The sequence below is a fragment of the Amyelois transitella genome, chromosome 17 (assembly GCF_032362555.1).
Source record: "Amyelois transitella isolate CPQ chromosome 17, ilAmyTran1.1, whole genome shotgun sequence".
NCBI classification, from domain to species: domain Eukaryota; kingdom Metazoa; phylum Arthropoda; class Insecta; order Lepidoptera; family Pyralidae; genus Amyelois; species Amyelois transitella.
The window spans coordinates 8,514,964-8,616,474 of NC_083520.1; the positions used below are offsets into that span (position 1 = coordinate 8,514,964).

The window sequence follows — 101,511 nt, forward strand, 5'->3', positions numbered from 1 at the left end:
AGAACCTAATATATATATTTTTTTATTTCTCAATAAATTATAATATAACTTTATTTATTGGTGCCGATACCAATATAAAAAGTAAGGACCACTCCATCTCTTTCCCATGGTTGTCGTCCTATAAATATTTTACTAAAATATCCTAAAAATTTCTGAGTCTATAATAGTATCCGCAAACCATAACACAATTAAGTAATATTTTACGCTTCGTCTGATTCATATTTTGAAATATTCAAGTAGGAAGAACATACATAAGTAAGCACATTTAATATAAATTAATTTCATTAAGCAATTTAATTATACCCACACTTCGACGAATTAATTATTTGAATTCCTCTTTAAAGGTTCGTTTAATTTAGCTGTCTTCGGACATATCTTAATGCTCAATAATCTCGTTTAAATTTAAACTATATCATCACCTGTTCGCATGATCAGGTGTTCGCATACACCCTCTTGATATTCCACCCCTAACATACGTCGAACAGAACGGTATACGCTAAGTTCATTGACGCATTTATAAAGAATTTTCTTGAATACGACTGAAGTAATGCTGCAATGGATATTTGACACAGGTAATTTGACCATTTTGTCTATTTTTATAGGTATCAGCTGTGTTCATTGATATTTTGACAGGGCAGTTTTTCTGTAATTTCGCCTGTTGGGCTAATTTGTCGTAATATCGTGTTGGCTGATATTGGTTATTGGAATGCTCTGTCGTTGGCAGTTACAAACAAAATTAGGATTATCATGGATTATTGGTTTAAAAAATTAAAGTAATTTCAATATTTTATTGTGTGTCAACTTATTTTCTTACCGCGCACATTGTAAAATACTATAAAAAGTATTAATAATTTTAGGCATCTCCGAGTCTTTTCGAGATTACTGGCTTTGTCTACCCCGTGACGGACGAATCAGAGTTTTTCTTTATACTGACTTTCTTTCCTATGGTAATTTTTACTTTTTGATACCCTGTAACTAATGAGTACCTACCATTAAATTTTGACTCAAAAACTAAAACATAAGTATCAAAAAATCAAGCTAGTAATTAAGTAAGTTTTACCCATTATGCAGTTTGCCTATGTAATAGAGCATGAAACTTTTGCAGTATTCATGGTCTCATGTCATACAATTATTTTATATTTTTATCAAGAAATTATTCTAAAACATCTGTCAGTATCAATCACTTTTTATCATCCTGTGTATTTAGTTAGAGACGTATACATACATCCTATAAAGTGAACCTATTTATTACTAAAAAAAAAAGAAATAAAGCCCTCATTCCAATTTCAAATTAAAGCCATTTTGCGGCTTTCGCTATCTGAAATATATTTGAGACCACCGCTTACGGTATAATCATAAAGATCGCTCACACCTGCGCCAATTTATTTAATAAAAGAAATAAATTTAGTTTTACTACTCTCATTACAGAGTTATAAAAATGTGATGGACAAACGAAGTAAATAAGCATTACAGACAGCACAAAGGCGTAATTTGCCTGATTTAGGGCTAACTTTTTATATAAGACTGCCTGTTACGCCTTCCCTTGAGAAATGTTTATGTGTGTTGAAGAAAAATAAAAATCTTAGAACATTTCTGTTTTTTTCTCTTTATGTGTATTCTCACTATAGCCACAGGGGCCAGGGTATTTTCAATTATAAACAAGACAACTCTTTGGTAACATAATTTGTCAATGGCTATACAATTAAGCCATAATGATTTGCACGGAAGGATGCACGGCTGAGACAGTTATTGTATTTAAATCATCTTTATAATTTAAAATATCAAAAGTGAAAAAATCTAAACTTACCCAAAACTATCGAGCTTGCTTAAAGAGACTTGTGAATGTGGATCAAGCGGCGATGTGAGGTGCGGTGAGGGAAAACATCCTGAGGGACCTGCACATTCAAGAAACTGAATGTGTAACCATGGACGATCCAATACGGGTCAGATTTCCCTGCTAAAGGTTGCGGAGATCAGACAGGGATCGCTTCGTGAAAAACCTGACTCACCCAATCCAGAATCCATGGTCAAAGGCGTAACCCGGGCTCCTGTCCAGAGTGGTGAGGATGCAACCGGGACTAAAGCCAGGAGGAAGAAGAAAATGAATGAAGCGAAAGAATTGTACAGAGATCGTGGCAAGTGGGAAGATGTAGTCTCTACCTGCCCCTACGGGAAAAAGGAGTGACTTTAGTATATCTTTCATGAGGAAGGCCACCTGCAGCTTTGATTTTTTTTTAAATTAAAATTAGAACACGCTTACGCATCGCCTTTCACCCACTAGCCTGGCCCATATCTAGCAGTCTAGACTAGAAGTGTGTCAGGTGGCAGCTGCCGCAAGGTGCGCCGGCGCAAGCGGCATGTGCGCGTGCCAACTGCCGAATTGATAGGGGACCGATAGTTACCGCAAACTTGACACCTGAACTATAAGGGCATTAGGAGACAAAGGATTTGAAGGATGTTATGTAATGATAGCGAACTGAAATGCCTATATAGAAAATTAGCCTTCACTGAAAACCGTACTTTGACATTCACAGATTTCTGACCACAACATACGTATCCAGTACTACAGACATACAGACATATTTATGAATAAGAGGTAGTTAATAGTTGGCCTAGACATTAAACGTCGATAAAGAAAACTCCGCAGACGTGGCGTCGCACAAAGGTATTAAGATTACAAAGTATTAGGTATAAACATTGATGAATAATAAATAACATAACATCTGCAAATACATTGTTATCTAATAAGTGTATAGTCGAGTTGATATAAATTTCATTGAACCCAAAATCAGATATAGTTCAACCCCAACTGTCCCTAACACTCAATAATACAAAATATATATCTAACAAATAACAACCTAAAAACATAAGCTAAGAAAACGCCCACATACATTTCAAAGAAACGTTACTTTAACTAAATAGAGCAAAAAGCTGACCTATTGTCCACCGTTATTATTGTAATAGGTGAGAAATTACCTAGCCCTAACCTAATGTATCGAGGCCAAGGTGTGATCGCACCGTTACAGGTGGTACGCATCAGGTGAAGACGCACCCTAATCAAGCATTCCAATTTCAAATTCGCAATTACCCTAATTAAACATCAACTCTTTTGTAAAGGAAATTAAAACCAATTTGCAATGAAGAATGCTTTTATAGGCGTTTAAACCCAGTCTTTTGGGAAGCACCTTGTAGATAATTAAGGTCATTGGACAATTTGCAATTATAATAACGAATGTGCGACTGATTTGAATGACCATTCTCTGGTCTATCGATTGATTAATGGTCATTCTTGATTTGAATAGCCCGTTAAAGAAAAAAAAACAATAATCTTATAGAAAACAAGAATTTCTGGCATGTAGCGTCTTTGGTGTAAAATACGTTTATGCAACAAATTGGTATAAATCATCAAATCACTTATTAAAATAATTAATGATTATTACTTATTTTAATAATAATGATTTACTTATTATCAGTTTTGTCTATGTTTAATTCACATTGGTCTTATAATGAAAACCGAATTCACTTTTACGGAGCAAAACAGTCACATTTAAATTCTTATATATCTTTTGTTTTTAATGTCTCCAAAAGCATCCTACCATAAATTAAGCGTGTAACTGAACAACTCTTCATTATCGACTGGGTACTTCATCAAAGGACTTAACTTGCAAATTGTCTCCGTAAAAATATTTCATTCATTCGTCATTCACTTTTTTGTTGTAATTATAGCAAAGGACACGGTTAGGCCGGCTGGTCAAATCGATCGGCAAAGGTGGCAGAATAGCCAGGTGTCAGTGCCAACGTTCTGAAATAATTAAAAAATGAGGATCACACCCCTTAAAAAATCAGTGCAGGTGCTCTGGAGATTGGTCAGGCGAAAAGACAGCTGGTAAGGAAGCATTGGCGATTATGTTTGATGAATAAAAACTACAATAAAGATTCGTTTGTGTGATTGGTTCAGATTTTTTTTTAATTGTGTCTTTAAGTAATTCTCATTTGACTTATAATTAATTAGAATAAAAATTGTTTTTTTTTTTCGCACATGTCAGTCATCATCTCATCTCAGTCAAGTCACATAAAGACCACATAGAACATAAGCATTCCAAATGTAAAAGTATCCCGAATGTTCCTTGAGGCATGTGTAGAACTATTTAGTAGTACAGTAAAGGATAGAATAAAATGACCATCTCAACATATAAACTGATCCTGTATTTATCACTGACGGGGTAGACAGAGCCAATAATTAAAAGACAAAAACTCAATTCAGTTTAACTGATTGATGAACCAAGATTGAGAGCTAGTTATATGTAAATTGTTAGCACATTGTCTTAAATAATAAAACAGGATATTTTTTAAATCGTGTATTATGCAAAACAATATTTTACGTAAACAATATCTATTAAAAATTGAAAAGAACCTTACTGTATGCCTCGAACCAGGAATCTATAAATAAGCCGGCTTGTATTTTCAGTAAATTTACTATCGAAAAGCAGCTGATACGTTCTCTATTTTTTCTTTACTCGCAGACCTATGAATGTATGGAAGAAAATGCTAAACATTTCTATTATTGCGCCGGCGCCGATGTCGCATGATCACCTATCACGTGCCTTTCATGAAAGCCGAAAGGGCTATAGTGAATTCTTAGGTATTTACAGCTGTTATATATATATATCTTATTATATGAATTTTATTTACCAAATATCGTCTTAAATCTCAATTCCATCTTTAAGCTACACAGCTGAACCTGGCCTTTATAAGTATTTTCAAGACTGTTGGCTTTGCTACCCCGCAAGGGATAAAGACGTGATTATATGTATGTATGTATGTATGAAAATAGTCTCCGATGTTTTATAGATGAGTAAAAATAAAATTTAATTGGATAGTTTTTATTTTATCTTTTAATATTCATAGTACATAATTATATTAATTTGATTTTTGATTATTTTGATGTTTCGGTAACATTTTTACCTGTCTATAAAATGGTAGACCACCATATGCGTCTAGCTCTTTAGCATAACGACCCCACCAGCACCCAACTAGCATAATTATGAACATATTTAGATATAAAAGGCTAGTGTAATAATCCATTATTCTTCAAGATAAACATAACAATAAACAAACTTTTTGCGTCCAACCGAAATGGAGTAAAAATGACCAATTTATTCGCAATTCTTTATTTAAACTTCTTATACAATAAAGTGCGAACGAATGAGTGACAAATAGCTCGGATACGCATCCGAAATAAACTAGAGGCCCGGTGTGTGCGCACCTTTTCACGTGTATGCCGACTTATTGGGGTTCCGTATAATAAAATGCAAACATGGAACCCATTTTCTTTGAAGAATCGTGTTCTTTCTACTCATTCTTAAGCCAATTTTCATCCAGAACGTAACACGATTATCCACGGGTTTCAACCGATGATTATCGATGTTAAAATTGCTAAATAATTTTACCTACCTAACCTACGTATAATGCCCTGTTCATCGTCACTTTCTTTGGTTTACTTATTGAGCAAGTGTAAATGTCAGTGTTCTAAAGCTTGTCCCGGAAAATATCAAACTTTTCCCACTACAACTGTTACTCATACTCATAACTTTTCACAATCTCCTTTCAATTATTGGTAAGTTAAATGAAAAGGATTAGAATATTATTCACTTTTTTATATTTCTATCTTCAGTTTGTGTGTTAATACATCTCTGTTCTCTTTCATAAAATAAAGGTTTTACAAACAAAACACAAATTCAAACCAGCAAACGTCGAATTTAAAAAAAAATTGAAAATTCCAAATCTAAATATAAAAACTGAAGGTACTGAACCATCACCCAATATAGCTCGAACTTAGCCGATTTTTTTCATAAATTGTTCCTGAGACCCGGTGTGGTCAGCTCCACGGAAGCTGACACTGGCAGCTGAGACTTTTTATCCAATGCGACAAAAGAATAGATTAAAAAGAAGTATGAATAAGTTTGTAACTGAAGTATTTCAACGCGTTTTAGGGTAAATAAATTTTAATGCGATGTCTTGAAATGGCGCAAAGGTGGAAGAGTTTATAATATTATTTTATCTGAATTAAATGACGGTCTTTTGCCAATCTTTATCGTAAAAGGTTTTATGTAAGTACGTATGTACTTACATAAAACCTAATATATATATATATATATATATATTATGTATATACCTATTAATATATTTATTTTAATTAATATTAAAATATTATTTTCAGGCAAGACTCTCCCATATCAATAAAAACGGATATTAAAAATGCGAAAGTAAGTTTGTTTTTTTTTGTTACATCGCAGTTAAACTACCGGACCGACCGATCTCCATTAAGTTTTTCATTTTAATTGTATGAATGAAACATACATAACATGTATTTACTTTAAACTACAACAACTGAATAACTTGATGAATACAAAATAAAACTTCTTTTATAAAAAAAGATTTAGAATTGTAGGTACATCTAACTATTAACTTAATAGTAGTTTTTCCAGCACTGATTAGAAATGTTAAACAATGGAAAGACTATCTAAGCCCTGTTTTCGGTGAGGAGCTAAGACTAGATCTGTTTCGAATAACCAATTAGAATACTTAGCTTCAGTGGAAATGGATCTCCCCCGTTTTGGTGGAAACCGGGCCTTAGGCAATGGTCCTAACAACCTGTCACTATTGAAATCTCAATTCCGTCATTAATAAAAATAGAGTGAAGGTAAGTTACTTTCCAGAATGTTGCCTCTGTCCTCTCCGTAAGGGATAAAGGTGACATAATTTTTCAATTCCAACAAGTAGTTCCTGAGATTAGCGCGTTCAAACAAACAAACTCTACAGCTTTATAATATTAGTATAGATTCTACATAAGTACCAAATTTCAACAAAATCCGTCCAGTTAATTTTGCGTGAATGAGTTACAAAGTACATCCATCTATTTTTACAAACTTACGCTTTATAGGATTTAACATGCAGCTTCTCCATTCAAATTTAGGTAAATATAGGTATATGTTAGGTCTTGTGTATGTCTGCAGCCAACACATACGGCAGCGAGTGCATTCTCACTAAAGGAACGCGGCGCCGCGCTGGCGCCGTACGCATTTCTGGAGACGTCTCAGTGAGCATTGGCGCATTTAAAACATTCGAAATAATATACATATAATCATTATATGATTTAGAAGAGAGTACCTTGCGAAATAGATAGAGCCAAAAGTCTTAAAAAACTGAAAGACCATGTTAAGATGTACAGCTTTGTAATGGAAAAATATTTTAAACTTTTCAGGTAATGTTTAAAATTACTAACTCGTGTCACACAATACTTCTTCATTGCTTAAAAGATGATAGTTGGAGCCAAAACTGACAAGACACGAAGGTGTAGTTGGATGGAATGGACTCTCAGAGATAGGGGCACGTTGCTAACCCATTGCCTTAAAGACCAACTTTGAGATCGCTACTGGGACTTTTAATTACCGAGTCTCAAATCTATATGTCAACTTATCTCTAGACTATTGACCCTGTCAAGCCCGTTATGGATAAAGATGTGTTATTAAATATGACAAGGCACAGAAAACCCCCTACACTCGGTACCGCAAGAGCTAAGGGTGTAACAACACGCCACTTTAAAAAAAAACTGAAAACATTGGAGCTAAAAATCCAAAAAATGTTCGAAGATGCAACTGAGAACACACAACGGGAGACAACTGAAAATTCTTTTTTAATTCTATCCAAAAATTCTAACCTCACTGTAGGTATCATTGCCCAACTCTGTCTTACCCAGCAGAGTGGTGGACGGGCCACTGGTCACAGCGGCCAATTCACGACGTCAGCAGTGAACGACGCGTGCTAATCGGTGACGAATCTGTGAAATTGGCTCGTCGCAACTTCAGTCAGACTCGCCACTAGCCGCTGTGAGTCCACGAGACAAGATACAAGCGTAAGTAATATAAGGACAATGATAACGACTCTAAACATATGAATCTTAATCCAATCCCAACATTAGGGGTTCAAAAATTTTACCGTAGAAAGCCTAGGTGTACACTTTGGTGTTCCACGGCTCAGAAAGGTGATTATTACCCCGTCACGCAAGACCAATCTTCTTGAAATATTGCACACAGTAATTACGGAGAATTAACAAGGATAACCTATATGGTATCTTTCCAGAAGTAAAGTAGTATTGCAGTTCCATTGAGTGAGCCTACTTAATGGACCCTTAGTCCACAGGCGTCCACATTCGACATCAGCAGTGAACGAGAACTACGCGTGCTAATCTGTGACAAATCTGTTAAATAGGCTCGTCGCGACTTCAGTCATACTCGCCACTAGCCGCATGAGTCCGCGGAACTAGGGGCAAGAGGGAATCAGCAGGATAATACATCTAAACTAAATAGGAAATGATAAAATTAAAGGGTTATTGCAAAGCGACGATACAACACGATTATCTGTTCATTTTTATTAGACGTTAGAAGCATCGTATTTTTTTGGAAATCCTAAACTCCTACTTCACAAGCTCTTCTTGGTGGAACCAATTGACTCGAGATCTTCAGCTCCCGCGCATCTTATGTTTTGCGCGCACCTGACGACCGCACAGCACGTGAGTTTTATTGCTAGAACCATCAGCAGACTGGCAGATTGGCGATAAACTTCGCGAATTAGTTCACGTCTGCAACGTTTTGTTTGAAGAGTTACGATCAAAAATGTTCATCATATCATTATATCTCAACATATCTATATGTTCCAGTAGTAGAAGGTAAATTTGTCATAAACTTGGCAGTATGATGATTTCCAGTAACTAACAGCATTCTTTATGATTAGATAAACAGGGACAGGACCATAAATTTAATTGGTATGTGGTATTTGTGGTAACAATGCACACAGCTAATAACTGAAACACATTAAAATTTATTAGTTTAAGATGTCTGCATGATGAATCCCCAAATATGACTAACCAACTGTTATTCAAGGTGATAACATTCTTCCGCCATGTTACAAACAGAACATTTATCTTCTGTTCACATGTCTGCTTATAATAATTTAGTGGCACATCTGTGACGATTGTTGACACAAATTTGTGTGCAAGGAGCTGACTAAAAAAAAATAACTAACGACTTACAGCAGGCTGAACATGTGTGTTCCTTGGCCTCAACATTTAAAAATGATGGAATTCCTGCACGCCACTCTACACTTTATGATCGATGTATTCAAATTTCAAATTAAGAATGCCGTTTTAGTTTTGAAAAAGAATACGCTAAGCTGTTAACTGTAAATTTTGTCTAAATATTTCTTGCTATTATGGAAGTTAGGTAGTAAAAAGTTTTGTAATCTTTGTGTGCATCTTATGGTTTAGAAAATAAGTGATGTTATGCCAAATCTTTGAAGAAATAACTTCGTCTGGAATATCTGAGAGTCTGTGACCCATGACCCTGCGACTATTTGTCTATCACTTTATTTAGCGGAGTGTCATTATGTTTTTCTGGTGACGAAACGATTACCTGTCAAATGCCTTCATAATAACTTATCTTAATTTGGGTCGGAAAGCAGATGTTTATGAACGATTTATTTTTTGGGTAAATTTAATGTTCGTGGGGTTTACACGACTCTTCAGAGTGTGATGCTTCAAAGCCTTAGAAATGTAAACTGTGTGACTGATTCTTAAAAACCGCCCTTATTAAAAGACTGTTGTTGCCAAGATTCCTTAATTACTGTAAAAGTTTGTAGAAGCCTATAGATTGTCTGAATATATCCATAAAATCATAATCATTATTGCCATTGCATTGTAGGTATGTATATTTAGTAAAAAATATATACGAAATATAGTTGGGAGACGAACCTAGGACCCCATTTTTCGTCCTCCGGGAAGAGGAAGACCCAGTGCTATGAAAGTACCTATATCTGAATTAGATGACATTTGCCTTTTTAAAGGTTCAAAAGGCAATGCCTCGCTATATTGCTCCCCATCAGAAATTTAAAAACAAAGTTTATTGCTGCAGACATAAAAATCTAGACTATATTACTTATTATGACAGTATTTAATATCCTCCTGTCTTAATAATCATCACCAAGGTTTTAATTTTAAGTCATTTACAACATTCCGCGAAACTGAGCCACGGCATATTCCTAACTTATTGCACTGTTTGATACACAAGCATAGATTTGCAAAACGGAAATACTAGATCTAGGTTGCATACTAAGCCTGGACAATAGCCCGTCACCTGTCGCAAGGTGGCGCGTGCCACTGGCCTCGCACGTGTTTCGACGTGTCCCGTGTAGGGTCACCAGGCTACTGATACAATAAATAATAATAATAAATATATACGAGACGGAGTGCCGTGTGGTTCCCGGCACCAATACAAAAAAGAATAGGACCACTCCATCTCTTTCCCATGGATGTCGTAAAAGGCGACTAAGATATAAGCTTACAAACTTGGGATTCTTTTCTAGGCGATGGGCTAGCAACCTGTTTGAATCTCAATTCTATCATTAAGCCAAATAGCTCAACGTGGCCATTCAGTCTTTACAAGACTGTTGGCTCTGTCTACCCCGCAAGGGATATAGACGTGACCATATGTATGTATGTACCTATGTATATACGGGACAAATTACACAGATTGAGTAAGCCTCGAAGTGAGTTCGAGACTTGTGTTACGAGATATTAACTTAACAATACTATATTTTATAATAAATACTTATACATATAGATAAACATCCAAGACCCAGGCCAATCAGAGAAAGTTCTTTTCTCATCATGCCCTGGCCGGAATTCGAACCCGGGACCTCCGGTGTCACAGACAAGCGTACTACCGCTGCGCCACAGAGGCCGTAGGCAGAGGCAGAGGTTTTTCTTCTCCTGGAGTAAGTCCGGGATACTCTATGGATAGGAATCCGGGGTGCGCGTTTTGTGCTAAAACTTCAGCCAATTTAGGATCATGGGCTGGGTCTAGTATTCACACGGCCCTCACAAGAGGAGGTGGGATGAGGGTGGAGAGAGGGATTAATAAAGTACCAAGACTTATTTCACATTCGACTTTATTCAAAACTAAGACATAAAATTTCTCAACAATTCCAGACGTTTAAACTAAGATATTTATCAAAATGTTTGGACAAACTTTCAGAACTGTCCGGCAAAATTGTGGCGACATGGCAGCCCTACCCGAATAGGGCTCCGTTATAGACACCTGTAAAATTGTATCAGGTGGTGCGCTCGTTGTAACTATTACTTCTAACGCGGCTGCCCTTTGTTTTTTTTATGGTGACGCAAACAGCGGTGTTTGACATTATTGGTGTGCTGGATAATTAATTCGTTGATTCAAAATTATACAATTTGATATTATAACTATTGATCTGTAGGCTCCCTAATTCGTGGGTATCACGATTCTAAGAAATAAGACTATTAAGACTTATTTCTTTTTTTAATAGGCACTTAAAACGGATAATAATTGTCAAAACACACTACATTAATACAAAAATAAAGGTTTAGATCGTATTTATACCAACAAGAAACGCTGAAAATGTTAACGTTAGTAACGTACACGTTATGTACAAAACAAGGCTTAGGTAACAATAAGATTACAAATAAAGCAAAAAAAACACACACACTCGTATTAAAATTAAAACGGAGCCGAATACAAAAGAATAAAGAAGATGGTGTTAACCACACCTTCTTAATTTCCACGCCTTGGAGGAAAAAATCCTAATTAAATACCTTATAAAAACTTTATAATAATTAAATTACTTATAAATAATAATTTAATTAATAACTATCACTACATCGTATAAAGCAATATCCTGTATGTATCCTTAGATCTTTTAAACTACACTACGAGGACTTCTTGGCAAAAGGTCAGGACAAGAGTTCCCGAAACCACCGAGCTTTCATGAATAGAGTAATGAATGTTGATGAATCCAGATATCTTGGTAAGTTAAAAGATGCAATCTCTGTCTACCCCTCCGGGAAAAAGGCTATGTATAAATGCTACCCGTGCGAAGCTGGGACAGGTGGCTAGTATCATCTAATTTGGAAGAAAGGAACAGCTCAGTGAGCTCCATCGTCCAGGATCCAAGACCCAGGTTATTATGTCCCAGAATTACTCCATTTTGACCTCCATACCTAACTGTTACAAGGAAACCAAACCTGACTTGGAGTATAGTTGTTGAACAGGATGTGCGTATCCCTTAGTTACGACTTACGACGTAAGTTGGAGTTGTTTTCTAAATTTCCGAGATCCACACAGTCAGTAAGTACATAATTAAGCATATGTTATTTTTTTTTTTTGAATATTTATTATTATTAAGACCTTTTGGAATATGAAAGGTGCTCTTTTTCGCGACCCCTAGTCCCCTTTTACGCCCCGTTATAGACACCTGTAATGTATCAGGTGGTATGCACGTTGGAAACATTGTTTGTTTTGTCTTTTGACCCAACTTAAAAAAGGAGGTTCTAATTCGACTGTAGTTTTCTACCGCATTCACATGAGATAAGGTTTCTGTAAAAGTAGATAGAAATAATAAAAAATAAGACATCTTGTATTAAATTAATTATAAAACAACCTAAACTAAAATAAAGTAAAATTTCTAAAGTACAAGCTAAAAAAAATATTATTTCATTTCCTCCTTGGTTCCCATCATGCAGGCAGCGAAATTAAGATATCTTTCAGGAAAACAGATGCTCTACTCGGCCAAATTAACGAATGTAGTATTTACATTGTGTTTATATGTTTAAGAATATATTTATATGTGGTCCTAGATAGTCAAGATTTGAATGCTTGGAAAAGCTAGGAAACACTTCGCACTTTATTTGATTCTAAGGCAATTGAGATATTATGGGAGCCATCATTAGAACTTAAATACTAAATGTAAGGTAAGGTACACATACATACATACAAGTCACGTCTATATCCCTTACGGGGTAGACAGAGCCAATAGTCCCGAAAAGACTGAATGGCCACGTTCAGCTGCTCGACTTAATGATGGAATTGAGATCCAAATAGTACACACTATTAAAAAAAGTCTGTGTCATATATCTTCCACGCCATTTGTGTATCTACCTATAGTTATTTTTTGCCGGATAGAGTAGTTTCATAATAGTTAAAAATATATTCTATCAAAATCTATTCAAGAATTAAACTAAATATTACATAAATAATGCACGTTTTTTTATTTAAAAGTAATAATGCATATAGAAACAGACTGTGATTTTTCGTATTAATTAAAAATCGGTTGAGTTTTCCAAATATTGTAATTTTTTTCAGAGTACCTGCACTTCACTTCGTTTTTTTTTTTCACCAGTATAACAAAAAATCCATAAATCAACTGGGAGCTTCAGGGCATTACAAATTGCGTGGCACATCTGTAAACATGGGAAACTGTTTGCAAATAAATGTTATCCAACGCTCCATTCCTACTCCGACATCGCGGCGCCAACAACGGTCGATACTCACCAACCCTCTGCCAACCCAACCAAATGCAATAACACCCTAACTACACGTTCAACTAACAATATAAAAACACTTCTAAAACCAATCGGATAACAGAAAGCATACGATAGGAGTCAAGTTCTTGGAAGCGAATGGTAGTCGCCTAGTCGCTATTACCAAATTATTTATAAAGAGCCAGATGTTTAAGTGTTTTGTGGAAAACACTAGTTTTGTATGCTGGAAGCATAAGTAATTGGAAAATTAGGGCTTAAAGTTTAAATTTGTAACTGTATGCTCTTTAGATACGAGTAGATAGTTAGATAAAACTCAGTATTACACCATAAGAATAAAACATACAAAACAGACAGAGATGGTACAAATGCTTATCGCTAATGCAATCTCGTCAGTCAACCTTTGGGTGGAAAGAAATCAAACAGGAGATTGGCTTTCTTTAGGTTTCAATTCAGTGGCACTTAGTCAAATAATAAAACTAAACTTCTTACGGGTTAGACGAAACTGTACCATACATACATATAATCACGTCTATGTCCTTTGCGGGGCAGGCAGAGCCAACAGTCCTAAGCGGACTAATAGGCCACGTTCAGCTATTTGGCTTTAAGATAGAATTGAGATTCGAATAGAGACAGGGTGCTAGTCCATCGCCTAAAAAAGAATCTCAGGTTTGTAAGCCTATTCCCTAGTCACTTTGTACGACATCCACGGGAAAAGAATGGAGTGGTCCTATTCTTTTTTGTATTGGTGCCGGGAACCACACGGCACGAAACTGTACCACTTAGTAAAATGTACCCCATAAGTTTACTCTTAAGGTATAGAAGGCTCAGTAACAGCGTACTACCATCCACGCAAGTAAAAGCAGTAAACCACACAAGCTCTGGAGTGTGTGGCGACGTCAACGCCACACGTCACAACAATAAAAAAATAATATCACGCGACGCTATCTGTCAAAAACAGAGAAAAACCTAAATCGCCTAATACAACCTTCGACACAACATTGTCGGAGCCGCGGTTCCCCAGGCATAACACCTAGCCTGGCGGAAGATCTTCCCTTTGGTGGCGGTCGAGCCGAATCATCGCTCCCGCTACAACTCCCTAAACTATCAGGGAATAAGTCACCTACAAAATAACATACATACAATCACGTCTACATCCCTTGCGGGGTAGACACAGCCAACAGTCCCGAAAGACTGAACGAACACACTCAGCTGTTTGCGGGGTAGCCAGAGCCAGCAGTCTTGAAATACCGATAGGCCACGTTCAGTTGTTAGGCTTAATGATGGAATTGATAGGTAGCCAGTCCATTGCCCAAAAAGAATAATCCCAAATTTAGCCTAGGTAGTAGTTTAACCCTAGCCCTTAGTCGCCTTTTACGACATCCATGGTTAAACTATGGAGTTTTAATTTTCCTTGTTACTGTTACGGGTACAATAATGAAATAAACTATTATTTTTTTATTAAAAAAATTCTTAGGCGTTAGGATCTCCGTGCCATACCCACATCTAATAATGTTCTAAGAGTTAATGAACTTTGGAGACAGGTCTTATGAAACGTCTAGCGCCGCCGTGGAGCGCCGCCAATGAGTATTCTATCAATGCGTCACCTAGTCTCGTAACAGATATACCTACAGGTTGTTCTAAGCCTAGATACTCACGTCTATATCCCTTGCGGGGTAGACGGAGCCAACAGACTAAGAATGATTGTAAGGCCAACTTCAAGTGTAGGTATGGCTTGATGATGGAATTAAGATTTTTATAGTAACAGTGCTGGCCCATCGTCTAAAAGAAGAATCCCGAGTTTCACTTGATAGACTTTTACAAACTGCGCTGGAACGGAAGCAGTAGGGGCACATTATGCTATTTCTTGTAAAAGATAAAATATACAACCATTATTACGCTTCTGTCCTGGAAGAGTTGGAATAGAAACGATTCCACTACAAACTTCGCTCTCTAAGTATGTATACTTCTAAAGAAGAATCCAAGTTAATCTTTTCTTTCATCTATTTAATTAGGATTGTTAGAAATTGTAGATAAACTTGAATTTTTCGTCTTGATCTTGTAACCATAACACCTTTTTCTTTGATAGACGCAAAGATTTGAAACAGCCTGTAGGTATATATGTTCGTACCCATTCGTCACTCGTTGGCAGCTCAGCGCATTAGTTGTCACAATTCAGAGTTATCCGACTTGGCTACACGATCGAATCCTGTATATGTACATATAGGACAACCGCAAACCTTAGTTTTTTCTTTAAGTTTTTGACTAACGGGAGACGACGCTGCTTCCTAGTGTGTTCATTCATTCATTCATATAGTCACGTCTATATCCCTTGCGGGGTAGACAGAGCCAACAGTCTGAGTCTGAGATTCAAATAGTGACAGGTTGCTAGCCCATCGCCTTAAATGAGAATCCCAAGTCTTAGTCGCCTCCTACGACATCCATGGAAAATTAGATGAAGTGGTCCTATTCTTTTTTATTGGTGCCGGGAACCGAATTTTCCCGGTTAGCGAATAAAATTACAGTATGTGCTGATATTATGAATCAGGGAATTTTGTGATGAAAGAAGATATATGTATTAGTGACATGAATGAAAGCATGTTGACTAATCTACAAGGTGAGTGTGAAAACATTGGATGGGAAAAGCCTAGAGAAAACGAACGTATCATGAGGATCAAATCAGGAATCCAGGATATACTAATAGAAAAAGTAAGTATTTGTATTATAGGTAATTCAACTACTCGAATTATGGTACCTATGCTTAAAGATAAAAAAATTGTAGTAGTACCTATGTAGCTACTATTTTAATTTTCTGTGACATAAGTTTTTATTCGTACAAAAATCAGTTGAAGCGCCATCTAGTCTTGAAAAATTGCAATATTTCATTCAAATTATATAATAGGAAACTAGCGCCAGCTAACGGACAGTAGCAAAGATAATTTCATATTTGCAACTGCCCGCTAGATGGCACTGCACTAAAATTATAACAAGGCATAATGTCATATCTTCTCCCAATCTTCCTTTCTGGATAACAAGTCTTCCTTTCTGGATAACAAAAGTAGGAATAAAGTGAGTGATAACTTAACCTCAACATTTAATTACAATTAAAATAGGTATCTCTTATTCTATAATTTTCAAGGTCGCATTCCATTGCCACTTGCAATGCAACCAAATTGACGTCGACCTTATACCTACATATATTGGTGTATCCATAACTCTACACAATTGACGCTCTTCCACTTTATTTATTTTATAATTTATAATATAAGAGTAATACGTTTTATTGCATAGTTACATTTATTCGTAAAAGTAATAATCAGATTCCTTTAGTACAACCTTCCATGCTGGCCCAGTAGCCAATAAATTATATATAGGTAGGTACCTACTATAGGAGTATATGTGATAACGTTTCAATTACAAAAGAAAGGGCTTCTTGCCCGTGATATTTTAAATAATATCATGATCATTTATTAATAAACCTCTAACTTTTACGACTATCGGCTCTGTCTACCCCGTAAAGAATATACTTTAAATGTACTGCCATAGATACTTTGTCATCTTCAATTCTTTAGTGTCGACACGTTTTAATATTGTCTGCGATAAACTTGTCAAAAATTTTATTGTTCCTTCACGATCACGTGCGTTAGTTTAGTTATATAATGACATAATATCTGTATTATCATAGTAGTACGCACAGTACTTTATTTAAATTTGTTAGTATTTTTAGGTAGACAGGTGTCATATTTATTTATACATACGTATTTTGAAGTTAATGGAAAATATCTTTCTTGTTGTTAGTGATTTGAGATAAAAATGTCAATACGAAGAGTTTTAATAGTGAACAAAACGTACCCTACGGCTGGCCTAAATGTGCTGAAAAACAAGTAAGTAACATTTTTTTATAGTCTGTATTGTGGGCTTAGGGGGTACGCGGCACTACATAAACAAAAAATGTAGAAATGTGCACAGCAAGATCTTCAGAAATTAATAATAACAATGTGCTTTACATTAGTAATAATTTTGTTGTATTATATGTAAATTCTTTTGTTATCGGCTTCGGCCTCGCGTCGGCCCATGCCTACATGTTGCCGAAAGAAAACTGAATGTACGTCTAATAATTTAATCAATGTACTAACGTAACATTGATTGAAGTATATGACATTAACTTTTTGGCGGGAATCTGTTTTAAAATTAAAAGTTTGTAAGTACCTAGGTATTTATTAGCAAAATAATTTTCTAACATTTTAACATTACAGAATAGAATCAATTATCTTGCCCAATCTGGACTACGAATCAAACTTTTTAGCTGAAGTTAAAAACAATATAAAAGGCGTTGACGCTTTAATATGGAATACCAAACACAGGCTTACCAGGGAGATACTCCTCTTAGCAGGTAGATACCTAATATTTTTTTTCCTTTCCTACTAGGTTTATATATTTTGCTAATCAAAAAGTCAAATTCCTCAATTCTTTTTTAATAAAAAATAGCTCTAACGTGAAAGTGTGTAATAAAGTCACCTACAAGAGTAAAAATGTCGCTTTGAATCACCCTGGTGAACTATTTCAAGGTGAGCAAAGTCCTTAACTTATTTCCAATTATTTTGGGGTAGACAAAGTCTTGAAGTCCACATTCAACTAAATGGGATTGAGATTCAAGTACTAAGTAGTAACAGGTTTCTAGCTCTTCGTATAAAAGAATGGCAAGTAGGTATATATCCTTTGACTTTTACAATTTGTTCACAAATAGAAACAAAAATACATTAAAATATTAATAATTTTCCCATGGATGTCGTCAAAGGCGATGGAATATGTATATATCATACATACATACATATGATCACGTCTTTACCCCTTACGGGGTAGACAGAGCCAACAGTCTTGAAAAGACTGATAGGCCACGTTCAGCTGTTTGGCTTAATGATAGAATTGAGATTCAAATAGTGACGGGTTGCTAGCCCATCGCCTAAAAGAAGAATACCAAGTTTATAAGCCTATCCCTTATATATCATTATGTATATATCATCATCATCAACATTACAGGCCCATCCTTAAAAGTCGTGTCGACCATGTCATCAGGCCTGGACCATATAGACGTGGAAGACTTGAAGAGTCTTGGAGTCAAGCTTGGTCGCACGCCCGCAGCGGGGTACACCAGTGTGGCTGACATCGCTGTGGGGCTCATGATTGGGGCAGGAAGGAGGTTTAAGGAAGGCATACAGGAGCTTGAAACGTAATCAATCAATCAATTTATTTGTCAAATATAGGTACAAAGATACAGTTGTTGAATAATAATATGACTACAGTTCGCTTCGTAAGAACATTAGAAAATTAGAAGAACAGTACCTACTTCAGTGGTAATTGTCAGTTTTGACTACAATGGCGACCATGACTAAAAACAATTATTGTAGTTAACATTCTGTAGGCAACTTTCTTGGTATACCCCATAGCAAGGGTTTTCATGGTCTTGTTTGTGAGAATAATGTCAGAGATATATTTTTTATTTTCAAATATTTTTATTTTATGTTCAATAATATAGTAGGAGTAATTTTAAACTGATTATTTCTTTCCTTTTTTCTCCTTCTATCTTCTGTAGGAATAAATAACTTTGTAACTATACTTCCTACACATACCTATATTAATTTTTTTTTGTGAACTTTCTTGGATCCACAAAAATTGCTGCGATTGGTATTTAGCTGTTTTCGTTTCCTGATAATTTTGAATTCATACATATCCCGTCTCTATCCTTAACAGGGTAGACAAAGCCGACAGTCTTCGAAAAGACTTAATGCCACATTCAGCAGATAGCCTACTACATATAGTGGTCTATATTCCTTGCGGGGTAGACAGCTGTCTGACTTAATGATAGAATTGAGATTTTAAAAGGTTAGGTTAGGATAGGTTGCTAGCCCATGCATCGCCTAAAAGGCGAATTCCAAGTTTATAAAACTACCCCTAAGTCGCCTTTTACGACATCCATGGGAACGAGGTGGAGTGGTCCTATTCTTTACTTTGACGCATGAAATTAATAATGGATAGCTTAAATGAGATTGACATAGTCACAGATTAATAGCCCATCGCCTAAAAGATTGAGGTTCATACATACATATGGTCACATCTATACCCTTGCGGGGTAGACAGAGCCAACAGTCTTGAAAAGACTGAATGGCCACGTTCAGCTATTTGGCTTAATGATAGAATTGAGATTCATATATCTAGTGACAGGTTGCTAGCCCATCGCCCTAAAAAAGAATCCCAAGTTTGTAAGCCAATCCCTTAGTCGTCTTTTACGACATCCATGGGAAAGAGATGGTCCTATTCTTTTTAGTATTGGTGCCGGGAACCATACGGATTTCATCTTTAAGACTAAACGCCTTTGTCCGGTACAATCTGAGTGAAGTGAATAATTTTGGATTCTCTCTTTTCTCTCACTCTCTCTTCAGTGGCAATTGGCGTTTTGGAGTCCAATGGCGACTAGGTCAGGGTATTGAAGGCAGCACGGTGGGAGTGATTGGACTGGGTGGCATCGGCCAGGCTGTGGTCAGGAGACTGAGAGGATTCGACGTGGCCCGCTTCCTTTATTCTGGGAGGAGCGACAAACCTGAAGGTACCTAATACATACATATAATCACGTCTGTATCCCGTGCGGGGTAGACAGAGCCAATAGTCTTGAAAAGACGAACTTGAAGGTAATAAATATTAATATTATCCATACCTACTACTAGTTAAACTTATATGACACTTATGTTATCATATGACCTTTTACTTTGGATAATTAAATTCTGTAACTAAATATTGATCATCCTATGTTATGTGTGCAATAGCGTTGTTCCCCGAGGAAAACGTAGTGTAAATGCATAAAATTACGCTTCTCTCTCAAGGGCTAGCAAACTTACACCAATTGAATTTAAATTCCATCATTTAGCATACACAGCTAATTGAGACCTTTCAGTATTTTCAAGTCATTTTCACACTTGCCTCAATTTTGTATGCGATCCTCTCATTGTTAGGTTGGCCGAAAGAGATCCCACTTAGGGATAAGTCCGTCTTTGTACTCTACTAGATACTGTTTTATATTTGTAATGTACTCCTTTAGTGAACAATAAAGCAGTTACTCACTTACATACTTTTGGCCCTGTCGACCCCACATGGGAAACAGACGTGACGATATGTACCTATATATGTATTTCAGCTAAGGATTTGGGCGCAGAGAGAGTATCCTTACAGCAACTTCTTAAAGAAAGTGACTACGTTCTTATAACTTGTCCCTATACAAAGGAGACCAGGAATTTGATCAACGCTGACACATTGAAGCTGATGAAACCGACGTCAGTCCTTGTCAACATTGGGAGAGGAGGTTTGTATCTATGTATGTATAGGTACTAATATTATAAAGCTGAAGAGTTTGTTTGCCGTGTGGTTCCCGGCACCAATACAAAAAAGAATAGGACCACTCCATCTATTTCCCATGGATGTCGTAAAAGCCTACTAAGGGGTAGGCTTATAAACTTGGGATTCTTCTTTTAGGCGATGGTCTAGCAACCTGTCACTATTTGAATCTCAATCCTATCTTAAAGCCAAATAGCTGAACGTGGCCTATCAGTCTTTACAAGGCTGTAGGCTCTGTCTACCCCGCAAGGGATATAGACGTGATTATATGTATGTATGTAAGAGTTTGTTTGTTTGAACGCGCTAATCTGAGGAACTACAGACATACATACAAATGGTCACGTCTATATCCCTTGCGGGGTAGACAGAGCCAATAGTCTCGAAAAGTCTATTTGGCTTATGATAGAATTTAGATTCAAATAGTGACAGGTTGCTAGCCCATCGCCTAAAATCGCCTTCTTTTTGCGTTGAATAGACCATTTATCGAGGAAGGGTTTAGGCTGTATAACATCACGCTGCAACTATAAGAAGCAAAAAAAAAAAGAAGAAAATCTGAAAAAAAAAACGGGGAAAATTGTACGAGTCCTGGTGTCCACTTTTCTACATATACCTTTCCACTTCGCCCAGTCTGCGGCGTCACCATAAAACACATAATTTCAGAGATAATCGACCACAGTGCGTTGTATGAAGCGTTGAAGGAGAATCGCATATTCGCCGCCGGTCTCGATGTCACGCATCCAGAACCTATGCCGAGCGATCACCCCTTGGTTTCCCTGCCCAATTGCCGTAAGTAATAATACCTACATTATTCTTTCTTTAAATAAAATAGGTAGGTACAAAGTACTGCTTTGTTCTGCCGTCTTACTTGAACGGGATTTTTTCACAAATGAACCAGTTATAAGTATGTTATGGGCCATGTTGTTTAGGGCACTTTAGAATTGAGCCACTCCATAAATTTACCATGTATGTCACTACAACACTACGCTACGCTACACTGCGCTACGCTATACTACGCTACGCTACACTTCACTACGCTACACTGCGCTACGCTACACTTCACTACGCTACACTGCGCTACGCTACACTTCACTACGCTACACTGCGCTACGCTACACTACACTACACTACACTATACTACAAATAGGCCAAATTTAGTCTTGACTGGGTCACCTTATCAGCCAATAAAAGACACTGCTGGACTAAGGCCTCCCCAGTAATGGGGGGATTTCACTCATAGTCACGCTGGGCAGGCGAGTGGGTGACCGCAGTGTCTATTGATTCTGGACTGTCTTGTCATATCAGCGTAGAAGGCGCTGCTGGCCACCGCCCACTTAATCCCTTAATCGCCTCTTATGATACCCACGCGAAGATGTTGGATGGTGTTTTCTACTCTGCCGGCACCACACGGCCTATTTATTATATATATATATACTAGCTGTTGCCCGCGACTTCGTCCGCGTAAAGTTCGAGTTGAATCTTAATCATACAGTCAGATACAGACAGACAGACAGACAAAAAATGTAAAAACAAAATTCTCTATCCGTTTCAGTCAAAATATTGAATGTACAGACAAATATTTTTACCGTTTTTCAATTTTTTAAAATAAAATACTAAAACAACACAAAAAAATATTTATAATTAAAAATTATCTTGTTTTTGTTGGGACTCGAACTTGGACCGCCAACTTCACAGTCTCACGCGCTAACCACTGGACCATCGAAGCCGTTGCGATGGTGTCGAAATTAAAGTAGACTACATACAGATAGCCTACTACATATAGTCACGTCTATATCCCTTGTGGGGTAGACAGAGCCAACAGGCTTGAAAAGACTGAATGGCCACGTTCAGCTATTTGGCTTAATGATAGAATTGAGATTCAAATAGTGATAGGTTGCTCGCCCATCGCCTAAAAAAGAATCCCAAGTTTGTAAGCCTATCCCTTAGTCGCCTTTCACTTATATTTATATGTTATAGGTATTATGCTGTCGTTCAATGATAAATGACATTAAATTTTAAGTTTCGTAACTTATTTGCAGGCAAACTAATGCCTTGAATTCATTCAAATGTCGATAACTTTTTTTTAGTGAACCGATTTTGATGAAACAAACTTTAAATAACAAAATTTTGAGTCAAAACAAAGCAATTGGTGAAAGTTTGAAGTAAATCGGTTCAGTACTTTCGGAGATAATCGTGATCATACATACAGACAGACAGACAAGAAATTCAAAAAAAATATTTTTGCTTTCTATTGATATTGATTGATGATGATGCTTTATATTGATTGAATAATATTATCCATTTCAGCCAAAAATACTAAATGTACAGACAAAATATTTTTACTATTTTATTATATGTATAGATTACATATTTGGGTTAATTAGATATTTTTTATTGATTATTAATGTCATCAGTCCCTATACTTAAAACACAAAGTTGAATTTAAAAAAAAATTGTGATGTGCCAAAACTCTTATCGCATCATTTGTTGGCGTTTGTTCCAGTAATATTGCCGCACATAGGCACCGCAGTGGTAGAGACAAGAGAAGCGATGGCGAAAATGGCCGCTAACAATATTCTTCTTGCACTGGAAGACAAGCCTATGCCGTACCAAGTGTGAAATACTTAGTCGAAGATTTATTCCAAAGTGTTATGTAAAATAAATTTTACAATAAAAATTTATTTATTTTCCTACTTTATTTTTGTCTGTTGTAAGTACTATAATATTTATTCGGAGCTCTGTTGAAAGAAACTTTCTCAGGCCCAATATGGATTTGCCAGAAAAGTAAAAGTTTATAAATACAGAATTCTTATATATTACCTACTTATTTTAAAGATAAAAGAAGAATTAAACTGAATTTATTCTGGTTGTGGTAAGTTTATAGTTATTCATTCCGTCCCCCTATTTTCTTTGTCCGTTTTTAAATCTCGGAAAGTTGTGGGCGAATTTTGTTTGAAATGTTGGAAAAAGGTTTTTCTGAGGGTCTAGAAATACTACCCGTGCAAAGCCGGGGAAAGTCACTAGTTATAAAGTTCTTATTAATATTTTTTGCGAGGGTATTTAATGCATAAACTTTGTTATCGCGATTTAGTCGTGTCTTATGTATGAGCGTTTCTTAGTAGCGCCATCTATGAGACTGAATGAATGAGAAACAAAATTTCATTTGATGGCATCTCAGTAGGTACAGTGCCGTCAATCAATAGGTAGATTTCACCACTCGCCACATACATACATAAAATCACACCTCTCCCGGAGTGGTAGGCAGAGACTACATCTTTCCACTTACCACGCTCCCTGCATACTTCTTTCGATTCATCCACATTCGTAATTCTCTTTATGCAAGTTCATCGGTTTCGGGTATTCTTTAGCTGACCACACTACTTTAAAAGTAAATAAGCGTGTAAAGTAAATTGCTTCTAGTACTTCAGATTTAACGACTCAGAACAGAAAAAAAAATCATAATCGCATAGTTGTATCGTATCATAAGTGAAGTGACAATACCTACTTTTGTATCACCATTGATATTAAAAAATATAGATTTAATACAATTATCTTGAGATATGTTCCTGAATGGTTATGTGATAAAGTTGTTAACGAACAGCGGTGTTTGATAAAACTTTGAAACTTGCTACACGACACGAATCTACCTAGCTACGTAAAGATTAGACGCATCGCTAAATAGTTACCAAAACCAGTCAAAAATCAAGTTTAAAACTCGAAAATTACACGGACGCCATTTCAGTTTCTAGTCTGACCATTAAGAATAATTCAGTTCAGACTAAAGACATTTTAGCCTATTTAGTCTGAACTTATTAGAAGTTTTTTGTCCAGTCTCTCTTTTACAGCAAAGGTTCAAAGGAGGTTCAAGGCTACGGAGTCTACAATCCAATCGAATTTATAAATAGACAACGCCTTACGGTCATATTTTTTCATTATTCCTGGACGCGAGTCGACCTTGAATCGTCATAGCAATTCTACTAGTATTAGTTTTTTGATAAAAATTGCGCAATAAATTGTTTGTATACTTATTTGTATAGAAAGTTATCTAACTGATTGTTGATAAATAGGTACTTATCTGTACAATACAATGATACGACGGAATCACGTAATATTTACGCTTATCGCATCTGCGGCTTTAGTTTGTTCAGAAAACTCGACAATGGCTAACCTCAAAGTGTTGGTTTCTTCAAAGGATTTCCCTGAGAGTGGATTGAAGATTTTGAGAGAACAGTAAGTATTACTACCTACATTATTTTTATATTGACTTTGTGGGATTTTGTGGCCCTCGATGATTAAAAAATGTACTGACTGGTGCCGGCCTAAGTAACCTACCTACCTACATTTATATAGGTATATGGAACTGGAATAGACCAAAGCTTGGCTCCCGTGGGAATTTCCAGACAGAATAAATGAATAAACCTTTTCGGGACAAATGACACAGACTAAAGACTGAAAAGCCAATTTTATTACTTTTGAAGGTTTTCAGCTCTGTGCCAAAACTACTTATCAATATTCATCTTACATTTGTTGAGTTCATTCGTTACAAATACCTATATAAGTTTTAATAATTTACCCCTACCACTAGTATTTTGAACCTAGTTTTCTGTACCTACATTCAGAAAACTGGTTGCATGACCATGATTATATTTGACTTGCCTATTATCTACTATGCTTTTTATTTTATTTTCTATTGTTATCTGTAACATTGTACGTCTTTACAAAATATAACAAAGTAAACAGATACCTACTTATGAACTGTATAGCTAAACTTATGTAGGTACCCTAAAATAAAAAAGGAAATAAATATAATGATATCTTATTTACTAAGCGTTGCAAAATATTTCTCAATCCTTAATTTCTTAATCATGATTTATAGTTTCACGGTTCTCCAAACCCAGCACTTGAATTTCGGAGAGGAGGGCAAGACGCAGAACTATGAAGAGCTGCTGAAACTCATACCGGGTTGCACCGCCCTCGTGTGGCTCTCACACCATCCCATCACCAATGAGCTGCTGGATAAAGCTGGTAAGTTATACAACTAAAAATGTATTTATTTTACGTTAGAACCATTTTTTTTTCTGATGTCCTACTGTTACAACAATGTTAATTAAGTAGAAGCGAGTAAGTACTACAATTTCCCAGTGATTCGTTGCAAATATTTAACAGAGGGAAGTATGTAGTTTAAAATAAGAGTAGCGCAGTCTCCGCTCTGACTACTTACTCTAGGAAAGAGGCGTGATAACAATAGTCAGAAAGTTGGTATTTCCGATAAAGATTATTTTGGAAATACTTTTTTAATCTTTTATCTAAAATACGCAATCAATTACTGATTTGAACCGTAATGTGCATACATACATATGATCACGTCTTTATCCCTTACGGGGTAGACAGAGCCAGCAGTTTTGAAAAGACTGATAGGCCACGTTCAGCTGTTTGGCTTAATGATAGAATTGAGATTCAAATAGTGACGGGTTGCTAGCCCATCGCCTAAAAGAAGAATCCCAAGTTTATAAGCCTATCTCTTAGTCGCCTTTTACGAATGGGAACGAGATGGAGAAGTCCTATTCTTTTTTTTATTGGTGCTGGGAACCACACGGCACCACCGTAATGTGCTTTCTTAAAAATAAAAGTGTTACGTTCCAGGGCCAAATCTAAAAATGGTGGCTACAGTATCAGCTGGTTACAACCATTGCAATGTCGACGAACTAAAGGCGCGAGGTATAAAACTGTCGAACACACCTGACGTGCTCAGTGCTGCCGTCGCGGAACTGGCAGTCAGCCTTATGTTGGGAGCAGCTAGGAGATTTACTGAGAACTTGGAGCAAGTCAGAAGGTCAGATATATGAACTTCTTTTTGAATAAGCAAATGATATTTATTTACTGAAATTTCGACGAACTAAAGGCGCGCCGAAAACCATCAAAAGTGGTCAGTTCAGTACCAGTAAAAAAGAAGACATCTACGCAATGTTTGGCGCAAGTAGAATAGTAGGAAATTACGAGAAGGTAAACATATCTTTTTCGTTCGTCAACTAGCTCATGGCACGCGATATTAAGCGCAAAATCGTTAGAATCTGCGAAGTGGTTCACGTTATATCTAAATGGGAAGGTCATCAGACTTAGCCATTCAATCTAATTTCCCGTTTCCAATTCCAGTGGCAAATGGGAGATAGGTTTCGACGTAGTCTTAGGCCAGGAGATACGCGGCAGCACTGTCGGCATCATCGGCTTCGGCGGCATTGGCCAGGCTGTCGCCAAGAGGCTTTCCGGCTTCGACGTCAACAAGTTTCTTTACACCGGACATAGGGAGAAGCCTGAGGGTAAATTGTCATTTTATTTTTAAGAAGCAGATTAGTACATTCGGTAAGCCTCGTAGCTAGGTACCTGTCAAATAATCTGTTAGTTTACTATGCGTCAGACCGTTTGATTAGTTTAAAGCTGTCTTTAGATGAGGAGGAGAGTAGATGGCTCAACAAAACAATATTTAACATGTAGGGATGACTTTTACGTGCAGAATATAGCCGATACAGAATCTGAGCCATTTAAAAGTTCAGAAATATGTCTACCAATTTACTGGGGAAAATAGTTGACGCCTATAATTTCACGTCAGTGTCTATATAGGTGTGATGTAAGATCTTACATTCTAAGTCTCGTAATTTTTTCTATTTGCAGCCAAAGCTTTAGGTGCTGAGTTCGTATCATTGGACAATCTGCTGGCCCAGAGTGACTTCATATTGCTCGCTGTGCCGCTAACCAACGAAACCAAACTCATGATCAACCAGACCACTTTGGGGAAGATGAAGCAGAATGCCATTCTTATCAACGTCGGACGTGGAGGTAAGAAGTCCTGACCCATAGTCACGTGAGTTCGTATACCTGCCATAAAAAAATCACTACATAGTATAAAACAAAGTCGCTATTTTAGTCTGTTTGTCTGTATGCTTAAATCTTTAAAATTACGCAACGGATTTTGATGCGGTTTTTTGTAACAGGTAGAGTGATTCAAGAGGAAGGTTTTTATGTATAATAACATTTATAATTTTGCACCCGTGCGAAGCCGGGGCGGGTCGCTAGTTGTATCTAAAATAGATCATGCCACGATGATGGCATGGAGTCTTTGGTAGTGAGGCTCCAATGGTTGGGTTCTAATTTAACATCTGTCATAACTACAATGACTCCTACGAATTTTGTTACGGCTCTGGGAAACATTGTAAATAAACCTGTAAACTTATACATTTAGCCATTTTATACCGAAGTCACGAACTGGCTTTTTAAATTCATTGACATATTGTTTTTCTTTTTTTCCTCTTTCTCAACTGGTTACAAACCAGCAGTTGAGTTACACAAACAAAGGGGGTAAATGGTATAAAGTCTTATGTATTCACCACTTTTCAGATTTAGTAGACCAAGACGCCTTGTACGAAGCCCTCAAAAACAAGAAAATCTACGCCGCCGGCCTTGACGTCACCACGCCAGAGCCTCTGCCCAAAGACCATAAACTGCTGTCGCTTCCTAATGTTTGTAAGTATATCCTACTAATATTATAAATGCGAAAGTTTGTGAGTATGTCAGGATGTCAGTATTTTTTTTTTTTTTTTTGGGACAAATTACACAGATTGAGTTAGCCTCGATGTAAGTTCGAAACTTGTGTTACGAGATACTAACTCAACGATACTATATTTTATAATAAATACGTATATAGATAAACATCCAAGACCCAGGCCAATCAGAGAAAGTTCGTTTCTCACGGAACGGACGGTTCAAACGGAAGGTGTTTCTCCTTCCAAAATGCTCTAACCAAAGCATACATTCCATTTTATTTCCTCAGTCATACTGCCCCACATCGGAAGCGCGACAGTGCGCACACGCAGCGACATGGGCGTGCTAGCGGCAAGGAACGTAGTCCAAGCACTCAGCGGAAAACCACTCATCACACCAGTGTTGCCATAATATTCAACTAATTTTAGGCATTAATTTATCTCTAAAGCAGCATGTTATTAATTGACTTATATGTTAATTTAAGTATATAAATTATGTGATAATAAAAAATATTTAATGACTTATTCTTTCATTAATACTCTGACATGTCCCTGCAATGTTAATTAGCATGCAGAGACATGTCGGGTCTATACATAGTAGAAATATCTCATCAAAATTCTATGAATCTACTGATAAATTATAAAAATATGAAATCAAGATAAATACATTGATGTTACAGGATACAATTTATTATATAAGAAGTATAAACAAACTATGAATAATTACACAATAATTAACAATAATATAGAATTGGCATAACCCCTTATGTTTTTATCCAAGGGCGAAACAGTTTTGGAATTCCCAGATAGACCTATCCAGTATCAATAGTCACACAACTCATTGTGGCTTTTTTTAAATTCCTATCACATTCCCAATGGATATAGCCCAGATATTACCCCCAATAGATTCCATTTGGCGCCCACGGTCACCACACATTAATGATTTATCACAGATTATTTCTTAGTATATAAGTGATGAAACCCCTTTCATTTTGAAGGAATCAATTTGCATGATTGTAAAATTACAACTTTTATGCTAATTACAAAACTATTTGGACTATAAGAATTAGTTTAGATCATTCACCCCACAATTCTTTTACCACGCAAACAAGTATTGATACATGCTTAATCTATTGTGGGTAATCTGTGGTATAGCCTTATAGGATAACACAGGCTATATAAGTCATAACCTCAGTCAACTCAGGTAAAGCGCCAAGCATGAGTTGATAAGAAAATTTTATTAATTTCAAATCCATCCAGGAATTTCAAAAGCAAAAATATAGCCCATTATAGCAATATAATATATATTATTTCAATGCCCACTTTTAGTAGGTATGAATAGGTATAAACCTGTATAATAAGCTTAAATCACGAACTCTAAGCCCCCGCCTCTGACACTACAACCGCCAAGTCTTTCAGGAACGGCTCTATTTGACTCTCCAGAGACAGAATGTGGCCAGTGTTGGCGTTGTCACTACCGATGAATGTAATAACCAGGGGCAGTTTGTTCATTTGAATCACCTGAAAGTTTATTTAACCATTGAGTTCATATTAATATTTTTTCATTTACTGTTAATGTAAAATCGCAGCAAATAAAAGTAGCTACCTGATAACTAGAATACATCGAAATAATAGTTTTATTCCTTCCTAATCCTAGTTTGCTAGCTTGATCTGTCGCCATCCCAAACGTCGAAATAAAGTTCGGCCGGAGGGCTAATTGTGGAGCTCTTTCGGTAACTGACCGTACCAAAGGCACACCATCCCGGTCAGTTATTATTATACAGTGTAGACCATTTACCCTGAAAGAAATTAAGGGGACTGTTGTAAACTTTGTTTCAAAAAAATTATAGTGAAATTGGTTGCTTCGTTACCCACTTTTCTAATAAATTGTTCAGATATTTCCGTAAATCTTCGACCATTTTGTAAAATTAATTAGTGAGATCTACTTGGTACGTGAAAGTAGATAAACAAAGGCGAATTATCTAAATTTACATAAAAATGACTCCGTGTTGTTTGGCTAGCTTGGCCTGGCCATTCCTTCTGTCAAGTCAAAAGTGACAGATGTTGGACACTTAACAGTGAAATTGACAATACTTTTTATCTTTCAGGCACAAGAATATCACAAACTTCCAATAAGTCATAGACAAAGTCATAACTTTTAACATAATATGACAACAAAAAATAAAATTCTTGTCCGTGGTAAAATGGCAGAAATGGATTGACATGACAACTTTGTCTGCGATTTGATTTTCGTAATTTATTTTTGGGTACAATACATTAGTACTGCCTTTGTACTTTTTATGTCCCTTGGATTAATGAATACGGTTTAAATCAACTAAAAAAGTGTAGTGGTATATTTAAAACAAGAAACTGTTTTGCTAAAAATGTTGCAACTTCTCGAAAAATAGCTTTGGTATGATAACAAAAGATATAAAAGTTGAGTGTTGTCTTGTTGTATTATCTTTTTCATTACTTGTGTTCCATTGAGACTAACAAGACATGAAAGTAAGAAGCCGTCAATATCTGGGTATGTATACGTAACTGTACAGAATCGGGAATTTTAGGATTGTGACGTCACGAAGTCTGCGTGATTTATTTACAGTGTACACAGCATTAAAATGTTAACTTGTTGTTGCAAGTAAGCGTAATATCATTATCTATCGTCTGGTACGGATACACGAAGCAGTATAGCGGTGGGCTCCCGCTAGGATGGGCGGCGATGTCTGCCCCCTCCGAGAGTGCTACGAGCCCCTCACCGTGTGCATGCACTAATATATCGCTTATGCAATTGTTCCATGAGCTAAAGCAGAAGTTTCCCGGCGTCCCTGATCATGTTGTGTCAAACACTATTGAACTTTACTGCCACGATAAACAAGCTTGTGAGACCCACTTGCATAAAGAAATCAAGGCCTCCCTAACGCATGCATACCATGCATCCTCGTCGGCAGCAGCGCGTCAGCTCAACGAACTCAAACTTAACCCACCTGGAAAGTGTCGCAATCAGTCTATAACCAAGCATGAGATTGCCAAGTCTTCAGCAATAAAGTCTGTCATTTGCCAAGGACCTCAGACTGCTATATTAAGCTCACCTATTATAAATGATAGTGACAAGAAACTAAACACTGATGCAAATCAAAATCTTGTTGAAGAAATAAAAGAAAAGGAACAGGAGACTAACAACAACTCAACACCTGTAACAGTCATCAATTTAGACAATTGTTCGGTGAAATATAATGCTGATACTCCTAGTGACATTGAATTAACAAATGAGAATGTTATAGAACAAGTAAATGCACCAGTTTTTCCAACTCCACTGGAGAAGATTATCAATTTGGAACAGCCAGAAAGTGCAGGTTACAGGATTCTAAAAAGCAATAAAATTAAAAGTAATTTAAACGAAAAGCTAGAAAAAGGGAAAGAGAAGAAAACATTTAAAAAGGAGGAATCAATACCTGTTACACAGGAAAAGTCTACAGAAGTATCACAAGAGAAAACTACTGAAGTGTCTCCAGAAAAACCAAAACGGCCCAACACACTAGATTTTGTTAAACCAAATCCAGATATTGCATTTAAACAGACATTGAAGGAACCAGAAGTAGAGCCAAATAGAACTGTATCACCCATACCAACTAAACATGAGAATCAAGCTAAAGACACCAACACACCAAATTCACAATACAGGATTGAAAGAGGGTATCCTCTGAATTTATCAGTTAATGTTAACTGTCATATGGACTTGAGTCGTTTTGAGAATCCATGGTTTGAAGATTACGATAATCAAAGAGCTATAACTTCGGTAAATTTGACTGTTTGTACACCAACTTCGAGTATGGCTAGTCCGGCAAGAGAGGCGGGGGATGAGGACGGAGGTTTCGAGGGGCATGTGACAGTGACAGTGAGCCCGAGTACGGCAAGAGCCCCTAGACGTAGGGCTCCGCCACCACCGAGCCAGCAGTCGCGGATTGACTCGCCGAGGCCTGCCAGGGCCGCTCCAGAGCCACCGGGATCATCAAATAGTAAGTGCCAAATAGAACTGTTCATTGCATTTGCATCATACAGTTATTAACATTCCCAATGAAACCTTTACTAAATCTTTATTACATAAATAATTTATTGTAAATGCGAAAGTAAGTTCATTTGTTTGTTACCTCTTCACGTAATATCTACTGAAATCTTTTTAAAATATCACATATATACTGGGTAACTTTCATCCCCATAAAAACAAGAACTTGCAATTCGTAACTTTTGGTGGTGTTTAATTCGTTACTTTTCATACGTGGCGCTAACTTCGTCACTATTATATATTCACGCGGGCGATGGCGAGTGTGAAAAACACAAAAGGTTTTGGATGCCATAGGAAATGACTCAATGATAATGGCACAAAATAATTTGTTTTCCCAGCTGACCATGAAATGAAAGAGAGAGACCAGAAATGCTATCTTATTTCAGAGTAAACAATAAAAAAAATTTCTACAACATTATTTAAAACAAAGGTCAGGAAACAATAAGAGAAAATACTCTTTGAGTAAGAGAGATGCCCTTATCTAGGAGAGTATTGCACATTGATAAAGTACAATAAGAAGCTTAGTCACGCTGCAATGTCTTTCAGTGAATAGAATATTTTTTTTTATTTTATGTTTGTATCTTGTAATGCCTAGAAATTGTCAAGGAATCATTGGTATATATGTATATCTTCTCACTTTCTAACCACTCTGCACTTATAATCATGACCCTGATGAGTAAGGTTTAAACACTAAATGAGGAAACCTAAACCATATTGCATCATGTGTGGCTACATTGCCATCCAGGCATAGATGTAGATTTCCACACACTGTTTTCCCTCACCGTAAAAGCATCAGGATTACTCGAGTGCTATCCGAAAGGGGTCTATTTATTGTTATATACTGCCGGGAGCCACATAGCACGTCCATGCTCTTGATTCTCGAATTCTCGATCCGACCTCTCGACTTGACAATTAACTTCATTGATTCTTAAAATTTTTATGGTATTCCAAATTCCAATATTGTAACTTATCATCCCAACTTTTCAGTACGTTCCCTGATCGAGCGGCAGAAGGAGCGGCGCGATCGTCTCGCGAAGGCTCTAGAAGAGGAAAAGAGACGGCTAGCGCAGCTGACGCGGGAGACGGAGATCCTTGCCGCGCCTCCGCCCCCGCCGTCCGCGGCACAGAGCCTCAAGGAATACGTGGAGAGATTGAGGAGTCAATGCGACACGTTGGCAAAGAGGCTAGAAATGAGGGGCAATGGTAAGGAACTTTTTGATTGAATATATGTATTAATGGTGTTATTTTTTTTTTTATTAATAAATTTCATTGGTTTTGGTAAATTTGTCTCTATTTTACCACCTACCAATTTTCATGCGTACATATCTCGGTTTCCCTTATTTGGCTTTCTAACCACACACTTAAAAAGACCTACACACTTTTTTGAATGAATTAATAACAATACTTAATGTTCAAAGAATTGATATTGTATATTCATCACCTGCAAGCAATCTGTCACTATTTGAATCTCAACACCGTCATCGTAAAGTGGTTTTAATATGACTATTTGAATCTCAACACCGTCATCAAGCCGAACAGCAGAAGGTGGCTTTTCAGTTTACAAACCTGTTGGCTCTGTCTACCTCGTATGGAATAATAGACGTTTTTATATGAATGAAGGTATATTTATATTCGCACGTAACCTTGTACCTTCATTTGTATTTAAATAGAAGTACGTATGTACATAGTAGATAAATCACTTGAGTGAGTAGTATGTATAGTAGATGAATGAAACAATATTTTTTCATGATTCACTAAACAATTCATAATCTGACGATAAGGAGGAGTGCACAAAGGAAACATTTACTGACGCACTTTTAATCTGCTTTTTTCGTGAATTACAACTAAGCGACACTTATCAGCTTCAATGCAGGTCAGGTAGCGAAGAAAAACCAGAGTTTTATTTAGAATAGGGTAATATAATATTGTTATACAATAATAGGGTATTAGAATCTCTTTCCCGATGATGTCATAAGAGCTGACTAAGGGAATTAGCTCGCTTCTAGGCAACAATCATGATTCAAGTTGGGTCAGGTTACCATATTAAAAAGACTGAGTAACACCCTATTCCTGGATCATAATCCTGGAAATATATGACCTGGTCTTCTCTCCGGGTAGAATGAAATTGGGATAAAGGCCGGGTGACCACACTACCTAATAATATAATAAAGCTTATTATTAGGTAGTACCTACCGGCACCAATAGAAAAAAAGAATAGGACCACTCCATGACTAAGGGCTAGGCTTACAAACTTGGGATTCTTCTTTTAGGCAATGGGCTGGCAACCTGTCACTATTTGAATCTCAATTCTATCTCAAAGCCAAATAGCTGAACGTGGCCTATCAGTCTTGGCAAAGCTGCTGGCTCTGTCTACCCCGCAGGGGATATAGACATGATAATATATTAGGTAGTGTGGTTAACTGGTAAATTTTAAACTAGCTCTCGCCCGCTTCTCCGCCCCTGTTACGATTAAATGTCAGTTTTTGTCGTTGCCGCAGGAATCGCCTATGAACAAGGATCAAATAATATTTGTATAAAGTTTCATCAAAATTGGTTAAGTGGTTTATCAATGTCAAAAAATCTAACTTTTTATACAATTATTAGTTGAGATTTACTGTCATTACAGATTTGCTTACTGTCTAGATATTTAAGACTGGTACGGTTTATATCTGTGATTTTTTTTAGTGAGCTAGTGAATATATATCGATTATCATTATGGGTTATGAGACAAGATTAAGATATTTATGGATAATTATATTTCTTTTTAACATACATGAGTCATTATACCTGAAAAGATAAAATGACTATAACTAATCAATTCAGTTTATGAGTTATGTGATATTTATCTCCAAATGAATCATAATTTGTAGAATATGTACATGCATTATGTACATATTTAATACTATAGTAGTCAATTGAAAGCCGTATAAGAACATGACATACTCATATAAGGTATAGCCATGTTGCAAGCATGCAACATGGCTATACCTTATATGTGAAAATACATACATACATACATAAACTCACGCCTCTTTCCCGGAGGGGTAGGCAGAGACTACCTCTTTCCACTTGCCACGATCCCTGCATACTTCCTTTGCTTCATCCACATTCATAACTCTCTTCATGCAAGCTCGGCGGTTTCGGGCACTTTTGACCTGACCCTTCACCAGGACGTCCTTAATTTGATCAAGATATGTTCGTCTAGGTCTTCCCACCCCGACCTTTCCCTCCACACTCTCCTTGTATATCTGCTTAGTCAACCTGTTTTCATTCATCCTCTCCACATGACCGAACCATCTCAACATACCCTTTTCTATTCCTGTAACTACATCTTCTTTCACATCACAACATTCCCTTATCACGCTGTTCCTTATCCGGTCACTCAATTTCACACCCAACATACTCCTTAACGCTCTCATTTCCACTGCATTTATTCTGCTTTCGTGCTTCTTTTGCCATACCCAACTTTCACTCCCATACATTAATGTCGGGACCAACACGCCCCTGTGCACAGCCAGTCGAGCCTTTTTGGATAGTTTCTGACTGCTCATAAAGGCATGCAAAGCTCCATTCACCATGTTCCCCGCGTTCACTCTCCTTTCAATATCACTATCACACTTGCCATCTGATGTAAACTTTGATCCTAGATATACAAACTCTTTCACTTGCTCAACTTTTTCTCCTCCAATCAAAATATTACATGCTGTCATTTCTTTCTCCATTTCAAAAACCAGTGTTTTAGTTTTACTTACGTTCACTTTCATTCCTTTCTCTTTTAAAGCTTCATGCATACAGTTTACCATCTCCTGTAACTCCTCCGCTGATGACGCCAGTATAACCTGATCGTCGGCATAGAGCAGACATTTGACGAGTAATTCATTCATCCTTAATCCACTTTCAGACTCTTTCAAATCTGTCAAACAACTATCCATAAATAGGTTGAACAGCCACGGTGACGCAACACATCCCTGCCTAACACCTTTCTCAATCTTAAACCACTCAGTGTGCGCTCCGTTTATCCTGACACAAGCACTCGAATCCTCATATAAGGATTTCAGTGCTCGTATCAAGAGACTGCTCACCCCATGCATAGAAAGTGCTGACCACAATTCATTCCTCTCAACTCTGTCATAGGCCTTTTCCAAATCCACGAATGTGCAATAGACTTTTTGACTCTTGGCCAAAAACTTTTCGGCTATGCACCGCAAAGAAAAGACCTGATCAGTACATCCCATTCCCTTTCGAAATCCCGCTTGAGCATCCCATATTTTGTCATCAGTGAAAATTAAAATAAAAAAATATCCTATTTTCTTGTTTAGAAAAGTAGATAATGCATTTATATTTTCCTATAAGTCGTTTATGGGTATGTTTGTCTTTATATATTTTTAGCTAGAAAACGCCCGCACTCCTCCCGAATAAATCGCAACAACCCGTTAACTTCCGTCCCAGCGGGAATTTTGATAAATTTATTCTTAGTGCACCCCAAGCAACGCATAACATATATAGCTTACTAGCTGACGCGGCAAACGCTGTTTTGCCAATTATTTTTATATATTACTAGAGGCCGCCCGCGACTTCGTCCGCATGGAAACCCTATCAATCCCGCGGGAACTCTGGGATAAAAAGTAGCCTATGTGTTATTCTGGGTCTTCAGCTACCTACATACCAAATTTCATGGTAATCGGTTCAGCAGTTTTTGCGTGAAAGAGTAACAAACATCCATACATACATACAAACTTTCGCCTTTATAATAGTAGTAGGATTACGAAACCCTATTTTTTTCCAAAATAAAATATACTCTATGTTATTCGTGGATAATGTAGCTTTCGAATGGTGAAAGAATTTTTAAAATCGGTCCAGTAGTTTTTGAGCCTATTCATTACAACCAAACAAACAAAGTTTTCCTCTTTATAATATTAGTGTAGATACTCCAAATTTCAAGTGTTTTGGGGATGTGCGTTGTCTGTCAGTTAGTGCACGCAAGCCTTTATAATGCCTATACTCTTGCCTTTAAAATCTCGCTGTTATCAAAGAACAAAGTGATGGGAAGCGAATTCCAGATTTTAGCAGATCGCATTATAAAAGACTAGCGACCCGCCCCGGCTTCGCACGGGTGCAAAATTCGGAAAAAATTATACATAAAAACCTTCCTCTTGAATCACTCTACCTGTTACAAAAAACCGCATCAAAATCCGTTGCGTAATTTTAAAGATTTAAGCATACAGACAAACAGACTAAAATAGCAACTTTGTTTTATACTATGTAGTGATTTGGCGGATAGCGAACTGCTTTATGTAGGTAGGGATGTCTATGTGTTTGGAATTCCCACCTTTCTCAAGTTATTAGTAGTAATTGTTGACATGAAAATTTTCAGAGCCCGACGAGCCGGACAACTTCTACAGCAACATCTACACGGGGCAGCGGCCATCGGCGTACTGGCAGTGCCACATGTGCACGTTCAGGAATTTCCCCCTCCTCAACCGCTGTGAGGAGTGCGACATGCCGCGCATATACGTAGGTACGTCCCAACAGCCCCCCCCGCAGCGGGAGGGCTCAGTGAACTCCCGCCAGAGTGACTCCCCCCTAGTCGAGACCTACCAAGCCATGTCCCGGCTAAACGTTTGAAGTTCCTGTGTGTGTGAAACAGTGTTTTTGAGGCTAATTTTTGATGACTTGTGTTGTGCTTCTAACCTAAGCATGGTGGCATGCCGAATTAACTTTGGAAAGTTCTATCGTTGTCGTGAAATCGGACTAATTTTTTTTTTTAAAGACAATTGGAACTGTGCAAACATATCCTTTTTGAGATTTTATATTGTGAGCAGTTAAGTGTATTTTTGCATGTGTGTTCTTCGATCTACATATGAGAATGTATATATTGGGACAAATAAATCAGGTCGCTTGCCCTTGCTGGCTGTGGTTTGATGTAAAATGATTTTTCGGACATTTACCTGCGGCCTGATGATTCTGTCTATTATTTGTTTTTAACAACTTTTCCCACATGTTCTCTTTTTAATCTAAATTAAAATTAGTTAGTAGCAATTGTTCAATAAAACAGCAGATGTTATATTTTAATATGCAGAGCAAACTCATAAAATTTCGCCGATATGCTTTTAAAATAATCACCTACAACAAGATTAAAGAAAATACACTTTGTTCTAAATTTATAGTTATTGCAAGTTACCGGTGTCCAGCTACTTCTATCTTAATAAACCCACCGCCTATAAATTGTATGAACTGGTTACAGAATATGAATAAAAGCTGGGTTGCTCCCACTAGATGTCAGCACTTGAGCAGGTTCATTAAAGCATTGCCATTGGTTTAAGATTTTTCTCTCATTTCTATATTCTAACTTAACCAAGACATCGGTACATCAGCCAATTTTATGTTTCAAGGAGAAAAAAAGTATCGGAATTGATCACAATTTGAAAGAGAAAAACTTTACAGAAAAAATATATATCAACGCACAGACTAATTTAGAACAAAGGGCACCAAATTATCTGATTGTTTTTTTGAATAATTGCTACTAATACCAACAGTGTATATGTATATAATGTTTCTCTTAAGGCTATAAAAATACGTTATATGATTGAGATTTTAAATAATTATTGTTAGAGTTTATTGTAAAAACGTAGGTATTTATTGTTTAAAATTTTAGGTCTTAGCTAATGTTATTTTAGAATCGACGGCCTAAGTGATTATTACTACAACAATAAATTAGATTTTCAAAGCGGTTTCAAAAATATTTGAAATAAGTACTCTTATTTACGGAACATCCACGACATCGAATAACTTTAACCCCACCTTTAAATACTTAAAATACATATTAGCTTGTGAATCTTAATACTTTATTACCATAAAACCAATAAATATTTGGTGTGAATGAAAGGTAACTAAAATCCCATGAGAAATCATGGCGTGATTCACTTAAATATTTTAATACATCCAATTTACCCATACGCGTGGTAACCAAAAAAAGAAAGGTAGGTTTAGAATTATTCCGCAACATGAATTTATAAATACAATGGGCAGCATAGAGTAAAAAAGCGAGACACAATGAATTTCATGCTACAGTATACGCAATCTACTACGTTTTTATCCTGTGTTGCAAATTGTGAACAGTCCTAGAAGAGCCCTAGGCTTTAAGTCCGCCTTTTTATTTAATTAGTTTTGAAAATAAAAAAAAATATTGCCAATTTTAGTGATCGACGGAGTAAGGGTGGCAATACATTAGCGTGCGTCTGGGAAAGGAGAGTTAACGGGTTAATAAAGAACATTCTTCGTAATTTACGTCTGTATTTAACCTTTTATACGGTTCAGAGATGCATTAAATGCATGCAAGCAAAATAAATTTAATATTTTAATTCCGGCCTTTTGTCAAGACCACAGCCAAAGCTTCGGCAAATAGAAAAGTATATCCGCGTTAAAACCTGTATTATTTGCAATGAATTTACAAAAGTCTCTTTACGTGGTAGACAGAGTCAACAGTTTCGAAGGCTTGAATTTAAGGAGGCATTAAATAAGCCTTGGTCGTCGATTCTAAAAGTACCTATGCTTTGACCGTTAGGCGATTCTACATCACTCGTTGACTGGTCATACACGGGGCATCACAAGATCTCAGAATAAAGACTAATTGCGCCTTGCCAAAAAATATATCTTTTCAAATTATTTATTCAATTGTTGGATTAGGGAACACGGTAAACTGTTGATTGCTCAAGAAATGCTCATGTGATCAATAAAAATTAAAAAAAATAAACACTACATTTAAATTCACAATTTGTTCCTGTGATTAATTTCGATAGCAAGTTACTGTTCATCACAGGGATTTTTACTTATAAGATAATATTTTTAAATTAAAATACAAGATGTAAAAGTGAGCCATTGAACACGAAAATAGTTAGATCTTATTTATTAAAAAAAAAACCATTTAATGCGTAGGCTTCATAAATATTTTTAAGAACATTTCGCTAGCCACATCACAGATAGAACTGTAAATTTTATGAAGAATTTACGTACTTTTAATTTAAATTGCCATTATTTACTTCACTAGTATGTACTTAATGCTACTTTATTTGTAAGTACTTAATATGTTACTAGAAAGTGGTTACAATTGGTTAAGGCCCGAGTACACCAAAAGCAGGTCAGGAGCAGATTTTGAAGAGTTTTTGTATTACAACTCGGTGCAGGCCCGATTTTAAACTACTTCTGACCTGCTTTTGGTGTGCCGGCCTTTCATGTTGCAGTTAAAAATATTTAAATTAGGAAAGTATTTTTCTTTTTAATTTAGGTGCGATAAAATCTTAAAGGTATGATAACTGTATGTTATTATCGAATTTAACTGTGATAGGCCAGGCCTTGAATTATTTAGCTGTCGTAATATTTTGACTTATCATTTATATTTTGATACGTATAATACCAATGTATTACGATTATACAGTATGATTATTACAGTCAGTCTATTAATAAATTACAGTTCGTGATTTTCAAAATGCTGTGTGATAACAGTATACTATTAGGATATTACTTTGGCTCAAGACTAAAATATCACTTGTTTAGATCTTGTGACATGCTGAAATAATTCGAATAGATAACCTATAGCAATATGTAATGTCTTTAGTAAGCACAATTTTAAATTTTATGAATAATGGCACCAAAAAGAGGCCTTACCCAAATTCACAGGTAGCTTGATATACATATTACAGCTTTGTTTGAAGTGAGGCGTAAAACGGAATTAAGTGTGCCTGTCTAACATTTTACTCAAATCGTGTAGTATGGAAATGGAGATAGAGAGAGATGGCGCTAGAGACAATTATCACAGGCAGGGAATTTCCGCTCAATTTACCCTTATTTATCTTTTATACTTTTGTTTGTAACGAATAAAATCAAAAACTAATAGACCTTTTTTGGCGAAATTTGGCACAGAGATAGTATAGACCTTCCAGAAAAACTTTCTTAATTGCCACTTTTTCTTAAAATTCCCTCGGAATGGGAATTTGAGTTAAATGCGAGCTGAGGCTAACAGCAGTCTCTCATACATCTAACCACAGTAAGTTTCAGTTTACGCCTAGTTTTAAACGAAGCTTTCAAACTTGTTATGTCATTAGTCCAATTTTAGATTTTATTGAATTGTGATCGACTTTATGTATATTTGAGATTAAATAAATCGTTATTATGAATTTTGTCCTTTGAATGTTATCGATTTTCCTACCTTATATTTTGATTCGAGGTAAGTTTTGGTTTGCATATTAATCCCATAACATGCTGTTGTATCAAACGAATGCTGTGTTATTTTGGAAATTTATTTATTAAAATTTGTTCTTATTTATTTATTTCTGCGCAGTTCGGGATGGAATAACAGTGCGTGTGACACCGGGGCGGCGCAGTAAGTATATCAATATAAATTGAATATTGGAAAGAAATATTCGGCTGAAATTAAGACAATGAATTGGCAATTATTGGCAATAATCATTTCAAAATTTTCGTTCCAGATAATATAACAAGATCGTGGGTTTTATGAGATGCGCGTAATTAAACGTGATCGTAGTGGTAGATCAAGGCAAGCCTTCACTCGCGATGTTATGGGTAAATTATGTATTTTTCATGCCAAAATACCTAACAAAATACCACCAATTGTTCAAAACCGATCTATTATCAACCAATTGTAGGGAATAAAAAGTTAAAAGGCTGATAATTTTGGTCAGTACGGTCAGCAAATGAACAACTGTCTATTTTTGGATAGAGAACAGACATCGCGAGCAAAGGCTTGTCAAAAAAATATGTAATAAATACTTAACTATCTTAAGTGCAGTAGTACGATTTGATCAATATATCTGTGATATTCGCATTTGGTAGTTTAGAATTAAAAAGTCTGATTTTTGTGTTGTTAATGTTATTTAATTTTACACATTCCAAAACTGATAATCGATTTATTTTTGAATATTGCGTTCTCTTTCCTATTCTTACTGAGTGCTGTTGAACCAAATGCGGATAACTTTCGGTTATTTACATTTCAAAACTGCTGCACTTAAGTTGGATAGGAAAATAATAAATATATAATTACTTAATAAAATCTAAACGTTATAGTTACCGTTTAGCAGTAAGGTTACGAAAAAAGTAAATACTGTCTCAAATTCGTTCATGATGTTTAATGGAGTTTATCGTATTTTCAGATTAAGACAATTCATGATTGATTACTTAAATTAAGTTAAAAATCTTGCAGGCCAAGCATTTGCATATGATACGTCACATGTCTTTTTTGAGATAAAAAAGGTAATTTGCTAATTACCCTTTCTACAATGGAATTTTTAAAGGCACCATATTTTAACATTTGTCCTTAGCGCACCGAATACCTAAATTCAAATGTAAAACGCTTAGTTAAAAATGTAAGTACATTATAAATTATTATAATCCAGGGATTACTATAATAAAATTTACAAAATGAATTACGAAAACAATTTGCATAGTATTTGTTTAGTATAATTTTTATAAGAAATGTTTATGTCAAAAATGATGTTTCTTTATTGTTTCAGTAAGTTAGTCCTTAAATAATAAAAAAAGTAAACGAAAATAGTCTATTTCTGCATATCGAACGAAATAGGGTGGGACTGATATTGTAAGTAATGATGTTGAGATAATGGAGATGTAAGTAAAGCTTATGTACAATCAAACTGCTCAAATTCATCTCAATTACCGCCTCAAAGTCATTGAGTTATAACCAGGGGGTAACTTGGCATTGAAACGTTGACTGTACAGTAAATAATTTTAAGTACAATAATAGTTTTTCTTTCAACGTAAATATGAAAAGTTACAATTTACTTTTTGGTTATTGTCTAAATTATATAATTTTATGATTATGGAATTTTTTAAATTTTTATTATGTTAAATAATTTGTCAGTGATTGAATAAAATACTTACTACATTACCAAGGCATCATTACTTTTTAATTCAAAGAAAATTATAATTTGTTTTGCCATCCATTGACATAGAAAGAAAATCGGTCCGGTAATCCTAGTCACATTTCAATTATGTAAAAACGAACGAATTAATTTTTTTAAACATTTACATATTAAAGTCATAAATATATCTGAGATATAACGTTTGTGTACTTATTAAAGTAAGTTATTTACTTGTAGATAAAACCCTTGAAAAATAAATAAGTGTATATGAAATATGTTTATATTTTTAAAAAAAGCTCATATTATTAGAACAATAGTAGAATTGAGAACCTCCTATTTTGAAGTCTGTTAGGAATTAAATGGTACCTAAGTAACAATCGAACCATAATAATCCCCCAGTTTAAGAAACGATTCGTGTACCTAAATGGAAACATAAAAAAATCATGCAAGCCATAATTTATTTAATTAAAAGAAAAAGTAGAGCATGTGAAAGAGTTTGTTTATCTAGGATCGAAGTTTACATCAGATGGCAAGTGTGATAGTGAAATTGAAAGGAAAGTGAACGCGGGAAACATGATGAATGGAGCGTTGCATGCCTTTATGAGAATTCAGAAACTGTCCAAAAAGGCTCGCCGGACTGAGCATAAGGGCGTGTTGGTCCCAATATTAATGTATGGGAGTGAAAGTTGGGTATGGCAAAAGAAGCACGAAAGCAGAATAAATTCAGTGGAAATGTGAGCGTTAAGGAGTATGTTCGGTATAAAATTGAGTGACCGGATAAGAAACAGCGTGATAAGGGAAGGGAATCTAAAAGAAGATATAGTAACAGGTATAGAAAAGAGTATGTTAAGGTGGTATGTCATGTATGGTCATGTGGAGGCGATGCATGAAAGCAGGTTGACTAAGCCAATATACAAGGAGTGTGGACGGAAAGGTCGGATTGGAAAGGATGTCTTGGCAAAAGATCAAGTCAAGAGTACCGGAAACCGATGAACTTGCATGAAGAGAGTGGATAAAGCGAAAGAAGTATGCAGGGACCATGGCAACTCTCCTACCCCTCTGGCAAAGAGCCGGGATTTTATGTATGTATGGCGCTCTTTGTCAATGATATGTAAGACATTGTGGAAGAATCTTGCACCGGGAGCACAAAAGTACGACACACTAGTTAGGACATTTGACTCAAGGGCTCCAGTCTTATGTAATAAATAATCAAGAGTCCAAATACAGGTATCTGGAAGAAGAAACAGCTAAAGTTTCATAGGAAAACATGTTGTCTAACGTACTAGTACTGTAACTGTAACTAGTAATATTTTCGAAAAATCCTTCACTTGGTGCCTGATTAATAAATTGGGCTGCAAATGAAACTAGTTATAAAGTATGGAAATACTGTAAATTGAAGATGTAAACTTTAAAAAGATATGTATTTTGGAATTTCAAATATATATTTTGATGTCAATTGAAAATTAACATCGTGAAACATTATACCTACTGTGATTTCTAGTCAAGCTCTAAACTTTTTTTAAAATTATTCCAGTATTAAACCTGTGCTCACTATGGCTAAAACAACTTGGAGTAGTAGATATAATCTTTTAGGATGAGACCCAACAGTATTAGAGCCATGTTGGATAATGGAATTGAGACTGGTATATGTTGCCCGCCTATTGCTTCAAGGTGACTCCCAAATAATTATAAACACATTAAAGATCCTCATTTTATTATCTAGTAGTAAAAATTGTAAAAGGCAAAATACTTCAGTTCAATCAACTTAACAACATAGTACATTCATTGCAGTATCATCCAAGTTGTTTGTCTGTTGTAAATAGTGATATACAAAATATCTATGTAATATACTTGAACTGGAAATAAATTATACAATAAACAGGTGTTCTCATACTTTCTATTAAAATTTGTATTGTACAGATGTATTGTATTCAATGTTCATTTAGTGCTTTTATAGGTTGGTATCAATATTGTAAAATATCATTAGGTATGTATTATTTTATTTAACCAGCACATTTATCAAAATAAACTTGTTACTGAAACTGTTTTTAAGTTATTTATTCTATCCATTGACAATTACACAAAATAACAGTACTTGATATACCTGGTTGTTATATAAATAACTAGAGAAAAAAGAGTACTTATACTATCTTAAGCAACTAATATTTACACTATATTTCTATATTGCTGTTCCTCTTTCCAAATTTTGTTTGATCTCTGCCGTGTGCTCCCCATAGAATCGCTCCAACTTCTTATTGAACTTAGCATTTCTCTCATTGATATAATCAATATCTGCATCATCATTGTGAATACGTCTACGGGAATATTTAGCACGCTTTGCTATCTGACCCTCCAAATCATTTACCATTTTATCAACAGCCTCCTTACGATCTTGATGCATGCCGTGAATAATAACATTTGGCCCTCCATAGAATGCATCACCATATTTTTGTTTTTCCTTTTCATACTGTTCCATATCAGCTGCAGGCATATTTTTTACTAACCTATTGTACTGACGCACGGTCGCTTGCTCATACGTTGAGAATCCTTGATCCGGGTTCTTTTTCTTCTTTTTACGCTCTAGTCTCTCTGCTTCTGTTGCAGAAATGTTAAGAAGTTTAACTCTGTCGTAATTTTTACCCTCTTGTTCAGCCTCTTCGCGTTTATTCTGGTCATCGAGTAACCACTCAGCCTGGCGACGTTTGGCTTCATAGTTCGGAGGCAGTTTATTCCTAGCTTCTTCAGCGACAACTTCCTGATGATTATGTGTTCTGGCCTCGTTACGAGCCGAATGTAAAGAACGTAATCTCTTCATGCGTTCTGCTTGTTTCTCAGCAAAAGTCATTGTTTTCTTATCTGAAATATCTTCAGCTGAACTCATTGTGGCTTGCAATGCCTAATTTTTGTGACCCAAATATTTTTATTGATTGTTGTTAGGTAATGAGACAGAGGAAATATATAAATGAGATTACACAGAAATAATCAAAAACAAAGGCAAATTCCAAAATCACACGTTAATAAATTGTTTACTGACAGTGACAGTAGGGATGCCAATCTGATATCGAAGAATCGTTTAATCGATATTTGAAGCCCAAAAGATATTTTTTTATTAAATATTTTTGTAGTACTGTATCGATTCATAGAATTTCAAGGGTGAAAGTTTTAAAATGATAAAACAATTTAATTTTGTTAAGTATGATTTCTGCTGACAAAAACTAAAGTATTATATTGACGAAATATGTTTATTACATTTATAAACAAAACTAATAATAAATCTAACTAATTAAAATAATGCAAAATACCTGTCACTATTTGAATATCAATCCTATCTTAAAGCCAAATAGCTGAACGTGGCCTATCAGTCTTTACTAGACTGTAGGCTCTGTCTACCCCGCAAGGGTGTGATATAGATGTGATTATATGTATGTATGTATGCAAAATTTCTAAGTAAAATGAAATGATTGTTATTTTCTTATCTAATTCACTGAACTCTGAACTAAAAAAAATAGATTTTACCGGCTAAAGATCAGCTATTATGAAATCTGTCTTGTTTTTCATGAAATGGATTTATATTTTATGAAAATTAAATTATAAAAAGTAATAATTACGTTGTAAAATTATAAATGCAAGCTTAAAAAAGAATAGTTTCTTTAGGAATAGATCCAATCAACCTAAATTAATTTGTGAATCGATTCATCCGCTTTCGATTCGAATCGATGCAAAAATAGATCTTTTTCTTTTTGAATTATAGACATCACTGAAGTTGACATTGGCAATTTGGCATTGGCAGATGGCAGAGCAGAGCGAACGAACAAGAGAAGTGAAAACAGTGAGTGAGTCGGTCGTTGTCTCGTTAGGCGTGGGCAAAAAAAAAACAGTTTGTCAGTGTTTTTTATCGGTGACGGTTGTGTGAAAAGTTGTGTGCCAAGTACATTTTGTAACAAGTCTTAGTGTTGAACAACTACACGATGTCGGATGAAATCGCAGAGAATGGAACAACTAACGGAGATGTCCCAGAAATCGAGCTCATTATTAAGGTATAGTTATTTTCCACGTGCTAGTGAAAGATTATCTTACGGCGGTCACTACGACACGCTTAAAACCGTCGTTGGCCTTCACAGAGATACAAGTGGGAAGAGGTGGCAAACGTAAAAATGTGTGTACCTAAACGTTAGTTTTGTGACAAAATAGGTGAATAACATGTAAAAGTTGATACGGGAGTATACAACGTGTGTAGCAGTCATGCATCTGTAAATTGCATGGTATTGTCGTGCGCTCGTATGCATGAAAGTATATTATTACTGCACTTATAATGCGCGTTATTTAGGTCACTTGCAACTCTGTTATGTTATTTGTTGAGGTTTTACTCGACATGTCTAAGTAGCTACTTTTGTTGAAGTGTTTTTAAACATTTTCCTCTTTAACTTACATCATCAGATATTATTATTTGTGACTCATTACAATATAGACAAAAGTTTGTTGTTAAGAAAACAATAAAGGTTTAATGCATAGATAAAATATATATATATATATTAGTGGCCTAGTCATCTCATATAAATGATATCTCTTGAAGAAAACCTTTGAATAGTCAGTCTTTAGTGTTTTGTATTCTTTGTTCTGCAGGTGAATCTGGAAGGAACACCTAGTAATGAAACGGTGTTTTTCTCATATTGAATGCAATAAAATAATGGTGGAATACAATATCCATGTAGAATAAACTTTCTTACTATCACAAAATTATTAAAAGTACCTGTTAACATAATCCTAATCAGTTATGATACTTATCAGTATAATTTATAGAGATATGCAACTGATATAGCAAGGCTTACTATAGTTAAGAAACTGAATGTTTATTCCATGACACAATTTTTATGAGAAAACATAAACAAAATTTCCAGGTAGCTCCTTTGGTGTGAAATAAAAATTCCTCTTTCTGAAAGATTTATGGCATGTAAAATAGCATGTAGTATATTCTAGTACTCTCTAAAGTAATCACATGCCAAATTCCAGCTCTGTATTCATAGTTATGGATATAAACATTATTTGTCTGACACTTAGTTAAAAAAAAAATTATTTGTCTGATCCCAATTACATAATAAACATAATACTTAACCTTTATGGTGCAGCATAACTGGTTTGAATCCTGGCCAGGTCATGATGAGAAATGAACTTTATTTTATTAGTAAAATACATTGTTAGGTACATATGGCCATAGTGAATGAACATGAATAGAATTTATCAAATAAATGAAGGTAACCTGCTAATACAAATAAATGATGAAAATTTGAAAAAATATTTATGTATGATGTTTAATTGTAGGTATGTAAGAGTAACAATTTAATTTTTTTCAAAAAGAACACAAATTAATTCACTACAATAAATAAGTTTTCAGTTCAATCTTATGTTCGTGTTTGCAGCCACAGTTTTATTACATTTTTAGTAGGTAATTATTTCACAAAAAAAATATCTAAATAGATATTTGTGATTTTTTTTGTCAAGAAAACTACCAATAAAGTTGAAGAATTTTTATATATTCTGTTTGCAACATGGGAATAAAAAAAATTTGGGCCTGTTATTTCTAATTTAGAGTTAGGGAGTGTAGGGTACAAGTGAATGTTGTTGTGTTGTCACTGCAAAAACGAATACTCTTACTGAAAGCACTTTATAGAATAAATTAACTTCAGTTTAAAAAAATCTTAATGGTTAAAAATGCAGACTTTCAAAACAGACTTATTACTTTCTAGAGTAAAAAGTTATATTGAAACACAAGTTTCGAACTTAACTTCGAGGCTGACTCAATCTGTGTAATTTGTCCCATATATTATTTATTTCGATTAGACAACAGAGCTATGTTGTTATACCTCTGCCAAGGTAGACTGGACTCACTTCATGTAAAACTTCTCGCTGATTTAGCTAGCTTTGTTCCGCACAAGTTTGCGAATTTATTTACACTAATGAGCCTTATTTTTAATTTTTAAACAAGAATTAATAATACGGTAAGAATATGTAAGATACATAAATGAATAAAAGCACTACTTATAAATGAACAATTGAACAGCTATTGATTTCGTACAGACATTTATTATATTTTTAAATTGGTATCCCATGCATAAAATCACAAATGAAGAACTTGATAGTGGTTCTAGCTTTAATTATAACTCCTCTCTTTTAAACACTTCGGATATCCTCCAAGATAGATGGAGAAGGTAGATGTATGTATGTATATGTTCGATCAACATTCGTGAATAAGCCCCTTGACAAGACAGGAAGAATGAATTACTTGTGATCATTTGTATGAACGACAACATTAATTATTTATCCCACCAAAAAAGGCTGCCTTCAGCTGCAAGAAGAAGCGAATTCTTCTGGAGATATCGCACACATCTCCAAAACAGAAACCTGCGTCCAGGGGAAAGTGACGAGTGGACTTGCGCACGCGACATCGTGCGTCCGGACTCCCCGATATTAGCATGAACGACACATATTCATGAAGTATGCTAATAAGGATAATTTCGCTCATGCCACGTACATGGAAAAATCTATTCATAGTACTCATAGCTTGAGTGAATTGATTATAATGCTTATTCGAAATTAATAAATCCATCACACACACGCACACGTGTCACTTCACGTCTTTATTCTTAACGGGCCCTAGACAGTATTGATTAGGCTCTGTATAGGCACGAATACGATCTAGGTAGTGGTTAGTATCTAGTCACAATTTCGAAGGCCACATTATTTCAATCAATGAATTCAATGTTTCATCAAATATAACCCTTTCACTTGGAGCCTAACATGTCTCGGCAATTTTAGTAAGAGGAGTGAGTCTGAAGAATAAAGATTCCATTCAGTTTTTTCTTCAATATATCAGCCTTGTGTTGGTATTAAGAAAGATCCCGTCATGGGATAAGTCCGCCATTGCTAGTGATTTACTTCTTCTATAACTATGTACTATTTGTTGTAACTGTGTTAATTTCTGTGCAACAAACATATTACAAAAAAAGAAGAACATAGTTTGCACAATTTTAATTTTCATTGAACAAGGCAAACTCAACTAGAAACCAGATGCTAGTATTTATTTTGGTTTCACCTCGTGAACTTTTTTATATATTCTGCCGGCCTCGCTTAAATGTTATTTTTTGCGAATCGACCTCTATCCATATCGCTATCGTCTAATCTGGGTAATATTTGTATTATCTCCATACTTTGGTCATGACATTCCTGCACGTCTGATCTGTGACGTAAACTGGTGATAGTTATAACATTTCTATATGAGTATCAAAAAAAGTTATTTCTAAATCATTAAGTATATAATTAGTACAAAAATTGTTATTAAATTGGCTGGATAATTCTTTATCTGTTTTAGGAATTTCATTCGATAACTGATATCGTAATCACATTTAAATTCGTTTAGACATAAAAGGACGGAACTGTGTGTATCTAATTCATTATATCAATAATGTTAAGGTACGTGACCATGAACATTATGTGACGTGGTTGGATGATGTGATTCTCGAAATGCTGTTGCTAAGTTTTTTTAATCAGTCTTGTAAGTACATATTACTGAAATCGATGAGAAGTCTAGAGTATTTTCACTATTAAGTGTCTTATTAAAAATGAAACTCCTTATTTCCTGCCTTAATCAAATCGTTGTTCACGAATTTTATCATAATGTGTGAGTCATTTGTGGAAAGTTTAAGCACTTTCGTCTTAAATAAATAATAATTAAACTTGCTTTATTACTTGTCGTCCAATGCCTACTTGTTCAAAGCCTCCTAATCAATGGATAGCGATTTAAATAACAATCAAATGCAATAGTAACGAATCCATTATGAATCAACTTGTATTGAGCATGTGTAATAACATAATGTAACCTATGAAAATAGATGGTGATTGAATCCTCAAATGTTACTCAAGAAAACATGTATTTCTAAATTTGGCATTCAAATGTTGTCCAACTCGCTATTACCGTCCATCCAGAAAAAACATCACAAAAAAAGTACAAATACTTTGCCAACCATCTAGTCCGCCTACGTAGGACCAACTTTTTTCAAGTAAATAATGAATGACTCTGTGCCAGTTGTAATTGAGTTTAAAATTGTTCGAATTCCCTCAAGGCAATCCTTGACATTGACTCATAATCGTATAACGTCGAAGGAATGACCTTAGCGGGGATAACTGCATTTCTTGCTACATATTCATTATTACCAACTTTTTCTTCACTTCCATTCTGTTTTTAACTAGTCATAAAAGTTCAATCGAAAGCGACTAACAATTTTTAAATTGAATTTAGAAACGGGATATTTGGTGATGGTTTTCTATGTATATGTATCCACCGGCGTAAGATTTATTCATGGTAAATTGTTGCGCGAATAGTCCGAAACGATACCAGGTACATATATGTATAATTTAATCTATTCATTTACAAGTGAGTAGTCGCAATAGGTGTGAAGTAACTACTCGTAGAGAACGTTTAAGTACTTTTAACAATTTAAATTGCTAAACGTCTACTTTGTGGTTGATTTAGGTTTGAAGATGATTCTGATTATATTGACAGGAACAGTAAGATATTAATAGGCTTTTATAAGTAACATCAATACTTAGCATTTGAATTCATTATAAGAATCACAATAACAAATGCCCGTCGAAACTTTTGTTACTATTTGAAAATAGCTTTACATCAATTTCTATTGTTAGAACTAACACGATGCCCTGTCTGTTATTATGTTTAATGCGTGGCGAAGTTGTTTAACCATGTCTAGTATACTGAAGGACACTTCACTCCGCCTTGTTCTTAGGCAATCGTGCTTCATGCATTGCACGACTAACCGGCGCGAGTCTGTGACGAAAGTGCGTGGCGCATACGTGTGACAAGAAACTTATGGCATATTCATGGTTAAGTAAACATCTATTGGGTTTAGGGTATTAATATATAATAATATATACGGGACAAATTACACAGATTGAGTTAGCCTCGAAGTAAGTTCGAGACTTGTGTTACGAGATGCTAACTCAATGATACTATATTTTATAATAAATACTTATATAGATAAACATCCAAGACCCAGGCCAATCAGAAAAAGATCTTTTCTCATCATGCCCTGGCCGGGATTCGAACCCTGGACCTCCCGTGTCACAGACAAGCGTACTACCGCTGCGCCACAGAGGCCGCCGGGTATTAGCGTTGCTTTTATTATATGAGCTCATCTTCTCTGCCTGTTATTGGTGTTGGTGTACAAATAATATTATTTCCAAATTGTTAGGTTTCTATGTTTCCTCAAATAAGATTCGGTCACACTCTGGCAAAATTTAAAGTAATTCCCAAGCCAAATCAAAAACGGTGAAAGATTGAAAAAAGAAATCAATTTTGCTATAAACCCTTAGTAAATTATCGAAGTTTGCATTGCATTGTCATTCCTTTCCATGTTTTCTCATAACATTTACTGACATTGAAAGGTTACCATCTGACCTATTCTTAGTCTTCATAATTTTGCATGACACGTATAGTTGTAGATTCTAATTTCCCGGTCGTTGATACAAATAAAATTAAAAATTCGTAAATATTCGTCTTACCTACTCAAATAAACTTCAGCCGATTGTGCAAATTATTGTGCCACTTAAAATTTCTCACACTAAATAGCTAAATCATAGTGAAACATTGGAATTCTGTTTCTTCATAATGTTACATAAACTCGCGGCTCAATGTGGCTCGTTTCTTGCAGTAACAGTACTGGTGTAAGTTGGTGTTAATTTGATTTAAACTTCATTTGTGGCGCCATTGTCTTCATTTCTTCTATTTAGATATTTTGGGTAAAACTATTTGGAGAGAATTTTGAATGTTGCTATAAAATAATTTCATTTTGTACTGCGTGTTGTGATAAATTGACTGATAAATGATTTTATAATTTAACTTCTCAAGTTTTGTACAGTTTCGTCGAAGAAGATAGTTTCAAGGCTGAGGGAATGCTAAATTTGACGATAGTCAAATGATCAAATTTTTCATATATGTTTGCTATATACCTATGTTTTGCAATATCGTCAAATTTTGCATATATGTTTGCTATAAATGTTTTGCAATCGCATAGATGTATCTCATTGGTAGAAAATAGACGATGGCCACGCATCGCTGGCTACCTTGTACGGACCCCTACTGGCATTTTCTATCGTTTTTTTCAATCATCACTTATAGTTTGGTCGACAAATAGCGACGTATTAAAATAGGCGATCGTGATGTTTCGTAATGAGTGTGGCACGAGAATTTTGAATGATTTTATCCTTTTGTTCTTCTTGGTAATGTTAGTCTTTTTTAAATATAAAATGTATTATTTTATTGTTTTGAACAGATGGAAACTGCTTAACAACAGCATTTAGTTATTATGTAGCCATTGTCTTCATCTTCCGTATAATCATGAGATTATTGCTGCTCAGTCGTTAGTCGAAGGCTTCATAGTTGTGCATTGTGGAGATAAAGGTCATACAATGAATGTTAATTTTAAATCTGTTGCATAAGTACTCGCGTTGACGTCTTTCAATGTTAACGTTAAGACATACGTTACGATTCTAAGTAAGTTTGACATGTAGCTCAAGCTGTTAGGGGTTATGCAATTATTTTGTATTGAATCTTTAAACTCAGTTGGTAAAAGGATAAATAATCTTTCCTCTATTATTAAGCATATCAATTTGCACTTTTCATTAATGATCATGTGACAAATATTATATTTAACAGTTATATCAAAATGTCACGTGTGGATTTATTCGTGTGGTTGAATTTTTTCTTGGGTGTCCAAGGTCATCGAGCTAGGTATCTTTGATAATTTAAAAAACAAATATCAAACTTATTTTCGTTACACGCTAAAATTATAACGAATGCCTAAAGATATAAATATATTACTTTATAGCTAATATAAAATATATCAAAACCTTAGAGGTTACAAGACCAATCGCCGTAAATACTAAGTATTCATATAAATATGTAAGACGATTCGAAAAAACAATATCTGGAAGAAAAAAAATGTTTCTATTAGATTCACTTTCGTCCATTTTATCTGTATCTGTTTCTTAACATTTCTAAAACTGGATTTGGCTTCCTGTTTAAAAAGGTGAATGATCAAGTCATTGAATGGCGCAAACGTTCGATAATACCTTGCCAATACCCGTCAAGAAAAATCTAGTCTATTACTTCTGAGAAACTCATAAGCCCACTCGCTTTCTATGACAAGTTTTTCAATACTCTACAGTCTGTACATACTGTACAGTCTTAATATTTCTATCGAACGAAAGTGTTTGATCCATGACTCAAGAATCAATATTCAGGGCCAATCCTAAAACACGATTCTATCGACACGATTGTTTCATTTTGTATCTTGTGAAATTTGATACAGGCAACTATATCTCATGGGTCTGTCTCAACGGTCTAACAAATATATACCACGTAATAATATAACCTCTCGCGTCCTAAATGTTGAACTAATCCTTCATGAAATTGTTTATTATCTTCATGTAAAAGTTCTAAGACACATTAACAAATACTTGGTGATGAAGTGTTGGTTTACGAGGTGCGTATAATTTGAAACGTATGCAAATTAAACCATTCGTACTCCGTACGGATATCCAAAATTTAACTTCTTAGGAACGACTAGAAACACTTTGATCTTATCAATACGAGTAGTCTGCAGCGGTATCTAATGTTTGTTTTAGTCAAATGTTTAAGTAAGATTTAAAAGAAGCGTATAGAGTGTCACCTATGTCTATATACCTCGGTTCATTGTCACCTGGAAATAATGTCTTAATTTCCTATAATACGTTTTAAAATACGCCTAATAAAACTGTGGCTAATGTTTTCCACCTAAAGAGCCGATTATCATATCTCCGATTAAATTGAATCGAATTTATTTAGCCATTTAACTTTTCGAGATAATGTTCAACATTTCAATTTATTTTTATCGTAATTAGATTCTTTGTGAGGTAGTGCGTGGTCTTGTATTGAGGGTTTTTATGTTTTAAAATGACAGGTGTTGTATGTGAGGGGAGCGGCGTGTGCGCAGAGGGTGAGGCCGGCACACGCCTCTTGCTCTTTTTATTTCTTATCTTTCCCCACGTCCGCGCCTAACACATGTATGTTTCCAACCAAGCGCCGTATACTGAATCAGCCGCACCCAGCTGCACCTTGGTTGGTAATTGTTTTAGACTTTTATATCCATTCCTTCTAAACTATATGATCATAATTGCCATATTCAAGAGTTTTTAAACAATAATTATCCGCCCTTTAAATTTTATTGTAGTGCTTGCCTGCAGCTTGATAGCAAATGGTAGCATTTTAATTATTCTGTCCATCGTTTTACCCCTATATTTTTGTTTTCTGGGTGTTAACTTAAACTTTTTGTTTGCACTTGATCTATAAAAATAAAAAATATATATTTTATTCGTATTGTGGTAATTCAAATAATATAAATTTTAATTGTTATTAAAATAGGTATAAATATCATTAACATAAACGTATTCATCATATTCTTCGTATTGTTCAAGATTTTAATTACTTTACAATCATATCTAATCTTATAGTTTAGGTGGGTAATATCTTATTTTGTAGTAATAAGTTACCTATCATTCATTCATCAATGTCCACACACACACTCATCATAAACTTGAGTGTAATTCTGAATGTTAACAGTCCGTCCGGTATTTGGGGCGACATTTACTATACACATGTGCCTAATTGTGTACATACAACACATTTTGCATCTTCAAAAAAAAAGCCAACGAAAAAAAGAACGGCAACTAACAAGCATATATTTCGATAATATCACCAATTAAATAGATACAAGCGTTTTAATTATGTACTTGCAGTTTGTGCACAAGTACTGATGTCTGGCGTTACGAGCATTCTTAGATGGCAATCGAAAGGTAAATTATTGGTATATTTTATGGTGCTGATGTATTTGTTTATTATGGACTCTTGAACATTTAATTACAATGCACCTGATATATTATTTGAACCATTGGCAGAGGAATCAAGTTTATCTTCATTTCAAGTCTCGGTAGGATTTTGATGTCCTTATTTTTTAGGTGAAGGGCCCAAAAACCTAGTTGAATCTCAATTCCATCTTTAAGCTATATTATTTATCTTGCTCTGCGCTAACGCCGATCTCCTGTTTGGTTTCCTTCCACCCAAAGGTTGTCTGGAAAAGATTGCATTAGCGATAAGTCCGCCTTTGTACCATCTCTGTCTGTTTAGTATGTTTTACTCTCGTATGTGCAATAAAGAGTTTTATCTATCTATCTATTTATATTGTTGACCGTGGCCTTTCAGTCTTTTCGAGACTGTTCAGTCTGTGCTCTTGATTCTCTGTCTAGACATATTCAAGTTTGGATTAATCTCTGATTATATAACTAACTGAACTCTTATTTATCATGTAGTGCATTACATGACGGGTTAACATAATTCAACTCCTTATTACTATAAGCCATAATAATAAGCAACACGTACAAATATGGTGAGTGGCGAGACATTTGTCCGTACACTTAGGGTGGAAGTGGAACATATGTTGGAACACCTGTCTGTCGTTAAGACATGGGAGAAACGACGGTAGACAGCCTTTAAAAATGTTTATATAATATGATATTTTGTTTGTGAAAATCTTCTTCTCATAGGCTCTTGCTGATGAAGTCAGTTTATAGTGTTTTTTATTTTTTTATTTACGGGTATATTCTAACAAGTGACACAAGAGGACCACCGGCAGACGGATTTTATTAAATTATTATTTGTTAAGATAAATTGAACATGAAATATGATACTTCTTGGTTAATATATGAAGTGATTCCTGATGTTTTTAGTAAAATCCAAGAACGACGTAACAAATATTTGGTGCCTAATGGACATTGTTAGAAGGCAGTACGAGTATTATGAAGTACGTTAGTTTAACTTATGTTTTCTAGACCACACACCGAGATCAATTAGAGATATTTCTGCACGGCAGATATTACTTTTTAATTATTGTAAAAAGAATTCGTGTCTTCAAAGTCCTTAACTAAAAAGTATTGGGCTTAAAATTCCACAGAGCTACTTAAAAAGTATTTGCAAATTACATTCACTAGAAGAGGTGGCCGGTGTACATTTAATTGGTTGTGAAAGGAAGATTATGAAATTATGATGACTTTTTACGAACCACATACTTTGCGCTTGCACGTTAATGTCATAAAATTACTCACTTAATTTTCAACGCAATTTTGATAATACTAATATACATATATGATCATCATTACATGTTTCTGTCAAATTGTCATGATCCTGATTGGACTCGAAATGGATGATGGTGATTAAATTTTATGTGTTAAATTAAGTATATTATGTTTCGTAATTCCCATTAGTGGTAACATCAGCTGCTCTCAAGTTATTGCAAATGGCCGAGGGTGTAAAATATATGGTTTAGCGAATTAATATCGTTTTCAATGTTAACTTGAATTGATACCTACCTCCCACGCCAACCACACACCTGATGGTAACAAGTATCATTACTGCTGAAGCAGACAACTGAATGTCTTAATGTCGTGCGTCTTTGACCCGCCCATTTTATCCCTACACATCAAATTGCTAGGTGTTATTTCCTACTAACTTACTTAACTTTTAACTCCTACCTCAGCACTAAAACTTATAAATTTAGATTATCATTCGCCTTTTCTACATTCGAACATATTTTTTTTATAAGATAATAAATAGCTCTTCCCTCTAGCCTCTTTCTTTATAATTTATTTGTTATCTAATTTAATATTTCATTTACTTGCACGAAGTATTTGTTGTTTTTTGTTTTTGTTGTTCTTAGTTGTTTTATTTTTTCTTCTATTAAACGTTTGATAAACACAAATTTAATCTTTTGTACAAAATATTTTGGAATTTCATTTCAATATTTATAACTGCTATTATCGTTGAAGTATATATTTTTATAATATCGTTTTTTGACAGACCCTAGCAACTCCCTTTCATTCATTCATATAATCACGTCTATATCCCTGGTGGGGTAGACAAAGCCAACAGTCTTGATAGACTGACAGACTTCAGCTGTTAGGCATTATGATAGAATTTATATTAAAATAGTGACAGGTTGCTAACCCATCGCCTAAAAGAAGAATCCCAAGTTTCCCTTAGCCGCCTTTAACGCCATCCATTGGAAAGAGATGGAGTATGGTCATATTCTTTTTGAAATTAGTGCCGGGAACCACAGGGTACTATCTATTAAATGAAATTAAATTTACCATTATAAAGAATCAAACATCAAGTCAATTAAATTATTATTATGGGAATATTAAATACCCTAAGAAGTAAAGCTTCTTGAAATCAACAGGATGTGCATATTATATTTGGATAATACAAATGTTGTTGGACATTAGCTACCTTTTTTATAATTATTTTATTTTATATTTTTTATTAGTAACTCAAAATCTCTTTTATAAATTAATAGGGACTTTAATAAGGAGAAAAGATTCAAGTTGAGTTGTATGTATATTGTTCTTCTATAACTATATTCAATATGTAATTTTGAATCATGTGCGTCATTTACTGATTCATAAGCATGAGCAAAAAATCTTGATCCATCAACTTTTTATAACATCTTTGTAATATGTAATAATATTTTACACTGTTCCTACTTTTGCATATCTTTTTTAGAATATAATAATATTGGAACTTGGTCTATTTGGTTATATTATTTATTTAAATGTGGTTGGATAATTAAAATTATACTCTTTGATAATTCTAAAAAAATTTCGAAATTCTACTTCTTGCAGACCTACATATAACTATCTTACAGTCTTTTGATTACAAAATCAATGATGACTAAACACAAAAATTATATGACAGTAGCCTATTATATGTAAACCAATAGGATAAGATTGTTAATTCAGCGTCGTCATCGTTTCCCTTCCTTCGCATCATTGATGTTTATTGTCCTTATGTTAAGACAAGTTTGGAAAATTTATCTCATTATGTTTCAGTATTTTCATATGAGAATACCATAACCGCCCACATAAACCGAAAATCCCGTTATCACCCGTTCCCGCGGGAATTAACAAAAATGCCTTCTTAGCTGACGTCTCCCAGTTACAATCTAGCTTTCTGCCAAAATTCTTTGTCAGCCTAGTAGTTTTCGAGATAACGCAATGAGTTGAGTACGCGATTGGTGTTTTTCGCCTTTATTTGTATATAAAAGCGAAAAACACTTTGTATATAAGTATAGATATTTGGATTGAACTTTTCAAACGTCTTCAGTGATCACATTTGTCATCTCATCACCTAGTAAAATTAAATAAATCTGTAGCCTAATTGTTTATTATAACAAATTTAAATTCACATTTAAATTTGGAGTATCGTTGAAACTGGCATGCGCTGAAAACATCTCGCCGCTGCCGCGGAGCCGAACAGCCTGGCAGACTTGCGAATCCGGTTTGGGTGAGTCATCCGACCTCCCGGCGACCTCTCGTACAGTCAACAACGTATCAAGTTACCCTGCATGAAACTCTATGCCACGGTAATTGAGGTGAACCGGCAGTGACTTTGAGTAGGTTGATATGCGGTTAACTGTACCATCTAGCGTCCTCAGCGCTTAGAACACTTCATATTTGGTCAATATTTAATTCAGATATTGATTTTTCTAAAGTGCTATCAGTGCACGTTTTCAATGCTACAGTTGAAACTTATATGTCAGATGATTACACTTTTTGTAAGTTTTAAGTCTGTTAAGAGAATTGATGATTAAGAGTCTATTACAAATTTATTTTATCGACTAAAGGAAATAAGCACACAAATGAGCTAAATAGCAACAGTGCCTGTAAATCTTACATACATATAATCACGTCTATATTCCCTGCGGGCTAGACAGAGCCAACAGTCTTGAAAAGACTGAAAGGCCACGCTCAGCTGTTTGACTTAATCATATAATTGAGATTCAAAAACTGGTAGGCTGTTTGGCTTAATGATAGAATTAAGATTCAAAGAGTATCAAGTTGCTAGCCCATCGCCTAAAAGAATCCCAAGCTTATAAGTCTATCCCTTAGTCGCCTTTTACGAAATCCATGGGTAAGAAATAGAGCGTGACTGTTCTTTTTTCATTCGCTCCTTTTTATCATTTTAACGTTTATTTACTCCCAGAACGGCGTTAAGATTTGTAATTACATCAGAAAATACATTTTCTTATTGCTGTAATCTTTCGTACCTTCTAGTGTCAGAACGCATGTTTATTGTCATCGAGAGCTGTTCACATAATCAGCAAAAACGATTCATGATTAATGATGTGTAACATTCACTGTATTGTGCGAGGTAGATGGATGTCTCCACCGTTAATAGCTATCATTTGAATTCAATTTTACATAAATAATATCGCGTTTCTGTTGAAATTTACACGTATGCTGTCATGAGCTTGATACACACACGTTATATTTTCCTTTGTATTTATGCCATTAATATTTTTTTTACAATACTTAAGATTGCAATATGTCATAACGAAACTATGTATGTTTGACATTGGCACGGAAACCATTGTTTTTTAATGGTTTGCCTCATGTAAGTAATTTTCATACAAACAGATTTCAAACCCATGACGAGGTGGAGTGTCAAAGAAAATATTCGCTTACTGTCTTCACTACGTAAAGTTCAAAACGCAGAATAATTATTATACTTCTTTGTTATAAAGAGTTACGCATTTGTCAGTTTTTTGTAAATATTGGCTATGTTCAACAATGAAGTTGTTTACCAATGTTTTTTCTATAGCATATAAAAAGATTTAAAATTAATAGTTATTTCATTTACTGATATAACTGACACAATTCATTCTTCTGTTCAGTCGTTGACCCAGCTGTTACAAATAATTAATGATTATTTATAGAGTTCGGATTTTGATAATTTGTTACATGACTTAGGATTTCTCTTTTATTTTATAATATGATATTAAAATTCGAGACAAGGATGGTACGGCCGTGCCCCTTTTTTGCTCGACTTGGCAGGGGCACTGCCGTGCCCCAGATCTGAATTGATGACTGATAAATCTATGATAAACATATAATATTATAGGATATAAATAAACCTATAAATATATAAATAAGGATCGTGATACTACAAAAAATTGTTTACAATTGTACTTTAAGCATACATATATACATATATCGCATAGCGGTTTGCTGTTGAAAACGGAAAAGATCGTAAAACATATTATCACATAGATACTGTCAAACGAATATCTAATAACCCTGCATGAAACTCTTACGACGCGGTAATAGAGGCGAATATGAATTGGGATAGGTTGATATGCTCTTGACTGTTCTTAGTTTGTCGGACGGCCGGTACGCCATGCCTCATATTTGCATCAGTTAGGTACTCCCTATTGTCCAAAACCGGACCACAACAGTGAATGATAAGGTGCCTTGATTAGATTGTAGTAACAGCTTGTACCGATTTAAAATGTTATTTTAATGTATGTATTTAGATTTATTTTGTAATTGTAAATGCGTAAATTGTTCATTATGTCTTTTGAATGGAAGTCTGAATTTCTAAGTATTTATACGACCTGTGTTCCAAAAATTCTTTAACTGCAGACTAAAAGAAATGGTACAAAAATGTGTTGGCTTATGTCAAATGATTATGTCACGCCTATGATAAGCTCTGGTCTGTAATTGATTGTAAGGTATATATTGATTAAACATAGAAAAGTCACCTTTGTTATGCTGCCTTGAAGGCACAACATTATTGCAAATATATGTAGATCAACGGACTTCACCAAATATTGATACAATTTATAAATTAGCGGTTATCACTTCAAACAGGATATATATGCAGATTAGAAATACATATTGTCACTTGAATGGATGATTATAGTTGTTATTGAAAAAAAATTGCGGCTTTACATGAAAGATTCAATATACCTAATTGTTGGATAGAAATAAGATTAAAGATTGGTCGTAAGAGATTTACTACTGTTAATTGTTATATTATAGCATATTAATTGAAGTCTCTTGAGTTATTCTTAATAAGTGATTACCGTTTATATAAAAAAGTGACTACATTAATTCGTCTTCGAACTAATCGAAGTTCGGTACATAAATTCGATAATAGTCATTGGTATATGGCCGAAGTGCGATTCGAAGCTGTGCCTTTATGCGCAACACGCATTTTAACCGTTTATCTCACCGATTCGACAAACGAAGCATCTTCTGTAAGTTACTACTTTAATAAAAGTTACTTTAAAATAAGTATTCCAGGAATGGGTCCTAATATTTCCACTTTTTCATGGGGACTAAAGCCCTAGACACAAATGTTTCTGGCATAGTAAACTTAAAGCTTTCTAATGGTGTCTGTCTACACGTAAAGTGTTCCACTGTCACATCATACGTGACGAGATTACTATGCTGTGAATTAGTGTAAATGCTTTTTTCACCAAAACCTACTTCCATATAACTGTTGTTAGCCTACTAAATTTCAGTATCCTTCTTTGAGAAATTGTATTGAATATTTCTCCGTTTAGAGTGCTTGTAGTTGCACTGTGTCCATTTTCTATAGGATAGAAGAAAGCTGTAATTCAAAATGAATATTATCATTCATGTCTACAAGTTGTGGATTTAAATCTCGAATTAAACCTTAAAATAATTAATAACTATGCTTTTTATGTTTGTTACTAGTGCTCCAGCTTTTGTTTGAAATTACTTTTTGTCTTAAATTTTGTCCCTCACTTCTCTCACACACGGCCATTGCCCCGAATTTAATTGCTCTAAATGATCTAAAGTGGTTATATCATTGCTAAGAACATTGTCTGTATTACTTGCCATTATGTTGTTTACTATAATGGGCTAAATACTAAATCATGGTATTATTCTTAAGTGATCTTGATTACTTGATTAATATTTAGATTGAATTTAAAAAATGTATAGATATAACATTTGATATAGTCTAGTTCGTATCGAAAAGAAGACAAATTGTACCTTTTTTAATTCGTGTATGCCTTTGGTGCTACTTTATCTAGTTTTTTGTAGCAAGAATACTGATCGTGAATCCAAAGATAGTAACTAGAATGCTATTACATAAATCTTGTCGCCATGACGATCTAACAATGATTCGCAGTATTGAAGCGGTCGCCATTAAGCCATTACGAGTTGCAGCTATTTCTAGAATGTTCACGTTCGCAGCCTTCACTCTCTTGCAGAAAATGCGCTTGATAGTTGTAAACATGGCCATATAATGCTCCAGATATAGCGATGCTTCGTAGGTACTCTTTCTTGTGACTTTTACGGTATATGACGATGCAATATATTTCCGTGATATATTGATCCTGTACTCAAATAAACTCAGGTGCATAAGACACCTTGAAATTATAACTGAAATGCATTTATCTACAACGCCATGTTTGTATAATAAATGAATGACCATGTATGAAAAATATAAAGATCAACAGGAAATGCAATAGTAGACAGACATTAATAACCGTGGTACATTCATAAATTCCCCACAAAAGGATATAAGACTATCTTAGACAAAGATTACAAGACAAACATGGCTGGCTAACTGTTTAAATGCATTAGAATATTGCTTCTGCTGGCATTTATTTTTACATATTCAATTAAAAACATCCGCTCTATTATTTATTTTAATGACGTTGCCTAGAAGAAAATGTTCTAATGCTAAGGTAGTTATTATAGTTTGATCATGATTAAATCTATATTTATCTTTACGCCCCACAATGATGGGGCAAGGCAATTGCATATAAAGCCTTTCTGTATGATGTGTTAAACATTAGTACAATCGAAATATCCTGTCCATTTTAAGCCATGTCCTTGACATGAAAGTTAAATTTAGCTATAGACAGTTAAACCAAATCAACCGAACATGTATTCGTATAAGCAGCCTAAGATGTCAGGGAATATGAAAAAGTGAAGACACGAGTGAAATGCATAGGCACAATGAACGTAACGATGAATCGATGATTTGCCGTTACGCTGTAGAAAAATCTTTTAATGTCATGTGTGTGAGAATTATTTGTGAGAAAAGCAAATATGATTTTATTCGAGTAAAATATGTTAAATTTATAAATGAATGTGCTGTGTGGCAAACCAAACATATTTAGACGGAATATACCCATATCAATTATTTGAAATCCAATTTGTTTGATCAAATAAACGGAAATTTTGATTGAGCGTTCATTACATATAGGTAGGTCTTAGGAAAAAAATGACATGTCACGCGACTCAAAGTCATTCTAATTATCATACTTCATAGACCGCTAACGCTAATGCGGTTTCATAACTAAATATTGAAGTTACTTGCCATTTAATCACGATATTTGCTTATACGTAATATTTTAGTTAATTAGAATTTTTGTGTAAGCATATAAACAGTATTTATAATCTGTGTAACAAATAATTATTTTAAATTTACTTATTTTTTAACTACTTGCCTTATGAAGAGTTTAATTTCCTTGGAATTCGACATTCAATCGACATCAATGTAGCTATAAATAGCTAGCTATAAATTTGGTACATAAGGTAACAACAAGTGAACATGATGTTGAGATTTGGGGCATGTTTGTTTACTTATGCAATGCAAGCATGCAACAGACATGCAAGAATTGGGAATGTCATAAGTAGTATATTTATTTCGAGGCTAATATGGTAAATCCAAAAATCAAATGCGAATTGAGCAATATTAAATTAAAACAGCTGCTCCTTTTCATTGTCACTCGCGAATTATGTCGGTTAGCATGACGTAATGACCAAGTCTCGGTCGAGGACGACGCCAGATTAGCGTTGCCTGCGACCGTTGGAAAATTGTTTGGATTGGATGTGTGTTCCACATGTTGCTAGCTCATTTACTCAGCCAAATATTCTCAGATAAGATAATAATTGAAGTAGTTACAGTTGCAATACCTATTATAACCTATGATTATTTCTGAATAGCCAACTAGAGAATATCGGTAGATATAACAACACTAACTTCTAGATCTTTTTGGATTTAGAATTTTTAATAACGGCTAGACATCAGAAAGCTCGCTGTCGGCAGACAATAGGGAAAGTGAGGGTAATTGGGTAACTGCACGGTCCATCGCGTCGATCAGCTCTATAGCGAAAGTCGAAATTGGATACGGCCGAAATTTATCTCGGACGGTAACCCAGGGGTTTGAGCTAGATTTATAGTATCTGATGAAAGCTGAATCATTATAGCTGTAAAAGTTTGACCTGTAACTGATAATTCTCCTACATTTGCTGCTTTATCATGTTAATTCAATACTTTTCCAAATATATTTAAGTTTAATGACAAATCATAATTTGTTCTTTCTGACATAGTGATTAATAAATTCTATTTTTTGTTCCAGGTATGCAAGCGAAAATACATATGTATCGACCAAGCGATTAACTGTGTAGCAGTTTACTTTGATAGACATTGAGAATCAGACTGAAACCTCAGGAGTGAGTAAGCCGCCCTGAACTAGTGCATTACATGTTCAATAATTTCATTATTTAAGATTAAGAATTATATTTCACAAAAAAAATTAAGTCAACTTTAACTTGAATGATTTGAATGACACAGAGTTCGTCTGGTGAATTTGACATGTCAAAGTGGTCCATTTATTTCCTCGCTATCGATTTTCAGTTGCACATCTGTGTCTCAAAAACTTCTCTACTGCACAATCCCTATAGAAATGTCTATCAACATGTCCCAAAGTTTCGAAATGATTTAGTAAGTATGTCTTATGTGCTTTTCCTTTTGGTCAAAACTGTTGACTTTGAAAATAGTTGAATACTTGTGACACACGTCACGTGCGTCATTGCAGCTCGCAGCATGTAATTGTACTGATAATTGTAGCAATCGCATGTGCCGTGGTACAAAACGCGGACGCCGATTGCAGTCTGTTCTTAGAATCTCTAGAAATTCTATATTGTTAGAGAGTGGCATGTTATTGTGTTCCAAAGTTGACACGCTTATTATAATTGTACCTACGCTTACGCTAACTATATGTTCTGTTTGAGAAAAAATAGTGTGTATAATTTTCATAATCAATGTAAATTCGCACAATTTACATGAGCAGTGGATGAATAAAACAATAATGTTTAACATATTAAAAATCTGTGAGACCGTCGCACCTGATTATGGTTATCAACGTTTTGTTAGACTTATTTTATGGCATTTACATTTAGCACAGTCACACATAAAAGGTATCTACTCATCGAATTATGTCGGCCTGTTTACTGTTAGAAATTATTATCAGTGATATTCTAAAGTTCGGAAAGGTCGATCGTAATCGTTCTATATTTATTCTTTTACGCTATATTGAGTATAATTTTTGGACTAATCGAATTGTCCCACATTGAGACAAATTTGATTATTATATTGTAAATTATTTAAAAATGACTTAATGCTGACCATTAAAACAAGGGTTGAATTTAATATGCAGACAACCTTTTAACGACTTCAGTGAGACAGGAACATTTATGATAAAACTTATGCGCATCGCCGATCAAGATATAGTGTCAGCCCTTAAGGGTATAGTTAGAAACTGCTCGTAAACCGGAAATTTATATTCTAACTAGCCATTTGGATGGCAACCGACTGTTATTACACTGCACACCATTTACGGGTTTGGGTCTATTTATATTATTTCTTTATGGCCTTCGGGAGTTTTCTGATAGATGACGTTTACACACTGGACACTCATTACTACGGTGCGAAGCTAAATTTAGCACTTCCAAGCGCACCTGCATATGAAAATTGCAAAAACTGTTCATTACTTGAAAAATGCTACAAGCTTTGAATCATTATTTAATATTATTGAATGTGGCGGCCGACTAGCGCCTTATGGAGGTAATAAGGTAGATAGCAAATATTCTTTTTTCTATCTTGCAGCTGATCTCATCATTACCGATATCTGCTAGGATATAATTATTTTAATTACACATTAGTCGTACTATAATTATACAATTAAAAACCTTTTCCCCACTGACATGTTATTTATAGATTACTCAATAAAACTACGATTTTTTTTAAACTTGCTGTTTTTAAAGACCCTATTATTAAGTTTTTACTCCAATAACTCAGATTAGGTTTCTTTCCAGCTGTTTTCCCGTTTCTGTTAGATTTAAAGATGGCTTTAAGTGATTCCCTAAATTTCTTATTTATAGAATTACCTTTATATACCGCAGCATCTATAAAGATTTTCAAGTATTCATGTCCTTTCCCCACGATCAGCTGATTTGCGGTCGTGGTCGCGGCATGAGGTCGCGGCCATACAGCGGCCCTTTCTAACGTTAGCCGCATACCAACATTACTTGTGTCACGGAATTAAAAGCCATTTAAGGCCGTGTTGGGAATGGCGATGGCTACATTCACATTAGTTCTTTTGACATTATTTTGCTGAAGACCTGGTTCTTAAAGCTTATCACATATCGCTATGTGATGTTATTTTCCTTCTCCCTTCTATATAACATAGGATCTCTTTCCTTACAAAATTACAATAACAAATACTTACATAATTTATAATAGTATAATAGATAAACGTTTTATAAAATTGTAAGATACAAAGGAGAAACTTTTCAATTATTGTCAATAGAATTCTTATATTTGTCGGGCATCATAATCGGTATAGTAGATTTTGACATATTCACATTTAAAAAAAACATTAAGTTTTCATGAGGTCTTAAGTTAGTTAAGACAAATATATTATCCATTAGATTAGATCCGGAAATTGCTCAAATTTCTTGATTGTTCACTAATGTCTATTATGAGTAATATTGATATTAAACCTATGAGAGTTTGCTTACATACGCATAAGCAAGGCCGTGATGTCATTGCCATAGTATGACTATTATATTATTACTATACGCTTTGATATCATCACTATATCTTAAGGACATTGACGGTACATTTAGCTAAAGCTAAAAGTAACAACATCTTGATAGATTTTAAGAATTTCATTCGGTGTGATTCAATAAATATTTTTTATTAATTTTTAAAAGATCACGATCTTTTTTACCATACTTCACTGGAAAGCATCATATGAGATCTATAAAAATTATAAAGTATTTATATTTACTTAATTTGCTAATTCGATCTCATCAAAAATTATTATTCATGAGAGACTTCCATATTTCGTTCTAAAACCTGAACAAGGTGCGCTAGTACCTGTTCATTAAAAAGAAACTGCAACATCACCGGTTAACTTTTAAAGTTATCAAGAGCAGGCTTGAGCAATTACTTATCATTGCTCGGTTCATTCATCTTTACAGTGACCACTTAAAAACGTAAAATGTCTTGTTTACTATCAAGCCGTTATCACCGATCAGTCTTGTTAACGCAAATTAATGACAGGAACTTGTTCGCGCTAGTTGTATGTTGTAGAGATGAGAACGGTTTCGTATTAAAAACAAGTTACGATATCTATATTGCTTTATAATTGGCGTTTTATTACAATAGTTTAAGGATGATCGATTTACCACTAATTGTGTTAACATCGAATGTCTGTTTATAAACGTCATCATTACCTTTTAAGAAATGAAGCCATTTTGAAATGATGTAGTTTATTATGGTTATATCATCAACCATAATCATTTTACTATTTGCAACATGAATTATTTCAATTTAAATTTCAAGTATTTGCATTGCATTGATAATGGTAAAAGATAATATTTATTCATCAGGCAAGAAAAAGAAATAGTTTATTGCTATTATAGAAATCCAAATAATAATTGCTTTAGGATTAATTAGTGTTACTCATGTAATACAACAGATGGTACAAAGACTGAAGACAGGGTGCTGGAGATAAGACAGAACTTGTAATTGATCTAGTCCTGGATCGTACTCATAGCCAGACACATTTCTCTTCATTGAGGACACAATCGGGAAAATGCCAGAACATTTTGCAAAGACTGATCCCATGCTCTCATTTGTCCTGATTTACACTGAATTCGACGGATACACAAAACTGTTTGGCTGGATGCACATACATTGTTAGTCAATGCGCCGGATGACAAGGATTGTGCAACTTGCCGCGCCCGAGTTTTCCATGATCACGACTGATTGATATATCGATTCTTTTATGCCTCTACTGATTTATTTCACTGTTGAAAGAAGGATTGCAAGTGAACATTGAGATATTGAATTTTCTTAATCGTATCATGGCGTCTAATTAAAAATGTTCAAAGCCTGGCAAATCTGGAGACTTTATGACTTAATTTGTAGGTATAATTAATTAACCAAAAATAAAGCTTTGTATTTTTTTTATCTTCACCATCTTAATCTGCATCATTCCATAATAATCTTTACATAACAGCGTCATCCACGCGAGCGATCGTTTTGGAAGTAGCACCAGCAACATTACCAAAGCAAACAGCTATAAAACTGTCAACAAGTAATGCGGAACTCTTTAACTTACTGACTGATACAACGCGATCTGAGCGAAACTTAAATGAAAACGCCAAATTCGACACGCGATATTTTCAAGATCAGTTAATTGGCTTCAAGCTTAGATCATAAATGTTCTTAGGCTTCTAGTCAACTGACGGCCAATCAAGTCAATGAAGTGAATATTACTTAGAAACTATCACTTGTATTTTGCTCAAAAAGTTTTTAAAGGGAATTGGCCTCCTTATAAGGTAAGTTGAGACTTGTAATTAGAGAGGTACACTTTCACATCTGCGCGGACGCTGGCCGGTCGTGGTCAGGTGTTAGTTGCATTTCTCTGCAGCTACGGGTCACTGCACTTATCTTAATTTTTCATATCTTTTATATCTTTCTTATATTTTTACTATAATTATGTAGGATTCATTTTGTTTATTACAATTAGCGGAAGGATAGTACATTTTTTGGCAGTTCATTAATACATTCGTTATCATAGTTACATAGGATTGCAGTGCAGATGTATACTCGTCTATAGCATTTAATGTATGAGAATCTAGAGAACACGGCGCAGCTATTGACAAATTGGTGTTCGGCGATGCGGCGGTGCACGGCTCCGTGACGGATTAACCAAGTTTTTTCACAGCTGCGTCTAAAATGGCGCGATGCAGCACGGGAGATGTATGTGCTGCTTTCGATTTCACGAAACCGAAAGTGCCTATATGTTCGGTAGATGTCGTTGACTCCGATGTTTGTTTGTTACGGTCGGTTGGTCCCCAACGTACGCCGAGGCTTATCCTCTCGTGATAAACTGGAATGCTGTAATTTGGCATTGCTATTTACTTTGTTTTCAGTTCGAAGTTGTAGTGACTCGTCTCGCTTCGGCGGGCGCGAGCGTGCTCCGTCGTTGTGAATCGTCTTGCCTTCAGTAGTATATATTGTTACTCTTTTATTTTATTATCAATATTTTTGTAATTGACTTGCATTAAGGTAGTCACAATTGTCATTAATAGGACAGGCTTCGTCAATTTTTTTTATGAAAAAGTAACTTTACCAATAGTCACTTTCGGTCTTTCAACATTTTAACTCTTAAACATTATATAATGGTTCAGTTTATAAAATTTGATAAAATATCGGAACTTCAAAGTAGATTTCGCCGACCGTTTCGAAGTCCGCCGATTGCAAATACATTGTAAATGTTTTGAAGTTCTTGTATCACTTATATGCTTCTTTATGTCTAATTGAACTGGCTTTGAAAATTAGAAATGCACTCTGCCTGGTATAAATGGAAACGAAGTGGAATACGTTTTGATGAGGAAATAGAGAATGATGTTATCATAAACATATGCATAGTAAAATTACGAACATACATTTACGCAATAACTTGAAAATCGAGAGCAAATAATATAATTGTTTCCTTTTAATAAATTGTGTAATGTTTATACTAACACAAAACATACATTTAGTCTTGCACCAAACTGATGTATTATTCATATTATTCCAGTCGGTTGAATCAAATCCATGGCACGGTCTCGGTAACATCACAGTGCATGGAGGAAAGCTGATATAATTTTATACGTAAATAAATTATTATGTATTCGATACAGCCCGTTTAACAAGTATGTGAATAAAATTTTATTCAAAAGTAAAATGAAATACTACGATTTGTTATGCTTTTATATATATTATGCGTATGTGTAAACAACATAGGCTCTGTATCATATTCTTGGCCACCAATAAATTTATGTGGTAACATTGTATTGGATAACTAGTATTTGATTGGCAACCAGCAAATCAACAAATATTCAATAGTCTACTTCTTTGTAATGGAAGTTCTAACACCGCTTGTTCAGATTTCATCAATATATTTAATGCCTCCGATCACCGTTTAAGGCCTGACGTTTATCTAAATGTCGATATAAGTAATGCTCTCGTTCAGTAATTCAACCAAATTTCCAAGACGTTTTTTTTTGTAATACATAGTATGTCAACACCACTCGTCCAATCTTCACCAAAGTATTTCATAACTCTGGATCGCCGTTCAATGCCCGTCGTTTATCGATATTACTAATTCTAACATTCATTGAATCCATAAAATTTCCTAGACATGCACTTTTTGCAATAGAAGTGCCAAGACCGCTCCTACAGTCTGCATTGCTGTATTGTATGCTCCTGATTGCCGTTCAATACAATACATACACACATATGATCAGGTCTATATCCCTTATTTTTACGGGGTAGACAATGCTGTTCAATAATTGTTTATATTATAATTCTTGTATCTAGTAAATCAACAAAATTTCTAAGACTCGAACTTATTGTAACAAACTGCCAACACTGATCATCGAGTCCTCATCAATGTATGCTTCCGAACGCCATTTTAAGACCTGAGTTCATTTTCACGGTCACGTGGATTTAACGTTCTCGCATTCAGCGATCTAGCAAAATTTCCGAGACTCATCTCTGCTTTAGAAGTACCCAAACGTAGATTACCGTTCAGTGACTGGCGATTGTCGATTCAACATTAGTAATTCTTGCATTCAGTAAATCAACAAAATTTCTAAGACTCGAACCTATTGTAACAAACTGCCAACACTGATCCTCGAGTCCTCATCAATGTATGCTTCCGAACGCCATTCTAAGACTAGAGTTTGTCGATTTAACGTTCTTGCATTCAGCGACCTAGCAAAATTTCCGACACTCGAATCCCTGCTATAGAAGTGCCCAAACGTAGATTACCGTTCAGTGACTGGCGATTGTCGATTCAACATTAGTAATTCTTGCATTCAGTAAATCAACGAAATTTCCACGATACGAATTCCTCGTAAAAAAAAGTGCCAACGCCGCCCGTCACGTTCATCAATGTAGTCGGTGCCGCTTCATCGCTCCGCCTGGTTTCTATTCCGCAAGGCAATGGACACTAGTGACACTATGCTCGCGGAATGTTCTCCTTTTCATGGTCTATCTATTTTCGATGGTTTAACTGCATTTTCAGACGAAATTGTTTCGATGTAACATACTTTACCCAACACGGGTCAAGATGTTTTCTGTTAGGTACAACTTCATCAGTTCTTAAAATATTAAATCACTTTAATATTTTAAGAACTGATGAAGTCCTGTTTTCTTTGGGTTTTTAAGAAAGTTTGGTTTCAGATTTTCATAATATGTTTAGCGCGTAGCGGCTTGATGCTTTATACATTATCGGTACTTACTTATATCTTTGAAAGCGATTGTGACTTCGAATGTCAGCTGAACGTTAGTTGATTTGTCAGACACTTTTTCCTAGTATACGGATAAGATAGGAAATGCTTTGTTTTCTTATACTTTACCCAACACGGGTCAAGATGTTTTCTGTTAGGTACAACTTCATCAGTTCTTAAAATATTAAATCACTTTAATATTTTAAGAACTGATGAAGTCCTGTTTTCTTTGGGTTTTTAAGAAAGTTTGGTTTCAGATTTTCATAATATGTTTAGCGCGTAGCGGCTTGATGCTTTATACATTATCGGTACTTACTTATATCTTTGAAAGCGATTGTGACTTCGAATGTCAGCTGAACGTTAGTTGATTTGTCAGACACTTTTTCCTAGTATACGGATAAGATAGGAAATGCTTTGTTTTCTTAATAATGTAACTAAACTTATTCGATTAAAATCTTATGTTAAAGCATGTACATTTACGTGTCTAAAGTGTATGTATGTATACGGTGCTATAGTCTGTATAAAATGTGGTTAAAGCCTCAATACGTGTGGCGGCATGCAAATGGTCAGTGTTATATATTACTGTTGAGTCTCTCTTTATGCACGTTTCATGTAATGTTTACTTGTACTTGATAAATAGTCGAAGGCAATTGAGCGTGTCGTCTAACAATATTTATCTTTTCTCTGTAACTGTGACGGTCAATTAGAAAATATATCTGTATAATCAGTTTCGCATCATAAAGTTGGTTTTGTTGTGACTGTTATTATTGGTTCGCTTTGGCAAGCTTTGATCTAGTTGTCGCAATACTCTCGTTCGCCTTTCTCCGATACTGTTTCTCGCGAAAACATGTTCTAACTGATACTATGTGCCTACAATGCAATTGTTTAAAAAGCCAGAGGGTTTTTTTAATCTTTATTACATTAAGGGACTTCTCTCTTTAAGACATGTCAGTCTTATTAAGCCAGAGTTTATAATAGGTAATTCTTTATTTTTTTCATATTAAGTTCAATATGATTAATATCATCCATGTTATCGGAATCGAAAATTACACATTCTGCATTTTTCTGATGTTGAATGCAATAAGTCCAGTGCTTCAGTTGCTGAATTCTGAAATTCCCTTCAATAATTTACATCTTTTTCTTCCTCCTTGCATTAGTCCCAGTTTCATCTTCACCTCTCTGGAGAAAAGCCCGGAGTATGTCTTTGACCATGGATCCTAGAATGGGTGAGTCACGTTTTTACACGGAGCGACTCCCATCTGACCTCTGCAACCTTTGCAGGTAAACTTAACTCGTATTGGATTCATGGTTACACATCCAGTTGCCTAAATATGCACGTTTCCCTCACCCTTCATATTACATATGAATAATTTATCAAATCTTTTGTAACTAAGTTAACGATAGTAAGTGAAAAGTTGACAACATTTTGAACAACAAAGCAGTACTTGATGATTCTACTAAACACATTGTTGTTGTACTTGACTCACCGTAGAAAGTAAGCAGCAAAGCGTTTGAATATGGAAAGCCCTTTGACCTCGGCCATCGATGAGTCACGATCCCAACAAAGAGCTTTCGAACAAACGTACCTATTGTAACTCGTGCAGGCAAGGCTTTGATTTCCATGTGTTGATGCCCCTAATTCCTACCACACAGTAATAAGATAAATATTCGTTGCACCGATAGAACTAAACCTTCTTTCTTTTTGAAGAATTTATTTTGTTATTATTTTAGTAATCTCCTGCTCAGTTTACTTCCACCCAAAAGTTGACTGGAAGAGATTGCATTAGCGATAAGTCCGCCTTTGTACCATTTCTATCTGTTTTGTATGTTTTACTCTAATGGTGCAATTAAGAGTTTTATCTTTCTATCTATCTATAATTAAGCTTCTATCTATCTACCTATTATGGGGTAGATAGAGCTAATAGTACAAAGGCTCGATAGACAGTGGAGGTCCAAGCCGGTTGGCTGATAAGATATATAATTTAGGACTTCGAAAGACACGCGACATACCACATCAAAAACTGTTATATCTGTCGATAAGCGGTTTAAATGCTAAAACTTAGATACTAAAATATTGCCTTGTATGTGTAAGAGGAACGTGAATTACGAATTGTCTACAATACATGACACAATAGGCCACAGTTTAGGTTAGACAAAGATCTAATGAATATTCATATAAAACGCTACAGAGTCGCTTTAAGAGTACATTATAGATTATATCATTCATTTACTAATTTTTGCTTTATATTTATTTATTAAATTGGTATATCAACAGTGCTTACATACTACATTCAATTACAAGTATACACACCACAGATTCAGTAACATATGTAGGTTCTTGATTTAAAATTTAAAAATTAAATTGATTATTAAAAAAATAATTTCAATAAGGGAAGGCCTAGTAGGAAGGTACCTTAATCTACTCGTAATCGAGGACGTTCTGAAGAAAGGTCTAGAAGCAAAAACTGACTAACTTACATAAAAAGTCTGATGAAAGTTGAAGGAGCTAAATAAATATTCAGTGTTCAGTGCAAATGAAAAAATGCGATCTTTGCCTACAATTCTGGGGAAAATAAGTTAGTATTAATTTGATGTTTTTCTCATGTTTCAGGCATCCACCATCGACGGGCGACGGAAGGGAGCATGTCTTTTCTGCCAGGAGTACTTCATGGACCTATATTTATTAGCTGAACTCAAAACAATCAGCCTAAAGGTAGATCATTGTACAAACTTTTGTTGGAAATTGCATGAATATATTTATGCCAAAATGACTTATATATTATGGTTCAATTTTGAATTAAATTTAACTTAAAAGAGCTTATAAAAATGAAGATTCATTTTAATATATACATAAGTAGTACATGTATTCATTTATTCATATGATCACGTCTATATCCTTTGCGGGGTAGACAGAGCCAGCAGTCTTGAAAGACTGGTGGGCCACGTTCAGCTGATAGGCTTAATGATAGAATTAAGATTCAAATATAGTGACAGGTTGCTAGCCCATCGCCTAAAAGAAGAATGCTAAGCTGGTTAGCCTAGCAGATATAAACTCGTGTAAATCATCACAAAATTAAGTAGTTTTATTTAGCATATCTCAAAGTAAGTTAATTATATTTTACATGCATATTCTATAATATATCAGATAGGTACCTATATAAAATATACACAAATCATGTGCACAGGCATTGCATTATATTTAATTACCCATTAGGTAATTATGACAAGTAATAAAATTAACTTGTTCAAATCTGTTTCATTTCTTTTATTACTTTACAAAATAACTGTTTTCATTAATTAAAATTCCTGCAAGTTCAACACACATTGGTCGAGTAAAATAATGGAGTTTACTTGCTAGTAAATATTTTAATTTCCATTTCAAGATTAATATAACGAAAATTAAGCCAAACAGGTGAACTCGGCCTATCAGTTTTTTCAAGAATGCGGTTCTGTCTACCCCGCAAGAGATATAGTCATGATTATACATATGTATCTATGTATAACGAAAATTGAACAAAATGTAATTCGCACTGGATATTGTTTTCACTGCACCTCATAAAATATTAGGAAATACTTACATGCTATATGCTTACAATCATCCAGATTGAGGGCGAACAAGCACACAAAATAAAAATAAATCGGTATCTTTATGATAGGCATGTAACATCTTCGTCTTCATCGTCACTTACCATGAAGTGAATTTGAATGTTTTCAACTAATTTCAAGACAGGAGACTATATTTAAATTTTCGTGTTGTATAAAAATATTTATAATAACAAACAAATGTAACAAGTTTATATTTATATATATATGAGGTGCACTCATAAAATATTAGGAAATAGTGTCGTCAATATATTGCATTGTGGTATGATTCATTATTAAGAAAATGACAATGCACTAATTTTTATGTGACTATTAATGCAATTCGTGCTCATTTTATTTCCTATTTACGAATTATTACTGTCTAATTAGTGAATTCTTTGTTGTTTAATTGCTCTTCACTCGCCTAAACCACTCGTCCTTGTTTAATTGCTCTTCACTCGCCTACACAACTCGTCCAATGTGAAGCAAGTTTTACATTGTGATCGTTTAATTAAACTGTCGAAATTGGTATAATCCATTAAGCTATTGTTGTTTACTGGCAATGCGCTAATGCTTATAATTAAATTTATTATTGCTGAAATGGATTATTGCAAAAACACAATACACATACTGTGCAATATGCAACGTGCAATTTTAGTCACGAAATGATACATAAAAATTGATCACCTTGTTTGGTTAACAATAAACATGTTAGTACGATTCGAAAGTTTCGAAAGTATGTTATTTATAAACAATTAAAATCTTTCAATAAACGCGTTTAGTTCACTGTGACTCCTTAAAAACTAAAGTACCTATAGGCGACATGTACCAATCTATACAAAAAGTTGACAGCCGTAGCCTTATCGCTACGAGTAAAATCTTGAATACATCTTTTTATGGAAAAAATATAAGAAACTTACATTATGATTTTCTATGTTTTGCCTATAAATGCCTTACAGACCACAGTACATTAGAAATTCCCTCCCGACGTCGCTGTTCTCCCATTTTCAAGGCAATTACTGAATACATTTTATTTAAACTTGCATATTCATACAACCTTAGACCTTGGAACATTATGCTTACAATCATCCAGATAGAGGGCAAACAAGTTCAAAAGGAAAATAAATCGGTATCTTTAGGATAGGCATGTAACATCGTCTTCATCGTCACTTACCATGAAGTGAGATGGAAGACGAATGCCTAATCCAATATTGAATTAAAAAAAAAAACGCTCTCAAATTAAATAATAAAAAGTTATTGTATAAAATATAAAAGGTTATTTATTTGGTTCCAGGTGACAACAGTAGACATGCAGAAGCCGCCGCCAGACTTCCGCACCAACTTCGAAGCGACGCACCCGCCCATCCTAATCGACAACGGCCTCGCGATACTGGAGAACGAGAAGATTGAGAGGCACATCATGAAGTCGGTACCTGGGGGGCACAACTTATTTGTACAGGTATGCTTTATTAACCTTTTCATTAACTTAAGTAAGAGGAGATCTTGTCTGGACGTCGCTAATGATAATATGAGGGTCAATGGAAAACTGAGGGACGCCGTGTGTGACCAAGTGGAGGGAGAAATGTCGGAAAACGGTCTCCAGTCACCAGAACGCGGTGCTGGAAGGTATAACGTAAAAGCGTGGGTGAGCATGTTTCATGACGAATTTCATTATATCAACTATTCTATCCTATATTACTATAAAGGATAATATATATCGCTTAATAATTGTCAAAACGTATGGTTTAACAACATTGGTTGACGTCAAATAAATTACTTAAAAACTAAGTTTACTGCCGCTTCCAAGGCGTCAGTGCAGAAGAAGCGGTAACAAACTGCACTGCAGCATTTTCTTCAACAACGTCAACTTCACAATATTATTATATCTCTCAAATCATTATATAAGTATTAAACTATTTAATATACATTATTTTTTTTATTGTAATTGCAGGACAAGGAAGTAGCATCGTTGATCGAGAACCTCTACTCAAAGTTGAAGCTGGTGCTCGTGCGCAAGGACGAACAGAAGTCGGCGGCGCTGCGCGCGCACCTCGGCCGCATCGACGCCTTGCTCGAGCGCAGGGAGACCAGGTACGATGGGTTCAAATCCGATGAGTTTGGGATGAATATGATTCAATTATGCAACAACAATATAAACTTGTTACATTTGTTTGTTATTATAAGTATTTTTAATACAACACGAAAATTTAAATATAGTCTCCTGTCTTGAAATTAGTTGAAAACATTCAAATTCCACAATTATTTTATCTAGGTGAAATTAAGGAAATCCAAGTAAGAAGCAGATTGAACAGTCAACCGCATATCAAGTTACACTGCATGGAGCTCTATGACGCGGTAATAGATTTTGCAGTGAATTTGGGTAGGTTGATATGTTGTTGACTGTACTACCTATTTCCCGAAAGTATAAGTAAGTAATACCACTATACATATAATGGATGCCAACAGAATAACTCTGATAATGTTATTGACAGCACACGTATAAAGCCTAAGCTTCTGGCATAAAAGAAATAAAGAATTATAGAAGAATATCAAAAAAGAGTTACTATACTGTTATCTATTCAAGGCAAACCAGTTTTGTCGTTTACAGTTCTAATTGATTTATAATTATCTAACAAATTTTCACGACGATGTGTAAGGATTATAAATGATAACGATAGGGTAACTATTGTGAAATAATGTTTATATATACATACATACATACATACATAAAATCACGCCTCTTTCCCGGAGGGGTAGGCAGAGACTACCTCTTTCCACTTGCCACGATCTCTGCATACTTCTTTCGCTTCGTCCACATTCATAACTCTCTTCATACAAGCTCGGCGGTTTCGGGTACTTTTGACCTGACCCTTTACCAGGACGTCCTTAATTTGATCAAGATACGTTCGTCTAGGTCTTCCCACTCCGACCCTTCCCTCCACACTCTCCTTGTATATCTGCTTAGTCAACCTGCTTTCATTCATCCTCTCCACATGACCGAACCATCTTAACATACCCTTTTCTATTCCTGTAACTACATCTTCTTTCACATCACAACATTCCCTTATCACGCTGTTCCTTATCCTGTCACTCAATTTCACACCCATCATACTCCTTAACGCTCTCATTTCCACTGCATTTATTCTGCTTTCATGCTTCTTTTGCCATACCCAACTTTCACTCCCATACATTAATGTCGGGACCAACACGCCCCTGTGCACAGCCAGTCGAGCCTTTTTGGATAGTTTCTGACTGCTCATAAAGGCATGCAAAGCTCCATTCACCATGTTCCCCGCGTTCACTCTCCTTTCAATATCACTATCATACTTGCCATCTGATGTAAACTTTGATCCTAGATATACAAACTCTTTCACTTGCTCCACTCTTTCTCCTCCAATCAAAATATTACATGCTGTCATTTCTTTCTCCATTTCAAAAACCAGTGTTTTAGTTTTACTTACGTTCACTTTCATTCCTTTCTCTTTTAAAGCTTCATGCATACAGTTTACCATCTCCTGTAACTCCTCCGCTGATGACGCCAGTATAACCTGATCGTCGGCATAGAGCAGACATTTGACGAGTAACTCATTCATCCTTAATCCACTTTTAGACTCTTTCAAATCTGTCAAGCAGCTATCCATAAATAGGTTGAACAGCCACGGTGACGCAACACATCCTTGCCTAACGCCTTTCTCAATCTTAAACCACTCAGTGTGCGCTCCGTTTATCCTGACACAAGCACTCGAATCCTCATATAAGGATTTCAGTGCTCGTATTAAGAGACTGCTCACCCCATGCATAGAAAGTGCTGACCACAATTCATTCCTCTCAACTCTGTCATAGGCCTTTTCCAGATCTACGAATGTGCAATAGACTTTTTGACTCTTGGCCAAAAACTTTTCGGCTATGCACCGCAAGGAAAAGACCTGATCAGTACATCCCATTCCCTTTCGAAATCCCGCTTGAGCATCCCATATTTTGTCATCAGTTTCATTCCTGACTCTATTAATCAATACCTTAGCATACACTTTGCCGACGACGCTAAGCAGGCTTATACCACGATAATTTTTGCAGTCCAGCTGTGACCCTTTTCCTTTGTAAAGTGGCACGATAACAGCCTTACACCAATCTTTTGGTACTCGGCCGCTTCTCCAACACAAATTGAAAAGGCAGTACAACTGACTAGCTACTACGCCTTTTCCTGCTTTAAGCATCTCGACCGACACTCTATCACACCCAGCAGCCTTTCCCGCTTTCATACTCTTAAGTGCTTCCACAATTTCGAACATTTCAATTTCGCCTTCCATCTCATTCATGTTTATATATATATAATGTATAATAATAAGTATATCATTTATTGATATGCCCGGGATATCAACTTCTCCAAAACGTGTTGGATTTATATCCCCACGCAAGCCTCTCAAAAATCCGGGGTGTATAGACCCGTGAAATCTAAGAGGAGAAGTATAATTATAAGTATAATAATGTGTATGTATATATATATCACGTCACGTCTATATCCCTTGCGGGGTAGACAGAGCCAACAGTCTAGAAAAGACTGAATGGCCACGTTTAGCTATTTGGCTTAATGATAGAATTGAGATTCAAATAGTGATAGGTTGCTAGCCCATCGCCTAAAAAAGAATCCCATTTTTGTAAGCCTATCCCTTACTCACCTTTTACGACATGTATGGGAAAGAGATGGAGTGGTCCTATTCTTTTTTGTATTAGTGCCGGGAACCACACGGCACAAAATAATGAATTGTATATTTCTGCTTTTGCCTGCGGGTTACTGAGGTCAGACGACGGTATTTTTGTGCTAAAACCATTTATCCTTCAGGCGTTAGTCACCTCTCTCTGAAGAGAATCCAGGGCTGCGGCTATGACGAGAACACTGGATTGGAAAAGTAAGGTTTTTACACGAAGCATAACTCCCGTCTGACCTCCGCAACCTTTTCAGGGGAACCTTATCTATATTAATTGGCTTATTCCCTAAAGCACCTTTTACGACATTCACGGGAAAAAGTTTAGGTGTCCGCCAATTGTGGTGTCACTTGTCCCCTTATCACTCCCCTTAGTGATAAGGGGATGGGGAGGGAAGGGGAAAACTGAAAAATAGATGTTGGTCGATTCTCAGATCTACTCAATATGCTCACAAAATTTCACGAGAATCGGTCGAGCCGTTACGGAGGAGTACGAGAACGAACATTGTGACACGAGAATTTTATATACAAGATATACATCTATATCCTTTAAATTAAACACGGCCTTTGTGGCGCAGCGGTAATACGCTTGTCTATGACACCGAAGGTCCCGGGTTTGACTCCCGGTCAGGGCATGATGAGAAACGAACTTTCTCTGATTGGTCTGGGTCTTGGATGTTTATCTGTATAAGTATTTATTATAAAATATAGTATCGTTGAGTTAGTATCTCGTAACACAAGTTTCGAACTTACTTCGAGGCTAACTCAATCTGTGTAATTTGTCCCGTATGTATTTATTATTATTATCAGATCTTCTCAATATGCTCACAAAATTTCATGAGAATCGGTGGAGCCGTTACGGAGGAGTACGAGAACGAACATTGTGACACGAGAATTTTATATACAAATTATATATCCTTTAAACACGGCCTTTGTGGCGCAGCGGTAATACGCTTGTCTATGACACCGGAGGTCCCGGGTTCGGATTCCGGTCAGGGCATGATGAGAAACGAACTTTCTCTGGGTCTTGGATGTTTATCTATATAAGTATTTATTATAGAATATAGTATCCTTGAGTTAGTATCTCGTAACACAAGTTTCGAACTTACTTCGAGGCAAACTATATCTGTGTAATTTGTCCCGTATGTATTTATTATTTATCAGATCATCTCAATATGCTCACAAAATTTCATGAGAATCGGTCGAGCCGTTACGGAGGAGTACGAGAACGAACATTATGACACGAGAATTTTATATACAAATTATATATCCTTTAAACACGGCCTTTGTGGCGCAGCGGTAATACGCTTGTCTATGACACCGGAGGTCCCGGGTTCGGATTCCGGTCAGGGCATGATGAGAAACGAACTTTCTCTGGGTCTTGGATGTTTATCTATATAAGTATTTATTATAGAATATAGTATCCTTGAGTTAGTATCTCGTAACACAAGTTTCGAACTTACTTCGAGGCTACTCAATCTGTGTAATTTGTCCCGTATGTATTTATTATTATTATTTATTATTTATAAGATCTTCTCAATATGCTCACAAAATTTCACGAGAATCGGTCGAGCCGTTACGGAGGAGTACGAGAACGAACATTGTGACACGAGAATTTTATATCTATACTAATATTATAAAGCTGAAGAGTTTGTTTGTTTGTTGCTTATCACAGGAACTACTGGTTCGAATTGAAAAATTCTTTTTGTGTTGAATAGACCATTTATCGAGGAAGGCTTTAGGCTATATACCATCACGCTGCAACTATTAGGCGCGAAGAAATAATGGAGAATGTGGAAAAAATCGGGGAAAATTATTCATCCTTGAGGGCTTCAATGATGCCCTAAATAACTATTCCACGCGGACGAAGTCGCGGGCACAGCTAGTACAAGATATACATAATATATTTCCCTTTAAACATGCGCTCGTTCTATTGCAGGTTCCTGACTGGCGACACCATGTGCTGTTTCGACTGCGAGCTGATGCCGCGGCTGCAGCACATCCGCGTCGCCGGGAAATACTTCGTAGACTTCGAAATACCAGTGCGTGTCTGTTAAATAAACATACATATGGTCACGTCTATATCCCTTGCGGGGTTGACAGAGCCAACAGTCTTGAAAAGACTGAATGGTTCAGCTATTTGGCTCAAGGATAGAATTGAGATTAAAATAAACATTTTAACAATTTCACATTATGAATCATTTATTAACAATATATTTATAGCAACTGTTACCATGGTGTAAATCGGAAAGAGTCAGTATGACTACATCATGTAGATTGTTACCTAAGAGTTGCAGGCCTATCGCCTTAAATTTTAAAATTGTTACCCTATTGTATCTACTATAAACGTTGTTTTGTCATATAAATAATTTTTAAAGAAATTTCTAGTTAAAAAAATGTAAAGAAAAATAGATGTTGGCCGATTCTCAGACCTACTCAATATGGTCAAAAAATTTCATGAGAATCAGTCGAGCCGTTTCATAGGAGTACGGGAACGCACATTGTGACACGAGAATTTCATATACATATAAGAGATTTCGAACGTATCTTGATCAAATTAAGGACGTCCTGGTAAAGGGTCAGGTCAAAAGTACCCGAAACCGCCGAGCTTGCATGAGGAGAGTTATGAATGTGGATGAAGCCAAGGAAGTATGCAGAGATCGTGGCAAGTGGAAAGAGGTAGTCTCTGCCTACCCCTCCGGGAAAGAGGCGTGATTTTATGTATGTACGTATGTATGTAAGATATTTCGTTGATTTACAGACGAGCTTCCGCGCTCTGTGGCGTTACATGTACCACATGTACCAGCTGGACGCGTTCACACAGAGCTGCCCCGCCGACCAGGACATCATCAACCATTACAAACTACAGCAGGTAATCTATACTAATATTATAAAACTGAAGAGTTTGTTTGTTTGTTTGTTTGTTTGTTTGAACGCGCTAATCTCAGAAACTACTGGTTCGAATTGAAAAATTCTTTTTGCGTTAAATAGACCATTTATCGAGGAAGGCTATAGGCTATATTACATCACGCTGCAACTATTAGGGGCGAAGAAATAATGGAAAATGTGAAAAAAAAAACGGGGAATATTATTTACCCTTGAGGGCTTCAATGATGCCCAAAATAACTATTCCACGCGGACGGAGTCGCGGGCACAGCTAGTTTATCATACACTTCTTTTCCCTCCTGAAATTTATTCAAGTTACATCATCACCTCTCTGGAGAGGAGCTCGACCTTTTAGACCATGATTATCATGATTTATTATTCATTAAGCCAAACAGCTGAACGTGGCCTATCAGTCTTTTCAAGACTGTTGGCTCTGTCTACCCCGCAAGGTATATAGACGTGATTATATGTATGTATCCTGGATTTGGTGAGATTTTACTCCCTTCACTGTGTGTGAGTCTGCCATCTGACCTCCGCAACCTTTGCAGGGGAACCTAACTCGTATTGCATCAAGGTAAACACACATCTAGTTACTGAATGTGCAGGTTCCCTCATGATGTTTACGCTCGACGTAATAGCATCGGTTAGCTCTCAAACTAATGTACAAAACAAGGTTAAGAGTCAGAGTACATGGCGGAGGGAGGATTTAAACCTGTGCCTCTTTGTGCATGACACTTTTTATTAGATCAGCTTAAAGCTCAAACGATGAGCGCCTAGTCTCTTTAAGTATTATATACTATATGTATGTAGATTAGATTATGCTACCACCATCCACGATGTAAATATTCTGGAGACTTCAACCTTCTTAAAAAATATTTATTTTTTTATTTATTATTAAAATGTCATATAAATAAATTAATCTGAACAATGTATTCTCTCGTCCACATTTTTATTCTAAGTTTGGATAGTTGTGAAGTTGACGTTGTTGAAGGAAATGCTGCAGTGCAGTTATTTACTGCTTCTTCTGCACTGACGCCTGGCAATTCACGAATATCATTCTTAATTGGACCCTTTCTTCATAAAAACCTCTTTGTGGTTGCACTTCTTATTGTAATCTCGCACCTTAAATTTATTAGTTTAATCGGTATATGATTAAACTAACAAATTTAAACCGATATTCAAAAGGAAAAATAGATAGGAGCTTCAAAATTTTCTCTCTGCATTTGTACCATTCGCATTTTAAACTAACTATGGTTTATAAATATATTTCTACTTATTTTATGAAAGAAATCCTATCCAATTGAATACAAGTTTATGTACTGTTTATTTCTTTAATTCTTCATACCTATACCTATATATAATAATATTATCAACAGTTATCAGCGAAAGGTCTTGGTCTATCCCCGACGCTGGTGCGGCAAAACGGCCAGGATTCGGTACGTTCGTGTGATCATCACCCGACATATCGCTGACTCATCATCGCAAATAACTCCTAATTCAAATTAAACTGATCGTTCCATTTGTTTTGTCTCCTAATTCAAATTTAAATGTTTGTTTCGTTTGTTTTGTTAGCACTTTATAAACATATTACCGTTCATTCTAAATTTAAATTTCATTACCAAATCTAACTGATTCATTATTGTGTTGTCGGCACTTCAAACACCTTAATTCAATTCAAATACCATTAAGTTCACTATTCGTTTAATGTTTGTGGTATTATTAACGTCAAATATGTAATTCAAAATTGAAATTTGATTTCTAATATAGCATTATTAATCATTTTTAAATCAGTGTTCCTAATTCATAAATTAACTATTCTAAATTCAAATTTTATTTCCAAATTAAAATAAAATCTAGGTACGCGCTTATAATGTTCTATCTTCATAAATAGATAACCGTCATTCAAAATACATTTTGATGTATTGCATACCATTATTTATAAATTTCATTCTGTCTGAAAATAAAGTTGAAATTCCACTGCTATGTTTATAGTGTTCGTGTTTATATAATTACTAATCAATTTGGTTATAAACTTGAACTGACATATTTTAATTTAATCAACCAGAAGAAATTGCATTCATTATTACTCCAAAACGTTTTTCCATTCAAAAAATATCTTATGGAGCTAAATTGAATATTAATCCTTAAAACCACGTACTTACCTACAACTTTAATAAAAGTTTTATTACACCAACACATAACTTTGTACTTTAAAACAAACTATTTTCATGGGTAGTGGACATTACTAACAATTATTCTGCCGTATAAATATTTTATTTTCAGTAGGGACATTAAGTAATTGATTTCGAGCCTCTATGTAATATTTATGATTTTACATTATTATTATTTGGTGTATTTATATCATGAGTATTATGAAGCAAAATGTATTTTTAAATATTCGTATGTACGAATAGTTATTTAACGTAGAATTAATTTTCAAGCATATTTATTTCTTCCTATTAGTAAAATTACATAATACTTATCGGCATTAATTAACTGTGCCAAAAATATAAATTAATTTTTGTATAGATTTTTCAATGGTCATTCAGATGTTATCAAATGGTATTAGTACTTAGTTTCGACCTACCAAGTTTTAGTATCATTTTTCAATGTATATAGCCCATCAGCTCGAGTTGAACTTCTGTTGAACTTATATTGCAAATGTTATTTTATATTATATCGCCATTTACCTTCCGCAGGCGCTGAAAATGAAGAAACACGAAGAACTGGAGACGCCCACGTTCACGACCTCGATTCCAATCGATGTAAACGACTTGAATAACACAGAGTAACATTTCTTTTACATTTTGTGGAGCGAAATTGAGCCTTGGTACAACAGTTATTGGGCGTGAAATCTATTGTAAATGTCCACCGTTTTGAAATTAAGTTCACGATTTTTATTGTTGGTAAATCGCATTTAGAATGGCGCCAATCTTGACTCGTGGCTGTAGTTCGTGCTTGCCAACATTGTTTTTAATGTTTTTTTTCTATTGGGTTTTTAAATTGCTTAACTGGATTAAAAATATAATCAAAACTTCTTTCCTTTTTACATAGCGATAATTGATTGAAAATGCATGTTTGGCGTTTTCTCAGGAAATCACTATAAAACAAATTTGTGATTGGCTGCCAATACGAGGAACGTCATTCTTATTTTGGGTAAAGTATCACATGAGAAGTTGAATAAAAAATATTATGAAATTATATTTTGGTATGAGCATTTTATATCAGCAAATTTTAAGTAGGTACATTGTGTTTTAGGTATGCTAACTTACATTATGAATATGATGGTGCGATTGAAATTAGAGCTTAATGATGTTGGATGACCTTTGAGAGTCAAGTGATATTTTAGGCTAGCCACATACGAGTTGAGAAAATTAAACTTTGGCTTTATTTAATATCAAATTATAAGGCATTTTGATAATATATATGATACATATATTCTAGCCTAAAATGCGCGAAGTGTATTGCAATTATGTAGATTTGTATCAATTTTTCAAACACCATCTTTTGATTCGATATTGAAAGCACACGAGAAATGACAGTGGCCATGAAACGTTTGGTTAGAAATATATTAACTTCTGTTATATTTATTTATTTAATTGATTTAGGATTTGGCAGAGGTGCTGAGCCTTTTACGTAAAACCCGCGACTTTCATTTTTGTTAAACCTGATAAATCGTGTTATTGTCGTTGACAGAAAATGGTACATTAGATGTTTTAAGTTTTAGCATAGTTTCAGCGTTCAAAGCGTTCAAACAACGAATAGACGTGCAGAGATATTTTTTGTATTATAAATATTCACAATAGTTGTAAGATTGGTTTACAGTATTCATTTATTTTTGTTCTCTTTGGACTCTTAGTTTAGTGATAGGTTATAGACGGAAAACTTCACCGCCATTTTTTTCGAACCTCTGCCTTTTATTTTTTATTCTACATTAATTTTGGATTAGCGAAGTTATTTTAATACCATTATTGCAACATTTGTGACAGCTCTTGCCTGCCCCAATGTTACCTGTCAAAGTTATATTGTTATACATAAGTACTTACTTATTTTCTGTTATAGAAACTATTTTCTTACAATGTCCGTGTTATGTAATTTCTAATTTATGTTTGTGACCCCTTGAGTAGAATGTTAGAAAGCGATGCTTTAAGTTGGACCACCTATTTATTTAGTAGACATTTTTTTTTATTTCTCAGGTTTTGCCAATATATTTTGATAGCAAGATAGCAAGCAATAATGACAAACATAGTTATACACAGACACACACACACAGACAAGGGCGAGACACAACCAACATGTCAGATGGACAATGTATAAAATATTAATACTAGACATACTAGATTATAATGTAAATGTTAAGGAATAAAGCTGGATAAATATTATTTTTTTGTTTGTGTTTTATTTTTTTCACCTTTTGTTTCCTTGGTTTTGCTTTATAGAATTTCTGTTTATTTTTTAGATTTTTGATGTCTTAATGACTTCTTGATTTTTATGTGCTTCTCGTAAAAATATGTGTAAAATAGGTACCTACTGAATACAATTATATATTTTTAATTCTGATTTTTATTCTTTTAATTTGTGGTGCCAAATAAGTCCAATATACCAACGCTCTAGTAAAACTTTTTATACCTAGTTACGTGAATTTATTCTTAAATGCTTCTTGCGAGCGTTGTCTAAGTAATAAGTGCTAATTTGTGTAAAATTACGTGTGCCTTGCTTAGCTTTGATTAACTAATATATAATTTTTGTAAATTTTATAAAATAACCTTACATTAGTTTTGTACTTTAATAAACATTTTTCTAAAATAAAAGTAACAGTTTAATTTGTAACCATCGTAAAAGTACATCGTAAAAAGTTATCAAAATAATATATCGGGTGGGTCATTCATCCACAAGTAATGGAAGTGGAGACATGTTACCAGAAATGTACCTACATTCAAGATGTGATCATAATTTTCTTTCGCTTCGTTATGTCATTGTTATAAATATCTTTGGATAACGCACAATTTAAAAATACATGTGTTATGTAGGCTGTTAGGCCCTTGATAATGTATTTATCTGCGGCAAACACCGGCAGGAGGAAGCCATTACTTTTGCCAGAGAACTGGTTGTTGGGATCACAAAGCACTTCTATAGCCACTGTGAACACTTCTGCGACTTTTTTGCTGTCCACGTTCAAATCCGAATCAGCCAATTCTTCGACGGAAGCAATGACGGGAGTGACTAATATCTTATTGTCCCGCCCCGGGAAGGACGGCCCGTGACCCCAAATATCCAATTTCTCTGGTTTCAAACCTATGTCGTTCTCTGTAAGTCTACAAGCGGTTTCTATTATCGTCTCGTCTTGAATGTTTTTTCCCCCGGGAAATGAGATTTCGCCTTTAGTGTACCATAAATGTTGTGATCTCACGGTGTAAAGTAGTGATGGTATCCCGTCCACTCTGCACAGAGGCACCAAGGCAGCCTCGTTTTCAGAAGGCAGCTTGCTCAAGCTGGTCACGGGATATCTTTTGAATTTCCACATACAATGCTGCCGAGTGGCCAGAGAAAACAAATTTTCTATACTATTTGCCGCTTTTGCACACATCTCGGAAAGATACGGAAGGTACCAATCAAGTTTTTTATCACGATAATTTGTACCTATATGGAAAATTGAGATAAGATGCTATATAATTGTTTTGGTTGGTGTTTTCATTTTTTGACAATATAATTTTTTAAATAGGTCCTGAAATACTGATAAAAACCTTACTGTAAATTTAAACCTAAAAATATGTTGTCCATGCTCGGAAACGCGTTTATTAGGTCATCTTAGATATAAATTATCTATTATATCATTAAGTAGGTACCTACCTATTTATTATTATTATTACTATCTAGGCCATCAGTGAATCCAACTATTTAACCTTCTCTAAAAATATATCCTGGCGTTAAGGAGAACCCGGGACCAACGTTTAACCACGATCCAGGCGAGCTCCTGATTATTATCAGAGACAATTTTTGTTCATACATTGTCTTATACACATAAAATCACGCCACGCCTCTTCCCCTGAGGGGTAGGCTGATATTTCCACTTGCCACGTTCCCTGCTTACTTATTTCGCTTCATGCATATTCTTAGCTCTCTCAATTAAACGGACGGTGGGTTCAGGTAGGTATCTACTCATTCTCTGACCTTTCGTCAGGGCGTCGCCGATTTGATCAAGGTTACGTTCATATTACTTCCCTTTTAAGTATTACGCTATGTTTACTGAAGTGAACTTAGTATACTGATACATCATACAGTTTTAATCGGCCATTACAGTATTTCGATATTTTTATAAGCCTTGCTCGATTGCCATATTTTAACAAACTGTAGTTTGCCGCCTTTGCCTACCCTAGAGGTCGCCGTCAACGTCAAAGTCATGTCATGTCATATCATCACTCATTGCAGTGAAGTGAAGAAGAGAAGAGAATTAGCAATCAAAGTTTCAAAGTCTAACAATTAATTAAATTGTTATTTATCACAAATACTTTGGACTTTAGACTGAAAGAAAGATAAATTACATATGTTATTGTGTATTTTTTACATGCGTACGCGATTGTTTCTACGTTTTATGACCACAAGATTCCAACAACCATTATGTCGTTTTCTCCTCGAACTTTATTATCAAAAATGGCACGAGATCGCTGCATAGCGAATATAAAAGAGCTCCCGATGTTTATACAGAATGATGATGGGAATAAAAAGGTGTATGCTTCTGTTTTAGTGCCACTGTGTATTGTTAAAGAAGAGGTCTGTTTACTGTACACACTAAGGTCTTCAAATCTTAAAAATCACAGCGGACAAGTTTCATTTCCTGGTGGGAAAATTGATGAGGGCGAGACTGAAATTGACGCAGTACTCCGCGAAACACACGAAGAAATCGGTTTTAATACAGAAGATGTTGAAATCTGGGCCAAAATGCCCTTTATTCAAGGTCGAGATAAAAAAATGATTATACATCCCATCGTTGGACTATTAAATAACCTAGATGTGGATAAATTGGTACCTAGTGTTGATGAAGTTGATGATGTATTCACAGTTCCTATGAAAGATCTTTGTGATGTTGAAAAACAGGGTCACTTTCAACATGAAAATCTCATTTTACCTGTGTACACATCCGGAAAGCATAGAATTTGGGGGATCACAGGAGTTATTACACATTTGTTCCTTCAATGTTTTCTACCAGACAATTTATATACAACTGACTTTATGCGTAAAAGATATAGAATAAGTGAACTGATGCCATCGAAATTATAATTTTTCAAAGAATTTCTTTCCATATTGGAAATAAATTCTGAAAGGTCCAACGGAGGAAGCCAGAGCTATAAAAAAGACGAGTTAAAGGTGATGGCAAGACTTGACCTCAGTAATGAGACAAAATAAATAGGTACATAAATAAAAATCATATAATGATTAATTATTGCCTTTTAAATACTGGGAGTGCAGGAGTGGTATAAGGGCGGTGTTTTGGTCTGCAATGAGGCTAAGATATCTGTATAATCTTTAAAAAAAAACAACTTTAGTGCAATTGTGAAATGTATGCATAAGAAAAAATGTACGCAAACACTTAACAGATAATAAAATGAAATATATTTTTATGGATCAATTTTATCTTATGAAGAATTGTTTGTTTTGTTTTTTCTTGTTTGGACTAGTCATGGATTAGTTGTTCAATTAATTTTCTTTTGTTACATATTTACCTTAACATAAAAAAATACTAAGTACATAATCAGTATTTAAATATTTATGCTACAAGTTAAAAACATGCAAAAGTTTTTTTAGAAAAAGAGTTAAATTTATTTATGTCATGATTTTGATGACAAAAAATATTAATTGTTAATTGAAACGTTTTTGTAAGTAGGTAATTTTGAGTGGGTATGTAAATTGTATATATATACAGTATTGTATTCAATTATTATGTAAATCCAGGTGTATTTTTTATGTACTTCTCTCTCATTTCCTTATAATTTATATACATGCATACAATAAAGTCTGCAAATTATACTTAATTTTTCAATCAATTTTATGTTAGAAATAGTATCAAGATTATATGTATGACAAAATAACACTTCTTGTTTGATTGCATATTTGGAAAAAAAATTTGATTCACATGCATACACATAATCTCTTCTATATCCTTTGTGGGGTAGACAGAGCCAACAGTCTTGAAAATACTAATAGGCCATGTATAGCTGGTTTTAACGTTTTAATTTACTAAATAAATTAAACAATTAAAATTTCGCGCATCGATTACACAAACAATCTTTCGATTATCCAAACGTAAAATGCTCAGGTACAATTATTTAAACTTTAAACAGGAAGATAAGAGGAAATCGATACAGTTTAATTATCCTCAAGAGGTACTTCATGCTGTATGTGTGGTACTCATTGCAAGTATATAACATTGCGAAGAGCACCGTGAAAGTGTGGTGTACGCGCGCTAGCAACGAGAAACGCATACTTAAGTGCAAGTTTTGTGTTATATTTTATTCATATACATACGCAATGGATAGCAAATTTTGTAAGTTTTTTTATTTATTTTTTTGTGGGTAGTGTTTTGATTTTGTTTATCATTATTTCTGTTCAAAAGCGCAAACAATGAAATTAGCTAAAACAAGTAGATGCCCATCTGTATGTAAGTATGTATCTATGTGTGAAAGTTTTCACCATTTACATTCCCCAGTTTTTTGGAAGAAGCACGGGTTTAGATAACCATGCTTATGACCACATTCTAGATAGGGTAAACACAACTCTCCTTTTGCCTCGTTTACCCTGAAGGGTTGGGATTTCTCTTGTGGACGATGGACTAGCAGCTTGTCGCTGTTTGAATCTCAAATCCATCATAAAGCCGTACAGCTGAACGGGTCCTTTCAGTCTTTTCAAGACTATAGGCCTTGTCTACCCCGCAAGGGATATATATATATAAATACCTACCTATATGTGTGTTTATAATAGTAACAGCTTTAATTACGTATGCATAAGTAACTACAATTAATTTCAGAGAATCAAATAAGATTCTCTTAAATGATGATCTGAAAATCATCAGAATTTTTACCTTCGTTATTAGCACATACCTGCTCTAAAATGGGTTCTACTCGTAGAATGCTCTCCCTTTAGCCATGCTTCAGACGTTATTCATCGAGATGGTCCTTGGACTTATGTAGATTTAACAAAGCATTGTCATCCTATAGGTACTTTACCATTACACAATATAAGGAAGTTCTTTAAGAAGGAAGTTATGAATCGATATAGGAATCTCCTTATTTTACCCAAGTTAACATACAGCTACGCAGTACCTAAATATATAAAATGCAAAGAAACTAACTGCCTGGTCCCACCAAGTCTTCATCCACGTCTGGCGTTTGTTGCCTCTAGCTGGGGTCAGAATGACCAATCAATGAACATGATCATAAGGGAAAAAGTTCCCACAGTAACGGTATACACATTACCATGCGGCCATTTATTATACCTACCTTCTTTTTTCCAGTATTAGTTCTGTTCCTCGCGGTCACAATGAACTGCCTTGCGGAGCCCCAATGGAGTCACGAATCCTGCCCGTGTCCCCGGGTCTATACCCCAGTTTGTGCTTCCAATGGACAGACCTACAACTCCTACTGCGAATTCCAATGCCACCTGAGCCAGTTACAAGACCTGGGCCATGATCTGCACGTTGTTAGGGGCGGCAGATGTGGCGGCGGCTTTTAGATCTCGTTCAAATACATCGCAATATTTTTAAACTGTTGTTGTAATATTATACCTAAAGGTTATATTTTTCAACAGAATTATAAGAGGTTCTCAATTTGTTGGAGTCTTGTTTCTTGCAAGAGTTGGGATGGGATAATTAGACTAAGTGTGAAATTATGCGATAATAAATATATAATAATAGTCAAGTATTCATTGTTATCATTTACTTATTTTAATTCAAGAATTAATTATTGTGTTCGTTCTGTGTTTTCTTCTTGCTTATAAGATCAGGTATGATTACATTAGTAAAAACTAGGGATCAGTTTAGTGAGCGGATGTGATCTTAGACAAGGAGTTTTCTCTTCCACGTGTTCTGCTGTCTTCAGTCAATGAAAGTCTGGGGCAGGTGGTAGTCGTGAGCATTCTATCTCTGAGAGAGCAGGCTGACTATTCTCTCTCAAGTACTTCTGTCTACATTCGTATGTGCATATGTTCCTATAGCGGACGAAGTCCGATGCACAAATGGGGTCGTATTGCGAAGTGCAGTAACATTCATACTCTCTCCATACGGCTGACGACATGGTGCATGTAAGAGCTAGTATGATTACTGAAATAAATGGATAAAACAAGAGTGAGACTAGATAGCGATCGGAAAGTAATATAACGATGATGTTCGTGTGTTGTTCGTCTTGTCTTCTTTCTGTAAGGATCCAACCATTATAAGTAAAAAGGGCATTCAGTCTAAACTACTTACTACGTCTAAATTTAAAATATGAAAGAGGATCTTAACTTAAAAGGTCAACTATGGTTGGTTAAGCCCCATCGTTTGAAAGAAATTAATAATGTTAGTACCTATGTCAATTTTCCCACACATTTCATATCAACAAAACAAAACACATAGCCTAAACTTGTACAACTTTACTATTAGAACGTTTCATAAAACTTACAGATTTTGCAACTCATCATTAATGTAGGTAACTGTTTATTTTACCGCAACGGATCACACGGTTCCAAAGACGTCTCACATTACCTAAAGCGCAACATTTCTCTCTTTTTGGAAATAAACAAGTTTTTTAAAAGAGCGCATGGAAATTCGGATATCGATTTATCAGCTACATTTTCCGGTCGATAGTAAGAGCTTAGATATGAACATTGCCAATTAAATGCCTTAATTTACCCTAATTAAGACATTAATTGCTGCTCTCAATAAATATAAAGTAGTTTAATCATGTTTTTATCTAAGTACTGAACTAAACTGAAAAATATTCTTATTTTTCCTTTTTTCCCGTATTTCATTTGCATTTACGTATTAGGTACATTACCTAACACTAATCAATGCTTGACACTGTAAGGCCTGTGCGTTCATCTACCTTTCGCGTCATATAGGGGCATTTAACGTCATTTTATGATCCTTGGTTTAAAGATAACTTTTAAAATTAACTAAGGTAAACCTACCTATTTTGTAAAGCAGTAAAAAATGGGTTACTTACAGAACTAAAAAAATTGATGGTGATGACTTATTTTGATTTCGCCAGGCACCAGGCAAGCTAGTTGCAATTGCGAGTTTATGATGCAAGTCCTATGACAGTTCCTGGGTACCTTGATATCAGTGGCCCTTAGGTTTCCTCAATTTCGGCTTGATCACTTGTAAAGTAGATTATTTACTGCATGTATGAATGCGAAGAGCAAATGACCGGGTCAAATCTAAAGGTAAAGCTTCAGCTAACAACGTGCGAACTAAGCACGAAACAAAACGCTGTTTGATCTTTTAAAATACCAAAATTTGTTACTTGGGAGGTAGGATTGAAGGAAACCCCAAATTAGAGGCTACTACAATACAAATTATATAATACAAGTAAATTTATAAAGTGACTAAATGAAGCAAAATGAACCTTACCCCGGTATTGTTATTGAAAGTGCCTATTCCTGTTATCATCAATGACATCCATAGGAAAGAGATAGAGTGGTCCTATTTTAAAATGCCGGGAATCGAACGACAGAATTTTTCTTTGAATATCCCTTGATAATGTAAAGAAAATATAAAAAAAGTTTTTTTCTGTTGTGCAGTATTTGGTTTTACGAAAGTCCTCATATATATTTGGGTTCTACTGGTTCTACATATATAGGTGTAGTAAGTATAGGTAAATAAATGTGATTGCCTAATTATTATCTGACACTAGAGTCATTAAAGTTGACCATAATCATAACATGTTATCTACATAAATATAATGCAATGGTTTTATCGTTTGACAGTCATGATAGGTCACAGATATTGAAACCTTGATGCTGTACCATTAGATAATTGACCTGAAAAAATATCTTAAAATATAATAAAAGGTGCATCTAAATGAAAAAAAAAAAATATACTTGAGGAGGAATAAGCAACAAACGAAATCAACAGGGTTTTACGGACCACATAAAGATGAGCGAAAATTCCGCTTTTGCAGACAAATACTTGATAGCCCTGACATATCAGGGCACGAAAAACTGCATGCCTCGTCAACAAGAACCTTCGTGTCACTGTAAAGTCGATGTAAAGATAACTAATTGAGGAAAACACGAAAGCAATTTGCAGTACCAACACCTTACCAACTGGAATGTGTACGATGAACAAATATTAAGTCTCCAAATAAGTATTACACAATAAGTTTACAATTGTCGGTTTTCACGTTCGCCGGTAACTAAAGTTACTATTGGTTTCTCCGGAATCTTATCACTGGTTCCAGAAAACTCGAACTTTACTAGGTATTGCATGAAGTTTGTTGACGGAAAATATTTCGTTGAATTTTCCTATTTTGCATTGGTATTTACATATAGTCACGTCTTTATTCCCTACGGGGTAGACAAGCAGAGTCAACGGTGTTGAAAAGACTGCAGGCCACGTTTAGCTTATGGAATTGAGAATATAAATAAATACATTTAGTTACTTCTTTATAATTCTGTATATTTATACCTTAATCACATCTTTATGAGTACTTACGAGTAAGGCAGAGCCAAAAATCTAAAAAACAAGTAGGATAATAAGTACCTTATAAATTTTGTGCGCATTGTCATCCTTTTCTATGTAATGGATTATTTTACCAGTGAATTCTAACTACACATGTTTATTATTATGACATTACATTAGTAAATGCATAATAATTCATACTAAATTGATTCACACCACTCAAGAAGGTAGGTAATCTGTAAACCTAGTACTTACGTGTAATTAAAAATAGTATAATAATATAATATAAAATGTATGTTATAAATGTGGGTTTCACCTAGGTTCAATCCAGTCATGGTTCAGCCCCCCAGATAATAAGGACCTTACTGTATACTTCACAACCGGGTCTCTTAGTCTTCACTGGAGGAGGACCTATCCTATCCCCCCATAAGTCATATTTATTCAGTTCCAGTAAGTATATCTTATCGCTTTTAAGAATAATGAAATTGTGAAAGAGTCCCAACCAACTCAGCATAAGCCAACTGTATACATCTGGTACTATCTCCCGTTGAAGCTCATGTAGACTTTACGGCATTCATTTTATTTTGAAGACCAACAACCATTTTGATAAAACATGTAGGTACCTATATGTAATGTATCCACAAAAAAATATGAATAAAATATATATTATAAGGTAAGTCCTATGTTGTCTATAATATTACATAGGTACTCACCCTTATTATTATAAGATTATAATATTTTATACGATTTTTAAACTAGAAACCTCGGGACATCAGGGACAGTGGAATGGTCGTCTCAAATCTGCCGGAAACACAATCTAAGTGTCCACTTCAGAAGCTTTTTCAAATTGGCGCGAATTTGAAAAAAAGAAATTCTTTTTTTTTATTTTAAAGCTTAGATCTCGCAAATACGTATTGTAAAAAACAATTCCGAAGAGTTACAAGATGTTTGTTTACGAGCTGACGTCAGCGGCGACTCACGGGGCATTCCGCCTGCAGGATCGCAAGCTCCGTGCGGCATTTTGTAATCACTATATAAACTGCCACTAGGCCACTGTACCAGCATATCACAACTGAGAGTCGACTGGATCGCAGACACAGATTTTTCACAAAGTGCAATAACTTGTGATAACGCGCGGTTAACATTGTAGGCATTTGTTTGTAAAATCTATTTTAGCAATTAACATGATTTACGGTAAGTATTTTTTATTAACTATGTATGCTAATTCATACTCATATTTTTGAAATTTAAAAGATTAATTGTCCTTGTAAAGTGCTTCACTAAGAACATCCTTGGTAATTAATACTAGCTGTGCCCAAAAAGTTATTTTATCATCATTGAAGCCCTCAAGGATAAATTTCCCCCATTTTTTTACATTTTCCATTATTCCATTGCTCCTTATAGTCGCAGCGTGATGTTATATAGCCTAAAGCCTTCCTCGATAAATGGTCTATTTAACGCAACAAGAATTTTTCAATTCGAACCAGTAGTTCCTGAGATTAGCGCGATCAAATAAACAAACAAACAAACTCTTAAGCTTTATAATATTAGTATAGATTATACCTAGCTTAGTTTATTTAATAAAACTAAACCTAGTAGCTGTGTAATTAAGCTAGTATAGAGAACCTACGGGTAAAATTAATTAGCATCGTGTAAGACAATGCAATTAAATCATCATAGTAACTTACTCACTCGTTAAAACATATAATTACAAGAAGACAAAACGAGGCTAACTTTATGTAGGTGTAATTTCAAATAATTTCAATTTTTTTCGGAAATTATCAAAATCTATTTTTTTTTCAGGATTAATTATATTAGTAGCGGTTGGGGTGGCCACGACCTCAGCACTGCCTCCCTGCGTATGCACCAGGAACTACCAGCCAGTGTGTGGCTCCGACGGAAAGACTTACGACAACCAATGCATGCTGGAATGCGCTAAAACTAAGCAGGCCGACTTAACTATGGCGAGGACTGGCCAATGCGAAAAGGAACAAAACAATTGCATCTGCACGTTCGAATATGCACCCGTCTGCGGTGCCGATGGCCAGACTTACCCCAATAAGTGCTCCCTCAACTGCCAAGAAGTCCGGCTAGTCGGTACTGGGCCATGCCCATACACAGAAATTCAGTTGCTCCAACAACCTAAATGCGTTTGCACGCGGGAAGGCCGGCCAGTCTGCGGCAGCGACGGGTTGACATACGCCAACCTCTGCATATTGAACTGCGCGACGACCACTAACCCCAGACTTTCGTTGAAGAACTATGGACCTTGCGTCGATGAAGTCAAAGTAGTCGACCAGCCGACCCCCGACACCTGCGCGTGCGCAAGAAATATGGCCCCGGTATGTGGGAGCGATGGTAAAACTTACGCTAACCCTTGCTTATTAAATTGCGCGACGGCGAAAAACCCTGCACTTTCAGTAAAGAGTTACGGAGCTTGCGTCGATGAAGTCAAAGTAGTCGATCAACCAATCACGGACACTTGCGCGTGCGCTAGGAATATGGTCCCAGTTTGCGGTAGCGACGGTAATACGTACGCTAACCCTTGTTTATTAAACTGCGCGACGGCGAAAAATCCTGCTCTCTCAATTAAGAGCTATGGACCTTGCGTGGACGAGGTCAAAGTAGTGGAACTGTCCAACCTGGACAGCTGCGCGTGCGCACGGAACATGCGGCCGGTTTGTGGCAGCGATGGCAAAACATACAACAACCCTTGCTTGCTGAACTGCGCGACGAAAGACAACCCTTCATTATCAGTCGCCAGGAATGGTCCCTGCGGGGGCGTGAACGTCGTGGATGGTCCCAGACCCGCTAGCGCGTGCACTTGCACCAGGGAGCTGGCTCCGGTGTGTGGATCTGACGGGGAAACTTATAGCAGCGCCTGTATTATGAGATGTAGGAATCCGGACGCCACATTGGCCCACGATGGCCCATGTGAGTCGTAATCCATACAACAGTTTTCAAATAAATCACATGTAATGCTTAGGAAAAATTATTACTGAAAAGTTGTCCCTTAAAAATTTCCAACTCAATTATTTAGATACTTTTGACATTTATATAGGTATGCTTAATTTTAAGTGATCACCTACAGGCTAAATGTGTTAATAAGGCTGTGTTTTAATAGTTAAGTTTTTAATGTTACTTTTAACTTATAATCCGCCTATGATATTGTATAATATGAGGTGGAGTTTTTGCAGATACATTTGTATTGTATATTTGGTTTATTGCTTGTAAGTCACATCGTTAAGGTAGATTTTATAGCAGTTAATATTAAAAGACTATAACGTTATTGGCTTGACTTCTTTCCGCTCCTTAAATCACATTTAATAAATAAACTTAGGTAAGAAAATCTTTCTTCTATATCTAATTTACTCCAATAAATTAATTTGTGCCGTGTGGTTCCCGGCACCAACACAAAAAAGAATAGGACCACTCCATCTCTTTCCCATGGATGTCGTAAAAGGCGACTAAGGGATGGGCTTACAAACTTGGGATTCTTTTTTAGGCGTTGGGTTAGCAACCTGTCACTATTTGAATCTCAATTCTATCATTAAGCCAAATAGCTGAACGTGGCCATTCAGTCTTTTCAAGACTGTTGGCTCTGTCTACCCCGCAAGGGATATAGACGTGATCATATGTATGTATGTATGTATGTATGTAAATTAATTTGAAAATGTATACATACATACATACATATGGTCACGTCTATATCCCTTGCGGGGTAGACAGAGCCAACAGTCTTGAAAATACTGAATGGCCACGTTCAGCTATTTGGCTTAATAATAGAATTGAGATTCAACTAATGATAGGTTGCTAGCCCATCGCCTAAAAAAGAATCCCAAGTTTGTAATCCTATCCCTTAGTCGCCTTTTACGACATCCATGGGAAAGAGATGGAGTGGTCCTGTTCTTTTTTTTATTGGTGCCGGGAACCACACGGCACAATGTATACAGTATCTAATAAATCGACTATTACGACAAACATTAAAAACAAATAAAGGAAGTGTATTGCAGCTACATAAAATAAAAATTAAGCATATTATACTGATTTTTGTGTATTCTACTGCTACAGCTTACGACTAAAAAACAAGCGAATTGTCATACCTACTCCCTCGTAGGTACTTCAACTGTTATCGCCATTATTTCGTGTCATTGTTAAATAAACGTTTTAAAATTTACCTTTGGGTTTTTGCAATACAATAATTAGCATTTACGGTATCAGCATTGCATTCTTAAAATTGCCTTATTAACTGAAAAATAATGTCATCGATTTGCAAAAGCTATTAAAAAAATTCCCCGATGAAATATCATCTAGGTACCTATGCTGAATGTATAAAACAAAAATTTCTTGTGAATATAATATAATATATTCACAAGTTTTCAACCAGGGTTTGGCTTCCCGACGGTCTTTCAGAGCAAAATAATTTTATTTATTTCCCAATAATGTTAGTACTTAGATATAGAATGATACTCGTATAAGTCAAACCCTGGTTGAAAACTTACATATTTTTGACCTATATTTAGACAAATTATTTTTAGTGCAACAAACAGTTTGCATGTAAATAATCTAAGTAGGTACTTACCTATTTCATTATCACCTGACTGTATAAATATCAACAATGATTAACTTTATTTGCACAATGCGGCGTGTTGCAATTGCAATATTCCGAAGGGAAAATTGTAAAAAATAGCGTGATAAATGCTGATGCAATTTTCATAAATCAACACAAAATACTTTAAGCATGACAAGGAATGACTTTAATAGCTGTTTATAAATTTCTTTTTTTATAAACAAAACTCAATCTTTGCGTTCGTTTAAAAAAAGGGAGGTTTACAGGGTCGAACACCACAGCGG

The 101,511-nt window shown here is 35.2% G+C and overlaps 9 protein-coding genes across 13 annotated transcripts; 6 read left to right on the forward strand and 3 right to left on the reverse strand.

Moving 5' to 3' along the window:
- The first annotated feature begins 16,427 nt into the window (after positions 1-16,427).
- LOC106134264 (glyoxylate reductase/hydroxypyruvate reductase) lies at positions 16,428-23,466 on the forward strand. 2 transcript variants are annotated; one of them, XM_060948819.1, is made up of 8 exons: positions 16,428-16,470; positions 17,199-17,286; positions 17,659-17,795; positions 18,443-18,632; positions 19,843-20,006; positions 20,592-20,756; positions 21,449-21,574; positions 23,289-23,466. In XM_060948819.1, the coding sequence occupies exons 2-8, from the start codon at positions 17,216-17,218 to the stop codon at positions 23,402-23,404; spliced, it is 969 nt and encodes a 322-aa protein (XP_060804802.1). In that variant the 5' UTR covers positions 16,428-16,470; positions 17,199-17,215; the 3' UTR covers positions 23,405-23,466. The 2 variants fall into 2 exon arrangements, with proteins under 2 accessions (XP_060804802.1, XP_013189715.2); XM_013334261.2 differs by lacking the exon at positions 16,428-16,470 and having other exon boundaries at positions 17,008-17,286.
- Positions 23,467-24,798: 1,332 nt separating this feature from the next.
- Positions 24,799-28,841, forward strand: LOC106134349 (glyoxylate reductase/hydroxypyruvate reductase). The gene is made up of 7 exons (XM_013334370.2): positions 24,799-25,015; positions 25,662-25,810; positions 26,429-26,618; positions 26,939-27,102; positions 27,455-27,619; positions 28,178-28,303; positions 28,611-28,841. The coding sequence occupies exons 1-7, from the start codon at positions 24,873-24,875 to the stop codon at positions 28,730-28,732; spliced, it is 1,059 nt and encodes a 352-aa protein (XP_013189824.2). The 5' UTR covers positions 24,799-24,872; the 3' UTR covers positions 28,733-28,841.
- Positions 28,842-28,988: 147 nt separating this feature from the next.
- Positions 28,989-30,359, reverse strand: LOC106134350 (ragulator complex protein LAMTOR3 homolog). Its single transcript, XM_013334372.2, has 3 exons — positions 30,196-30,359; positions 29,927-30,119; positions 28,989-29,841 (listed from the first exon to the last, which is right to left on the reverse strand). The coding sequence occupies exons 1-3, from the start codon at positions 30,237-30,239 to the stop codon at positions 29,698-29,700; spliced, it is 381 nt and encodes a 126-aa protein (XP_013189826.1). The 5' UTR covers positions 30,240-30,359; the 3' UTR covers positions 28,989-29,697.
- Positions 30,360-30,525: 166 nt separating this feature from the next.
- On the forward strand, positions 30,526-44,492 carry LOC106134313 (uncharacterized). Of its 2 annotated transcripts, XM_013334330.2 has the most exons (5): positions 30,526-32,336; positions 33,371-33,586; positions 37,758-37,901; positions 41,721-41,762; positions 41,869-44,492. In XM_013334330.2, exons 1-5 carry the CDS (start codon positions 31,040-31,042, stop codon positions 41,895-41,897), a joined length of 1,728 nt encoding a protein of 575 aa, XP_013189784.2. In that variant the 5' UTR covers positions 30,526-31,039; the 3' UTR covers positions 41,898-44,492. The 2 variants fall into 2 exon arrangements, with proteins under 2 accessions (XP_013189784.2, XP_013189783.2); XM_013334329.2 differs by lacking the exons at positions 41,721-41,762; positions 41,869-44,492 and having other exon boundaries at positions 37,758-41,556.
- Positions 40,251-46,327, reverse strand: LOC106134258 (pre-mRNA-splicing factor Syf2). The gene has a single exon (XM_013334254.2). The coding sequence runs from the start codon at positions 46,154-46,156 to the stop codon at positions 45,455-45,457; it is 702 nt and encodes a 233-aa protein (XP_013189708.2). The 5' UTR covers positions 46,157-46,327; the 3' UTR covers positions 40,251-45,454.
- Positions 46,328-47,114: 787 nt separating this feature from the next.
- LOC106139856 (chloride intracellular channel Clic) lies at positions 47,115-88,387 on the forward strand. 3 transcript variants are annotated; one of them, XM_060949012.1, is made up of 9 exons: positions 50,806-50,824; positions 65,619-65,712; positions 75,446-75,547; positions 77,711-77,875; positions 78,368-78,507; positions 83,059-83,161; positions 83,881-83,991; positions 85,382-85,441; positions 86,705-88,387. In XM_060949012.1, the coding sequence occupies exons 3-9, from the start codon at positions 75,503-75,505 to the stop codon at positions 86,795-86,797; spliced, it is 717 nt and encodes a 238-aa protein (XP_060804995.1). In that variant the 5' UTR covers positions 50,806-50,824; positions 65,619-65,712; positions 75,446-75,502; the 3' UTR covers positions 86,798-88,387. The 3 variants fall into 3 exon arrangements, with proteins under 3 accessions (XP_060804994.1, XP_060804993.1, XP_060804995.1); XM_060949010.1 differs by lacking the exons at positions 50,806-50,824; positions 65,619-65,712 and adding an exon at positions 47,117-47,312; XM_060949011.1 differs by lacking the exons at positions 50,806-50,824; positions 65,619-65,712; positions 85,382-85,441 and adding an exon at positions 47,115-47,312.
- On the reverse strand, positions 87,883-89,646 carry LOC106134216 (mitochondrial coenzyme A diphosphatase NUDT8-like). The gene has a single exon (XM_013334210.2). The coding sequence runs from the start codon at positions 89,590-89,592 to the stop codon at positions 88,942-88,944; it is 651 nt and encodes a 216-aa protein (XP_013189664.2). The 5' UTR covers positions 89,593-89,646; the 3' UTR covers positions 87,883-88,941.
- Positions 89,647-90,412: 766 nt separating this feature from the next.
- On the forward strand, positions 90,413-91,958 carry LOC106139854 (mitochondrial coenzyme A diphosphatase NUDT8). The gene has a single exon (XM_013341361.2). The coding sequence runs from the start codon at positions 90,624-90,626 to the stop codon at positions 91,281-91,283; it is 660 nt and encodes a 219-aa protein (XP_013196815.2). The 5' UTR covers positions 90,413-90,623; the 3' UTR covers positions 91,284-91,958.
- A 5,741-nt stretch (positions 91,959-97,699) lies between these two features.
- LOC106139852 (serine protease inhibitor dipetalogastin-like) lies at positions 97,700-99,946 on the forward strand. The gene is made up of 2 exons (XM_060949009.1): positions 97,700-97,851; positions 98,461-99,946. Exons 1-2 carry the CDS (start codon positions 97,842-97,844, stop codon positions 99,600-99,602), a joined length of 1,152 nt encoding a protein of 383 aa, XP_060804992.1. The 5' UTR covers positions 97,700-97,841; the 3' UTR covers positions 99,603-99,946.
- Positions 99,947-101,511: the final 1,565 nt, after the last annotated feature.

Coding starts and splice junctions, on each gene's coding strand:
- LOC106134313 (XM_013334329.2), top strand. CDS start 31,040: ATGTCTGCCCCCTCCGAGAGTGCTACGAGCCCCTCACCGTGTGCATGC. Junction 32,337..33,370: donor GCCACCGGGATCATCAAATA/GTAAGTGCCAAA, acceptor CCAACTTTTCAG/TACGTTCCCTGATCGAGCGG. Junction 33,587..37,757: donor GCTAGAAATGAGGGGCAATG/GTAAGGAACTTT, acceptor GAAAATTTTCAG/AGCCCGACGAGCCGGACAAC.
- LOC106134264 (XM_060948819.1), top strand. CDS start 17,216: ATGTCAATACGAAGAGTTTTAATAGTGAACAAAACGTACCCTACGGCT. Junction 17,796..18,442: donor GGAGATACTCCTCTTAGCAG/GTAGATACCTAA, acceptor TCAACATTACAG/GCCCATCCTTAAAAGTCGTG. Junction 21,575..23,288: donor GGTTTCCCTGCCCAATTGCC/GTAAGTAATAAT, acceptor CGTTTGTTCCAG/TAATATTGCCGCACATAGGC.
- LOC106139856 (XM_060949010.1), top strand. CDS start 47,244: ATGTCGGATGAAATCGCAGAGAATGGAACAACTAACGGAGATGTCCCA. Junction 75,548..77,710: donor TCAAAACAATCAGCCTAAAG/GTAGATCATTGT, acceptor ATTTGGTTCCAG/GTGACAACAGTAGACATGCA. Junction 78,508..83,058: donor CTCGAGCGCAGGGAGACCAG/GTACGATGGGTT, acceptor GTTCTATTGCAG/GTTCCTGACTGGCGACACCA.
- LOC106139854 (XM_013341361.2), top strand. CDS start 90,624: ATGTCGTTTTCTCCTCGAACTTTATTATCAAAAATGGCACGAGATCGC.
- LOC106134258 (XM_013334254.2), bottom strand. CDS start 46,156: ATGAGTTCAGCTGAAGATATTTCAGATAAGAAAACAATGACTTTTGCT.
- LOC106134216 (XM_013334210.2), bottom strand. CDS start 89,592: ATGTGTGCAAAAGCGGCAAATAGTATAGAAAATTTGTTTTCTCTGGCC.
- LOC106134350 (XM_013334372.2), bottom strand. CDS start 30,239: ATGGTCGAAGATTTACGGAAATATCTGAACAATTTATTAGAAAA. Junction 30,120..30,195: donor CTGAACAATTTATTAGAAAA/GTGGGTAACGAA, acceptor AATTTCTTTCAG/GGTAAATGGTCTACACTGTA. Junction 29,842..29,926: donor CGATGTATTCTAGTTATCAG/GTAGCTACTTTT, acceptor ATAAACTTTCAG/GTGATTCAAATGAACAAACT.
- LOC106134349 (XM_013334370.2), top strand. CDS start 24,873: ATGATACGACGGAATCACGTAATATTTACGCTTATCGCATCTGCGGCT. Junction 26,619..26,938: donor AACTTGGAGCAAGTCAGAAG/GTCAGATATATG, acceptor TTCCAATTCCAG/TGGCAAATGGGAGATAGGTT. Junction 27,103..27,454: donor ACATAGGGAGAAGCCTGAGG/GTAAATTGTCAT, acceptor TTCTATTTGCAG/CCAAAGCTTTAGGTGCTGAG.